This window comes from Apteryx rowi, unplaced genomic scaffold, assembly GCF_003343035.1.
Source record: "Apteryx rowi isolate R43461 unplaced genomic scaffold, aptRow1 scaffold_539, whole genome shotgun sequence".
In the NCBI taxonomy this organism is placed as follows: domain Eukaryota; kingdom Metazoa; phylum Chordata; class Aves; order Apterygiformes; family Apterygidae; genus Apteryx; species Apteryx rowi.
In genome coordinates, this window is record NW_020450804.1 from 406,976 (window position 1) to 547,536 (window position 140,561).

At 38.2% G+C, this 140,561-nt stretch overlaps 3 protein-coding genes across 8 annotated transcripts; 1 reads left to right on the top strand and 2 right to left on the bottom strand.

Moving 5' to 3' along the window:
* Nucleotides 1-17,337: 17,337 nt before the first annotated feature.
* Nucleotides 17,338-75,772, top strand: CTNNAL1 (catenin alpha like 1). Of its 2 annotated transcripts, none has more exons than XM_026081162.1 (19): nucleotides 17,338-17,663; nucleotides 32,003-32,192; nucleotides 38,457-38,644; nucleotides 43,487-43,606; nucleotides 46,516-46,605; nucleotides 46,925-47,095; nucleotides 48,127-48,327; nucleotides 50,917-51,003; nucleotides 54,734-54,892; nucleotides 57,169-57,261; nucleotides 57,573-57,723; nucleotides 64,523-64,560; nucleotides 69,787-69,837; nucleotides 69,936-70,090; nucleotides 71,638-71,686; nucleotides 72,507-72,563; nucleotides 72,731-72,850; nucleotides 75,016-75,099; nucleotides 75,184-75,772. In XM_026081162.1, the coding sequence occupies exons 1-19, from the start codon at nucleotides 17,544-17,546 to the stop codon at nucleotides 75,343-75,345; spliced, it is 2,286 nt and encodes a 761-aa protein (XP_025936947.1). In that variant the 5' UTR covers nucleotides 17,338-17,543; the 3' UTR covers nucleotides 75,346-75,772. The 2 variants fall into 2 exon arrangements, with proteins under 2 accessions (XP_025936947.1, XP_025936948.1); XM_026081163.1 differs by having other exon boundaries at nucleotides 48,175-48,327.
* A 164-nt stretch (nucleotides 75,773-75,936) lies between these two features.
* FAM206A (family with sequence similarity 206 member A) lies at nucleotides 75,937-81,973 on the bottom strand. The gene is made up of 6 exons (XM_026081164.1): nucleotides 81,852-81,973; nucleotides 81,722-81,773; nucleotides 77,687-77,816; nucleotides 76,898-76,974; nucleotides 76,757-76,826; nucleotides 75,937-76,687 (listed from the first exon to the last, which is right to left on the bottom strand). Exons 1-6 carry the CDS (start codon nucleotides 81,904-81,906, stop codon nucleotides 76,559-76,561), a joined length of 513 nt encoding a protein of 170 aa, XP_025936949.1. The 5' UTR covers nucleotides 81,907-81,973; the 3' UTR covers nucleotides 75,937-76,558.
* Nucleotides 81,974-82,657: 684 nt separating this feature from the next.
* On the bottom strand, nucleotides 82,658-109,852 carry SLC39A6 (solute carrier family 39 member 6). Of its 5 annotated transcripts, none has more exons than XM_026081159.1 (10): nucleotides 109,754-109,852; nucleotides 107,500-108,219; nucleotides 105,258-105,438; nucleotides 104,822-104,991; nucleotides 103,669-103,881; nucleotides 101,929-101,998; nucleotides 99,114-99,494; nucleotides 90,820-90,900; nucleotides 88,665-88,855; nucleotides 82,658-87,869 (listed from the first exon to the last, which is right to left on the bottom strand). In XM_026081159.1, exons 2-10 carry the CDS (start codon nucleotides 108,205-108,207, stop codon nucleotides 87,717-87,719), a joined length of 2,148 nt encoding a protein of 715 aa, XP_025936944.1. In that variant the 5' UTR covers nucleotides 108,208-108,219; nucleotides 109,754-109,852; the 3' UTR covers nucleotides 82,658-87,716. The 5 variants fall into 5 exon arrangements, 4 of the variants coding, with proteins under 4 accessions (XP_025936944.1, XP_025936946.1, XP_025936945.1 ...); XM_026081161.1 differs by having other exon boundaries at nucleotides 107,500-108,216; nucleotides 109,754-109,849; XM_026081160.1 differs by having other exon boundaries at nucleotides 107,500-108,216; nucleotides 109,727-109,846.
* Between the last annotated feature and the right edge of the window lie 30,709 nt (nucleotides 109,853-140,561).

The window sequence follows — 140,561 nt, forward strand, 5'->3', positions numbered from 1 at the left end:
TCTAGGTGACCCTGCTTGAGCAGGGGGGTTGGACTAGATGATCTCCAGAGGTCCCTTCCAGCCTCAGCGATTCTGTGATTCTGTGATTCTGTGAATGTCTCAGGAAACAAATCTGCTTCACAACAGCTCTATTCTCATTCCTCTCATCTCCAAAATCTACCAGCAGGTTAACAACATCCTGTATTGAAGATGGTATTTATATACCCATTTAGCACTATATTATTTCATGAAGAAGAGTAATTAACCACTGGCTATAAGTAACACTTCCTCATGGAAGTGGTGTCATTGAAGTCAAGAGTCTACTTGCATGATTAGAGTAGGCAGCATTTAATAACAAAAGAGGTAGCCAAAATTCACTGATATTTAGTCCTACAAAGGACCAGTACCAAATCAGTAGCTGAACTCATGATGATTTACTTGACATTTAAAATTAATTACAGCATAACTAATGAGAGTGCCTATACCCTTCAGCATAATTGCTCCTATGAATGGGTAGGAGAGATCAGTAAACCAGAACTGAAGGTCAGATTTGAGAGAGCTAGCATAAAACCTTGTTCACACGTTCAGATTCAGCAACCATATCTGGTGCATTTAAGTGGTAAGTACACATTTTTTGGCCCCTGAACAAAGTATATTTAAGGTAAACTGAAAAACAAAAGTTCTCATTGTATTAAAATTGTTGAAAATGTGCCAAGAAGTAACAGTAAATTCACTAAAATATTAGTCAGATTAGTAACATTGTGATTTATGAAGTTAAAATCATCATCCAGAATGTCAACATTTGCACAAATATTTAGTCAGTTGTGAGCCCTTTTGAAATTTGACACGGAAGAGGAAGAAGAGGCGTGTCCTATATGAGACAGCAAGAAGATGTTGGTAGACTGATTTCTCCTCTTTTTGAGGTGGGCAGAGTGTGCAAAGAACCTTGGCCTCATCAGTACATGGGCTGGGCTGCATCCCAGAGCTGGAGAGGAGGAAGCAAGCTGTGCCAGGAAAAAGGGTGGTGCGAACTGTTTCCCCTCTGGAATGAGGAGGATGTGTGACATTGTGAGTCAGAGTTCCCAGGATGGTTTAGCTACACTTCTCCTTCACACAGGTTGAATTGCTTGGTAAAAAGCCAGTGTTCTGTTTTTTTAGAGAGAATGCTTTAAATCCATTTGTTTAACCAGTCTTTAAAGGGTAATTTTCCATTTAGCACTGTGATACAAACAAGAGTAACAGTTGTATTAGGCAACTTTCAAATTTCCTTGACAACTAAAAACTGCTTACATTCTATTCAGCCTTTGTGCTTCTTTCATTGCCGTCATCTGTCTCTGCTATGATCCTTGTCTGTTATAATTATGAAACTCTATTAAATGTCTTGGAATTGATAACCTCTTCTGGTTTTTTTTGCTAATACAGTTTCTCACTGCATTAATGGCAATAAAAGTCAGGATGAAAGAAAGCCTGAATCATCTTTGGGCTTTACTATAAWACATAAGCCTATTAAGGAGCAATCTCCTATACATATACTATCTTTGCATGTATATAATGTATCTGGCATATTTTGCCTCAATAATTAAAATTATATTTTAGATATGAATGATCCCTAACTGCCTCTTACTTAGTTATTAGGTTGCTAACTTCTCTTTAGCAATAAATTAGAATATCGTAAGAGATTTGCATAAGTAGAGGAGCATACTGCACAGCAGCTTAAAATTGTTCTCTGTACAGTCATGGTGTAGAAGAAAATGGATGGGCTGTAAGAGAAACAAGTAGCTAGACTGATGCTTGATGCAGTGGATGGTTTGATGATGATACCAGTTAAATGTATAATCCAAAAAGGACCAGCTTCTACTTGGGCAGCTTCCTAATGATTCAAAATATTATCAAATGAAAAATTACAAGCTATCACATATATATTAACAAAAACACACAGAGCAGGGGACCAAAGAACCCAGGCTTCTATTTCTGACTTGACTACAGATTTGTTGTCTAAGTCTAAGTTAATTAACTCTTTATGTCCCTGTAAATCTGTAAACTTGAGACAAAAACAAGTATCTAGTTATTTTTTAAGATAAAAATCTTGCTTTTAAAGATTTAATGGAAAAGCAAATGTCTTGAAGTTAGTCCCAAATTACTAGTTCTTTTGGCTTTTCCCTGTAAAAAATGCCAAAAAGAATTTAATGTTCACTCTCTCCTAGAAATCTGATGCCATTGGGAAGGGGAAGGAAGAGAAGGGGGAAAGGCACCAGCCAAATAAAGGCATTCACTGTAGAACTGCAAATTAGTCTGCACAGTGTTTTATACTTCACCAGTCCTCTTTGTCTCCTCTTCTGAGCAGCGACTGCATTCTTGGAAAACCTTGTACATGAATTTATGAGACTATTTTATTTTCGCATTTTAACTCTGCAGGCCACATTGCAGCTTGAGAAAATCGTTCAAAAGGGATGGCAAATTGTTTTGGGGGTTTTTTTGGTAAACAATAAGATGTGTGTTTTTCTCATAACATTAGAATAAAATATGTATTATTTTGGCAGAATCAGAACAGAAAGGCAACTGAAAAGTTGAACTGTGTAAAGAATGAAATACTGTCAGGTGGAGTTTAACTGCAAAGTATAGGATATAGCATCAACGATTAATATTTGTGAATCTTACACACTTAAAATGTACAAAAGCCATCTCTTTTTTTTTTTACAGTAAATAAATATCTTTTTATAACTTGACAATAATTATAAATACATATAGTACACCTGTTTTTAAAAAGTTGGGACAAATATTTAGAACTTGAGTTATATTTTTATAAAAAAAGAGTTAGAGCTAGAAAGTTGTACCTGGAAGAGAGTGAATACTGAATCAATTCATCATTATGGACCTAAAGTCCATAAAATTTACCTTCAAAAGTAAATTTCCTCCAATTCTCTACTTCAAAATGTAGCAGCATAGTTCATTTGCTAATAGTGATGACTCTGCTGGTTATCTGAATATCTGATCAGTGGCATGGAATGGAAATGCCTCAGCAACAGGTCCTCAGGTAATCTTTTTGCACCAGCTAATATTTCAGTTATGCTGGATAAATTTCATTCCACATAAAAAGTGACAAACAGTAGAAAACTAGTCCAAATACAGAGATTTCATCAGTAAGCTTTCAGATATTGCAGACTGCATTATTGGATGGTAGGATCCATAAAATTATATTTTAAATAATAAAGAAATAATCAGAATGGTATTATTAAAATTATGTCAAAATAGAATCTACTCTCTTGAATCATTCAAATTCCCTTGAGATAAATGTTCCTCATATAGAAAATGATTACAGAGAAGAATACAGGTTAGACGAATTATCTGACCAAAGAAACTAAGTTAAGAAGTTTTAAAATTATTTTTAGGAGGATTTAATAAGGAAGGCAAGCTTAGGAGCTACAGGGCTATTTTTCATGATGTGAAGACATGTTTCTTTAACAAAATCATTCCAATCCCTATAGCCAGAAAGGTTTGCAAGTTTGCCATTCTTTTTTAAACAGAGGATACAAAATCTATTGAAAAGAGTACTGGATAAATACTAGATTTTTTTCTTCATAAATATTTAAATTCAAGTTAATTGATTTTCTACAGTCATTCATTTGAATGTTACCATCTGTGATATATTTGCATAAAATGAATTTCAATCTCACTACAAAATATTTGCTGAAAGTAATTCTAAATTTATTCTGGAAAATATTCACCTCAGAAATCTGATAAAAGTTACATATTAAACCAAGGAAAAGATATTACCAGGGAATCTATAACCAATGAAGTCAGCCTAATTTTGAGCTTTCAGATAGCAAACAGTAGAGTACAAGAAATTCAGTATTCAGTAGAACACAAGAAAACAGTAGAGTACAAGAAATTCAAGAAAGCCTGGCTAAACATTTCCCAGTAAAGGATATGCTGGAAAAAAAATGAAAGAAGTGATATTCACTGTATTAGTTTGTTAACATTTATTTGCTAGGCTACCAGCAAACAAAGCTAATGCTTTATATAGTCTTTCCTAAGATAGCACATGCAACTGTACCATATTACTCATACATGACTAGATGCTGCTGCACAAAGACATTTCATGTTTGATGTAACTGGCTAGTTCAGGTTTCCCTTACCACAATTCAAATATAGCTCCTGAGTCTCAGATAAAGAGGCATCTTCAGGAACTACCAGTTTTGTAAGTCTGTACCAGATATTGTAATTTATCCAATGTTTCTTTATTTTGTTGAACTAAGCTATATTATATTCATTTAAACATTATGATTCATATTCATATGGTGTCTGGGAACTTATCTTGTAATAGAGTCCCGAATTCTTGTATGAATCTCAGATTTAGTGATTCACAGTTTTCTCCAAGTATTTAAGTCCTAGGACAGAAATAATGACAGCTGAAGGTTACTTTCTCTTTGTTATACTGGAGCAACAATCATGTTGCTTGGCAAAATATGTTAGAGAAATTGCTCTAAAAAGGAAGCTTTGTCCTGCTTAGTCTGCCTGTCTTGCACATCTGTGTTTTAGTGCTGTGGAACAGAGGACACTCGACTATTTTTATTTGCCAGCAGGGTTATATTTTAAAGGTGCCTCTGAGAACACAGAACTCTTCCAAGAAATAAAATTAAAACAAGCTGCAGAATGCCTTTTCAGATTGTATGGCTTAAGATGAATTGCTTAGCCCTTAACAGCTGTGTGGTTTAGAAAAGTATGAAGTGTTTAAATGTCCTTGTTGGATCACACTGATTTTTTTGGATACAGAAGAAAATAACTAAACTGCATGATTTAGCTTAAAGAGTGGAGCTATTAACAATAAGATAATGATCTCAGATAAAACTTTGAAAGGGATGGAGTAAATTTAGCCCTTTTATCCTTGATTAGTTCTTGTATTTTCTTCTACCAAGGCTGAAGTCAGTACAGTCTTACCTTCTCAACTAACAAACTCTTCTAAGTTTCCCTTCTATTACCAGTTCCAAAGCTCTGACTATCATCCACTGGAAAAGCATAAAATTATACACAGCAGCATGTCTCAACCAGAAATCATTAAAACACCTACTCAGCTGAACAATGTGTATCATTTCCTTCTTGCAGCAGTGTAAGGTCATGTGTGACAATCATGCCGTTTCTCACTTCTTTTGTCCCAGAATGCTCTCTAAGGTTAGGATCTATAAAAAGTAAAAGATAGAGAATTTAATACTCACATCAATTCTCCTACCAGCCTCACAGAAATAATCCAGAAAAGGGAATACTAGCTATGGCTGGATCATCTTTCCATGCATTTCTTTGGATCAGAGGAAAAACTCTTAAAAATAACACTTTCCCAGAGAAGCTGCAGCTGGTTCTTCTGGAGTAGAACTGCCAAAAGAGGACCAGAGGAAGCCATTAATCCCTCTGTTGAGAACCAATCTATCTCCACTCTGCCAGAGTCATCACTGATCTTTGACTAGAAGAGTCTCTGAAAAGCAGAGGCATAACTGGTATTCATCACTAGAAGGTGAAGTCAGTTCCTACCACTTCTGGAATACTTGGTGTTCAGCACTATTTGGGGTGAGCAGCTGAACCACATAATCAGCAGAGAGCAGGGAAGATTTTGTTGGTTTGGTTTTTTTTCCTCAACTTACATACATCTCATTAGAAAGGAAATAAAACATAGAAAGAACTGAGTACATATGAATGAAATGCCTCTCATTATCAGCCCTAGTAGCACAGGACAAAAGTAGAGTCACAAAGACTGTAAATATTCTAAGGTTCAGTAGATACAGGTTCCCTGTGCTTAATTCCTTCCAAAATTCATTTCACATTAGCCTGACAAAAACCAAGAGATTCAATAGTGCTGAATGGAGAATACCCTGATAAATAAGAAAAGTTATTGGACTATGAGAAGCCAGAATACAGCAGAGTCTCTGAAGAATAGATCTGGAGGTTACTAGAACATGGGCTATAGGAACTGGGGATTAATAGAAGTGCCTTTTATTGGCCTGTACCTGATCCCAGAGAATTTAGGAGATTACAGTTGACTTCCATGGGAACAGTTTTAGGCTGGTGTCTGAAGGGTTTTGATTTTCACCAAAGAATTCCATTCAACGGAATTCTAATGGGATAAGTATAAGGTTCTGAAATAGTTCATTGGTTTTATTATTCTTTGCTTGATAATTTCAACCAAGTATAACAGAACCAAGTGTAAGTGAGTTTTGCTCTATTAAAATGAGCAGTATGACAAACTGGTAATTCTAATATACAAACACCTGCTCTGTAACAAACTGCAAAATAATCTCCAGAGGGATAATAATCTCAAGATGTAAATAAGGAGAATGTTAACTGGAAAGGAGTCATGATAAAAATTATGAAAGTAACAGTACTGTAACAAACTGTATGGATATAGTACAATTTCATTGTACACATCAAGTTTGTTGTGATCAGCCTGTATACACAAAATCCCTGACAGAAAAATCTGTTCATGCCATTTTTAAGGTTGCCCTTGGAATGCTGAACTTTCTCTCTCATACAGATCTCATACTCCAAATATGACTTTCAAGGAGTAAATTTTTAAGAAGAGGAAACAAATTGATGCTTGGCTTACAAGCCAAAAGTACACATTCAGTTTCCATTAGAAAAGTGTTTAAAGGAGCATCTTAAAGTGTCTTTATATATTGAACAGAATGTTAAGAGTGAAGAAAGAACGATTTGTTTAGGCCCTAATATGGAATCTAGCACCATTTGTTTTGGATTAAATGTAAACCTACAGTAACATTCCTAAACATACTATGAACTGCTTCAGCTCTGACTACATTGCTTTTTGTTCAGATTCTGCTTTGAAATAAAAAGGACAGTAAATCATAAAAACATTAATATAATGTTAAGAGTGCAAATTTGCTATTGGATCTATTAAATTTTCCTAGATTTGGGTAAGAATTAATTGTGAGGGAACAAAGCTGTTTCTATTTTGTATCAAGATGAAGCCACAGTCTTTCTGAGACTTCTTTGAAAAAGACACCCACCCTGAAATATCTGTAGCCGAGCATTCATATAGGAAGTGGGAACCTAGTTTCAAGACCATGATCTGAAATTGGCTGAGCAGAGATTTTAATCTGGTTCTGTATTCTACATATATGACCTGAACATATGGCTATACTGGTCTATGCGGATTCCTTTCACTTTCCTTCTTCTTTCAGCCTTGCCCATTTCTTTAAAAAAAAAAAAAATTCCAACCAGCTCTCTTTCAAAGTCAAGATGGAGCTCTGCTAGAGCTAAAAAAATAGTATCTTGCTTGCTGTGTTCCCTCAGTACCTTAACCACCACTTTTGAAAAGGACAGAGATGCAGATAAGATACAGGTGTTACACAGTTCCTGCTGAAAGTGCTGAGATTCCCTAGCCAGAAGTATATCAGTATAGTAGTATAGTATATGAGGTACAGTAGAGAGCAATTCTGTCAGGATATAATCATTATATGTATTACTCTGTTATATTTTTAATTTTCATAAATATACCATTTTAAAATAGAGTATTTTTTGGTTATGCTGCCATGTTATGATATATAATATTGTAAGAAATCAAAATGGATACACATATAGGTATGATTGAGGGTTATTAGGGGACTGGCACATCTTCACATGAGGAGAGACAGAGAGAGCTGAGACCGTTTAGCCCTGAGAAAAGAAGGCTCAGGGGGTTCTTATCATTGTGTATAAATACCTGATGGGAGGGAGTAAAGAGGATGAGAAGGCTCTTCTCAGTGGTGCTCAGTGACAGGACAAGAAACAATCGGCACAATCTGAAATACAGGAAATTCCATTTAAACATCAGAAAAAAATGTTTTACTGTGAGGGTGGATGAACATTGCAACAGGTTTCCCAGGGAGGTTGTAGAATCTCCATCCTTGGAGATATTCGAAACCCGCCTGGACATGGTCCTAGGCAACCTGCTCTAGCTGACCCTGCTTGAGCAGGGTTGAACTAGACAGTCTTCAGATGTTCCTTCCAAACCCAGCTATTCTGTGATTCTCTGATTCTTTATGGTCACTGAATGAAGTCCTGAGAGACAGAAGCCACTTGTGGGCTAAATAGTAGCTGGCAAGGAGCCTGAAACACTGGGAAAAAAAAAAAAAAGTTTCCTATTGATTGGTTTGTGCTGTTTTCAGAGAAGTAGGACTTTTGGCATTCTTCATAAATGAACAGGATCAGAGAAACATTGGATTTGAAAATTATTTTCTCCTTAACCAAAACAGACAATTGGATTTCACGTTCTGGTTAACTGCTAGAAGAGACGAGGTGTAAAGCAAGAAAGCTTGGACTTTGAAGTGACTTCCATCTGTGGTTTGCAAACTTGTTCTTGTTAGAGGAACATCTACAATGTCCTGAGCATATCCAAACATGCAATCCTCATTTGGAAACACACCAACTTACACCAATGGAAGTGTTGCTAAGTAAGGCCTACCATTAGTACATACAACAAAATTAATCTGTCAATATGCTCATTACACTTAAATACCTCCTTTTGCTTTGAAAATTTTTGCCTATTAGGGTCTGTCTAGATTTTGATATTTTTAAAAGTAGTTGATACTGCACTGTCAATTCAGTACAAATGTCAAGTTTTTGAAAAAATTTTAGTACTTTGAATGCAATGGAAAAAGAGAGGTTTCTAAATTTTCAGTTAATTAGATTATCATATTTTCTGGAACTTTTTATATCAAGTATAAACTCACTGAATGCACTYATTACAAAAATCCCTGTGTTCCCTTGGCAATAGCTTGCTGCTTCTCTTTCCATTTCAGCAGTGCTTACAATTTTCTGCTCCAATTCTGATACTCCAGGATGTACTCTCCTGCTGCCAGAAACAGAACTAAATCCTACCAGCTGCCTTTAAGGGGTTAGGCTAATGATTTCTCTAAATAGTGCAGTAGTCCAATTTAGGAAGAATACGTGATCTATCTTGTAGCATTAAAAGTAGTTTGTTAGTAATGCATATTAATAATCTCTTGGTTGGGTTTGAGTTGTTAACCAAGAAACTATGGCCCATATTTTAAAAATAATGTTTATTGAGAACAAGTATTTTTTAGTATCCTACTAGTACGGAATTTTAACTAGTGCTATGACTATATGTCTTGAGGCTGTCCATTTTTTCGAGAATAGATACAGGTTATTGATTCTTAATTCAACAACGTGACATGAGTGAAATCCCTAACAAATACCAATAGGTCAAAGATCTGGGAAGCATGAAAGATGCAGTGTTATTGGATATCCCCAGTTTCTTCAGTCTAAGAAAAAAAAAAGAGGAAAGTAGAGCAGCTAGGATAACTGATATCCAATGAAATATATTCATAGACGTTGCAAAGACTTGTGCATCAGAGTAGTCTAAATAGAATCAACAGGATGGTTCACGTGCATTATTAGCATCTGTGCAATTTTTTCCTACTATCTCATTAGCATCACAAAATGCAGACCAATGGGATATTGATAGTCAGCCAACTCATGTGTGTTGAAATTACTCTTTCATATTATTCCCATGCTTTCCTTACATACCCCTGCAAACTAACAAAGTATCTGTGAGTGATTTTAAAATCATTTTTATAAACGGTACATTTTAAAATAATATACAGACAATTCAAACTTCTCGAGGAATGTGGTATTTATTGCATGACTAAGCTAGTAAATGCAAATTTGAAAAGAAAATAGCTTCTAATCTAAGTATTCATTTGCTGATGAATTAAAATCACCAAGTTATTCAGCACAATTCAAAATGAAAAAGCTGACATATAATTTATTGTAAAGGCTCCTGCTATAATAGGAGCGTCATTGTTTCCCTTTCTGCTGGTCTCACATTCTTTTTAATCTTGATTATTTGTCACACTCTTAGAGACTTCTTATGGTAATGAAATTCTTTTGTTAGTGATGTAACCTGAGTTTTTTGCTGCATTTCTTTCTTCCTACATAACTTACGATTGCAGTTATAAACATTGTGGTGAATATTTTTTTCTGAATTGCACAATTACTGATTGTTCTAAGGAAACACATATTCCTAGCTGTTGCTAGGTGGTGAATGCTCTGAAAGATTTTGCAGGCTACAGATTTCTTCAAACCCTCAATCCTCCATATTTGCTTTATAACACACAGAAACAGATAAAAAATATTCAGCACTAGGATAAAAGTTTTGAAAGAGACAAAATGTTTTGCTTCAAAGCTTAGCCCAGTCTCTAACTACAAGTCAGTTTAAGACTTTCATAAGGGATGATTATCCTATCTGCTTACTGTGAGGTTGCTCATACCTTCTTCTAAAGACTCATGTGTTAGCTATTGTTTAGAACAGGATCCTGGATGGAACCAGCCATAGTACTATGGAAAATATAAAAGTATGAAAGAGCAATTTCATGGAGTGCAAGGAAAAAAGTCCAAATTATTGCTTATTTTAAGCTTATCTAGGAACTAATTTTGCCTGATATCTAATAGTAGCATTGACAGTTTCGAAGAGTATACAAACTCATTGATAAATCCATTCTGTAGAGCTAATTTGAAAAAGTTCCTGCATTCTAAATCTTAGCTCCATGTAAATCTACCATTCCTAGTGATATGATTTTTTAAAATTGCACTTTAATTCCTACTAACAGTTCTAGCGGAAACTTTATTTTTCAGATATTCCTTTTGAAATAAGGCAAATTCACAGCTGAATTTAATTGACAAGACTTTTCACCTCCGAAAGCTGTCACACCGATGTCAGTAGGCTTTAGTCTCATATTCACATACCAGGAATATTTATTAAAGGACAAGACAAGGAAACTATAAATAAGAAGAAAAAAATCAGACTCATCAGTTGATAATAGAATAGTTTCAGCTTCTCCTGCAGTATCTCATATCAGTGCAGAAGTCAAAAGTCCCTGAATCTCACACAGGCAGGACCTTAATGAAGGTAGCTATTGCAGCTGGAGAACACTGAAATGTCTGATTAGCACCATAGTCACTTCCTCTCACACCTCTCCCTCACAGTCTTTTCTCTTTTTCTCACATCACTTGCTGTGCCCTCCTTCAACCTGCTATTTTCTCATTTCTTCCCACTCCTTACATTTGTCCCCTATATGAGGCTCCCAAATACCTCTGTATTCAGACTGCCTTTTCCTTTTTTTTTTTTTTGGCTGTCTATACCAGTTGAAGGAGCAGTAGGAGGACAAGAAAGACAATCTTCCAACTTTCCATTCCAGTGCCCAGTCCTTCAGCAGTGTTTAGCTATGGAAAGCAGCAACTCAGCACTTAAAGACCTGCTCAGTCTTGAGGTAGTTATCTCATATAGTCCTGCTCGGTGCATCTGAAGGTTTTAGAAAATTTAGCTGTTAGACTCTAAGGACATTCTACAGAATGTATCCAAAAAGCAGTTTTCAGAAATTTATACTTCAGCTAAATTTAGGCAAACTGTTACAGGGACTACAAAAGGCATTTCTCTGACTGTCCCATCCTATTATGTCATTAAATTCCACTTTCTTGAGCCAGCCTGGATCTTCTCAGCAAAACAATGGTAAGAATTATTCAATTTTGAAAAATGCATTTCTTCCCTAACCTTATTTTTTTAATGAAGATATGTCATTTCTTCTGAAAGTTAAACAAATGAATCATTCTGAGACAAGCACCTGTCTTGGAGAACCACCTCAAAAAGTTTTGAAGCTCAGCATACTTACATGCAACTGAAAGCATGGGTCTTATAATGGAAGTCTTGGGTAACTTGAGTTGTATCCATTGGTATATCTTTTTCCTTGCCAATAAAGTCTCATACTAACACTAAAAAAGAGAAATCTTCCAGGGCTGGAAATTGTTCTCTTGTTCTCTCCTACCTCAGATACACAGCTGCTGCAGTCATGGGTGGCTTGGGGAAGAAATTTCAGTGAAAAGGTGGGAAAATATTCTTTAGACCTTGGTTTTTAACTATCTTCCTCTAATTCTTATTGTTTGACTTAAGCTTTTATGCTCTTTGCCTTCAWCATGTCATAGGAAATTTATGCTTTATACCTAGATTATTATCAAAAATAAGCTACCTATCACAGAAGTCTGTTGATGGTGCCAGGATCTGTGAACCATACTGGGTCCTTACACTTCTTGGAGAAGTAGCATGGGTAACTGTATTCTTATGTGCTGTGTAGCAGAGGCAGTCAAGCCAAGATGGGTTGTCAGTATCTGAAACCCAAACAAGACCCCTCATTTTCTTTGCAGTAGTCATAAGGATTCAGTCATTACATCATCACAGAAATGTTTTGGAGAGAGATCACATTTAGTAGAGTGGCCAAATAGTTGTTATTTGCTGAAGATTTTTGACAGCTGCCACCTTTTAAACTCAAAGGGAGCCACTGCCTGAAATCACCCTCTGGCTGCATAGCCACATAGGCATTTTGAATAAGCATTCAGAATAAAAATGGATGCTAACTATAGTCCTTTGAATATATCCATACATTATGCTTACATCCCCCACTTCTTCAGAGTTTGTGTAACAATTGTTACAATCATATTGTGAAACTAGTCATTCACAAAATAACAAAAATGTTTAGTCACTTCATAAAATACTCTGTTTAGAAAATAAGTGTTAGCTTTGTAAAGTGAAGTATTTTATTATGGATAAGGTGGTAAACATAAAAGATTGTTTTTTAAAGAAGTGAAATAGAAAAATAGTTTTACTTGTCCTTTGGAGATAATAATCACTAATAATCAAGATTATGTATCTAAGCAAAACTTGCCTTCTATCTTCTGACATTTCTCAAAAACCTACAAGTTTTGGTAGTCTTTAAAATTACTGATTTCACAATTTCACTGTAACACTGAAGCAAAAAGAAATATGACTGTCAAGCTTTAGAGGAAACTGGAAGGAATCAAGGGATAAGTGTAATTTTAGAGTAGATTTCTAAATTTCATCTGGAAAGATTATTGACGTGCTCTCCCCTTCCACTCTGCTCTAACATTTACTCACCTGGAGGAAAGAGAGAGGGAACTGAAGAAAAGCAATCTGATCCTTAGCCCACTCAGCTCTGCATTCCAGTCTGCAGCTGATAGATAAGGAAGCAATGGAGGCACTACTTCCTGTTACCCCTGGATATTTGGGATGTTCTATATGGGAGGATAAAGAGCAATTACCAGCTTTTGGAATCCATCCTCAGTGTTATTAATTTAGGTAATTCCTACGTCTTATCTGATTAATTATAAATATACATAAAATATATGTAAAACTGCTCAGTTACCAAATTTACTGAAAAGTCCTCTGATCTCACCAGCTGTTTTTTCCAGCATTTCCTTGTTCTCCCTGTTGCTTGTGTTTCCTAAACTACTTTGTGGCCACAAACTTTCAGGCTCTTTGTCACAACACACAAGTTCAAACCTGTTTTGATTGATTTCATTGTTACATGGTATCTACTTTACTGTGTAGGTCTCAACAATGCACAGGTAACAGCTCTAACAACCTGTTTCCTAAGGGTTAGACACAAGGTTTCTCACAGTTGAAAAGGTTTCTGCCCTCATCTCTGACCTTATTCCAGTCAAAATGACCCGATTAGCAAAAATGCAGTTTTACCGTTTAAGCTTAACCCATCTCATTTTGCTTTAAATAGGCCAGGGAACACACAAACACACACACATCTTACCTGGAGGTGCTAGTCCGTCACCTGGGCAGTGATGACTGGCTGGAAGGTAAGCTGAGGCTGACTGACAGCCTCTTCAGACAAGTCAAAGTGCAGGTGGAATAAGATGTGTTTACACACTAGTACATTTCATATCATTTCCATTACAACTAAGAGGACAGCATCCATGGCCTAACTATGCGTAAAAGCTCAAAACAGCTTTCCTTCTTAGGAGCGTTGTCATTGTCAGGGCATGTGGGATGTTAGAGAAGAGACTGAGAGTTTTGGCTCAGCCATGTGCTAGGCTGTTTTCTCCTGCATAAGGCAGGAGAGGGAAAGATGAAGAGCTAGGCTAGGGATAATGAGAAAAGCAGGGATTTAACAATGCTATGGTTTACCTTTTATGTGGAAACCCAAACTTGTGGGAGATCATAGACAGAGGAGCAGAAGGTGTCCCATCCTTGGGTGAAGTCTGGGAAGGATATGAGGAAGAACAGATTGACATGTTCATAATGCTGTGAGGATATGAATCACTTTCTTCCCCTTGATAACTGACAAACTTATGAGGTTAGAAATATAGTCCCTTAGGCACGACTCTTGTCCTCTACCCTTTTACTTCAGATACCTTTCAGATAATAGGTAGAGCTGAACAGTAGTAGCTATCTAAAAACTGCAATGGCCAGTGGTCCTCCTCTTGCATTATAGGAGTGAGGGGCATTCTCTTTGGGATGGTGGGATATTGCCTTCCTGAATCTGTCACGTGGGTTGAGAATGATAGGAGGAAAATATTCTAACTCTGTGTGTTGCAGATTTAGACTGCTCCCTCTGAAGTGTGTATTGGCATGCCAAAAGTGTGGTTGTAATCTATCACATTGGCTCATTCAAATTGTCTTAACATACTTAAAAAGCTATCCAGGCTATCATGTTTGAGGATTTCCTCAAGATATCTTCAAAGATGTTAGTCTGCAGCATGCTAGAGCTTTTGAATTGTGTTAAATTAAAACCATCACAAAATGCATTCTGTTTGCCCAACACAGGACCTGGAAGCAAAGCATGTGGTTTCCATGTTTAAACTGGAAGGACATGAAGTGGGAGAGCTAGACAATGTTGTCACTAGCTTGGCTTACTAATGCTACTTCTCTAGCGAAGGCAAAAGGAAAGCAGGAGAAGACAGTGGTAGATTGCGAATAGGACTTCTGCCTGCAGAAAGGAGTTGCAAAATTCTTACTCAGATCAGGACATTTGTCCAATCTGAGTAGAAAAGGATTTTAAAATGCTATTTTTGCTGTCATTTTTTTTCAGGACAAAACTTGTTTTCTTTTTCAGTGTGAAGTTAAAACCATTAAAATTTATAGGGTTTTTTTTAACCTTTCTTTTTTTGTACTCTTTTCTTATTCCGCTTTGGATCACAAAATGTCATCTTTTGGAATTCTGATTGCACTGAAGAAGTCTTTGAAGTTAAACAACAGTTCAATGACAGTTTTTGAAAATGGAACAGTTTCATTTCAAAAACAGTTTTTGACAGTTTTTGAATATGACAGTTTTCAAAGCAATCTTTGAAATTACATGACATATAATTTGGTGTGGTCAGCCAAGTCTAAGCCATGTGTGCATCCAAGTGTGTGTGTCCAGTTCATTTCAGACACAATTTGTAGATTCTGAGAGATTTTTATTATGGTAGCATTCAGAAAATAGTGAGTGGGAATTAACTATTGGAAATAAAAGGCGGCAGGAATGTAGTTGTCTCTCTCTCTCTCTCTCTCTCTCTTACATTAGTGACACTTTGTCATACAATCCAGAAGTCCCCTGTACCAATGTGCAGCCTTGTCGAGGTTGCATCCAGGCTTGCCCTCGGTACCAAAACATAACAGAAGACAATTGTTCTGGAAGGCTTAGAAACAAGGTATTGAGAAAGATATAAAGGGAAAACAAATGATGTAGAAAAGAATGAAAGACGGTGTAAGTAAATGAACAGAATTTCAGAGAAACAGAGAAAAAAACAAGAAATCTCAAGTGTGTTCTAAACCACTTTTATCAAACATGACTTGCATTTATTTCAAAGTCTACCCCACCATTTAAATGATTTTGTACCATAGTAGATTTAAGTCTTCAGTTCTTTCCTGTAATACTTGATGTTGTAGAAGATGTCATTTTAGAAAATATAAGAACATGTTTAGAAAACAGGATATGAAACCAGTTTCCTGAAGAGCTAGGAACAGAGTCATACTTTTATCTAGGGTTATACTAGTAGTTCTGACAATTTTCTTTTTTAGTAAATATGGAAAACTCTGTAGGACAACAAATGCTGTCCTTTTTTACCTTATGTCTAGGTTTCAATAATTGCTAAAAACATTGAAATCAAATAGGTCAGAAATGTTTCTGAAGACAGAAAATGAGACAAAATCCTTGATGTGCCAATGTAAAAAAGCCAGATGGCATGTTTACCCAGTTGTTTTGTCTGAGCTCAGAGTAGTTAAACACAGATCAGTTCTGATTAGGAAACTAAATAGCTATGTTAGAGTAGTTTGTGCGCCTAGACCCTAAGTAGGGCTTGTTGGCTCATATGTATTGCTGCATTGAGTTACCCCCATTCTGGACAAGAGCTGCTTTGCACCTTGGTAGTTTGAATCACAGCCATAAGAGCTTGCTACTGTTGCTACTGTTTGTGCAAACAGGCCTGTAGAAGAATCAGTATTATCAAAAATATAGTCAGATTAGATGAGTAAGCAGTCATGTATTGATATTTCTAGAATATAGGTCATAAACTAATGTGGAGGTGAGTTTAGTCTTTTCCTAAAGACAAAGAAAATTTTCATTCCTTTGAAAATATTTTTGCTTTCTTCTTGCTAAAACAACCATAGATGTTTTGCTTTAGCACCAAGACTGGGTAATGCCAGATACATATTAAAGTTGTCCTCTAAACCAGCCAATGTGCCAGGCAYAGGAAACAAATCATTGAAAGCCGGGAAGCCAGTTTCTCACTGGGAGGCTGCTAAAAGAGAAGAGGATGAAATTTAATTAAAGACAGCTAATCAGTCTTTCCAGATGCCGCATAAAATAAGCTAATCTTGACTCAAATAATCTTCAGTAAGACAGTGGCTCTGAAGCTAACTTCCCAGTTCCCCCTGTACTCATGTCCCTGATTTCCTGCCTGGGACTACCCTTCCCCCCAAATTTGCGCTTGGTTAGGGTGGCTGAAGTCTAGTAACAGGCCTGGACTCTTGTTTTCTTGAAGGCTACCCAAACCCTGCAGCCACTGCAGAAAGTGGACCCTTGCCCCTGCTGTGAGTATGCACAGGGAAAAGCCTTCCCCACCAGGCAGGGACCCTTGAACCTGGGTCTTTCGACCCTCGGACGCTGCCATCCTGGGAGAGGCCGCCTCCCTACGGCAAGGGCAACGCAAACTCCAGGTCGGGGCGGCTGCTGAGTGGACAAGCCCCAGTCTTTCCTTCAGCGGCTCCGAAGCTCAGCGTAGAGCCCTATGTGGGCAGCGGGGAGGTAGCGAGGCTGATGCGGGACATGGGTGCCGCACACCCGCCCACTCCCGGGAACCGGCGGTCTCGGCCGCAGCAGGGCGGTACGCGCTTATCCGCCGCGTGGGGGGGGGAGGGGAGGTTGGAAGGCTGCGCGCTCTCGCCTGCGCGGCGGGCTGTGGGGGAAGCGCCCCGCTCCGGGACACGGCGTGGGAGGGGCGGGCGCAGGGAGGGGAGGGAGAGGCTGCCGATACTTGTGCTGCTGCTGCTGCGTGGTGGGGAGAGTGCAGAAACTGGAGCTGTCGCTTTAAATCCCGTCCCAAGGGGCGTGGAAGGGGCCGTGAGGGGGGCTGAGCGCGCGCGCGGCATCTCCGTGCGCTCCGGCGAGGCAGCGGTGCTCTGGCTGGCGGGGGCGCTCCGGGGGCTGCCGTGTGGGCAGCGGTCGGTCAGGAGCGGAGTTGTTTCCGAGGGAGTCGGGGGTCCTTCTCGGCGGCCCGCCATGGCCATGTCTCCGTGCAGCAGCGGCGGTGTTTCCTCCTCGTCGGTTTTGGGTGCGGACGCGGGGCTGGAGATCCGCACGCGCTCCGTGGAGCAGACGTTGGTTCCGTTGGTGTCGCAGGTAGAAATCCCGCACCACCGAACCTGTCCTCTCTCCCCCAGCCGGGGGTAGGGCGGGAGGGAGCTGTTCCGACCGCCGGCGGAGGCATGGCGCGGGCCGGCCCGGTTGCCCCGTTCCCGGCCGGGTCTGAGCTTGGCCGCGGCAGAAGTTTGTGCCCTCGGGTCTCGCCGCTCTGTAGTTCCCGTGTTTCCGGCGGCTCAGGCGGAGGCAGCTTCGCTTTGCTGCGCCCCCTCCCTCCTCTTCTTCTCAGCCAGCATCCCGGTCCCGGGGGTTCCGCTGAGGTTGAGTCCCGCCATCCGGTACAGGACGGGCGGCTCGGTGAGCGGCTGGGGGAAGGGGGCGATTTTCCGCTCATTCAGGGCCCTGTGTGGGGAAGGGAGCGGTAATAGCGCTCCCGGAGGCTGGCGGGCTCCGAAGGGGCACCTGGGGGGACGGGGCTGGGGGAAGCGTGCCCTCTGATACCTGTCCCCCGGTAAAACTCCTGGCGCCGAAGTTTCCCGCAAGGTTGCGGTGGCGTTGCGTAACGCCTGCGGCAAGCCATTGCGTTGCCATAGGTGTTTTTCAACCCGGGATGCTGCGGTTTGGAGGGCAGGAGCTGGGGCACAGCGTTGTTTTGGCTTCTCCTCGTGTGCCGGAATGGTGAATTGGTTTGGTGTGTGATCTGCGCGGCTGGAACCATTAAAGTTGCTCTTGCAACAAAAGTATTTCACCTTCTGTGTTTCCTTGGCTTCTCAAATCTCTTGCCTTCGGTTTTTCAGCTTGTAAATATTCTCGTTTTCTAATTTTTTGATGCTGGTGAAAGCAGTCGATTTTCAGGGAATTTGACTAAACATAGTTGTTTTCACTGCCAGGCCTGAATGTTTTTCATTGCACTGTTGCATTGATTTGCGTTCTCATCACATCCGAAGATATTACTTGAATTTTAAAAAGCTAAATAATATGTAAACTGTGCTTTTGTGACCTCTTAATGTGTAAGTTACCACATAGTGCTAACTGGGCTTAAAAGCCTGATTTTTTTGTTTTGTTTTGTTTTTTTACCTAAAGTGATCTTAAGTGGTGAATATATGTGATTCTTTAAGTGGTAAATATGTGCAAAACGCTTCGTTTTATTAGCTCCTAAGTTACAAAATTGGAGTTCAATATACCTAATAAAATTGCTCTTTTTTGTGTACATTATTCTGATTCGTTATTTTTCAGCATCTTCTTTATAGTATTTTTGTGCTTTTAAATACGGATTATAAAAGTTAGCAGGTAGAAACCTATGTGTACATCCACGCAAAGTCTTTATATGATGTGTGGCATCCATACAAAAATCATTAGCCCTAGTGATGTCTTGTCTATACTAACATAGCCCATCTGGAAGCAGACTTTTGTGAGCTTTATTTTGCATTTGTACAGCCAGGCATCAGGAAAGGTTTGCAGTAGGGTAATTGAGGTTCTGTGCTTACCAGTGCAGTCAGTTGTCCTCTGTTTAAAGAAATCTCCATCAGTTCAAAGAAGCCCATCTCTGGGATTCAACCACTTGCTTGAAGGCGAAGTCAAATTTAAGTTCAATGAATTTTCCACTCCTGAAACAATTCAGGGAGTTAAAATATTGAGTCTACTTTTAGGAAGCTTGAAAACAAACGAACAAAACAATTGCAGAGGGTAAACTTAATTACAAAAATTTAAATTCTTACTCTTAACAGATATCTGTGAAGAATTCTTATTCTTCTGGAATAAAAATGGTGGTCTTGAATGTGGATTCATTGTACCTGTAACATGTCATGCATGATTTTTTGTTGACCACAAAACCTTGTGACTATGTCTTCCAGAAATGTTCCTCATCTTTCACAATACAAGGTGTCTGAGCATTTCTGAATGCTCAGAACTTACTCTTTTCCTGGTGAAGTGCTCTGAACTTCAGAGGAGGTTGTTCCCTTGAATGTGGGGTACAGAGAGTTCCAGGCTAAAGTTGATGATGATGTCAGCTGTAGGGCATTCCATTGGGTACATTTAGTGAACCGCTTACTCTACTGTTTTATGAATTCTTTCTTTACTGTTTCTTGTAGATTGTTAAGTAGAGGTCTTGCTGTTAAGTTTAGGTTTTCTTTGTTTGGGTATTTTTGCAGAAATGGTGTTTATTAATATAGATTACAGTATTTAACTTGTTTTTATATGCTGATACACATACATGAGCTGTGTATCTGCAGTAATGTTTGGGACTATATTTTTCCATTTGTACAAAATACACTTGCAAAGAGTTTTGTTTTCTGAAGTAAATTTCTGGCACCCTTTTCTTAAAAGTAGAGAAACACTTACATTTGTATGCTACTATACTACTGAAAAAAGAAATATTCAGAGCATTGTTATTGCTTTTCACTACTTATTTTAAGCAAAGAAAACAATAGGCTGCTGTGTCTGTCAGACTCGCTTTCAATCTTTGTTTAACTAAAGCCTTTTTTTTTTAGCAAAGAAAAAGTCTGCGTAGACTCTTAATTGATGCACTGTTTAGTGCATTGTACTAATTGATGTATAATGTAAATGTGTATTTGACAGTTTGCTCTTGTTCTGTAAATGTGGTCTTTTTTTTAATTGCACTTTGCAACTTGTTTGTCTTATAAATGGAGACTACATAGTGTAAGAGAATATTTGCTGCCAGCAGTGCTAGCAGATTCCTGCTTTCCTGGCAGGAGAAATTACTCTCAGAATAATTGCTAGGCATGTCTATTAATAAACTTTTTTTTTTAAAGCTTAGTATTTATTAACTTGCACTTGGTCTTCATTTTACCTGAATCTATTTAGAGCCTCTTGTGGTCCTTTTATAATAGGGCTACAACTGACAAAATAGGACTGCAAACTCAAGCCACAGTATTCCGTATTTACTAATATTTCTTTCTAACTGTCTACAAAGCCATACTCTGGAGAGAGTCATTCAAAAATATAGCACAAAGCATATGTGATAAAGTTTAAAAAATATGGTTTTAGGAGTCAAAACCTACCATTTTTTCAGAATAAGTAGAATTCTCTTTTTCTGGATAGGTGCCTTTATTTCAGTGTTTCACATGTAAATAGTACAGTTTTCTTCTAAAATCTAGATATCTCCTTTGTTCCTACCATTTCCAGTCTAATCAATGTTGGTTTAGATTTCTTTTATGGAAAGTTTCTGGCAACACACGTCAGGAAGGGTGGGCAAAGCAGTTAGTGCTTACTCCTTTAATAGCAAATTGTTGAAATAGTTGAGGAAAGGCCAAGGGGAAAAAATCACTTTCCAGGATGTGGCTCCACCAGGGACATCCTCAGCTGCCATTACATATCTGTTTGCTAGTCTAGCAGTGATCAGGTATCTTCACAGCTGTAGGAGTTGGTCTGGAAGGAGCTGTTTTRAGGAACCATTATGAGAAATTTCAGAAGAAGTATTTGTAAAACTTCACAATACAGCACATGGAAGAAATCCACTGAGATGGAACTCTGAACTGATATTTGTCTATATATGTTCCTTGGAAAACAAAGACAGTTTTCACAGTTGATAGTAACCTGTCCTCCAACCTCCTGTGTATAGAACTTGGGATTACATCTAGCTTCTCGACTTTCAGAATGTCCATTTTGTCATAGGCGCTTTGGAAAATGAATGTGAGCAAAGCATGTTGAGTAACATGTAGGCAAACTTTCTTGTTATGAGAGATTCTGTCAGAGGTTTTGGAATTGGTTTGACCAATGTATTTAAAGCAAAAACTTAACTACAAAAAGCCCCTGATATCAGTGTTTCTGAAATTTGGTTCCTAAGACTAAGATCTGAATAAGTTAACGGTGGTGTTATCTATTTCTTTTCTAATAAATCCTAATGTTTGTTTTTTGACAGCTGTTGAGTGTTGGTCTGATGTTAGTAGTGTCTTTACAGCCATAGTATGCTTACAATCAGTTTGGTGAGATACATACTGGTTAAGGGGATGATAAAGTAGGTAGAAAAACCAGCTGGATTATTGGGCTCAAAGGACAGTGACCAGCGAGTGGTACAAAGTCCAGCTGGTGGTCAGTTACCAGTGGCATCCCTCAGGGACTGATACGGGGCCAGTACTGTTTAACATTGTTGTTAATAACCTGGACGTTGGGACTGCATGTACATTTAGCAAGTGTGTGGACAATACTAAACTGGGGGAGTGTCCAATATGCTGCAGGTCAGGGCTGCTAGACGGAAGGGCCTAGACAGGCTGGAAACATGGTCTGTCAGGAAGTTCATGAAGTTCAACAGTGCACAACACCATGTAACCAGCTGGGGGGGTCAACTGCCCAGAGAGAACCTTTTCAGGGAAAGGCACAAAGAACCCAGTGGCCAACCAGCTGAACAAGAGTTGGCAAAGGCAGCCAGCTGCATGCTGGCCTTCTTATTAGCAGGAGTGTAGCCAGCAGGTTGAGAGAAGGGATTCTTCCCTTTTAATTGGCACTTGTGAGACAGCATCTGGAGTACTGTGTGCCCTTTGGGGGTGCCCAGTACAAGATGGACATTAACGTAGTGCAGCATGTGACATAATGTTGGCAAGTTGTTCCTTTTTCATTTTATCTAATTGTTTTATGGCCTCTTCTATAGTCAATAGATTCCATGCAAATTCTGAGTCCATCACAAAGATAGATTCAGCTATAGGGTTCTTTCACTTTCTTCTGTAATTCAGCATGAACATGAATAGCTACCCTGCTCTGTCCTATTTTCTGCCAAAAGGATGGGGCAAAGCTATGTTAGGGAGGTAACTGAGTATAATGTCAGGCATATAGTCCTGAAGAAATGAAGTGAACTGTAAGACCTAATAGGTTACTTTTGGTTAGTAGAACTGATATTATTCTCTGTGGAATTGAACAGACTTATTCTGTTGCAGAGAGAGTCTTAACAGAGATGTGTAAAATTGTAGGCATAGAGTTCAGTCTGCCACTTTCCATGATATTGGTTTTTGAATTTTGTCTGTAGGCTAACACTGTGTTTGGGAAAGCTGTTCTATGGTCTCATTTGCCCTAGATGTTCTCAGATGCCTGGAAACTACTAGGCTGCTTGTGTTGTACCTTAGAGGAGCAGAACTCAGAATAGTAACTTACATTCAGTTCTTCARTATACCTGTCAATGTGAACCTTACTATGTCTCCTTACTGAAGGATATTTTTTTTCTGGATTTAGGAAAGGGGCTTCATAAGACTTATTTTTGGGGGATGTATGCATGTATTGCTCCAACACTGACCAAAAAATTCCAAACCTATGTGAGAGGTTTGTATATGATAGGAGTGACATAAATGTGACTTTATTATAAGTGCTCATTTCTTCTAAACTTGGTAGTTGCAAAGCTAGTAATCTTGGATGTTAATCAGTCATGGATTTGTCTTAATGGCATTTTTTGCTAAAAACTTTAGAATGCAGAGTTGTATCTTTAAAAGAGTACAGTTAGACTTCTAACCTGATATTGACAGCTTTTTATTCTTGGAATCCTAAAATAACCGGGGAAAAAAATTGTTTCCCTATTTGATTTCATCCACCCTTCTTCCACATCATGCGTCAGTCTTACATACATTCTGATGCTTGAATGTCTGTAGTCATAGTAGTGTGTTGACTGCAGGCTCATCTACTTTGAACTTTTTGCAGATCAAATACATTCTTTTTTGTTTCTTTACAGACTGAATAGAAGCGTCTCTAATATGTGCTCTTATCTTTCTCTGGCTGGCATTTTTAAAACTAATGAATATGTGCAGTCTTATTCCCTTCCTGAACTTCAGTATTCAGTCCAAGCTCTTATCCCTTTCAATTTACTTGCATTTCCTGTCCAGTAGACAAACTGAGAGATCTGTTCTAGCAAGTCCCTTGCCTGCTTTGTTTCCCATTTTTTGGTACCTCTAGGTCTTTCCCTTCCCCACCTCCAAAGTTTCTTAAGTTGTTGGCTACTCTTGTTCCTGTATGGGGCCAAGGCTGGGACTCAGCTCCTTCAACTCTTCTTGGAGGATGGGAAAATTCCTTCTTGAAAAAAGTAGGATAATCTATGTTTGCCTTAAACTCCTTGCTTTCTGCTGTGCACCTGAGAAAAATGTAATGAGCACTTCTCTTCTAAAATACTTCATGAGTGCCAGTCTTTATCCTTCAGTGTCTTTAAAAATTCTGGTAACTCACAAACCAACTCTTTGAGAAGCTGCTTTTCTCCTTTTCCAGTATTTTCTTCTGTGTAGATTAGTTTGTTGGCCACTTTGGACTTGAGACCCAACATTGCTGTTAAGTCATAAACGTATGAATTGCCGCACAGAGACTTGCGTTGCAACTTGTACTGAGTGAAGCAAACCTCCTGTTAAACTCTTTAGTATACATCCTGTACTGCAGATAAACTGTGCCATGGATGCAGAGTCACACAAGTTAATTCCACAGCTACATCTGCAAGCATATGGTCTGCTGCCTTTGTACAGAGTTACACCTCATTACTCTCAATTAGTCACTAACTTGTTGACTCTCCTTCCCCCTCTGATTCCATAGGTATTGTGGATTAAGTTATAAGCTTGTGTTCTGTGTTATGAAACTCTTGCTGCATACAAATGTACTTCTGCTGGAAAACTAGGCTTGCAGAAGTTCAACTGTTATTTAGAGGAGGAGCCTGCGCTGGGTACTCTGTCCCATTAGGTGCCTGCTTCTTTTTCTTTGATTTATGTAGGAATGTTAACCATCTGAGTTTGTCATCTGACAAATGCGGATGATGTGATTCTGTCAGTTGCTGTACATTCTCTACTGCATCTCTGGGCTGGTGTAGTTGTAGCTTTCTTCTTACTGATGCTAGTTTTTAATTAGCAGCTGTTTAATCTTTGAAGCTAGGTTGTTATGAAGTACTGAAGGGGCAGCAGATAATGCTATTTACAGTTGTGTTTTTTAAGGTATGTTGGAGAGCATGGGAGTACTTTAGTTAGAATGTTTTAATCATATAAATGAAATAATTTCCTAATATTAGGATATCATTAATGATATTCTACTTTATGAGGAAAAAAAGATATTTGAACATTTTCTCACAAGAGTAATAGTATTGCCATGAAACAGCTATAGTCTTAGTTTTTTTCTTTTGCCCCTTGGATGGTGAAAAGGACTTTAGGTTAAGCTTACCTTTTGTGTATGATGCACAATACCTTATTCTGATACGATAAATGAGTTAAAGTAACATGTCAGCTGAAGTAAAGTACTTCATATTGACTTAGGTGAAAATCCGTTGGTCTTTTTTAATGGAATCTTATGTTTCAAAATATTTTTTATGTGATCTGATTTAATGGCTTTTGTATAGATGAAACAAATTTTTGTGGTTCTTGGGCAGTAACCACTTTCTGTGAGTATTAAATCTCAACTGCCTCACAGTGATCCTACACGAAAAGAAGTAGACTAGCTTTCTTACTATTCAGCATTGTTAACAGATGGTTTTAGACAGATTAGGTGCTAAAATCCCCAAAGGATGAATTATGAATTAATAATTGCAAACAACTCTGATTATAGTTTTTTAAAGCTGCTGCATGGTAATATGATCCTGTTACTTTCTGCATGGATTTATTTTACTTTCATGAATTCATGGATAAAGCATAACCCTTACTGGATAGAGCCTTATACAATCTTTGTTACTCTTCAAGTTGTATTTTACTTGGTTAATAGCCTTGTTCAAAACTAGTGGGATTACTAAGTAGTAATGATAGAATCTGGTCCCGACTCATAACTCTTAATCTACTCTATTACAAATAGCAAGTGGGATGATTTCTTATTTTAAACATAAAATGAATTATCAAATGGTAAGGTAACTCTAAACACAAAGTTACAGAAATTGTATATGAACAAATGCTGAGGTCTTTTCACAGGTATATGGTAAAAATAAAAATTTTGCAGTCACTTTTGTCTTTGAGCAACATTTTGTATTGACTTTTTGATTAAGCGGAATGAGTGTAACCAACTAGTGTGCTAAACACACACAAATTATTTATTTTCAAGTAAGAGTAAAGCTAAAAATGGGATCTGGTAGCTTAATATAGTAAACCCTGTGTTTTTTATTCACAAGTGTCAAAATTCTTTAGAAAGCTAATACTGTCCAAAGTTGCAAGTGCTTGAAATGCAGAAGATAGACCAGTGTATGGAATATTCCTTTTCATTATCAAAGATTCCACATTGCAACTCAGGGATACATATAAATATTCTTAATTCTTACAACTGAATGAGTTTTTGTTGATCTTGATCATGTCAAGGAAGCAATCAAAAGAATGCACAGGATCTTGAACAGAAGTGAATAAGAGAGCAGTTCCTGGATTATATGCATTTTGGTTTCTTTTAAACTCCTCTAGGTGGATAATAGTTTCATTTGTGTAGCCTTTTCCAGAGCACATCTCACTTCTCTGTTAATTCCTAGGTAAGTAAGTGCTTTTCAGGAAGAGATATGAGGTGTTATTCTGAAGTAGTATGTGAAAATGCTGCTAAGGAAGCCTTCTCTAAAAGAAGACTCGGAACCTTCCTGTCTGCAACATTCAGTGCAAGACAGTTTGAGTAGCTGATATTCATGCCAGTGAAACTGCCTGTTGATGGAGCCAACAAGCAACTGTATTCCACATCATTAGGAGCCAGTCCCAAATTGAACTGAAAGAGTTCTTAATTGCAGGCGATATCAGTACTTTGTTCCTATTACATCCTTTATTACAATATCTGAATTCTTAGTTTCACAAAAGACACTCTTATTGAATAAGAGAAACTCAGAGCTGGCTATGAATGATGTAAGCATCCACAGGCATTGTTTGCACAAGCAGTAAATTTTAGGTATCAAAACAAAAGCAAGTTAGGCAGGAAAGCCACAATGATCATGTTAGTAAATTAAGTTATTTCTGAGACTTGTGTCTCTCTGCTGAAAACATGTCTGCATCTGTTTCAACCACATCTGAAAGAGTACGTTTTAAACAACAAACTTCCCTCTAAGTTGGTTTGTTTTCTTAAACTTGTTCAAGCACAGGTTCTCTAGGTGCAGAATGAAGAAAGGTAATAGCTTTATGAAATCTACCTGTTTAGGTAAGAATATGCTGAACTGGAGGGCAGTGGGAGAGGAGGAAAATGTTCTTTTGTTGGCTTGTACATACCTAAAACAGATTATTGGGTCTGTTAACTCATGTTTGCTTTTTAAGTTATGCAGTCTTGCACTTCAGCAAGACTTAAAGACAGTAGTTAGAGGCTTGTTCACAATGAAAAGTACATTAAATATCTCTTTATTTTTGGATACATTTTAGGATAAATACATATTTTCTGATGTTCAGTGTACTTGTTGATGCACATACATAATCAGAGTTGTGATGAGACGTCTATGTGACAATTCTGCTTGTTGTCCTTATGGACTGGATGTCAAATGCTAGCTGCCGCTTCTGTGCTCTCTCACATGTATGCTTGTATTCCATAGCAGATGTAGGTGTCAGGATAGTGTGTGCTGCTGTCTGACTAAATGAGGCTATGAAAACCTAAGACCTATTGAGATACAGTAATTAAAGTGCAATATTAGAAGTAGTTACCCTCCAACTCAATATTAATTACTAAAAGCATGAGTGGTTTAGGGAAGGCTGCTTGTTTTGACCAAATGTGCTACATATGATATCAAATGTGGCAAAATTTGCTTTGCAGCAGGCTACTGTTGTAGGTTTTGTAGCTTCTTGTCTCATATGCAGTGCTACTGCATTTTCTTGGCAAAGGCTTTCCGTTGTTGTCATTCCCTTATTTTCATAATGGTAGAAAATTCCTTTTTGAAATTCCTTTTTATAGGATAGAAGGGAGAAAATACACAAAACAGAAGAGGAGCAAATACTACAGGACTATAACTAGTCCTCGTTGTACAGAGAAAATATCTTTGAATATTTGCTGTAGCAAGAAGAGAAAAATGATTAGGTTGAGGCAGTAACAAATGTAGTTCATGCAAGTCTAAATCATCCTATGTACAGCATGGACAGTTGCCCAGGGAGGTGTTTGTAGAGTGCCTTCCAGCGTAACTTCTGTTTTTGTGGGAGTGGCTGTGAGATAGCTAGGTTTCCTTTGATCTTGTATATAGTAGTCTATAAATACTCCCTGAAACTAAGTCATGGAAGGATCGCTTAATTCTGTCATGCAAGACTTGATTGCACTGATAATAAATAGACATTAGAATATTTTTAGCTAAGCATGCTGTCGTGATGCTTCCTGTGAATGAAGTGTACAACAACTTAAATATCAGTATCTTAAGGCCTTCAAAAGGCTTTGAAAACAGTTGTTTGAGAACTGCTGCAATTGAACTTGTTTCTGTAAATATAAGGTGCATCTTGTACTTTGCTTAAGGCTATATCTTAGTTTCAGTAAAGGATATGGGAAAAGATCATTTTTTAAGGCTGCTCATAACAAATGACAACAGATGTAGCTGACAATTTATTGAGAGACAGCATACTCCTTAAACCAAGTATCTAGAATCTCAGATAAGCGTTCCRTGGGAATAGCATAAGAGCCCTATTTAACAAAATATAAGTGCCATCAAAAAGACTGCTTCCTTTCTAGCACTTGACCAGTAAATGCTAAAGGAAACAACATACAATTTTTTTTTTTTGCACAAAAAGAGTTTCAGATAATCTTTTTGCTTGTTAACGCCTGCCCAAACACCACAAATGCTAGTGACTAAGTGATATGCTATATGAAGACCACAAATTAAATATTCAGGAGTGTTAAGTTTGAAGTAGAGCTTAGATGATGTTCTTGGAGTCTTTAGGGTCTCTACTTCTAGGAAATCTGGAAGAAACACAGCTGTAATAATTCTGATGTGATGGTAACTGGATGGTAGCTGCTGGTCACAGTAGTGTGGAGGAAAAAGCAATTCTTTGTAATCTGAAATAGCCTTAAACACCAAAGGGTTTCACTAATTTGGTTTCTGATAGGCTCTTAGGGTGTCTTTGGAGGAAGATTGTTGGTTGGGGAGACAGTTCTCTCCCCCCTCCCTCCCTCTCCTCCCCTGGAAGAACGATGTACCTCAACAAAGTTCCTTCCATTCCAGTGTTAAAATAGTTACTGTAGTGGCTCCAATTTAGCTAGAACCAGAAGAAAGGATATTGCACAGCTAAGAGTTCACTATTCCGGAAGGTAGTTGCAAATCCTTAGCTGCTGTGTGTAGATCATAGGTTTCCAAGCTCAGATTAATCTGCAAATACAAGCTTCTTAAGTGGCTGGTGCTGTTGGTGGTACCTGCCAAGACAGCTGCTGCTTTTTGCCCCATCTAATGAGGTGGGGAATGAGGGGGGTGTCTTTTCCTGAAATCATGCAGAACTGCTCATCCCTATGAAGAGAATGCTGAAGAAGAGGTAGAATTTTAAACTTCACCCATATCTCTCTTAAAAGTATTTCTGAAAATGTTTACACCTCAATAAAGTAATTTAAATTGTGACATCTTAGTAGTTTTATCATTTACATGCCTCTACAGTAACATTTGGAATTAAAATGCACTTAATGATATGTGGTGGGTCATTATGGATGGATTTCTTTCATTCTACATTGTTAGTTTCATATGTATTTTTTGTGTTATGCTGAACATGTTCAAACATGTTCATGTTTTATTAAACATGTTATACAAACATGTTATATTTTATTAATATAAAATGATGCATGAGGCAAACTTGCAGCCAGGATGTGCATCCGGTTTATATTTTAGTTGTCTGAGGCCATGTTATTCTATATACTTTTGAAAAGCCAGTAACTGAAAGAGTGTAAAATTACTCCTTTCTTTGTATAGCATTGGATTAAGCTGTCTGCTTAAAAATCAGTTGAGGAAACATAGCTTTGTTGTGACCCTTATTCAAATTGGTTTCCTTCAGCATAGAGCAATTTGGGCTATTGCCCTCTGTACACTTACTGCCCTTCCCATTCAGGAACTAGCTAGCTGGGATTGTTAGATAAGCTGTTGTGAGGTATTTGGTAGCTTGTTATACCTGAAGGCCCTATAGTGCAAGAATTTGAGAGAACTGCATATTACAGCTGTTTTGAACCAAGTATCAATTTGATATTATTAATTTGAATTTCCACTGAAGTGATGATAATGTGGGGTTTTGTTTTTTGCTTGCCTTTTTTTTTTGTTTGTTTGTTTTTAATTAAGTTGGGGAATGTTATTCCTACTGTAGAGTGAACCTGAAGGTGTTGAGATGTTTGCTTAGTTTACTTTTTAGTAGGACCCTGTTTTCATCCTAAACCGGTATTTTCAGTGGATGGGCATCAGGAGTTCATAGGCTTTGGGGAGGAAGGTTGGTGAACTGGGAACTTACAGGGACGGATCTGTTGTATAAACCACAGAAAGTAGCCTTCCTTTAGAGCTTATTGCTTGGGTACAAATTAGAGATAGGAGGGCATATCTAAGAAGGCAGTGGGCAGAAGATGCATTTCTACAGTGATGTGTTGTACTAGGACAAAATGTTCTTCTGTCTCCTTTGCAATCCTTGGAAAGGGGAACACTCTTTATCTGGGAAGCCCTTTGCTTTTTCTGGCCTCTACTTTTTCAAAAGTGCTGTGGGGTTTTGTTTGTTTTTTAGTGCAAAGTGCCCTACAAACTATTGACACTTTCCACTGCAAAGGGGTTAACACTGCTAGTTTGACCAAGCCAGCCCCATGACTTGTAAAGCATTCTGCAAACTTTGCCAAGAAATACAACTCATTAAGTGATATGGCAGATGAAAGCCTTGGGCATTGATCAAATGATAAAGTAGAACAGTTCTTACACTGATTCCTTCTATTTCCTTGTTTCTGTTGTGAAAGTTACAGATGCAGCTTTTATACTCCTGCTATACCATAGGCTAGACTGGTAGGAGAATGCAGGAGTGAATGGCGTGGGATAAGTCAACTGTGATTAAACTAACATAGCTGAGGTGTTTAAACATGTCAGCAAAGTGATACATGTAATTCTGAGATTCCTTCTGTGGAGACATTTGAGCCCCTAGGGATGTAGTACTGATGAGTAGCCTTACAATGCAGTTCTGCAAGTGTTTTAGACTGCACTGTTGCTTGAAAGGAGCACTTCTGCCCATCTTCCTCTCTGCAGTCTGTACTCTTTCCCTTTTGCCACCAAAGCTATTCATATAGCTATGCAGTGAACTGGACTGGGAAATTGATTAGGGGTAAAGCTACACTAACAACCACCACCTCCTCCACAATTCGGTTTTAACCCACATCAGATAAATTCATTGCAAATATGAGAGAGGGGGAGAAGGACAGGCACGACTGCCTGTTCTGGCAACAGTGATGGCTTATTTGCTGGTTTAGGATATTTGAAACTACAGTGTTGGACTTATGTCCTGCATCTCAGAAAACTGGTGTTGTACCAAAAGTGTCAGGCTCCTATATTGTTTGTAATACAATTTGTAGTTAGTTAATTCTGACTGACTGAAATCCTGCACACTGTTCTCATGTTTTTTGTTTGCCTGAGTTGAAAAGCTACTTCTGCAAACCTGTCTTTCTCTTTGGGTGGAAAGGGTTCTCTTTTTGTTCATTTCTTCGTATTTGGTGTTCTGGTCAAATCGTCTCTTTTAGGCTGTATGAACCAGATGGTGATCTCTGGTCAGTGTGATCCAAGAAGTAGCACAGCGTACTACAGGGCAGAAAGGCTTATACAGAATGCAAAATTTAGAATAAGAATGCCCTCACAAACTGTTTTACTAACTTGCATCAAAACAACAACCTCTTTTAAATTCCAGAAAACTTGCAAGTAATTCAGGAAGCTTAAATTATGAGTACAGTGAATATTTTAGTGGTGGAGTGGACAGAATAGAAAATTTAGGATGGTTTCTAAAAAGTGAATGGTTCTTCTTTTTTAAAGACTGTGTTATTCCTCATTCCTTCTTAGTCTGTCTTATTCAGTTGGATAAAACATTTTTACAAAGGCTTCTTTCAGTAATAAGGGCTAGGCCTCCTGAGTCCTAGATGATGAGTGTGTGTAGTTACCTGGCAGCACAAAAACTTTGCAAGTTTTCTAATGTTGGCAAACCTAAAATGGTGTTGATATGCCATCTAGTAGACTGCAACTTTTACTGGGTCCATCTTAATGTGAAAGCCTGTTGAGAGATCTAGGGCAGTTTATTTTAATATTGCAACTGGGAAGGAAAAAAATCCCTCAATTCTTTTAAGAAGTGAAATGAGCTGACATCACAACAAATGAGCAACCTTAATTATACTCCTTTTTTTTTTGTCTTTCCTGTGGAAGAACTTAAATGATGCTTCATGACTCAACACTAAATTTTATTAGTAAAACGTGCTAAAAATCTATTACTGTGTTCAATTCTCATCTTGTCTTTAATATTAAAACTGCAATATCTTGTTGCTTATAATTCTAATAACTAACTCTTACTTGTTTACAGATAACTACCCTTATTAATCATAAGGATAAACCAAAGCGTTCAGACAAGACTCTACAAGCAATTCAGCGAGTGGGCCAAGCAGTTAACCTGGCGGTTGCAAGATTTGTTACCATAGGTGAAGCCATAGCTAACGAAAATCATGAATTGAAAGAGGAAATGAGTGTTGCTTGCATTGAGGCAAAGAGAGCAGGTATGTCATTACTGAAGACACTTGTAACCTCTTGTGTTTGTGCCACTTCTGCTTCTCAGTATGTTTAGTGTCAGGAATAAGGTAAGAAATTTAACTGGTTGTTTAATTGTTTGACTCTCTTGTGCTGGCTCATTTGAGGCCTGATTTGTTACCTGATCTTGTCACTTACTTATATATCTGTCATTTTATGAGGAAGGAATAGAATTGTGTGGTAGCTTTTATGTGATCTCTTGCCAAAAAGGAATTACCTGACTGCTGTTTATTTTATGATGCCACTACAAAGAAAGAACAGAATTTTGAGAATACAGGTTTAGAGCTTACTGTTAATTTAAAGTGGAGTTTTTAAAGTAACTTTGGTGTTAGACTGTTAAGGTCACTGCATTCTAAATCTGAATGAAGGTCAGTGTCAACCCATATTTTATCAGGACTCAGTAAGTTGACTCACTCTGGTAAAAATGAAAATCTTACAGTATTTGCCTTTTTGCTGGATCGACTTTATTACAAACTCTCTGATTGTGTGGATTGAATTTGAAATGCAGACAATGCCCTGAAAGCCCTTTTCTAAAGAAATAGTAGGTTACAATCTCTGGTACTGTAAAAGAATGTCAGTGTCATCTTAGAAACTACTTTCCTAGATGTTAAGTACTCTTCCTTGCACGATACTTTAGTGACTGTYAGCAAATGCATATTCTTAGGTTTGCAGTGCAGTCTTCAAGGTCACATCTGGAAGAACATTCCTTTTTTTTTTTTTTTTTCCCCCCCCCCAAATACATTCAGATAATGGGGAGTTCCGCTTGAAGTTTTTTCTCCTTTAGTAGGTAGAAGTAACTACAGGTGTGTGACAGATTTGTCTCTACTGAAGCCGCTGTAGGCAGAAAGTCTATCTTGAGATTCCAAGTAAAATGCTGACAAGCCTGAATAACCAAAGTCTACATTGATAATCTCAGCTGTTAGAAGACCAAAGCAGTCTGAACCTCCATTTCTTGTCTTGCCAGTTCGGTTTGGTGTGGCCAAGTGCTGTTTCCCAATCTGTTTACCCAGGAGAAGCTCAGAATCAAAACTAGTCTGACTGCACTGTTTTCTTTTACCAAATGGTTATACTCTCTTTATGTCACAAGATCTATTTCTTGTTATCCAGTGATGTGCCTCAGTCTAGAAGAGTGAGGATATAGACTGTTTAGTTTTCAGTCAAGCCTCAAATTTACCTTGTCATGGGTCAGTTATTCTTTCTGAGCTATTTCAGATCTAACTGAAGACTTGCATAGGATACTCAGTATACCGAACATGTTTACTGCCTGTTTTTTTGGTGGTTTTTTTTTGCATGTTCTTTTTTTTGGGGGGGGGGGTGTAGTTTTGTTTTCTTTTTGTTTTTTGGGGGGGTGGGTAGAGTTCCCACAACACTCTAGGAACTTGCACCAACCATGACTTACTACTTCAGGCACCAGGCCTTCTCATGGGGAAGGGAAAGGATTTGTGGGGAGCTGTAGTTTGCCTCAGCTATTTGAATTCTGTGAGGAGAGTATGGACCTGAAAACTTTTATTTTACCCTTGCAGAGCAGAGATAAAATGGAGAAGTAGATGAAGAAGAAGCCTCTCTAAGATAAACTTTGTATAAGTGGTAACTGCTTCTTGTTGACTGAGATTGTGCTAGGCATTTGTTTTTTCTTTGTTTCCAGTTGCAGAGTCATATTAAGTAAGCAAAAAATGGAGAACTATTCTGAAACCAGTTTCCTGTCACTTAAAATGTTCTATGTTGTAAAAATTATATATACAGTAAAGCAGTGTTGAGCAGTAACAATAAAGTGAAGCTTATGTGATTTCATGTGTAAAGCTTAACTCTGTAATTCTGGGTTAGAGAAGTTTTGTTTTTATTGTAATAAAATATTCACAAATGTGTAAGTAGCTAAATCTGACCACTTTCTCTCTTGTATTTTTTTGTTTTGTTTTTTTTGTTTTGTTTTGTTTTTGTTTTTTGGAAGTGTTGACGTTCCATGTTCTAATAGCATGGGCAGTGGAAAGCTCTTGCTGTTTAGGAACATATAGATTAAGGACATTCTTGGAGCGAGATAGTTCTGTTGTACTTCACTGCAGAGGATGTTTTGGAGCTATTTATACTCTATTTTAGCCAATAAATTAGATACTGCCTGAAAAATAAAGGGAGACATGAAGAGGAAGAAAAATAACTGCTAGATATAGAAGATATGTTTCAATACTAAAGGATTTAGAATGTGAAGTGTCTTAACTGCAGACAGATGTATGGAGTCTTTAAATTCATTGCATATCCTGCAGAGGCTTTGAAGGAAGAAGAATGTTGTATCTGACTCATGAAGGCTATAATCTGTTAACTGAAGTGTTTTAGACTTGTTATGGTGACTTCCTCATAATAAACTTTGTTATTTGATTGACTGAAATAAAATAGAATTCTAAAACAAACACTCCAGAGGGTCTTGTAGCAGATTTTTCCTAACACTATTCCTGCACTGTTTCAGTGTTTACAAAGGCAGTATAGTAGTGGAACGTATCTCAAAGAAGCACTTATCTAGATCCTCATCTGTGATTTTTTTTTTTTTCAAAATAAAGGAAAAACTGGTTAATTGAAATGAGAAAACACCTGTCAAGAATGAGTTAGTGCCATAACATTTTCAGTGCTTTTGCCTGTTGAATGTATGGCCCTAAAGGAAAGACATGAAGTAAAATGGAGGCAATAAACAGCTCTCTTGTATTTTTGCCTTTTCTTCCTTATTCCTTCCTTACAGAAGGAATAAATAAATAAGACTAAAAAGCAACAATTTAAAATGAATAAATATAGTAATTTAGGTTGGAAGGGACTTCTAGACGTCATCTAGTTCAGCAGGTCCAGTTAAAGCATGATGCTTAGGGCCTTGTCTGGTTGAATTCTAAGTACCTCCAAGAATGCAGGCTCTGCAACTTCTCTGTGCATCTCTCCCAGTGTTTGACCACCCTCATGGTGGAAAAAGCTTTTTCTTTTATTTTGACAAATTTTCCTGTGATCCAGCTTCTGCACATTACTACTTATTCTATCACCATGCACCTCTGAGAACAGTCTGTTTCTCTGTCTTCTCCATACCTGCCTGTTAGGTAACTGTAGAAAGCGGTAAGCTCTGCCATTAGCCTTCTCTTCTTAAGGCTAAACAAGCCCAGTTCCTTCAACCTCTCCTTTTATGTCACATGCTGCACTACGTTAGTGTCCATCTTGTACTGGGCACCCCCAAAGGGCACACAGTACTCCAGATGCTGTCTCACAAGTGCCAATTAAAAGGGAAGAATCCCTTCTCTCAACCTGCTGGCTACACTCCTGCTAATAAGAAGGCCAGCATGCAGCTGGCTGCCTTTGCCAACTCTTGTTCAGCTGGTTGGCCACTGGGTTCTTTGTGCCTTTCCCTGAAAAGGTTCTCTCTGGGCAGTTGACCCCCCCAGCTGGTTACATGGTGTTGTGCACTGTTGAACTTCATGAACTTCCTGACAGACCATGTTTCCAGCCTGTCTAGGCCCTTCCGTCTAGCAGCCCTGACCTGCAGCATATTGGACACTCCCCCAGTTTAGTATTGTCCACACACTTGCTAAATGTACATGCAGTCCCAACGTCCAGGTTATTAACAACAATGTTAAACAGTACTGGCCCCGTATCAGTCCCTGAGGGATGCCACTGGTAACCGACCACCAGTTGGACTTTGTACCAATCCTTTGAGCCCAATAATCCAGTTGGTTTTTCATGCACCTTTTTGTTCACTTATCCAGTTCATACCTCACAACTTAGTTATAGGGATGCTATGGGAGACCATGTCAAGGCCTTGCTAAAGTCAAGATTCACCACATTCATGGCTTTCTTGTTCACATTGGGAGACATCTCATCATAGAAGGCATTCAGGTAAGTCTTGTAAGTCCATGCCAGTTCTACCCAATTGCTTTTTTGTGCTTTCTATGGAAGTGGCTTCCAGGATGATTTTATTAATATTCCTAGAGACTGATGTGAGGAAGACTGGCCTGTAATTCCCTGAATTTTCCTCCATACCCTTCTTGAAGATGGGTGCGACAATTGCCTTTTTGCATCATCGTAATTCTCCCCTGATTGCAATCATCTTTCAAACATGATAAAAAGTAGCCTTACAGTGACACTGAACTGCTTCCTCAGCAACCTCAAATGCATCCTAATGTGTTCCATGGGGTTGTGCATACTCAGCTGATTTAAATGCGCCCTAACTCAGTCTTTTCCCTCAGACATGTCTTTTCCTCCTCATTCCCAGGGTACCATTCCTGTCCTGTAGTTGCAGATCTGCAGTCAGAGAAAGGAGTCTTTGTTTTGTTGTGAGAAGTCACAAGTTCCTAAAGCTCTGTAGAGCTGTTAACTGTCAGATGTTGCAGCTCTTTCTATGTTTTCTGATTACTTTTTGTAAGACAGGATGCTGCTTTTTAAAAAGGTGAATCCCTTAGTATAAGAAGAGGGCTAATGACATTGTGCATCTTTCTGTGGTTACCAAAAGCACTCTATTTTAGTTGCTTTTCATGTGTTGCTACAGCATTTTATCTTGTCATATATATTTTGGAAGGGTAAAGGAAGCAGTTGGGGTTAATTTCCAGACAACTTTGAACAGTTTCAGCTAGAAAATGGAGTGCTCTGAAATGAATTTGACTGTGGGGAAGGCAATGACCCATCTGTTTCAATGTTAAATGGTCTTCTTACCCAACTGAAGGCTTGTCTTGCAACTTCACTGTGAGTGTATCTGGCTCCCCTTATTGTTGTGTGGCTATTAGATATACTTTTATAAGTTTTCTTGCTTCTGTTCAGGCCCTTCAGCTATGGAACTCATTTTGTCATCCATCTCAAAGTGTATACTCCTCTTTTTGTCACACTCACGTACTTCTAATAGACTTTCTGATTATTAGTAAATGCTATTATCACCTGAATTGGTCCCAATAAGGTATAGAAAGTTTCCTGCCAGAACGCAGTATACCTATTCAGGCAACTTAAGAGTTCAGGGATTATAGTTGTCACAGGGAAGAAATCTGTACATAAACATTGTGAATCTTGGAGCTCTGTGTTTTGAAGGACTGTCAGGCCTTCCTTGTTCCATAGTACTTGCATATGGTATTTTCTGATTAATAATGCATCCACAAGTTCTTCATATGAAGTAAGATAGCTGGAGACTCGTAGCTTTATCAGTTTTTGAAGTGAATAGCTTATACATTTAGGTGAATTACCTTAGTTGAAGTTCTGTAGATAGGTCCTACTGGTCTCAATCAAATGTTCTAGGTATTATCTTCAGGGATGATCTACAGGTTAGTTGTGATTGATCATCTTGTCCTGCTTGCTAACAGAAAGTATGTCTTACGAGAGCTACCCTGAGTTCAGCCTCCTTCAGCAGTCTTTCTGCAGTTGTAGAACAGGAAACTGCCTTTCCTCCTATTCTGCTATTATCTAGGGTACTTAAAAAGATTTAATTGGATAGGGTCTTGTGATTCTCTCAGTAAACAAGGGGATCCATTGGCTGCATTGGAGTATGAAACTTTAATTACATTAAAAATATAGGTGGTCAAATAGCCCATTTTAACTATTACTGTATTGAATGATAGTGGGATAAAAAAATGTTTGTGAACTGAAAATGTGTTCTTTATCAGAGCTTCTTGCCTTTTTTCCTTTTCTGTCTCTGACAGCATACTGTTTGATGGTCTTCTCATGAACATAAAGTGCAGTAGTCTCATTACAATGCTTCAGTCCTATAAATTATTAAGTTGTTTGGAAGCTATTTATTCTTCATGCCTGTAGGTTTTAACATCAATATAAACCCCACAAATTATAGGAATACTAACTGGAATTTGGAAAATGAAAGGGAATTTGTAGTTCTTCCTTCCTTGCTGCATCTCACTCCTCCAGGATAATGGTACTGCCTGCGTAGGCATTGATTTGACTTTTGCTATTAAAATTGGAAAAATATCTCCCATGAGTGTTTCCTCACTCACTCCTGCCTCCTCCCCGGAAATTAGACTCTTTTAAGAAAATTGGTATGCCTTAGAAATGGAAGAATAGAGCAGTATTGAATAGTCAAAATTTAAATTTGGAGAGGGTGTCACCAACAGCCAATAAAAAGAAATAAAATCAAAAAATAAAAATAAAATGGAGTTGTAGATAAGTTTGAAACAGTTGTTTTATCCATCAAAGGTAAGAGTCAAGTGTGCTTAATGGCCTAGTTTCTTTTTTTATAACTATGAAWMTTTATTTATTTATTTATTTATGTTTCCCTACAGGTGAAACAATTGCAGAGCTTACAGATGTAGCAAGCTTGGATCATCCAGAATCTGATAGCCACATAACAATTTTTATGGACAAAACAGGCGTTGTAAAAGCTGCAAGGTTGCTACTCTCCTCTGTGACAAAGGTGCTTGTGTTAGCAGACAGAATAGTTATTAAGCAGATTATAACTTCCAGAAACAAGGTATTTGTAGCTTCTTTTTTCTTTTGTTTAACTGGTATCTGCAGTGAATGCAAGAGTGGGTACTAAATGAATTGTTATTTTCATTGTATTTCTAGGGAAAGTGCAAAATAAAGTGATTAAAGTAAATGTCTTATGTAAGTTTACCTACAAAATATGTGAAATGGTGGTAAGTCAGCAGGAATAAAATAAAAATTTGTGGTGAGTTTTTACATTTTATGTGACTAGGCTAGCACCATTCACTTAATCTGTTGGAAAAGAGGCTATGTTACTGTTTATTTAACTTTATATTTGTTGTGAGGTGGAAAGAATGTCAGTAAAATAGCTGATAAAATTCTCCTGGGTAAAGACAGGATGTTTCTACTGTCAGGAACAAGTCAAGAGCATTCTGAATGAATCTAAAGCAAAAAGCTGTGAAGCATGATGTTAAGAGTCAGTACTAGTGAAGATGGATTTATAGATTTAAAGTTCTGTGCAATTTAGCTTATGTCCATCTTGAAACTACTTAGTTGACTTAAATAACGCATGAAGGCCCACTTAACCTTAGTGCTTCATGTAATACACAATCTTGACTATAGGATACTCTTTTTTTTTCCTCCGATGTGCTAAAATAAAATTAGAAAAAACTTATGTTTAAAAAATGAGAGCCTTGTGGGGTTTGTTTCTTTTCCTTAATTTTCAACTCCTAATCCCATGTACAGCCCTTCTTTCCTCATCTAACCCCTCATGCTATTTCTCTGTCTTCCTCCGTCCCAATTTGCTTTCCGTGCATGCTGTTCTCTGTTGTCCAACCACTAGATGAACGGCGCTTAGTTGAGTCCAAGGCTCAGAAAATACAGTGCTAGTTATACCTGCTTCAGTTTGGCTCTAGACTTTAGTAGCACTAGTTTGCTGTCTTAGTAATCTCTCTTTCTCCCAGTGGTTGGTAAAAGTGGTGGCAGTTGTGTCAGTGTTAATTTGCAATAGCTACTTATAGATAGGTCTTTTCTTGCAGCAGACCCCAGAGTTGTTGCCATAGGACCATTTGCTGCCTTTTCCTGCCTTTCATGACCATTTCTTCAGCCCACATCTAGAGCCATGCAGTGATCTGAATTCATTTTCCTTCATAAAAGTCGCTGGTTTTAATACAGATTTAGGCTACAGAGTGACCGAATAAGTGCTTGTATCATGGAGGGATAAGGAATCATCTATCCTTTCAGCAGCAGGGCATGGTTAATGATTGCTTTAAATATATGTGAAAGTATTGTCCTGCATGCTACAGTAATGTGAATATAACAAGCATAGGTATAGAAATACAATTAAATTCTGAAAGTATTGACTTATTTAAAATAAAGTGTAATATTCCAAACTAAGCATGTCTAACTGTAATTGCTGTAGTCACCCTAGTTTTTGTGGTCTTTTGGGATTTACAGCATTCTCTTTTCTAAGCACACTCTACATGTTTGAGAATCTCTGGTTCTGTTTATGGTACTGGTAGGGCAATTCACATCTCTAGGATCAAGCCAAACAAATGATGGTGTCTTATACAGGCATAGTCTGCTATCTGTAGAGGATACATTCCTGAAAAGCGTGCCACAGAGGAATATGATGGATAGAAAAGCATTTTTTTGCCATAAGAAATACAATGATAGAGGGGAGATGTAGACAGGGACTTAAGTAGTGCACATAAATTAAATACTCAGGGACAGTGTAGTATATATGGTATAGAGAATGGAGAGACAGGAGCAGGATCAGTATTGTCAACTGGAGCACGTGCTAGCTTTTGAAGAGGATGACTGTGACAACATCTCAGCTGCTTCATCTGAGACTGAATGCCTGATATTAAAATCTGAGTGCCAGTTTTCTTGCTGCCTCTTTCTGAAAAGCTGCATTTTCCTTGTCATCATCTTCCTCATATGAATCAAAACATCTTACTCTGCTTATTGTCATCAATCAGGTTAGGAGTGCTAGAACAATGGATAGAGAAGTGATGGATAGCAGGGTGTTGCTGTACTGTGCAGATAAGATCAAAATATGGATGTGTCCTGAAGTGATGACAGTCTAAGACTTCAGTCTGAAAAGCTACATTCGTGGTGCAGCAGCAGCTCTGTAATACTAAGTTCTAAATTGGATATTAAACAGTAATGTGAAAGTGTTTTCGATACATATTTTAACTGTGAATTTAAAAATATAAATTTTAATTACTATTTGTATGTTAGATGTTGAAAAAAAGTTTAAAATGAAAAAATTTGAAAACATCCCAGATATTTTAACACCTTTTTGAATAAGTTTTAGACAATTTAGAGCTGTCTATACTGTTTCTTCTTGCTGTAATTTCTTAGAATGTCAGTTATGCCTGGAATGTCTTAGAATTGTTAGGTGTGGTGGAAATGTGTGTGCTTTCACCGAAATTTTAATTCGACAAGGGATTTGTCATGGCAGAAACAACTGCCCAAGGATAGCTGTAACAGGTTGCTTGCAACCAAGACAAGCCTCATGAAGTACTATACTTGACTAAAGCAAGGATGATTGAGTATAATTACTCCTAATGGTTTTTTTTTCTATTCAAGGAAGAGAAAATTGGACCTTAACTTGTATCTTTTCTCCCTTCCCCCCATTCACCTTTTCCTTCCCTGTCCTCTCTCTGCCTTCCCCTTCCCCTTCCTGGTTTTGTGGTCCTCTGCTTTTTTCACTCTCATACTGACTACTATTTTCTCACTTTCGTCTCTGTGCTTCTTACTTCCAAGTCCTTGTCCTTTCCACATCCACCATGCTCATGCATCAATGCCTGAATCCTTAAAGTTCTTGTTTCTGCAGGATTTGTGGAACTGGCTGCATACAATAATGGCAGGATACCCAGATTGATACTACTGTCTAGTATTGCAGCAAGAAGTAGGTCAGTTCCACAGTACTCACAAGACTTAGTGGGGTATTTACTTTACATGGATTCTGACTATGAGTTTGAGGAGGTGCTGTTACAAAAGAATGGGTGCTTCTCAGGCCATTTTTCTGGGTTGCAGGGAGGGAGTAACTTGTCATAATCAGTTATGTAGACTACTACTTTAGTTGGGGGAAAGATTCTTTTGGCATGGGAAAGAGAAAAGTGAGTATAAGTTTTTCCCTTTAAGTACAGTTTGTTCAGTTTTCATGGGGTATCTATCTCCAGTCTTAAACACAATGAAAAACTGCTTGGACTGTCTTCCCTTGTTAAGTTGTTTAGTAGGTTTGAAAGATCACTTTGGGTTTAGAAACCATACATATAACATGAAAAATCCTAATTTTAGCCCACTTTAAACTATATTCTAGTGACCTCAACAGGAGAACTTCACTGACTTATAAGCTATGTGGCAGTTGTTTGTGCTGAATTCTTACAAAATGGTAATTTCATGTGCATTTATATATCTTGAGTGTGAGATAGAGTTTGGGTTCATTTAGTTGTTTGTTTTATAAGAGATAATGAAGATTTTTAGAGTTAGAATAAGTTGCTGTTATGGAAAGTATAAAACTATATATTAACTCCTTTCTAACTTCTTTGTTTTCTTCTGTGGAATGCATCTTTTTAATGCAAACTGCCACTCAATAAAAACAGCTGTCTGACTATACAATCGTGGCATTAGGTTTTGAAAAATAGGCATCTGAAAATGAACTTTTAAACTGAGAATTACTGCATATTGGTATCATCTGTACATTAATTTTGAGTACTTTCATTTTTAAATTTAATATGACAGTAATATTTTGCCCAAATATGGAAACTGAATTCTGTAATACTGTTAATCTTGATAATGGGAAGGGTGAGGAAAATGTTTTTTTGAGGTGTCAGAATGAGTCATTTTGAATGAAGTATGCTTATTTATTTATACTTGATTTCCAGCTGTTGAATTCTTAATATTTAATTTGCAACAAAATGTGTAAATTTTACCCCCCCTGCTTTAGAAGTGTTTGAAAAAAGAAGTTTTCCTCATGTTCAGATGGAAGTGTGTTTCAGTTTGTGCCCGTTGCCTCGCGTCCTGTCGCTCGGCACCACTGAAAAGAGTCTGGTCCCATCCTCTCGACACCCTCCCTTCAGATACTTGTACACGTTGATAAGATCTCCTCTCAGCCTTCTCTTCGCCAGGCAGAACAGGCGCAGCTCTCTCAGTCTTTCCTCATAAGAGAGATGCTCCAGTCCCCTAATCATCTTTGTAGCCCTTCGCTGGCCTTGCTCCAGTAGTGCCACATCCCTCTTGTACTGGGGAGCCCAGAACTGGACGCAGTACTCTAGACGTGGCCTCACCAGGGCTGAGTAGAGGGGGAGAATCACCTCCCTTGACCTGCTGGCAACACTCTTCCTGATGCAGCCCAGGATACCACTGGCCTTCTTGGCCACAAGGGCACATTGCTGCCTCATGCTTAACTTGGTGTCCASCAGCACTCCCAGGTCCTTCTCAGCAGAGCTGCTTTCCAGCAGCTCAACCCCCAACCTGTCCTGGTGCACGGGGTTATTCCTCCCCAGGTGCAGGACCCTGCACTTGCCTTTGTTGAACTTCATGAGGTTCCTCTCTGCCCACCTCTCCAGCCTGTCCAGGTCTCTCTGAAAGGCAGCACAGCCCTCTGGCATATCAGCCACTCCTCCCAGTTTTGTATCATCAGCAAACTTGCTGAGGGTGCACTCTGTCCCTTCATCCAGGTCATTGATGAAGAAGTTGAACAAGACTGGACCCAGTACTGACCCCTGGGGGACACCGCTAGCTACAGGCCTCCAACTAGACTCTGTGCCACTGATCACAAATAGTAAAGTTTGCAAATAGTAAAGTTCCTAATTCAGTAATAATGTTTTCTGTTTAGTATTTGTGGTAATCTACAGTATTTTCTCTTAACATCTTACAGGTTCTTGCAACAATGGAACAGCTAGAGAAAGTCAGTAGTTTCCAGGAGTTTGTACAAATATTCAGCCAGTTTGGAAATGAAATGGTGGAGTTTGCCCATTTAACTGGTGATCGACAAAATGTAAGTATTAATAAAAAGCTATGAGAAACATTTTAAGTATTGCTTTTCATCTGATTCACTAGAAGATTTGGGTTCTTCCTGGATGATTAACTGTTACAAAACAAAACCCCAGTGTCCTATCACTGAAACCTAAATTTCTCTCCGTGCTCCACCCAAAAAGCGTCTTTTGATGTTAAAGCACACACTAAGAGACATCACTGGGTTATTTGTTCTGTGTATCTTCCAGTAGCCTGGATGTATATTATTTGAGCTTCTCCAGATGGCCTTTGGTTTCAGTCTCTATCTTTGGCTCTAGCTTGTCTGGCTTATTACTCTGATAAAAAATCTGTCTGCTGTCACTTCACAGAAACATTTGACGTTTGCATGTGATAAAAGGCTTTGAAAGCAGAGTAGTTCTTTTAGAAACCTCAAAAGAAGATGGCTTTAGATCCTAATAAAGCATCTGCTTGTATTTTTTCTCTATTATGGAGTGTTTTTCTAAGTTAAGGTCAAAATGTATGTATATAAGGGTAATGCCTGTTCCTTCTTGCATGCGGCTCCTCTTTCCAAAGCCTCTTTCATTCATGGAGGAAGCTTGCTGCTTCTGTTATACTATATGATTTGAAAATTCATTTGTTCCCTAAAACAGCTAGTAGGAACTTGCTTTTATATCCTCCTGTTGCTTTGAATGGTCTACCTCATTGGATCATTTACAAAGGGACCCTGCTCATCTTTATTGTTCAGTCATCAGTTCATCATGGAGATAGGCCTCTCTGTTTATTGTGCTTCCATGTAAATAAAAGGTTTCCTGAGGCTTAAGATCTCTGCTGTGAGCACTGTTTGCTTCCCCTTGGCAGTCAAATTCATAACTGAATTCCCCATTCATAATTGAACTAGGGGTCTGATACAGACTTACAGAGTTCCTAATATCCAGCAGAATTCAGAAGCTATGTATAAACAAATTGTTCAAACTGATGTATATAAAAATAGCCTTTTCTGACATGACACAACAGTCTTCATAAAAAATGTTGGGGAATATTTGTAAAAACACATACCACATACCTTTTTTCTGTTGATGTGTCCTGAGACTCCTAAGAATATTCTCAGAGAACCAGGTCTGGAAAAGCTACATACAATTAAAAGAAATCCCTGCCTGGAGATGGACTCTTTATTTTTCCCTGAAATACTCGTAACAGCTGTTCCTTGGAAAGAGAAGGAGATTCCTATTAAGTGATACTCTTCTCAACTATTTTTGATTTTCAATATTAAGTGGGCTTTGGCTCTCCCCTCCTTGCTCACTTGACTCTTTTGGAAAGAGTGTTTCATTAATATTTTTTAAATTCTGTTGGGACTTTCTTGATACAATCACTTTACAGTATTTAGGTTGCTGTGTGGAGCTATTAGTTTTGTTGGGAGGAGACATCCCTCAAGATATTTTTCCTTTGTATAATTTTATGTATGCCAAAAACTCTTGAATGTGGTCAGATTTCCTAGAATGTAACGTAAGAATTTCAGAAACAAGCTGTTTTTTAAAACTTGATGACCTCAAAATCTTGAAGATTTTTCTGAATTTGTTAAAGAAGCTTATTTTTTAATGGCAAAATGGAATGCTGTGATGATTTATCTGTTTTTTGGGTTGTTGTTTTTTTTTGCTAAATCAGGTTGTTTAATTCCATCCTGTAGTTCTTAATCAAACTTGAACTTAATTTGAAATACAGAACTGTAGATTCATTCTTTCCCATCGTCTTCACTGACACTTGCTTAATTGCCATTGTGAGCAGGATCTATTTACTTAAGTATGAACACTTTTTCAGGGCCTAGCCAGTTTGGGAATATTTTTGAGTTAGATCTTGCAGAAAGGTCTGTTCTGGCATACCTCTGTAAATACAGGGAGCTCCTTGTATTTACACAAATCTATGTTAAGCTGCAGTTACAAGGATGGGGCCGCAGTATGTACTGCGTTACTTTCTACAGGGACAATGGTCAGTTTCAGAAGTCTGATATGGTTATTGTGGAACTCTTTGTGTCATCTTCTGAGTGACTTTTAAGCTGTTCTCTCTTCAGGTGATAACAGCTTTGTCCATTCTGTATTACATATTTCAAGATGAGTAACAGATTCTTGATGAAAAATGCATCTTGTTATTTTTGTAGAAATGATTATAAACTGCAAATGAACGCACTTAAGCTTTCTAAGCTTTTGCATGATGAACGGCTTGGACTTTCCAGTAGCAATAGGATGAAAAAAAAAATGCTGCATTTAAGATAGGGCTTAATCAGTTTATAGAAAGGATTATATGACATGGGTAACTGCAGTAGCAGAGAACTAGACTTCGTTTCACTGAAATTTCCACTCAGTTGTCCACTTCCTAACACTTAAAAAGCACTCAGCTAATCTTCCTAGCATTCAGAAAATCTTAATTATAACTCCTTCCACTTGTTAGACCCTCCTACATGTTGAGGGATTTCCTCCTCCTTCCCAATTTAGACTCTACATTTTTCCCATATAAAGAAATTTTCTTGTATTCCCTTCATTACAGTGTGATGTAAAGCTGGTTCTCTCCTTCTTTGCCTATCCTTCCCCCCATTTCAAATGAATTTTTTAGTTGTGTATGGTTTTGCTTGCTTTCCTGTTTTATGAATAATGCTATATGATAAGCATAGTGAAATTAGTGAGGATTTACATAGTGTGTTCTGTATTTCTGAGATCTTTCATTGAAATCTGAATTGAATAGAGCCAAGAACAAATGCATAAATTAAAATCTCTCAAATAAGCAAGTTCTAGAGTTAAGCTGAAAATAGCAGTTGTCAGATGTGGTAAAGAAGCTTTCTCACAACCCATCAATCTGCAAGAGAGTTTCCTTTTTCCAGGCCTTGGAGCAGTTAACATTTTAGACACTACACAATATTCAAATCATTTTCTTGGTGTTTAGGATTTGAAGGATGAGAAGAAAAAGGCTAGAATGGCAGCATCTAGGGCCGTTCTTGAGAAATGCACCATGATGCTCTTGACTGCTTCAAAGGTGAGTATTCTTGGGTAAGGGTATTCCTCTTGCCAAACCTGGATGCATCACAGGGCATGGAATCTGACAGGATAGCTGTCTGTTCTTTCTCAGCACTGCTTTAAACTTCATACCAAAGAATATAAGAACAAAAGAATGGACAGAAGAAAATCTTTTTCTTCTGAGTAATGCTAGGAATGCTACTTAATATAATAGCAGTTTAACAGAAAGAACTTATAATATTCTAAACACATTCTTTAGACTTGCTTTAGCAGGAAGTAGTCATTTCATTGTACTGCATATGTACTCTTTGGTAATGTTTCCTTTGCTTTTTTAAAAGACTTGTCTGAGGCATCCAGACTGTGAATCTGCTCATATAAACAAAGACGGGGTGTTTCACCAGATGAGACTAGCTTTGGAGCAGGTAATAGATATTGTAACTGACTCTAGATCAAATGGAGAAAATGAATTAGCTTCCATCAGCATATATTCCGGCATCAAAGTATTCAAGGTAAGATTGGTATTGTTTTCTATAATTTAATAAATTACACCAAAGCTAGAATTAAATCTTTTTTGAACTCCAGATGGTGAGTGGAGTTACATCTCTTCAGCAGTGTAACTTAAGTAACTCTTCCAAAATATAACAGAATCTGACAAAAGTTTCTTATAATTTCTTTGCTGTTGCCAAAGTACACTTGCTGATATTTATCATCTCCTCCTGGATCATAGATCAGTGTACATTCAGAACTATAATGCTTTGTTGAGTTGATGCCTTTAATATTGGATAAACTGATGGATTGGTATACTGACCAGAACTTCATTAAAATAGCTGTTGTTGAAGAATTCTTGGTTCATAACTGGTAGTATTTTTAAGATCTCACACACACATATTTATCCAAGGAAATCATTTGAAAGCTCAAACTTTGAGTATTTCAGAATACTTTGAAGGAAGTATTCTGAATTGAAATTGTGTCTCCTAGCTCACTTTATTTTTCCTGATAAAGTCTCTTCTAAATTTCACATTCAATTAAGAACAGTTAATGAACAAGCATATCTTCTTTCTGTGGAGTCTGTGGTACATTTTGATTCTGGTGCCCCCACCCAAATTTGGTGGACGTTTTTGTGAAGTCCTCAAAGTATTCCTTTTACTGCAGGTAAATATTTAGAAACAATATGCCAAATAGATGATATGGATGTGGAAGAACTTGTAAACACCAAACAAAACCTGAATACACAATTACTTTCTGAAACTGTTACTGAATGGAGAAGCTTTTTATTGACAGCAGAAAAACAATAACATATTTACCGTTTGTTCTGATGAGTGGCCAGTAATTTGCTGATGGTATTATTGGATTAAAAACCCCCAAACCCTAAACTGGAAATCTGGATACCAGCAAATTTTTTGATAGCTTTGAAATTCAGTGATTAAAAAAATCTCTGAGGAGAAAAATAACATGTAAAATGATGCATGTGCTTTCTGCATTTGTGTCACAACAACATAACCACATAAATGTACAAGGAATTGAAATGCTTCTTTTTCAGAATAAAGTGGAGGGTCTTCGTGAGAATCTTTATTTTCTGTCAAAAGAGAACCTTTCAACAATGCTGGAAGTTATCTTGGAACATACAGAAGACTTCACAGATTCTGCCTATACCAGTCATGAGCACAGAGAACACATTTTGGAGCTGTCTAAACAGGCTAAAATGGAACTAGAGCAGCTGGTTTCAGTGTGGATGCAAGCTGTAAGAGCTTTTTAGCAAAGTAAATCTTTTCACCTCTACTTTGAAAAGAAATGTTTAATGCAATGTTTCTTTTGGTCTAGGAAGAGAGAATTGTGTGTATCCCTCTTGAAGGAAGCCTGAGATTGTCTATACTTTTGCAGCTTCAGTATGTTCTATACTCCTCTTGCAGTGATATTGCTTTAGACTTTGACTTCTAAATTTTAGTCACCAGGCGGTAGGCTAATTTTCATGCTATTAGTGGAAAGGAAAAGACTAATAGAAGTGTTGTTGTGCAGTCCTAAACAGTTAAGTCTTTTGGATGAGTACTTCAGAGACTTAATTTGTCTTGATCCTGTGGTAGTGACCACAGTTTCTATTTCTAGTTTTCAATAAAAGATTAAAAAGTTGACCTATTGAAATGTGAAATATTCTAAAAATCAGCTGTTATTTTTTCTCAGAGAATTCATTTATTTGTCCAGTAATTTTCCTTTTTAGAGAAGAAGCACATTAAGCCTATATCTGTCATTTGTCTTACCTTGTTCCTTGAAGACGATAGAAGATACATGCACACAGAGGAGGAAAAGCAAAGATGGAAAATGCAGTTTCTGTTTCTGACGCTCACTTGATTGCAATCTTGTTCCTGGAGAGATGTAGAGCACAAAATCTTACCAACGCTCTGAAATACAGCAGCTATGTACTAGTATAGGACACTTTTAATAATACAGACTGTTGTTATTACAAAGAAAATAGATTATTCATTGCATAAAGTACTGTAATTATTAAAAAAACCCCTAAAGCTGTGTTTAACTTGGTTAGTTTTAAGCTTTGTTACTGGTAGAAGCTCAGGAGATCATCTCTAGATAATTTATGTGTTGCATTTGAGTTGATAGAAATGAGCTCCTAGTACAAGGAAGCCTATATATGTATGAGATAGGTGCACACTTAAGTATTTTCACTTATGTGCTTATACATTAAGTATTTGCATTAATGCATAACTTAGCCCATCTTTGACTGAACGCTCAGTGAACAGCTACAGTAGTATCAACTCACTGAGGTGCTTTTTCAGTTTGAGCTCAGCAGCTTCCTCAGAGGATGAATATTTTCTGGTGGCCTAATATTTTTTGATGGACATAACTAGAGAGATATGTAAAGCTCTTAAGAGTGCCCAGTTATTGCCCTTTCCACTCACCATACTTAGGAATATATTTCCTGTTAACGAGCAGATTAACTATGAGTGTTCAGTGAAGAGTATTTCAGAGCGTATTTTAAAATAGAAGTGTTTTGTAACATTGGTCAGTTATGAATTATAGACTGACATCACCTGTCTTCTCTTGTTTGTATTGTTCTGTGTTAACGCATACTAATGCAAACTAGCTGGAGCATACCAGAGAATATAATGCTATTGGTTGAATTTTAAATGGTTCTGAAATTCTTGCTCTATCTGTTCTAGCTCATATAGATTGCAAGGTGATACCTTGTTTTATTTTTTCTTGTAAGCTAAAGAGTGTCCTGTTGGGTAAGAGAGTCCATTTCTTGGGTTTATTTAAAAAAAAAAAAAAAAAAAAAAAGTTGCACATAGATGGACCTAAAGTGTGCACAGTAAAAAAAGGGATAAAAAAGAAGAGCACTGTAGTGGGCTTAAAATACTATGCTTATGTTAAAAATAAGGTTGTGATGTTGTATTTCCAGAGAAGTTACCTGAAGGAAAGTATTAAATTTGAAGGGCAGGTAGCTTTGAGACATGACAATTAAGAATACATGAGGAAATGATCATATTAGTTTGGGTGGATTTTTTCTTTAAATGAAATGGAGGATGTGCATGTGTAATACTATACATATACACATTCCTAATGCATGCGTGTGTGAGTATGTATATATATGTTAATCTAGACTGTGAGGAGATAATGTCATTGCAACTATGGCCATATTAATGATCCCACCTAGGGATATATTTTGGAGAAGGATGCAAAATCACTACTTCTTAACTCTTTTCCCAACAAATGTCTTGTCACCTTTTTTTTGTTCCATAGGTAGATAGCTTTTACAGAAGTTGAAGCTCTGTCTTGAAGTTGACTGAACAAAATGTTGTTAGCTACAGTATTTGTTTAAATTAGACAATAATCTGAATCTTGTAAACAATTACAAAGATGCTTTAAGTAAATTTTTTGTAATTCAATATAAAATATTTGGGATAACATTTTATATATCACTTTATTTTAGAACAGTGTTCCTTTGTATTTAAAAAAAAGCCTAAAACTGATACTCTATTTTAGGATGTTTAGATAGAAAAAGATTTTTGGACGCTCTGGCTATAAAGCTTAAGAAAACCCTTTTCCCAAATAGACCTCAGTGAGGTTCAGAAACAAATTTCTATTGAGCAGAAACAGTCAGTTATCTAACCTCACTATTATTCTTAGATTTTATTTAGTGATAGATGTCTCTATAAAAGAATTCTTAAAGTAAAATATATACAGGATGGGTAACTGAAAACATTACATTTAGAAATAAATGGCCATCTTTTAAAGCAACTTGAAATAATGACATATGATGTGAAAGTGGGATTTGCTGGGTTTTGCCTAATGTTTTTGCCTTGTGCTTTTTTGTTTGTAGCAAAACCAGAAGACAAAGGATCTCATGGAAGACTTGGAAGTAGCCATTTTAAAAATGTGCCAGTGCATGAATGAACTTAAAAGAGAGGTAAGTATAGCTTAAACAAGCACAAAGTGAGGAAAACCTTGAATTTCTTGTTTTTCATGCATAAAGTTGTAAAATAGGATCCTGTACCTCCAAAACTAGTATCTATAGATGAGAGTAGCTAATCAGAATTATATTAGGGAGGTCGTATGCGAACCTTTTCTGTGTTCTTTCATAGAACTGATCAAAAATGTTGGATACACAGGCCCTTTCCTAGCTACCACAACAATCAAATAAATTGGAAGTGACTACCATGTATATAATCATTACTTTAAGTGTAATGGCTAAATTTTGCTTGTGGATGCTTGTATTCACTGATTGAAATTTTTTCTTGTAGTGTGTGCTTGAATGAATAAATTACTGATGCTGTTGCTTTACATTTAACCTATTTTTTATTGTTTCTATTGCAGAAAATGTTTTATATTGGTTGTACCTTATATTCAGTTTTTTTCCTAGACTGTTTGGTTATTTTTGGTGGAATAACTATAGCATTTAATATCGTGTATGTTTTTCTTAGACATTTAAAGCACTCCAAATTTAGGTTGCAGAGTATGCTAAGAGAAGAAATATATAAGAACTTAAGCATGCCCAGGTCATCTTAATGTGGCAGTTGTGTATATGCTTATTGTAAATCACTCTTTTCCCAAATGCAAGCGTGTCACCAATCCCCACATAAAAATAAGAGATAGCTGCTTCATTTGGTGCATGGGAAGGATCATGCTTGCTGATCAAGGTCTTTTTTTCCTCTTATTTAGTGGAAGCCTTTGTGCCTTGTGTACTCCACAGATTCAAGCCAAATACAGAATTACTGATTTCTGGTAGCTTCCTAAGTATTTGTAAAGCATTCAGATGCCTTTTCAACTCCTTCCTGTTATTGTTCCTTTAAACAGATGGAGAAATGAAGAGAACAATGATGTTCTTATACTAGGCTACAGAACAGCGCAAAAATGTTAGAGAAGTACGGTAAATTTGCTCAGCTCAGACTGAGCTCTGAGCTGCTGTAGCTGGAAACACTTGACTAACAGCCCTTTTTCAGCTAGTTTTGTTATCTGTCACATACTAGCTTTGCATGCTCAAAAATCATGCTGCATACTATTTAATAGAGGCAAAATTAGAGATTTGAACCTACAGTTTATCATTTCTGCACTTGTCCTGAAGATCTGAACAGCGCTTCAAACCTGCTTCAGTTGCAGTTAAGTGTTCTGTGCTTCAGTTGTCAGGCTGTATGTTAGGCCTTCAGAAAATGGAGGATGGATAATTTGTTATCTTCGACTAATAATTTTTACGGTGGTCATCACTAGGTAGGAAGTCAATAGCAGATCTTCTTTTCCAGAATGACATTCAGTTGCTTTAACTGTAAGAGCACCCTCTTTCTGCAGTCATCTGTTCCATTTTCTATTGTCTACTTCTTGGAGTATCTGAAGTAGCAGTTCTGCAGACAACAAAATCATGCCATTTTCAGTTTTGAATAATGCTTTGAGTAACATCATTCCTCTGCACTGAATGAGAAGAAAGGATTCCCTGTCAAAGTAGTATGCAACTATGTAATTAAATAAATCATAAAACCAGAGGGGCTGCAATATGGTATGCAGAAGAAATTGTTAATATCTTGTATTTTTCTTGTGGCTCTGTAAATGTAAATCTTGCCATACTGTCCTGCCCCCAGATCTCTGTTTATAAAAATGTCAAACAAAATGCAACAAAAACAACACACTTGCCACACTTAAGTTAAATCACTATGTCAGGGGACAGTAATAGAGAATTATCTTTTGTAAATTAGCAAACAGAGGTGGCATGTAAAAAACAGAGTAGCAGGTTACTTATGCCCTGTGATCAGCCCCATATTAAAAGCAATATTGCTAAAAACATAGCAAGCTGTTTTCAAAATAGTGGAGGAAATTGAGTGAGTTTGGATTTGTAAACTAGCAGATCCAAACTTTGGTATGCCTTGCTTTTGTGACCTATAGAGTATGAAAGCTTGCTTAGTAAGAGCTTTTTAAAACGCACAAGATTAATGCTAATCAGTAAGCAAATTTAGAATATTATGTCCTTCATTGTTCCTTGTATAGTGATTAGATTTGTCTCTCATCCCAGATTAGCCATAAGTTTTTGTGTATGGTCGAAGAGGACTGTCCTTTTACTCTGTCTCTGACTTCTAGTGCTGCAGTGGATCAGTCAGCAGCTAGGCTCTCTGCGGATGAAATTTAAGTACTGTGGCACTAATTAAAATGTTTTTGAGATCCTGGGTGGCTGACGACACAAGACCGCCTTGTTAAAAGTAGCTTTTTCCATTTTATGGCAAAAAACAAGATGATCTTCCTGCTAACACTTCAGGACAAAATTAAGTGTAAGCCAATTACTGTTTTATATCAAGATGATATATAGTCTATGTATAAATGAGAATTGCCRGTTCCCACTCTAACATAGCAAGTCCTGCAGATATTCAGAGCTGACTGAATTTCCAAGATTAGTGGTGTGTGCCAATTTTTAATGACATAGTTTTATAACAGTTTTTCGTAGATTTAATTTTTTGCTTTAAAAAAGAAGTAGAAAGTTTTGAGACAACAATTCAGGTTTCTTATTTGTTTTATATATATATATATATATATATATATATATGTATGTAAAGGCTTGCTTATACTGTACTGCACAGGAAGTACTGCCATAGAAAGGGAAGAAAATAGGTAGAGTCCAGTGGAAAAAAATGCATGTAATTCTAGAAAACATTTTCTTTAGTACAGAGTCCTCTCTGTTGAGGCCCACCCACTGTCACATTATCAAAATCTTCACTGCATTTGTAAGAACTTAAAAAAATAACTTTATGAGAATCCAAATTTGTTGTATATATTCAGTACAGTCCAGAAAAAGAAGTGTAATAATGCAAGACTTATAACAGTGTTTTGCTATGTCTAAAACAGCTTGCTGTATCTTTGTTTTTACCAACATTGCTTTTAAAATGAGGCTAATTACAGGTCCTTGACCCACTTTGACTGGTCATGAGAACTAGCAGCAGCTGTTACTTGTAGCAGTTGTCAAGCAGAGTCCTTCATAGCACAGTTTCCATGGATCCTAACATGTGCCTGGATTTAGAGATGTATTTCAAGGGAGAGCTTCTCCTTACTTGTTGGGAGTGTAGGGAGAGTTTTTGAGACTTCTCTCAGACTCAGCTCTGGCTTTAGTCTCCTTGCAGTCAGGGTGCTTTTTACTTGTCTAAAACTCTGTCACAAGCTGGTTATATTCAAGTTTTTCTTTGCACTACTAAAGTTCAATTTATTAATGGAAACTTGATATCTAATGTACTGTAAATTCAGATGCTGTGTGGCCTTGGTCTGGTTCTGTTAGCCTGTGCTCTTCATGAGAAATGGAGTGATCGTCATGTCATGCTCATGCTGAACTTGGTGCCCACAAATTTGTACACCTGTTTATTCCAGCTGTAAGATCATCAGAAAGCAGTATGATAGCTTCATGTCCTGGTTCTGCCCAGTTGCTCTTTTGTTTCTCTGTACATTTATTTTTTTGAGAGTAGTGGATTTTATCTTTGTACTTGGAATAATAATTGAAGAATTAAAGCCCCAGATAATTTGCAGTCTGTATATATGAGCTTTCATGACAGTAAATTTTCTGCTTCTTGGAAAATTGATCAGTCATTAAGGTGATTTCATTTTGTATTGGATGCATTTTTTTTCCTTCTATCTCTCTCATTTTTCTTTTTCTTTTTTTAATGCTACTCAAGCTCCACAGTGCAGCAACATCTTTGGCAGCAGATCTGCTAAAATATCATACAGATCATATGGTTCTGAAAGCATTAAAAATCACAGGAGTAGAAGGAAATCTGGAAGCTATAGCAGAATATACTTGTAAGCTATCAGAGCAGAAAGAGCAACTTGCTGAGGTGAGTACACAGTTGCTTTCATTTTCTAAGACACTTAGAAAGTGACTGGCCAGACCTGTCTTAATTATTGCTTAGAAAGGTCTTGGTCTGGTGGCTTATTTTTTTTTAAGGATTTTCATAATATACTACTGAATTTCATATTGGTTTTGGTAGTGTCTGAGCCGGATGTATCCAATGGGGCACACTGTTGTTGTAGAAGCAATTCTGCATGTGGATCTAGACTAAATATAGACTCAAACTCATTGTTTGGTTCAAGGTGTTATCTGTATATATATTTTGGGGCCAAAATATTCATTAAAAGTTAGGTTTCTAAATCCAAGTGAGATCATAGCCTAATATCTTTTCCTTTAAGCAGAAGGCAACTGGCAACAACTAAACCCAAAGACACATTTTAGGAATGCTCAGAAGCTAAAGTTAAGTTCCTTAATCCAAAGAACTCGACCATTTTGAAGATCTCATTTCTGCATTTCTTGTCAGTCTTCAGAGGGCCATTTAAGATCTTTTGTCCTTCATGAAAAGCAGTGTGTATCTGTTCATGTAATGTTCACTAATATATGCACAGTGTTGTACATGAGTATTCACACTTACGTGAACACATAAGAGTTCCAAGTGTTACCACGTCTCATTGAGAGACAGTGGCTCTTAGGAATGCCTGTAGGGAGAATGACTACCAGATATTCCTTTTCACTCTCTAACCTAGCAGACAGAGAAATTTATTTGTGAGTTCATGAAGGTAATACACTTCAGACAAGCATGAATTGGCAGCATTAGAGATACATCCTTGCAGTTACAAGCTCTTCTCACTTTCTTCCCAACCTGCATTCTGCGATAGCACAGAGAACATGAGCTCAGGGGCCTGAATTTCTTTGAGTCCTTTGAGATCTCTTCTTAGTTATGATGTTAATAGTAAGGCTGTCTTTTTTTCTTCCCAAGGTAATAAGGGTTGCCTCTCAACCTGCCATATTTGTGCTGTACGATGTTATGCAGAGGTTGAGAGTTGCATGAAGAGGGGCATATAGTGTGAGATCAAGGCTTGCTAAGATAGTGTTGGAGCACTGGGCCAGATGGAGTGAGGAAGACCTGAGTTTCATAGTCTGCGTTTGTATTTTCATTGTACTAGAAGTGTTTAGGACTGTTACTGAAAGTTTAGTATTTGTACAATTTTGGTCTCTTGAGCTTTTTTTTCAGAGGGTAGATTTGTAGTCTCTACTCAAATAGAACTTCCCAATCCTGATTTGTTGCTTTTTTTTTGTATACTATGGAGGCAGATTTTTATTTTTTAAATAACTGGAATGTTACTGTATGTTTACATGGTCTGCTTCACTTCCACAGATTCTGTCATATACTATGGACTTAAGGTGTAGCAGAAGTAATTGCACCAGTAGGAGATACACAAAGGTGATTTTGATCTGGAACATGGTGATACTGGAAGCTATGCTTGTATAGCATTTAGTACTCATTAATTTCTAGAAGTTACTGATACTGTATGGGGCTTAAGGATTTGTCCCAAAAGCATGACTATGCAGAAGCAACAATCTTGAGCTTCAGGGATTGACAAATCAACTCTTATTTTTATTTCAGCTTTAATGTTCCCTTTTTCTGTGACTAATTAATGTTCCTCTTTTAGTGAGACACAGTGATTTTTCAGGCATAACCCTGAGGTAAAATTATGGTTTTATGTGAGGCCCTACAGTATTTCTTGTGATGGACAGTGTAGTTAGTTTCATATCTGCTTTGTCTGTCTTAAATTCTCCTTGTGATCTGAAAACTTCTGTGTTATTCTCAGCCCAAAGCTTTCTATTAATGTTATCACAAAGAATGGATACTTGTATTTTGTTTACAGTGAAAGGAAACAGTATTTCTTCCCTAAATTAATTTGATGTCATTTCTCTCAAAGAAAATTCAGCCTCTGGATGATGAAAACCTAAGTTTTCCACATGGTTGATAATGGCTGAGTAATCCGCTCTTGGTGAAGTCATTTATGTTACAATTTCTAAGTTCCTTAAATGTCTGATTACTTTCAGACTTATTCAGTAATAAATATTGTTGAAATCATTAGATTTTTTTTTCCTCTCCCTCGGTGATCTTCAGAAAAGCAGAGCTAAATCCTGGCTTGGAATGTGTGTTGTAAACCCTTACTGAGAGAAACACACAGCTGTGTCATCCCGGATCAGTTTCTGAAAAGAAGTTATTAATTTATTTTGTGCCTTTTTGCATTAGTAATGAAAGCATATTTTTACCATTCTTTTCTCTTTAAATTTTTAAAAAATGTTTAGATGTGCCGTTTGTTGAGGCATGTTTCTGGAACAGAGCCCCTCGAGATTACTTGCATACATGCAGAAGATACCTTTCAGGTCACTGGTCCACAGGTATGCCTAGCTTTTTTCTGGCCACTTTAGTGAAATAAGAATTCACTGTATGAATTTTTTGGAGACCTAATGTTGAAATTTACAAAGCAGTTTTTAGAAAGAGTTATATTTTAGTGTTGGGCTTTAGCATATTATTACTAAAAGAATGCACAAGGAAGATTGTCAAGTCTGCAAATGTCCTGTGAATACACTACACAGACATAATAGTAACAGTTTAATTTTATGTTTTGCCTGTGAAGGCATTGTGCATTCATATGCCACACTATTTACCAGGATTTCTTTGAATAAAAAATATTTTGTTCTCTCTCCAGATAGTTTCTGCTGCAGAAACACTGGCATTACATCCATCTAGTAAGATTGCAAAAGAAAATCTTGAGGTGTTCTGTGAGGCTTGGGAGTCTCAACTGAGTGACATGTCCATGTTGTTAAGAGAAATCATTGATGTGTTTGAAGGAAGAAGAGGTAAGAATGCTATGTACACATAGAAGAAAGCAGCTTCCAAAACAAAATGTAGTCTAAACATTTTAACTGTGATTTAGGAATTACTGTTTTCTTTGGATAGTAAGTAAACAGGAAACAGTCCCACATCCCATGTGGCAATATGGAATCTAGGTGGTCATACACAAATGTATTAGTTTTGTGTAGACAGTGAATCAAAGTGTAACTTGAATTGTGTGACATGTTTAATTCATTTCCAGTATTTCTGGAAAATAGATATACATGAAGTCTATACTGTCAGCTTTCATTGTAATCATTTCATAATGTAGTGAATGTAGTTATTTGATTTTTGAACTGCTGTCCTTTCTCCTGGATGGAATCTCTGACGACTCTGCACAATCTTGGGATATTGTCTCTGGTTGGTAAGTTTATTGGTATTTGTACAACATGTAGAAGAGAACCTTGAAATCTTAAGAAACAAATCTGTGTTTACTCTGCTTTTAGTATCTTCAAAGTAGGGTAATTTATCTTAAAAAGATTGAAGATGTTTTGTTCTTTATTTTTATGTAACTTACTTTTTTTCAAATGATGACTTCAGTGTAGCCTGGTGTTATACTTCTTATGGCTATGTGTTTGTTTCAGACTTTAAATTATAATTGCATACAGATAGAATGTACTATACTGAATGTCTTGTATTTTTAAGAAAAATCACTCAGGTTAAAAAGTTAAGATTTAGTTAAATACAGAGACTTCAGTATTTTGTATCTAAGATAAAGAACAAGTACATCCGTATTCAGGTTAGATGACGCTTTGTCAATTATATAATTCTTCATCCTGCCATTGACATGAGACTTCTTTTGATGAATAGAATTTAGTTTGGCAGTTGAACTTTCCCTACTGGATCAAGTTTTTGTGTAAGCAGTTTATGAGAATTCATCTTGCATGTGGAAGGTCACACAATTTTCTGCAAAGATTCAGCACTTAGATAAACCTTCACCTAGTAAACAGCTTTGGTAGCTTACGGTTTTACCACTGCTCGGCTAATTATTGTTGCTTCTTCACTCCATGTTACTTTCCCACAGTAGCATTATGGAAGAAGAATGTGTGAATATACTCAGCTTAGCTTAAACTGCTGTGGAAAGTTGAGCTGAACTGGTGGGTGCTCATTTGTTCTTTTCTGCCAACTTTGTTGCAAGGACAGTAAACAAACAGCTATAGGGCAGTAATATCTTAAACTATTGTTGCTGGTTGCTAGATGAATGTGTGTCTGATTCTGAAGGCTTGTAAACTGAAAATGTAGTGAAACTCTGAGTGGGTTTACAATTGTTGTATATAGTACAGTTTAAAAGGAATCTGAGGCACTTGAGAAATACCTGATTGTTACTCTATTTGTTTTTCCTCCTTAGTCTGGAATGCTATTTAAAGATGTAGAGCAATCCATTAGATCTGAGGTCCTGTTTATGAGCCTGATCCTTTTAGCTTTCAGTGGTTTTTGTTTTGGAAGCCAAGGATGCATTAACTTGCTTTAATTTAATTTCTTTAATATATAAAATTTAATGCTATGTTTAATGTGTTAGAATGAATTTGAAATTTGCAGGGCTGACTATGCAGTAGTTTGATTTTTGTATTTATACAGTGGTCTAGCAGGGTAGAGTGAAAACCTTAAGATTGGAAGATTGGAAGATATATCTGTATTTAAAACATTAGGACCAGAACCAGGCAGCCACAGCAAAGCACATACTTGGCTCTCAAAATGAATATTTTTTAAAGTGTTATGGCACATTCCCAGTCTATCCTGTAGTTAATAACTTTTTGTTCTCTTATGGATATTGATAGCAGATAACAGGCATTTTCTACAAATCCTATTTCCCAATTTCTTTAAAGAACCATTGCACAAGGCATCTGTAATGTTGCTGCTTGAAGCAGAGAGAAGAGGATGGTAAGAGCAGCTAAGCATGTTAGAGTCTGTCATGTGTGTGGGCCTGGGTGCAATGAAGACCAGCCTTACCTGTTGGACATAAACAGATGAGTCTGTTTTTATTATAGTGTTTCTTGTTTCCTCACTCTTTCCTTCACCATAAAGTGTTCTGATACCACCACTGTTAAGATAGTAAGTGTAACCTGTATTCTTTACATTGCCTTAGGTGCATTAAGTCTTGTACTGCCAAAAAGATGCTTAAGGAATCTTGTCTCACGGCCCAGCCTAGTAAAGGACTTCACTCAGTCTGTGAATCTGATTGTTTCATATTAATTATCAGTATCTCCTTAGAAGTAATTTGGTCTCCTGTACTGAACTGTTTTCTACAGAATTTTCCTCCGTGTTGTCTGCTAGTCCTTTGTTTGCATGCTTTCCTTTGTTGGACTTCAGAGTGACTGAAAAAAATGCAAACCACCACCAACAAAAAACCCCTTTTGCTTTCAGAAGATACCCTAAAAGTCACCTTACCAGTTCCAACACTTTTTTCTTCCTAGAAAAACACTGTAGATGACCCAAGTGAAAAATCAGACTAAAGTATTTGTTTAGTAAGAGATTGCAAAAGTTTTGTGAATGCCACTCTACCTCCAAAACCAATGGAGTTTCACGATATTTTATAAAATCTTATTTCTTCTTCTTGTAACTCATGCTACTTGACTTAATGTTGATGTTGGTAAAAGTTTCTTTATTTTACAGAGTAAAATGTAACAAGTGCTTTATTCCTAGTAAATTGTGATTGTGTGTAGTAGAAGATAAAATTACAGTAAGACATTATATATATTTTTTCTCCTTGGTTTAAAAACTCGTATTTTTGTACTAATGCTCTAATGTTTGGCTTTGGTTAGAGAGTTCAGAGGCAAAAACTGAATGGTGACTAAAATGTGCTGGACACATCTAATAAAATAAGCATTTTTCTGATTATAGTAGATTCATATTTGTTTAAACTCATCTGTTGATTTTACAAGTAATTGCATAATTCTTTATCAAATGTTTTTATCATATCAACAAGTTAGGCATTTTTCATACAGAGGTTCAAAACACATGGATAGAGAGTCTAATTTAGCTTTGAAATGAGTCAGTATTTCATTCAGTTTTAATGGGATTATACCATTTTATGCCCAGATTGAATTGGGCTCATCTTGGGTTCTGTGTGTGTGCACGTGTGTGTGTGCGTGTGTGTGTGCACTGCACAGATAAGTAACCTTCATACATACTCTGAAAATCTCTTTATGCTTGCAGACCTGTTGAGTGAGGTAGAGTTGGACTTGTTTTTCTTAATCCTAAATCACTGTTTAATCCAATAGTGAGGAGGTCTATTCTGCATAATATTGATCTTTGAAAAGTTAAGTGTCTGGTCTGAGCTCCCTCGTGAAGTCTAAGGAGAGAGACTGGCACTTCTAGAGGGTAGTTTGTGTAAATTTAGTGATTTGGTTCAGCTAGTGGAGGGAGGTACCTATTTGCTCTCCACTGACTATACAGAAAGCCTAGAATTACTATTTTAAGTTAGATACTTTGAGGCTCTTGCACTTTGAAATGAATCAGCTAACGAAAATATCTTTCATTGAGGACACTATCCAATCATTTGGGTGCCAGCCAGTCTTTTTCTTTCTTCTGTCCTTTTGATTTCAACATGTTAGAGAAGAATGTGAATAATCCCCATGATGGCTCCCTTGTAACTTGCTCTTCAGTGTTAAAATGACTTGCAAGGATAACTTCCTTTTCTGTGCTTCTCTCTTTGTTTTGCCTACTTGGTTTGAGAGAATTAGGACTGTTAGGATTTAGGAGGACCATAGTGGGTGGATGATGGGATACAGGTCATAATTTTAGAATTGGGGAAAGTAGAATTCTAGAAAGAAGGGTGAAGCAAGGATGAAGACATCCTAGTGTGAGATAAGAAATGAGGTCAAAAGCAGGATTTAAAGAAGTTAAAATAGAGAATGGGGGGTGGGAGGGAGGACATGTCTAGAACTACTAGAAAGCAGAAGTGTGGTAAGTAAGATTGGAAGATAAACTGAATGAAATAATAAAAATTAAAAAAGAGGGAAAACATTAGGGAAAACACATTAGAGAAATGGAAGGCAGACTGGAAGAAGTAAAAGGAAGATTGTAATACGTCAGAAAAAGTCTTTTGCTATTTTAGCCAAAATCTGACTTCCAAAATATTAAAATTAAATAGGTGAAAAAATATATATGTGTATTCCATCAATGGAATCAAATAAAAATTATGCAGTTATACTGATATAGATAATCTGTCTTCATCAGAAACTACTTATCTCTGGCTTGAATTGATCTTTGCTTTTGAAATGCATGTTATCTGTGGGTCCAGTCAGTTTTTTAAAACTTCACCTACCTTGGCAACAAAGGAAGACAAGTTTATAATTCTTACTCTTGGATCTTTAGGTTCCGTTACATGATAGTCTGGGAACTCCGTTTTATTTTCTGCTTTTTGCCTCACAGAAGCACTGGTAGTTAAGCCCTCATCTCTTTTTTTCTTTGCACTTGTTCCAAGCAATAAATAGCCAGGTCCTTCCTCTTTTTGGATGTGGTCAACAATTAAATCTTGCAAAGCCACATAATGGCAATTTCCAGAAGAGCAAAAGCAAACTTTCTTTTCTTATTTCTGTTTACTCTTCTTTCCACTTGAATAAGGATAATTTTGATTACTCATATTTTTTGTAATGGGATGGTCCTCTAAGTATACATTTATATTCCATTTCTTCTGATTGCAAAGTTTTCTGGGTTGAAACTTCTAGTTTTTTTTTTTTTAATATAGTACAGCAAGTTTTTACATAGCATAAAGAAGTTCTTTTATGCTACAGCATTTTAAACTTATGAGTTAGCTTTTGTTCTTGGTACTTCTTACATGCTTTCCTTAAATTACACTTTGGCTGATTAGCTGATGTCTTGACATAGAGGATGTTCTAAATGACTTGTAATTTCTGTCAGTCCTTACTGAGAAGTCTGATAAACTTGGATGAGTGTTTGGGCAATTAATATCTGAGTATCTGCATCCTGAAAAAAATGAGAGAGACAGCTTGATAGCTCACTTCCCCTCTTGTAAAACTTCTAAAACTTCTAAACTGGGGAGGGGAAAGAAGAGGTGAATTTGGGAAGATAGAATTCAAACTGCCATACTTCTCGGGGTCAAGAGATGCCTGCCAGCTTGCTGAAAAGTTTAAAAAAAAAAAAAAAAAAAAAGTCAGGAAAAAAGTCAGTTGTGTCAGCGTGGAGCTGCTCTGGAGTATCTGTGTCCAGTTCTGGGCTCCCCAGTACAAGAGAGACGTGGCACTACTGGAGAGAGTCCAGCGGAGGGCTACAAAGATGATTAGGGGACTGGAGCATCTCTCTTATGAGGAAAGGCTGAGAGAGCTGGGCCTGTTTAGCCTGCAGAAGAGAAGACTGAGGGGGGATCTTATTAATGTCTACAAATATCTTAAGGGAGGGTGTCAAGAGGATGGGGCCAGACTCTTTTCAGTGGTGCCCAGCGACAGGATGCGAGGCGACGGGCACAAACTGAAACACGGGAAGTTCCATCTGAATATGAGAAAAAACTTCTGTACTGTGAGGGTGACAGAGCACTGGAACAGGTTGCCCCGAGAGGTTGTGGAGTCTCCTTCTCTGGAGATATTCAAAACCCGCCTGGATGCAATCCTGTGCAATATGCTCTAGGTGACCCTGCTTGAGCAGGGGGGTTGGACTAGATGATCTCCAGAGGTCCCTTCCAACCTCAGCAATTCTGTGATTCTGTGATTCTGCTCATGATGGGAGACAGCATACTTCCAAAAATCATCAGTGCACAAAAGAACTGTCTTCTGAGGATTCAGAATGGGATTTCATTAGGAACTGACACAAGAGGAGGAAACAACAATCGTTTTGTTGCTTGTCTTCTGTTTGTCCAGATGCATCAACTCTGTGCAAACAAAGACTACAAAAATGGTAGTACAAAGACTATAAAAACTACAAAATGGTAGTAGCTCCATTGTAGTAGCCCCTTCTTGCTTTAGGTAAAGTCCCTTTTTCACTAGCTTTTTTTTTTTTTTTTTTTTTTGGACAGACTTTCCTCTTCTGACCCTATTGTAATAAATATGTCTTTATAGGTGTTTAAGTCTTCTGGTAACTGGAGGCTCCTAGTCTTGGCTACTAGTCCAGGCACTGTTTCCCTTTTACTAGTAATCTTTTCCTATCCATTTCTAGAAAATACCTAAGGAGATTTTTTTTTTCTCCCTGTCTCTTGCTCAGATTGAAATAACTGAGACCTCTTGGGATATAAGAAATAATTCTAGTAAGTGTGTAAAATGCTATAAAAGAACTGCTTTTTTCTTTATAAAATACAGTGTACCTGGGATATATATAGTGCAGTACCTGAGGGGTTTATTGATGTTTTTAGAAAAACCTGCCTAACTTACTAGTGACCTTGCCTACTCCACATATTATGCCTTTCAGCTGACATCAAGAAAAGCCTTACACTGAGTTACCACTCTATGTGCTGTACTTTACAACAAAATGAGTGCATGCAGTGATAGCTGCTCAGTCATTGGAGACAGAGCCTCTTAGTTGTGGACTGAATTCAAGGGACTAGAGATCTTATGAGTGAGTGAAACTGTTAAGAGGAGCTATGCTTAACTGGCAGTTACTGAAAGCTAAAATCGGAACAGTAAGGAGTTCTTGGCTTGCCTATCTCTGGAAGCATAAGACAGTGTAGAAAACCTCTGTAACAGCCAAAAAGAAGATTTGCAGGTAAGTAATTTGCTTTTATAGTACCAGAACTTAAGGAAGAAGTAAGATGTGTGATCCCATTCATTCAAATCTGCATACAAATTTTGGTGTAAATATGTGTGTTCTTCTTAGGAGAGAAGCGTGTCTACCTATCACTGCCCAGACCAGGGGTAAGTTGCTTTTGGGACTGTTGTATTTGCATCCTATCTGCTGTTAATTAATTGACTTCTTCCCATATTACACCTTGATGAGGACACAGCAGTATCTTGGTAATATGCATCTTGACTGGATGGCTGACAGTAAAATATCAAACTTTTAAAGTTTTTTAAATGAACAACAAACTTTGAAAACTAGAGTAACTAGTCACATAACACACTTTAATCACTTATTTGATTGTAGGTGAACATTAATTCTTGTTTTATAATGGGACATTTTGTACAACAAACTTTACTCTCACATTATATAATAATAAATGCATTGTCCCTAGCAGAACAGTAAGTGTTTGCTACAATATACAATAAAGTAAGTCCTGGTAATCTGATACGGTTTTTTTTAAACATTGTTGTCTGAGCTGACCTGTTTTGGACAAATGACCGCATTTGAGCATATTGTAATGCTCTTCAAATAATGGATTCTTGTTTCCCTGTTTGATCCATAATGTTTTTAATGCAGTGAAAAAAGCTGCACCAAATGTCCAGGTTAAGTTGTGAGCTAATTAATATCCTTAGCTGATTATAATCAATATTACATTTTTTCTGAGAGCATCTGTGTGTGAGGAAACCTCCTAAATCCTGTTAGTATTGTGATCGCAGTCATTTCATTCATTCATTACATACTGAATCTTTTCACTGGGAGGCCGGAGGGGAAGAATGATCTCATGAAGGTACTGTAAGCTGTAGCTTGTTTCTTTCTTTCCTTGCTTTCTTTCCTTAATCTATAGCATTGAGGAGTTTGGGTGTGAAATAACCTTGTTCCCATGTAAGCATTTCAGTGACTTCAAACACAATGTAATACTTCTGACCCTTAATGAAAAGGGAAAGAGAAAAGGTCAGTTCATTATAAACACAATTCACAGATTTAAATAGAATACAAATAATGTTAGGTGGGGTGAACGTAGGTGAATTTCACTCTTATGGAAGTAAATACTGAGACTGGAAAACAGATGATTCAGTGACTTTTGACAGGTTTTTTTGTCCCTCAGTGGCTTGACTAAGCTTCTGAACTTCAGCCAAAATTTAAAGAAGAGATGTTTAAGTCAGGTTTCCAAATAATGATTCACATGCCTTTTAAAAGCACTTCCACTAATAACTTTGTTCCCAGGATTTAAACAATTCTGCTTTGCTGTTTCCTGGAAGGTCGTCGTCTTCTGTATTTTCTGTGCAAGACACAGATTTGGGGGAATTAGGGTTATTGGAGAGTTTGGCAGTAAATGTCCCTGCATGGAAGCCAGACTGTTCCTGTAAATCAGATTAGTTAAGGCTTCTTGTTACATTTATTTAATTGTGACTGTGCTGCTTCCTGGTTATGAATGGCACCCTAGACCATGTTATAGTGGTGAACAGTGCAGTAGTGATGATTCACATGTGCACTTAATGAATAGATAGATTTTTCTTTATAGTATTAATGTAAAACCACGTTTTAAAAGCAGACTGGTAACTGCTTATGTGATTCTCCCAGTTCTGTCAAACAAATAGTGTGGCTGAACATTAGAATGGAGAAAATTACAAGTCCAACAAATATTCAGAAGTTTCTTCAAATCTTAAGATTTGAATGAACAGTATTCATACTTAGTTATTTCTGGATAGACAAACTTACTTGTTCTAGAATGTGTGTTTTCTTGAATTCCCTTTCACCTAGCAGCTGAAGCATCTGCCATAGGTTGTAGCCCAAAGTTTGTATTTATATAGGAATCCAGTTTCATTGTGTGTTATTTTTTTTTTAAAGACACTACCTTAAAAGCAAGGTCTTGAATTGCATCTGCAATATATAATATAGTCAAACTTAAATTACATTTAGGAACATCAAATCTTAAAATTTTTGCTAAGTCTTTTGATATGAGATCAGCTTCTCACATTTCTAGTACATAGGCAGAATTAATAGTGTCTGATCTGGGTACACATTCATAGGATTCATTTTTTAAAAAAATTAGGGGGGACACTGCCATGAAAGCTAAACACTAGGCAGCAGATTGTAGTAGGAACTTTAATAGCTGTATTTTATTCTTGCCCAGCTGAATTTTGCCCAGACACAATGAATAGTAGATTTTTTCCAAGGGATTCCTGACCTTCATTTGCATTAATAACAGCTCTTTCTGAGTCTCAAACAAGGATCTCAGTCCTGCGCACTCATCACCCTTCCTCCTCCTATGGCTCACACTTACCCCTCCAAGCTATGATTCCAACTTTGTACTTCCTATTCCCACACACTCTAGTGCAGTTTCTAAATGTGGACTGTAGCTCCCATGTTCWTTAGTTTCTGCTGTCTTCGCATAGTGACAGCAACAGCGCACAAAGTTAAAGTCAGGAATTGCTGCTCTCTGTTACATGCAGACTGATTTGAAACAGCTCGTATATTACTGTGGATATGTGCAGTGTAGTTGGGAAACTCTACCTTATCTTATTAGGTATTCCACTCGCATCAATAAAACCAATAATCATTGCTTAATCTGAGCCAAGATTTGGCTTGCAGCCAGACAAATGTTTTTGTACACTTATGACAAATAAAGGAGGGAAACCTCAGTATACATTTCCAGCTATTTCAGCAAGATGACACAGAAAGAACCTCCTACATCATCACAGAATCACAGAATCGCTGAGGTTGGAAGGGACCTCTGGAGATCATCTAGTCCAACCCCCCTGCTCAAGCAGGGTCACCTAGAGCATATTGCACAGGATTGCGTCCAGGTGGGTTTTGAATATCTCCAGAGAAGGAGACTCCACAACCTCTCGGGGCAACCTGTTCCAGTGCTCTGTCACCCTCACAGTGAAAAAGTTTTTCCTCATGTTCAGATGGAAGCGTCTGTGTTTCAGTTTGTGCCCATTGCCTCGCGTCCTGTCGCTCGGCACCACTGAAAAGAGTCTGGTCCCATCCTCTTGACACCCTCCCTTCAGATACTTGTACACGTTGATAAGATCTCCTCTCAGCCTTCTCTTCTGCAGGCTAAACAGGCCCAGCTCTCTCAGTCTTTCCTCATAAGAGAGATGCTCCAGTCCCCTAATCATCTTTGTAGCCCTTCGCTGGCCTTGCTGCAGTAGTGCCACATCCCTCTTGTACTGGGGAGCCCAGAACTGGACGCAGTACTCTAGACGTGGCCTCACCAGGGCTGAGTAGAGGGGGAGAATCACCTCCCTTGACCTGCTGGCAACACTCTTCCTGATGCAGCCCAGGATACCACTGGCCTTCTTGGCCACAAGGGCACATTGCTGCCTCATGCTTAACTTGGTGTCCAGCAGCACTCCCAGGTCCTTCTCCGCAGAGCTGCTTTCCAGCAGGTCAACCCCCAACCTGTCCTGGTGCATGGGGTTATTCCTCCCCAGGTGCAGGACCCTGCACKTGCCTTTGTTGAACTTCATGAGGTTCCTCTCTGCCCACCTCTCCAGCCTGTCCAGGTCTCTCTGAATGGCAGCACAGCCCTCTGGCGTATCAGCCACTCCTCCCAGTTTTGTATCGTCAGCAAACTTGCTGAGGGTGCACTCTGTCCCTTCATCCGGGTCATTGATGAAGAAGTTGAACAAGACTGGACCCAGTACTGACCCCTGGGGGACACCGCTAGCTACAGGCCTCCAACTAGACTCTGTGCCACTGATCACAACTCTCTGAGCTCTGCCATTCAGCCAGTTCTCAAGCCACCTCACTGTCCACTCATCTAACCCACACTTCCTGAGCTTGTCTATGAGGATGTTATGGGAGACAGTGTYRAAAGCCTTGCTGAAGTCAAGGTAGACAACATCCACTGCTCTCCCCTCATCTACCCAGCCAGTCATTCCATCATAGAAGGCTATCAGATTGGTTAGGCATGATTTCCCCTTGGTGAAGTCATGCTGACTACTCCTGATCACCTTCTTTTCCTCCACATGCGTGGAGATGGCTTCCAGGATGAGCTGCTCCATCACCTTTCCAGGGATGCAGGTGAGGCTGACTGGCCTGTAGTTCCCTGGGTSCTCCTTCTTGCCCTTTTTGAAGAGTGGGGTGACACTGGCTTTCTTCCAGTCCTCAGGAACTTCTCCTGTTCTCCATGACCTTTCAAAGATGATGGAGAGTGGCTTAGCAATGACATCCGCCAGCTCCCTCAGCACTCGTGGGTGCATCCCATCAGGGCCCATGGATTTGTGGGTGTCAAGTTTGCTTAAATGATCTCTAACCCMMTCCTCCTCMACCAAGGGRAAGTCTTCCTTTCTCCAGACTTTCKCTCTTGCCTCCAGSRTCTGSGRKTCCTGAGGGCTGGCCTGAGCAGKAAAGACTGAMGCAAAGRMGGCATTCAGTAACTCTGCCTTCTCTCACCAGGGCASCCACCCCATTCAGCAGCGGGCCCGCATTTTCCCTAGTCTTCCTTTTGCTCCTGATGTATGCGAAGAAGCCCTTCTTCTTGTCCTTGACATCCCTTGCCAGATTTAATTCCAAATGGGCCCTGGCCTTCCTCGTCGCATCTCTGCATACTCTGACAATGTTCGTATAATCCTCCCAAGTGGCCTGTCCCCCTTTCCACTTTCTGTATACTTCCTTCTTCTGTTTGAGTTTTGCCAGGAGCTCCTTGCTCATCCATGCAGGTCTCCCACCTCCTTTGCTTGACTTCCTACTCATAGGGATGCACCGCTCTTGAGCCTGGAGGAAGTGATGTTTGAATATTGACCAGCTCTCTTGAACGCCCATTCCTTCTAGGGCCCTAACCCACGGGATTCCTCCAAGTAGGTCCCTGAAGAGGCCAAAGTTTGCTCTCCTGAAGTACGCCAACAGGTTTCACCCAAGACCAGTTTGGAAGTTGATTCAGCTAGTCTATCTAGCTAGTCTTTCTAGCACTATCATCATCCTAGATGAAAAAAACAGTGCAGTAGTCCTTGGCTAAGACTGTTTATTTTGTATTAAGAATTACCGAGGATTTTGAGGAAAAGGGAAAGGGATGGTAATACATGAGGAAATGGAGAAGAGACACTGAACCTGACAACTGTAGGAGAGGTCTTTTCCTTAAAACTTTACTGTGCTTGTAGGCACAGCTAATGCTCCCATATGGCATTGCAGAACAACCAAATCAGAACAGATGCTCAGCTTCTACTGAAAAGTCTGAGCCAGTGAAACTCTCCTGCAAAGTCTACTTCTGATACAGCCATCTCTTATGACTTGTTAGTAAAATTATTACCAATTCCTTTTATTTAAAAATGTTATTTTTTTGTTTGAAACAGAAGCATAACGCATATCTGAAAGCATTAAAGCCAGTCAGATTAGATACTGAGGTAAGATGTCATCATTTTAGTAACCAATCTTTTAATTAATTTTTCTTTTGACTGGAGAATATGTTTTTGCTTGTTATAAATACATTTACCGTTTACAGGAACAGGCAAAAATTGCAAAACTTGGATTAGAACTGCATCTGCTCACATCTTATGTGGATTCTGAGACAGAGAAATGGGAGGATCAGGAGAATAAGATTGTGCAATATGTACAAGGCATGTCAAGTATGGCCTACTCCATGTACCTATTTACCAGGTAATTGCGCTGTATGCAGCATGTTTCGGTGAGAAGAGGATGCAGTAAAAGTATTTGTTAGGAACAAGAAGAGTAAAAGCATTGGCATACCTTCAAAAAGAAGTTTTCATTTCTATTCTTATGCTTTATAAATTCTTGTGATCTTCTAAGACCTTTAATAATAAGCTAGGCTTTTTAAGTGTTAAACATTGTTTTGTTGCAGAATGTCTGTTTGTTTAAATATCTTTAGATGAGGAAAAGATTTTAAAGAAGCATGTTCATAGATGATTGGTTTCAAAACTGAGGGAATTAAAGCACAGATGTAGATCAGAATTGCTGATCTCTGCTGTTCTGAAAGGTATATCTTCTGAAATTAGCCTATGCAAGGTCAGTCTTTTTGTTCAAAGAATTTAGATTTTTTTGATGCAAGACTGTTCTTACCTAGCAGTCCAGTAATATTCAGGATGCCAGAGACACAGATTTCTGTCCTTATTCTGCTGAGAACTAAACTATTCCTGCCTAATTTCCCAGTAGGGCTCTAGCCACTAAGGTGTTTATGTATTTTGAAATGGGGCTCCCATAATAAGTTATTGTTGTGCATTTGCATAGTATCTTCCAGAAGAGTGATGGCATTTTATAGTCCAGTAGTGTGGATGCCTGCTTAAGTGGAAAAGCCCTAGGTTACTTTTTTTTGGTATAAAATGCTTAAGCAGTAAAACAAATATACTTAGCCATTTTAAGCAATAACTGCATAATTTGGTTTTGTGCAAAAGCGCCTTGGACGTTACCTAGTTAAATGACTTGTCTATGTTCCCCAACTCACTGTAACCTTTGTGTGTTCATTTTTAAGCATTACACTGACACTAATCAAAGGTAACTTTACTAACTTAATTCTTAACTATGAGAAACTGAATATTAGTACTTAACTGTCTTTACTTTTAGATTTTCTGCTTTCAAAAGTTGTGTGTGTGTGTATGTGTGTTTGTATATTCTACAGCTAGTAAGTTTGTAGCATACCCTATTTTTTATTCTTGTAATTCTCAATTCCTTTTGTTTGTTGCAGAAATACTTCATGTTAGAAGAGAACTGAGGTTTAGTTACTGGCACAGGGGGAAGGGAAGCACATAACCTCTTTTCTAACCAATAAATGAAATAAGATTCCTTTCCAGAGTTCACACATCAAAGAATGTTTCAGTGTAAACTTCTTTTCAAACTGAATGGAAGGGAAATGGCTGCCATTATAGCATGCATAGTTATATTAATGAAAAAGTTTTAACCATTGTTTTTTAAATACTTGAGCAAAGGTAGTTGGTAACATTTATAATGTCAAGTTTATTTTAATAGTTACATGAAGCATTTTAGATTTGACTAGTATCTATCATGAAGATAGGTATAGTACAAAATACACTACAAGGATTTAGGGATCACATCCTGCCTTTTGGTCTTACAGACCATGTGTGTGCGTATGGGCGCATGCGTAAGAGAGAGCCTATAAATTATGTAGGTAGCAGGCAAAATAATCTGCAATCTATACATGTCATATAGTCTGTTTTCATTGTTTCCCATAGAGGAGAAGGACTGCTGAAAACTACCCAGGAGTTATTTCATCAAGCAGAGGTAATACATTTTTAAAAAATACTGGAATTAGGAACTCTGAATGAAGAACAAACTGAATCTTTAACTCTTCAGTTGCTTACACATAAGTACAGCATATCACAAATGGACTAGTAATTGTAGTTTAAGCAGCATAACTCTGGTGTATATTTTTTGAAAGCTCACATTCCAGTGTTCAGGTAATAGCTTAATTAAGACAACATTCTTTAAACTTTGACAGATTCCAGTTAGGACTGGGAATGCCAAATTGAATGTCCATTATGGCAAATATAGAAGGACTTCAAGGCATTAGGCTTCTCTCTTTTGTTATTTAGCTCAGTCCGTTACAGTGTTAATAGATATTCCATCCTACTCCGAGCAGCAGTATTCTTACGAGAAGGGAAGAAGACATAAGAATTTGAACAATACAAACAAAACACAGGATGCCCAATAAGGGAATGTAGGGTGACATTTTAAGATAAACACATATGTTTAACAGGAGACCATTGTCAGGACAATACACAAACATGGCAGGTGTCTTCCACCCATAAAACTTTTGTGAACTGCTCCATTACAAAAAATAACTGGAAAACAATTTTTTTTAATGTGAAATGAAAGCCTTTAAACTTTGCTTATATGAGAGAATGGCAGTTGTAGCGTAGCTTGGTATTTCAGAGGTCACCATGAAATGTTGACTTGTTAATTATAAATGTACGCAACTATTGCAAATATTTCCTGCTACTCTTTTACTTTATAATATACCACTTATTGAAACAACAAAGAAAAGAAAGAGCCTAATCTTTAATTGTGGTTAATTTTGTTACACTTCTTTTCCTCCATTCAGATTTTTGCTACAGAGGGCAAAAAACTTGCTTCAGCTTTTCATGCCTTTTCTGATCAGGTAATGTATGACTTCTAAAATAGTCATTCCTTATGACTATCACCTGAGGCGCATCACCTTATGACTTTAATGGTAATGCTTAAAAGCTGGTTGTGTTGTCTGCTCCATTAACTTATACTTGGAGTCTTTAACACTAAGTAGTTCTGTCTTTCTGAACCCCATTTCAGCTACATGATGATGGTAAACCATTGCTTCTGCTGGAGACTGAAAAACTGATCCCTATGTGCCAGCAGCTTCAGATTACAGCTAAAGTTTCTGTTCAGGGTAAAAGTGCTACATTTACAAAGGTAAGGTTAAAAAAAAAATCATGAAAACAAGACCTGACTTATTTTGAAATCTCATGACCTGCTGATTTCTGTTCCTGTTAAAATATGAAACAGTTTTTGATAACACAATGTCTTGGGGTGACAGAAGACCATAAAAAATAGCAAATGTGAAATTTTATGCTGTTATGCAATATTTGTTTTCTGCTATGCAATACCTCATTGTTGCTGTTCCTTACGTAGAAGAGAAAGTTACTTCAACTTTCGTCCTTTCTGAAATACTGTTTACACTTAAAATGTTTTGAGAAGCTGATACGCCAAGTATAGACAGGGTAAGAACTGTTCCTCTTGATGAAAATATGCTTTGTCTATTGGGACATCCCTCATTTTTATCTGTGACCCAAGCAATTTATTGCACTGTCTTGTGTTGGGGGAAAAAAAGTTCTTCAGCAGAGGTGTACTGTTTTCTTGATTCTATTTTTGTTGTAGTACCACTGGACTTTTTTTCTCCCACTGGCAGAGAAGGGCTTCAGTGAAGCTTATCCTGATCCCCTCATACTTGGTCATGCTGAGATTCTGATAGGAGGAAAAGCATGATACACTGGCACTCAGCATACACGGATGCCTGCCAGTGGGTAACTTGGATAGCATTACTTTACAGATTTATATGAATGTTTTCTTTAGGGAGCACGGATGGTCTAAGTTTGTATAACTAGCCCTGTGGCCAAAGACACTATATACTAATATATTAAGGAAGAGTTCCCCAACCCCTGGCTCACCAACTTGAGAGTCTAAGAATCAGTTAGTAGGGTTTTTCTTTTCTATTGCTAAAAATACTGAGATTATCACTTGGGTTTTGGATTTCAGTATTAGTGAGAGAGCTTACAGGAATGTTTCCTGAGCTGCTATTAAAGGTGGAAAGGTGTCTGTAGGCTTCCATTATTTTATATTGCTTTTTAATGCTGAGAAATTTGTCAAAAAATATAAGTCAACATCTCCTTTGACTCACCCATTAGATGAATAGAGCTACTGGAATTTTATCATGCTCCAACTCAGAATTCTCAGCTGAATAATATCAGATAGTATTTATCTTACTATAATCCTCTAGAACTTTATTCAGTGAAAGCTGAACTGTAATTAAGTGCACCTCAGTGACTGAGGAAGGACTTTATTGCTGAATAATGAAGGTAATTTATATTACCACTACTGTAATAATTATTCTGTTGTTATTAATGCTTAACATAAACAGAATAAATCCCCAAACCCAAAGACCCTACTACTGAAATACATGCTTGCTTCTCAAAAGGTAGAGAGTCTATTCTAGACTGCCCGGAGTTAATTCTGATGTTAGTCGTATTCGTTACAAGTACAGATATATACAGCTGCCATCTATAGCTGCACTCTCTAACTGGACTAAATGGAAACTCCCATCTGTTTAGAGCTAACATAGTGATAAAGGACTATCAAATTCCAGTTAATGTTTCTGGAGGCCCCAATTTTGTAACCTATACTGAGAGTCAGACTTGGGGTTTAAACTCAAACTCTTTAAGTCTTAGCTAGCTTTTAGTGTAACTGATGTCAAGGTAAGGCTTACATGATTCATTGCTTTCTAAATCATGCTGACAGGACATAAAAGAAAGATATCACAAATTATGATGAACACATACTTTCCAGAGACCCAGTTAGATAAAAGAGCTGGATAACAAAGACAAGAATATTAAAAGGATCATACTTAAATGATCAGAGGTCCCTTCTGAGACAGTATTTTTCACGTATCAAAATCCTTCATGGAAATTTTCCCATCTGCCAATGCTCAAGTTTTTAAACACTACAAAGTTGAGCTGAGGTTTCTTCCCTGCTTTCCAGGATAATTCCTTTTGCTTAGTTTTCAACAGTGATGTCTGTATGCATTTATAAACTCAATATTACTATTAATTGGTTCTTCTGGGATGTGTGTCATTCTCTTCTGTTTCCCAGATCAAGTCTTGTGTCAACAGAAGGGAGGCTGTTGCTCTAGTGTATTATAATAGAGAAATCCAAAAAAGCTAGGCAAAATCTTGATTAAAGGGGAAATACTTATGAAGGACAAATATTATCCATTTGAACTTGAAATAGATTATCATCTCATGTATTAAACAATTGCCTAACAAATGGAATCAGTGGTGTTATGCTACTTAATTGTCTTTTAGGTTGATGCATGCATTCAGAAAACAAGGAATGTGATGACTCTGTTATGCCAACTTCTTCCACTTTGCTGCAGGTTACTGAGAAAGGTGAGTTGATTCATGTGCACTATTAAATAGATTTAAAAAGTCATCTTATTTAAAAAAGTAATAATAATCTTTGTTCTCTTACAGAACAAAGCAGGAAACAGCTGTCTTAAATCTGCTCCACTGTGGAGAGAGAACAGAGTACAAGCTGGTACAAATGCACATTGCCCAGAAAGGACAGCTGAGATGTTTGGCATCAAGTCTTTAGAAAATCATGTAACAAATATGACATTTTTAGAGAGCAAGTAATTAAAGCACTTAGAAATGCAGGAACTCCATTTGAAAGTAACACTTTCTGAAGTTTCAGTATTGCTTTCCTTTGTGGAAAGTCAAACCAGTTTAATCTGAATTAAAACTGTTGACCTTTGTCACAGCTAATATATGTGCTGTTACTTAACAATTACAACACCAGCCAGTCTAACTGTTATGTATTTTTATAATGTGAATGCATTTCCTATGCTCACTATTGATACTGGTTTTGTAATTAATGCTTATGAATGTCTTAATGGATGTTTCAACACAAAGATGCTGCTAATAGACATTTTACATAAAGAACTTTGTGCTGAATATACTGTATGTAACACTGCTGTTGAAGTTTGTAAACTCATCTCTGGCCTATTTCAGTCTACGTATTTGATAAAGCATGATCAGGAAAATAGTCTGAATGGCTGTGGCCTAAAGCACTGAAATGTTTCTTAGCTATGAGTTATACCTGCAGTGAAGTAGTCTAGGAAAAAAAAATTCTTTCAGTATCTGCAAGGTTGAATTTTAATCTCATTGACATAATTCATATTCCCAAAAGTATATTTCCAAGTGATTAATACTCTCAATTCAAAACCTTTTTCCTTATACCATCTTTATTTGTAGGTCTTTTTGATTAAAACTTATTGAGCAGCATTTGAATTGCATGTAGAACTACTGAAGTATTATGTAGACTTTACATTATATCATTTAGAATTTAAAAAATGGATACTGATAAGGACAAACTTCTATACAAAGGGCATTATTTGACTTAAAGATGCTATGAAAATATAACCTGGGATGAAATACTTATTTTCAAGTTTATCTACTCTTTGTACACAGGCTCCTGTTACACTTTATCTTCAGTTCACCTTTCTCATAATCCATGTCATATTAGTTAAGCTAAATTGATAGCTAAATCATGGGATTTTTCTGTATGTATTCTGCTTGCACTGAGCAGAACCAATGAAACCTGTGGAACATACTCTCCAACATACCATTCTATGCTAATTTAAAAACTTGTAATACTAGAAGTGAGAGAGAAAGAGAAAGCAAGTTTTAATATACAAACTATTTGAGCTACTTTATTCTTTTGTGAAACAAGTGTTTAAGTTCCACTTTTAAAAATAGACACTAGGCCTTTCAATACCATGGAAGTTACAGTGTACAATAAAAGTAGTTCATTTGCTATCAAATACAGATGATACCTGCATACTTAATTTCATGAAGAAGAATTAAGACGTTTCAACAAAACTTCTTCATACTCCTTCTGCGTCAGAAGTCCTTGAGTTATATTCTTGCTTTCTTCAAATTTGGGTAGAACCACTGCTATGTATCCTTCAGTTGATGGCTAAAAAGTAAGACTAAAGTTAGTAGTGAAGTAAGAGTTAAGAGAATAAAAAGCAAGAAAGTTTCTTACCTTTTCTTGCAGAATAGCTGGATTATTAAGAATGTTTTCATTCACTTCTATCAGTCGCCCTCGTATACAACTGTGAAAGTGTTTAGATTTAGTAGAAGCGCACACTATGTCAAGGTAAGAAGAAAATGGGAAAATTCTTACCTATAAATGGTGTACTTCTCCCCATCTGAGGAGGATATCCTGCACAGAGGGGCAAGTTCTGTTAAAAACTGAGCTCCCTGCATTTGAAAAAAGTTACTTGGAGTTACATAGGGCTTTTTAAAGTGTTACCATCAGCAATATAAGAAGTTTGTAAGCTTCAAGAACAAAGGAGGGAACTGTGAATAGGTGTAGATCATTGTAAGTTACATAGTTACACTTCCCAAGGGAAGGGAAGATGACAGCTTAGTTACCTGCACAAATCAAGTAGGAGCTTATAAGAGTTTACAAATCTAATTATAACTTTCTTGTAGAGTAACAGATTTGTAGTTTAATCAGATTAAAATCAGCAAGCAGAGGAGAAAAATATAGCACAGTTGACCTTAATAAAATGAATTTTAACTAGGCATATTTGAAAACCCACCCTTAAACAAACTGAACTAGTCCATCCGCTTTCTAGGTATCTTTTACAAAAATGACAGTCTCCAAATCCTTGGTGTTTTGTCAGAAACAAGTTATCTGTTAAGGGATGTTCAAGTCCTTCTCAATACTATGAAAAAATGACTAAAAGCAACTATTAGCCTTGGTTTGAGCAACACTGGAAGCCACCAGTGCTGTAGGAGCACTACTGCACCTAGCTTGGAACAGTCAAACAAGCCACTTCACACGGTCTAAATTCTTTAACTGTGGAGGAGCTGTATTAAAATGCAAAGGTAACTTGGTAAGTTTCTATCCTAGAAAGGACAGAAAGGCTCAGGCAATTTGAGAGATTAAGATGAAGACTGGCCATACCCTTTTTGACTTCCCAGAGACCTTATTTTGAAGTCTGCTGCAGTTGGCACTGATTTGGTAATTAATGCTTTTAATTGTTTTTCCATTTTGAAGAAGAGGATGGGCTTCTGCCAAGGTGATGACACAAATTCTGCAAAAAGAGTTATTATTATTATCCTGAATTTATGAAAAGCCACACTCTAATGTGCTCCGAGAAAGCTCCACAACTTTCTCTGCCTTTACTGCTAGGACTTAAAAAACTGATACTGACTACTTCATTTGGATTTATAGTCTAAAATTCTAGCAAGGTTTTCACTGTTGGATGCCCAGTCTTCCACAATATTCTTCCCCTATAATTTAGTAAGAAAGTATAGTTCAACTTACTGCAGCACGAGTCACAGAATATGCACATAGGCCTAGTAAGACAACAAGAACAGCCAGGTCTGGGTGATAGCATGGGGGTTGAACAAGGTAATCTAAAAAACAATTTACCTGAGCTCATGATGAAGAGCTGATGATAATTGACTGCAGCTGAGTGACAAATTTTCTTTTCCTGCTCAAAAATTTCAATCACTCTACCAAATTGGACTCATTTTCCTCAGGGCAGCTCACTTGAAGAGTTTGCTGTACCAAACATAGTTGAAAACTGAACTTTGACTTAAACAAATAATCCACAGAGAAGCTTTATTTTTGAGATACTAGACTGGAGCATAGAAACAGCAGACTGACTTACTTCTTAGTTAAACAAAACCACAGCTTTTAAATAGGAGCCAAAAGCAAGTGTGTGCTTCCTAAGCTAGAGCCGTTTACCCAATATTGTACCCAATGCAAGCATACTCAATTTACTTGGGTTGTGATAGTTGAAGCAGATGTTCACAAAGTGCTTTTGATGGAAAAATCTGTAATACCACATAATGTTTCTCAGAATAGTTAAGGGTGAATATAAGGGCTATTAGTGGTGAATAGTTACAGCAGATGAATGCAACTGTGATCTAGGTGTCAGTTAAGCTGTTGTTTGTGTTTCATGTTTTTCTAAAGGTAGGTTATTTCTTGTCACAAAACTGCGGAATTTAAAACAAGTCCAGCTGTAGAGATTAGGCCTAAGTCCACCACCGTTTTGGAACCATGCTTAATGCACAATAATGTACTGTCCAGAGCTTGCCAATAAATGAACAGATACAAAATTATGCTTAAGAACAGTTTAAAAAATAAGAAGAGGACTGGAATTATGTATGAACAGAATGCTAACTACAGTGAAAACAGTAGCACATATTCCAATCTTTCCCCTTAGATGCTGAATAGTTTTGATCCCCCTACATTGTCACATATGTCCTGCAGGTTCTTACTCTGTAACTCCATCCAAGAGAAAGCTGCATTCTGGTGTATACTTTCAGCATGCCTCATGTGCCACTATCAACTTTCTGGACAAAAGCATAGCAGCTCAAGGCAAGGTAGTAATGAAGCTACCTCCTCTTGATCCCAGCCTCTTCTTTTCTTAAGATGATGATGATTTGGGGCTGTCATCTAATCATTATAGCTGAGGCCTGCTAATATAACAATTCAGAAAAGAATTTTGCATCACTTAGAAATGTCAAACTGAGCCACAGCTCCATGCATAGCCATGGTAAGCAAATATTTTATACAGCTCAGCTAAGCTGCTAAAGCAGCCAAGGGCCCTGCTATTTCAGAATTCCAAACAACAATATCATCTTTACCTACAGACATTTGAATAAATGTTTCTATTTTTTATTTCCTTTCCCCCCCTCTAAATCTATAGTTAATGTTTTCATCTCTGTGCTCCAAGCTAAGAGATTGGTATACATGATAAACTATATTATATTCTCGGAGCTAGTTTAGTCAGTGGAGTCTCCAAAAGAGACTCACATCTTTCAGAGCAAGGAAGGATGCTGGGAACAAGAAACAGTTTCTTGAGAATACAAATTATGTCTGTCATGGCTAGAAACCAATAAGCAATATTTAAACTGGTAAATACAAAGATTTTTATATTAGACAACCAGGACTAATAACTGCATGCTTAGTATTCAGCATAAACATGAGAGTGTCCTTTCTTATCCTGGTTGTCATACCTGTTATTCTCACAGTAGACATACTGAATAGGTACTCAGGTTTTGGTTTCCAAAAAACTAGAAAATGAAACAGCAGTACAGAAGCCTCAGGTTCCGAAAGCTTCAGCAGAGATGGTTCCAATCAAGTGCTTTCTCACTTTCTCACTGTTTTTTTTAATTCTTAATAGAAGCAGACAAGCCACTGGGAAGAGCAAACATCTAACCTTCCCTCAAAACATGAGAAATTTGAAGAAAGATACACTGCCTCTTTCTGTGGCAGACAGTAGTTAAGTCTCTGGCAGAACATGTTAGAAGCACTTAAGATGCCATCAAGCCACACTGCAATAAGAACACGCTTTAGCAATGGGGCACGAGCTGAGGATGTAAGGTATTTCATTAACAGAGCAAACAAGGTACAGTGTTAATGATTTATTCCAAATGACTCCATTGTAGCTGATATCCAGCTATATCACAAAATAAAAGTAACAGTTATGAGTGTATGAAATTTCATTTCCTATCCTGCATTCATTATCTGTAGCACATGAAAGCACAATTAAAAGCAATTTAGATATATCAAACAGAAAAGGCCAACTGTTTGCTTGAATTAAGCTGATTGATTGATTTTCTTAGAATCAAGGTAAATGGCATGCTTCTAAACATCATTACTGAAAAGACTTTTGAAAACTACTCTTCTAATATTGAAGATAATTTAAGGACCCTTTCAGGAAGGGAGGGTACATGGACTCAACAGCAGCACTGCAGGGCTCTAACAGCTCCTTTTTTTGAAGTCTGTGAATCTGTTGAGCAATACAGGAAAAAAAAAAATCAAGCTCTTATTGGAGTAATAATTAAAGAGGGACAGAGGAACCATAAGATTTCTGTCACTCCCATTCTACAGAAAAATCTAGGATCACCTGATATTTTCCATCTGTTCCATGCAAGAGGTTTCTGAGGTGTTGTCCCTATTAGTTTATATATCACAAAAGCAAGCAAATAAACAACAGTAGTAATCACTGCTGTCCTGTAAATGCAAGGAAAAAAGAAAAAACATTGGCGAGGAGGGTTGGAAGTCTACTTGCACAGAACATTTCAGTACATTTGCATGCATATGTAAAATTAAAAGACTTAGTGGTTCTCACATATTCCAAGAAAGCACTATCAATTATTTCTCAAAAAAAGACCTACTTTTATTCTTGTCAAAGCTGTTTCATTAGGAATAAATAATGAAAACCTGTTCCTGGAGAAGAGAGTAGAGCCAACCTCTGCCAAAAGCCCCAGGGACCAGAAGGTAGATGTTTTCTGCTCTTCCCTTCATGTCTAGCTCAATACATCTCAAGTTGTTTTATATGGTAGTATTTGGGCATTAAGAGACAACTGAATACCCTATCCAGAATAGCTGACATCAGGGTGAATGGATGGGAGATGTTAACTTCAGTGTTCTTAGTCAGAAAAAGATGGAATCAAACCAAGCTCTAGACAGGTGCTCTAGCCACTCAACTGCTTTACAGAAGGGGCCATAGTGTCTCTTCACCCAAATTAAAAAAAAAAAATAGTAGCTCTTACTTGATCACAGGTACCTATCTTCAAAAGAGAGCTAATAGAGCATACCTGAATTGCCAAGCAGACCCTACAGATAGCACCACAAAGGCCCTCCAGGAGCCGGATGGGGCAGAACCACGCACTCACCGGATGTGGCATTTCCCGGCAGCCACTTAGCAGAGCATCCAAGTGGAGGGCCGCCTCAGGGACGCAGGTGCCACGCCGGGGCCAACCACTCGCACTGCGGCGGTCCAACGCCGCAGCACCGCTAGGAGCGGCTGGCGCAACGCACCGTTGCGCACCGTAACGGCCAGACCGCGCTCCTGAGCCGCACCCCAGGCCCTAAGGCCGAAGAGGCTCCTATGACAGCGCGCAGGTGAGGCAGCCGTTGGACTGGCCCGGCCCCTCCCCCCACAGCGGGGCCAAGAGCCTACCAGGAGCCGCTACTCGCCTGTTGGAGTGCTGCAGCACGCAGAAGTCTTCGCACAGCCGTCCCTTCACATCTGCAAAGGCACAAACACAAGTGACTGCACAAGCACAGGGGCCACCACCCTGTGCCCCCCGCCCGGCCGGCGCGGTACCTGGCTTGTACCAGCGCGTAAAGTACCGTTCCGCGCCGCCCTGCGCCGCGGCCATGCCGCCCTGCCGGTCTGCCCCCGTCTCCACCCGCAGGCGCACCGCAGCCGCTGCCGAGGTCGAGCCGCCACGAAGAGCCAATCAGCGCGAGTCCCCCCTCCCCGCCAAGAACGCTGCACGCATGCTCCCGGGCGGCCCCGCGTGACGGCGGCCAGGCTCGCTCACCCCGCCCACAGCCGCTTGGTCGCGTGCGCGCCGCCGCCGCCGGGAAGTGGGGGCTGGCTTACGGCGGGCCCTGCAGAGTAATGGGGGGTGCGCCGTCACTGCCCTCGCCTCTGCGCCCCGACGGCAGCAGCCAGAGTTCGCGAGCAGCAAAGGGCAAGCGCGGAACAGAGTTCCGCTCCAGAGAAGGCGGATCTTTGTCTCCTCCCGCGGCGGGGCGTAGGTACCTGACCACGTCTAAAGTCAGCTCCACTAACTTCACTGCCCTTAACTTCACGCTGCAGAGAAAGAGCTCCTGTTTTCAATATACTACAGAAGTCAACTGATTTCATTTCCAGAAGGAATAAAGATACCAAAGAGAAGCTTRCGACTATGTTTGTCTATACCAGTTATCTTTCTTAAATATTTTGTGTGTTAAGTGCTGGCATCTTTAATGCATTTTTTTTTATGGACAAAGACCAGATATCATTCAGGAATATATTTTTATGAGGAAATTCATTGCTATGCATGTATAGACAATATAATATACATAACCTTTTATTTAAGTAAATTAGTAAGCAAGTCTAGTAAAAACTTAGTTGCACTAAAATTATGTAAAATATAATTTTTATATACTTAAAAATATTTCTACGCAGATAAATACAAGAGGTAACTAACTACAAATACAACAGTGAGAAAAAATATTCAAGAGATACCATCTGGCTGAGTGGTTTATTTAAGCTAGCACACAACAATACAATTTCTATAGTGATTGTTAGGTGCACCTAAGAAATACTTCAGATGAAAAACATTTCATGAAAACATCCATTTCTCTCATGACAAGTAGAATGACAGTTTTTCCACAAAAGCTGTAATAATGCTTGACTCCTGCTGTCAGAATTTAGAGATCCACTGTGAATTACATTTTATTCTTGAACATATTTTTAAAATACATAATTCAACTGTGTTCCTGCAGCACATTTGACATCATTCTGAAGTACCCTAACCACAAAGCAGAACAAAAGTACATAGATGCTGGTCATGTGAGAACTTCCAAATGTTTATTATAGTGTAGTTTATGCAGCAGGAGATTTATAACTTGACATGACAGACCCTCTGTGCGTAAATCAGGCCTAACAACCATTACATGTTACAAGGGAAATGATTTCACTTGGATTCCATAATTGTCTATTCTGTTCATCCATTTGAAAGTCCAGTTACAGGCACTAAATAAGGCAGATATAATTGCATATAAAATTAAACTTTGCAACATTAAGTAAACAAGGATATACAAGACTTCAAGTCACTTTCATTTATCAGCCATAGATGTCGGGCTTACTACAAGCTGCTACAGAAAAATATATGTATAAACATAAAGGGCTGCTGAGAAGCTCTACCCTATTCATTTGCCAAATGATAAGTACTTTCAATGCAAGCCCATTTCAATAGAAGCAGAGATTCTACATTATAAAGCTGACAGTAGTGTGTGTGGGGGGAAATCAGTCTTTTTCATCCTGCTGGCACACACCTATAGAGAGTTTCAGGATATAGTTTTCCTCAGTTACTAGTTTGGACAGATGTCAGTGATTCACAGCCACACCAAAGATTCAAATATTAGAGCATTGAATCATCTGATATGCTTATGGCTAGGTTATCTAGTCATTTCTCCCTGGATGCTCTAAAAGCAGATTTATTTTTCATGTTGTTGCATTAGCAATGTATTTTGATGCACATATATTTCAATGTGTTGTTAAGGCTGTTAAGCTGTTATGGCTGTTAAGGCTGTAGGCAAACAGAAACCACTAACAACAACAACAACAACCAACAACAAAATTAAACAGAACTGTGCCCCATCTAAGTTTGAAATTCCTCATGATCAAAAAATGGTTCAGCATGCCTGCTTTCTCTGATAACTGAGGATGTGGAAGGGAAGGTGAGAGAGTAAAGAACACTAAATAAAAAACAAAAAAGAATGGATGTACATAGTGCTCAAACACTACAAAACCCACTAGGCTCCAGTAAGGTTCTATCTCAGCACATTTCAGAAAAATACAGCTGTGAAGAGATTGTTGGGTGACAGGGGAATGACAGTAGTAGCCTTACCAAATTTTTGTCCAGGTAGGTCTTTTGCTCATGAGGCGCAATAGGGGAACAGGCGCAGAGACACATAAGCTCTGATAGTGACTAGCACTATCACTCCAGAAAAGACAAGACTCATTTAAACAGGACAGGGCCAAGTTGGACTGCTTCAAAAACAAGGGTGACACATTTCACTGTACTGAAGATCGAGATCAGAAAGAGACTTCTAGAGGAAAAGCAGCCATAGTTTCAGACATCTGGACTAGGCAGCATTGCCAAGAATAAAGGTCAGAGTAGAGGAGAATGCATTAGTCAAGGCATGAAAGATTCAGAATTTTGACAGGTTTATGCTATGGCTGCAGTCAAACATGCATTGGAGGGGGGGGTGTTTTGTCTTTTTTGTTTTTCTACAGAAGCAAGCAGTGATGTGCACATGCTAGAAACTTAACAACTTCACATGAGCCAAAGATTGAATTCATCACTAAGGCTAGAGAAGGGAAGATGAGGATCAGCAGCCATTTTTTGGGCATGGTTTTAGTTATCACACTGTCAAGGCAAGATCATAGTGAGGTTAAGGGCAAAAGTGTCTTAAGAATTTAGGTGGTTTGAAAAATTCAGTTACTTTCTCTTCAGATTAAGTTCACATGAGCTAAAAAAGAGCATGGAATATATGGCAGAGGTGCATGGATATAAATGCCATTTTCATCATACTCTGAGATACTAATTCAGGCTTGGGAACCTTAGAGTAAGACTACTGTAAGAAAAATAAAATAGAGGTAGCACAGAATGGACAATCTAGGAGATACCATGAAAACGTACCAAATGGCCATCATACCATGGAATGACTTCTCAACACCTCAAATTATAGGATTCCTCCTGGCACACTGTATCTGCATTTGGGTTTTTTGTTGTTAAGAGAGGTTTGCTTTTTATTAAGAACATACAGAGACTGAATGAAAATGCAGAAGCGTAGAATGAAAGAAACTTGAACTTCTAAACACCTGATGAAGGGAAGGAACACACCTCAACACACCTCTATTCTCTCAATATTGTTGTTAAACATGAAAGTCCTGTTCTGCATTGGTTTCTAGTGCTAGCATGTAAGCCAGCAGGAAAAAAAAAGAGAGAAAAAAAAAAAAGAATGCTCCCCCCAAAAGTCTGTTCTTCTCTCTGGACCCCTGCTCACTGAACAAAGAGATATGCAGGTTCATATGGGTGTAGATTTGGGGGAGCTGGGTAAGACCCCAACACCCTGGTGCTCCCCTCAGGATGGAGTAGCTATAGAGATTCCTTTCTTCACTTACTGAAAGAAAGGAAACAAGACAAATCCTGTTTCGCATGCAATGTTCAAATACCAAGGAAATCAACTTGTCTCCTCTGAATACATGAGGATGTACCAAATGAGAGATTTCCTTTGAAGATACAGCTCTCAACCTGCAGGATCACCATATGGATCAGGTGAATGATGATGAGCTCTGCTGGCTCCTGCAGTGCTCAAACTGCTTTAGAAGAGGAAATTACAGGGACTTGCCCGCAGAACCCTCCCATCCTTAAGACTAGTAACCTCTTGTAAGACAGGAAAAGTGACCTTTATTTGCTCCTTTTTCCTTTGCTCATAAGTTACAGTAGTGCTGTAACGTGTTTTACTGAGCACACTTTGTTCCTCCCCCCTTTAATTTTCTACTACTATTAAAAAATTGATATTACTTGATTTTTTTTAAGCATAGAAACAAAGTTCAATCCATTGCTTATTCTAGATTTTTTTTAAATTTGGTAACAATTCTTCACAAAAAAAATGAAACAGAAAAATCCATCCTTACATAAATCATCCATATGAGCTCCAACACTGATATTAAAACCTTAACAGATCTATGCTGATTATTTCAGCTTTCTTAAGAAACATTGATAAAACAGCATTTTATGAATATGCAAAGAAGATTAAATCTCAATCTAGTTAACCTGAGGAAAGACCAAAGGACAAAGAAAAGGTAATATTCCATGGGCTGCAGAAACTCTTAAGAACCTTGTTTTTTAACTGGTAAAAATCTTTCAATTCATTTGAAATATCTATTTCTGATGTGATGTGGTAGTTTTGATTTTAATTTTATGCAGGATGAACATACGTCAGACCATTTAACCTGTCAGACATGGTATTATCAAATGCTGCCTCTTTAAGCTTTTCATTCAGCTTGTGATTTGAATTAGTGGTAAATTGGGATCAGAAATAAGTTCTAATGGTTTTGTTTCCAGTTTTTAAATGCTAGTTAATTAAGACAGCATGGTTCAGAATTTTTTATTCATTACATAAAAGTTAAGAGATGTTAAGTGAATTAATGTTTGTCTGTCTTCCCTGCAAATACAGGATTTTTTACAATTTTTCATCCTTCCTTCCCTCAGTTACTTTCAGGATGGTTAAAATCTTAAACTGTAGATAGTAAGCTCAATCTACATATTACATTAGCAATAATTATTCTTAATTTCATATGCTGCTTCCCTATATATGCTGTCAAAGAATTTTTGCTTTTTCGGATACATGAGCTTAAGTTATTGCAAAGAATGTAGTTGTTTCGTACAGCATAGGTTTATAGTATGCAAGCATATTGAACTAGAACCAGTCAGCTCTCCCACTCAGCTAATTCCCCAGAATATATCAACACTAAGAAAGCTGTTGTAGTAAATGACTGTTGTCTCAGTCTATAGCACTCCTCCCCTCGAAGCCAAACAGACTGTAACACAATTTTGCCATTTCAGGCAGTATTAATGCAATATATCTCTACTTTAAAACTCTTTTTGATGGAATTTGAGTATATTAGAGACATAGCTATGCTTTTACAATATTATAGCTGTAGTTTTGTTGCTGACTAGAGAAATCAATAAAGATTGTCTCACATCAAAAGGGATCAAACAAGTAAAACTTACTTGGAACAAACACTTAAAACAGGATTTCACATGAAATCATTTGGAGTAGAAAACAACCAGAATGAAGAAACAAAGAATTCACAGGCTATTCTGAGTAGAACCACCTCAAAAAGGTGGAAGTGGACCCATTTGACATTCCATGTAGACTAGATGGAAACAGAAGTGATGAATTACTACCAAACATATGCTACTCATTACATGTCATCTTCTTATTTTACATTGGCTCTCTGAGCTTTGTATTGACTGTTTTTGATTGTGCTATAATAAAAAAACACTGTCATTTTGTTTATACTGGCAAAACTATTCAAGTAAGAAAATGCCAGTTTCATATAGTTACACACAGTAAATAAATTCACAAACAATTTTAAAAATTCCCTCTCCCCAAATGATGATACTCCTTTAATAGATTTGGCACTTTCACCATGCTTTACTAAGTGTAACTTTCCACAGTGCCATATGTAACACTAAACTGAGTGAAAACCTTACGCTGTACTCACTTCTACTTTGGGGGGGAAAAATCCAACATGTCAATAAAAACATCTAGTCTACATCAAAACTACCTCTGCATTACAGATTTTAATTGGGGGGGGGGGGGGGAAGGGGGAAAGAGAGAAGAGCGAAAGCTGTACCAATCATAATTTAACACTAAGCTTTGCTCCTGGCAAGCAAGACTACAGGTTTATGCTGAATACAATTTTATGTTCAAATACAGAGATAAGCAGCATTATCCCAAAACCCAACAGAATCCCAGCGTTCTGTAATAGGAAATATCCCCAGCGGCTACATCCATGATCGCTAGCATCATTGTGGAGCATTTCAGGCACCTAAACAAAAAAAAAAAAAAAAAAGTTAAATGCCTTCAAAATACATACTTATTTAGAACCAGGCTCTTCAACCATTAGGCATGTAAGAGTTGAATATTACTCCACTAGCCATCCCTGTTTATTAATAATGACTCCTTGAATAAGGTGAGAGCCAACACAAGTAACTATCAGAATTTACTTTCCTACGAGCTGTTTAGAGACAGAGAGAGATTGTAATGGTCTAATTATAAAAAACCTGTTTTTATAATTATGCTGATGTCTTAATTATACTCTGAGTAACTGGTTGGCTTATTTATCAACTGACTTAGTCAAGCCAGTTTAGAGATTTTATTCTTAGACAGACAGTGGTTGTTCATGGAAGTCTGACCAAGTACTTTGTACTTCTGCATAAATGTACTTCTGATGTACAGTATAGATTTTAATACTATTCTGGCTCCATTCCAAGAGACCCTAATAATTTACTGCAAAAGCTGAACATATCTTTGGTGGTGCTGACAGCCAGTCAGACTAAAAGCCACTGTCAGAAGCAAATGTTTTACTCTACTTTCACTGTTAACTGCCTCTAATTAAATACAGAGGAAGAAACGAGCTCTGTTCCAACAGTAATGTAAACAAAAGAAATCTCACATCTGAATATTTAACTAAGCACTTACATTTAGTATGCCTCAATTCCTTCAAATACAGAAAAACAGTTTATTGATGAAGAAAAGGTGGAATGGCTTTTATGGTCAAAATATAATTGGTACTAATACTTAAGCTATACTATGTAAAATTTAAGAAGGTCAAGTCACTTACCATATCCACAAGTGCCACATACATGAACAAGCCAGCAGTAAGGGCAAATATCCACATTGAAACATTGTCTGCATAATGACCAATAAGAATCCCAGTTGCCATTCCAAGATAGGCCAGCATAGCTGACAGGGCATTATAAAGCACAGCTTGTTTGACAGTCATACCAGCTTTTAGAAGCACAGCAAAATCTCCTACAGCAAAAAACAATACAAAATTTACATCCAAATGTATTTACTGCCATATTTGTGACTTTTTTTCAGCACTTATAATATCACAAAGCTATTTTTATGCTGTCATCTTCCTTATGTTTTTCTTCACAAAATCAGAAGTTACTTGCACACAAAAAATAAAATAACACAAGAAAAACACAACAACAGCAAGTACTATGAAGTTCATAACACTTAAGTTTTAGGATTTCTGGAAAAAGCTTTTAGTCTCTTCTGTATGTAAACCAACACTGTAAAATACTGCAGTACTTGCTATATATAAGCATTCCAAGACAGTTTCTAAAACAAACAAGCAAACCACTTAATTGCATAAAACAATAGTGCCAAGATGGTTCTATTTGTTATCCTGTACCTGTTTGTCATATTTCAGGTCTACTTGTTTCTAAATTTTGAATTTCTTTATTCATTTCTGTAAATTATCTTTAATGTCTTAATTTTACTTGAAAGAGTAATAGATTACCAGCCAGAAACAGTTTTCCCATCAAAGTATGTCTGTTTCACAAAAATATTATGCATTTAAACAAAAAAAATACTAAAATAATATAACCTTTTTTTAAAGGCATTTTGAAAATAAAGTTGATTCTATACAAAAATAAGACTTCTCCCCAGTTAAAGTGAGCAAAAGCAGTCTTCAAAGTTGACTTGAGAAGTTTGTTACAACAGCTTTTCCCCACAAGATGTTACAATTAAGCTGAATTGGTATAATACTAATGCTAAATTGTTTTCATGAAAACAGTGATCAGATTTTTCCCCCCAGTTAATTTTAGCTAGCTCCATTTGTTTTAGTATTATTATGCCAGTCCATGATCTCTATTAAAGGTATTTGTGTAAAATTTTGTCTTCTATTTAAATTTTAAAAGAACATTTGAATCCAAAATATCACATTCATAACAAATTTATTTTCTATACTTGTATTTTCTACTTTAGTAGATGCATGTGTAATTAATACAAGTTCCATAGTTTTCATAGAATATATATTGAGATAGCCAAGATTCATTTCTTACCACATCATAAAAATGGATATTTTCTCCACGTAAAAAGTCATCTGATATATTTACCATCTGCACAATAATAAGTGGTTTGATGTATACATATACAGGTTTAAAAGGCCTGTTAAATGAAACTGAACAATCCACTTCAAGAGCATTAAAAAAAGGGGGGTATGGGAGAGAGTGTCTGACTGTTCTTTCCTCATTCTATACACCAGATGTGATCATGGTCATGTCAGCTAAAAAAGAAATGCCAGTTACACAAAGTGATTCAACCACTGGAAACAAGATCAGCTTCACTGCAAGTTAAACTAAACAGCTAAATTCTGTTCTCATGAACTTTATTGCAAAAGGGCCCAATACTAAATTTGTAACTTAAAGACACATACATGCTTATGAGAAATATGGCTATGCTTAATTCACTTGAATTTAAAAGACAAAGTATTCCAGAAAAAGACTTTTAATAGTTTAAGTTTAATTTAGAGCTACAGCAATTCTTTGCAAGACTGAACAGGCATTTGACTAATTTTGTGATCTTCACTTCAACAGCACAAACACAAGAATAAAATTAAGCAGAGGTGACAAAATCAAATTCCAACTAGGGCATTCTCCTGCAATTCACAATTTATACTGTACTGAAGAATAAAAGCAGTACAAATGAACTACACAGGACAAGTTGTAAATAACTGCAAGAGACAATGAGTTGTAAAGAAAGTTCATAGCTGAGGTGTGTAGATTTCTAATAAAACATTCATTAAAATAAGTTAGACTCAACAGTACCTCAACTTGAAGTTCTCTATTCAATAATTCAAACATATAAAACAAAAAAATAATTCAAACAAATTTTACTGTGCCACAGAATAAAATAAACTATAGTTCTCCAAAGCAAACCTGTAAATACCTAGGTAACTGTAGCATACCAAAATATTATGGTCTTACCTAGCTCATGAGGTAATTCATGGCAAAATACAGCCACAGAAGTACTTAAACCACTAGATAACCCTTCAGTAAAGGCTGCTCCTACAAAAAGACGGAAAAAAACATTACTACATATTCAGATGTCAAGTGCAGAAAAGTTGCTGCATATGCTCAGATTAGGACACTCAGTTTCACTCAAATTTATTTTATGCTTGTGAAAGCATTTAAAATTTAATTGAACAGCTTCTTTGTGTATGATTCATAAATTTAAAATCAGAAGCAAATTTTAAAATCCTCTAATCTAGTTACAGAAAACCAGATTTCATTATCTAATTTCTGAATTAAGCCCAATACTGTTCAGCACCATGAACTCCCCACAAAACAGAACACACACAAATATAATGAAAAAAAGACACTAGTTTTGAAAGATACTAAGGGAAGAGTGCAGCTCAACTGCCTCTGAGAGTCAGGTACTAAAAAAGAAGGCCTGCCAATTCAACAATAAGAGAGGTTACATGATTGGGTGAAACTAGCAGTGAAAGATTTGTGAATTCTAGACAGCTTGTACCTTTTTTATTATTTATTTTAAAGAGGAAAAAAAAAACCCTTAAACTAGTCCTACAGTGCTCATCTTCCTTGTTTTCTCCCCTCCTATTACTTACTATTTTTCCTTTTTTAGATGACAGCTCAGGACAAAGCAGCACACAGCATGGTCAGTGAAACATGTCTCAGACAGCACAAGAGGTTCTTATGTGTGGGAAGTCACAGAAGGGTGCAGCAAAATCACATCTAGCTTTCTATTTATCTGGTACCCAGAGTGTGCCAGCAAACAAGGTACAGTCAATAAGATGTGTAAACAGGTGTGAGGCCATTTAGTAGCAGTTGGCATGCAGGGGATCCAGAAGTACTGCTCACAGAGAAAGAGCTACAGTGGTGATGAGACCACAGGAGACAATCCTCTGCCCCTGCTAGAGTAGCCACCTCCAGCAACCACTACCCAGACAGAGTTCCTGAAAGTGGACAGCAGCTTTACCTCTCATATGTGCTGCTGCACTCAGAGAAGGGGAAGCAAGAAGAAATGAGCAGGCATCTTTGTATCAGGGATCGTGAACAGGAGATTGAGAGGGTCTTCAAAGACTCTGCAGAGGCAAGAGCACAAGCCACTTCAGGGTGTGATAGGTGATAATTTGTTACATCAACTCGTGAAGTGATTTTACCATGAAACTAGGCACTAAGTACGGGCTATCAACTCGTGAAGTGATTTTACCATGAAACTAGGCGCTAAGTACGGGCTATCACCACAATGATTGTACTGAGCCAGCAGAGCGATATTGTATTGTGAAATGTATGCGCGCGACCTGAAGGGCACCACGCACAACGCAGAGGAAGACCCCAGCTTTCATCCCGACCCCCCCAGCAACAGCCGGCGCAACCACAGAAGTTACAGGCATATAAGGGGACTGTGAGCGGGGGGATTGCGCGCGCCGTTGGTGGAGCAGGAGACTCCCCAGCCGCCCAGCGCTGTTTTGCTTACTTGTGACTTGCTCAATTACTCTATTAAATTGGAATTTATGCAACCCGGCCCGAGTGGTTGTCAATTTGTCGCGTTTACCTATAACAAGGGTGAGAAGGAAGGTGGGACCAAAGCAACACTAGAGCAGGAAGCCAACATGAACTTCCAGATAGGCAAAATCTGAGAATAGCAACATCTAGCAACAGGAAGAACTCTCCATCCCCATTTGTAGCAGTTAATGTGGAGAACAGGGTCACAACCCTGGCAGCAACAGAGGAAAAATGAGATCTGCCCAGCCCCTAATCTTCACCCAGAATTTCAGATAATCAGATTAGGGCCAGCACTACAAAAGAAAGCAAAGATTTTTAGTGGTAGGCAATTCCCTCCTGTGCAGGACAGAAACCCCAACCTGCTCACCAGACCTATTGTCCAGGGAAGCCTGCTGCTTGCCTGGAGCCCAGCTCCATGATGGCAGAGGCACAGCCAAAGCTCATCTGGCCTGTCATGGATGGATGCAGACTGTCTAGGAAAGATAGATGGCGGGGGGGAGCAATCTGCTACATAAAGGAGTTTCTTGATTGTGCAGAGCTTCAGTATAAAGCTAAGTATGAATGCAATTCTTTGTGCCTACTGAGAGTCTCCTGGTCAAGATCAGAGCAGGGAGTAACACTAAGAATAGTATTACAGACCACCTCAAAAGAAAAGGTGGCCTATAAGGCTTTCTACGAAAACTGCACAAGACTTCGCCAGATTGCAGACCATCATGCCCATGGGATATTTCAGCTTTAAAGGTAACAAACAGCATTATGTGTGCAATCTAGGAAGTTTGTAATGTGTGCTGGTGACAATTTCCTGATGGAAATGCTAGAGGAGCCAGCCAGGGTTTGTGCTCTGCTTGACCTGTTGCTCATAAACAAGGTAGAACTGATGGCATATGCAGCACAAAAGGGAGCTTGGACTCTAGTGAGCATGAGGTAACTGAGCCCAGGATACAGAAGAAGGTTGGGAAGGGAAGCAGCAAAATTAGAACCCTGAACTTTAGTAAAGCAAGCTTTGGCTTAATTAAGGAATTGCTGGGGAGAATCCCCCAGAAAGCTGCCAAAAGCAAAACAGTGCCCAGAAAAGCTGGTTGATTTTTAAAGAACACTTATTGAGAGTCCATGAATGATGGACCCTGTCTGTGCAGGTACACTAGAATTTTCAGCAGAAGGCCCACCTGGCTAAGCAGGGAGCTTCTTAATGAACACTCAAAAAGAGAGCATGCAAGAATAGAAACAGAGAAAGAGACATGCGACAAATAGGGAAGATAAAAGCACTGACAAAAAACAGGAAGGCCAAAACCCAGTTAGAGCTAAGACTAGCAAGAGACATTAAGGATAACAAGAAGCAATTTTACAGGAACACTAGCTACAATATAAAGTTCAGGAAACAGGTGGGTCTGTTGATGGACGGGGAAGGGAACCAAGCAACAGACATAAAAGAAGAGGCTGAGGTACTCAGTGCCTTTTTCATCTCAGTCTTCATAGACAAAGCCTGCTCACAGGTCCCAGCAGATACCAGCATCATTGCAGAACAAAAGGGACAACAGCAGATAATCAACAGTTTAGAGATTACTTACAAAAGCTGGATATGCTCAGATGAATGGGGCCAAATGGGATTCACCCAAGGGTGCTTACAGAGTTGACTGATGCGATTGCAAGGCAAATTGTGACAAGTCATGGTCACAGAGGGAAGTCCCCAAAGACTGGGAAAAAGCTAATGTTATTCTCACTTTAAGAAAGGCAAGAAAAAGGACTCAGAGAACAATTGGCCGGTCAGCCTCACCTCAGTCCCTGGGAAAGTCTCCTGAAAAATGTCCACTTGGAATCCATCTCCAAATGCTTGATCCAACTCACTGTCTTTTATCAAGAAATAACTGACTATATAAGCAGGGGACAACAGTCAATATAACAGAACTTGAGTTTATTAAGACTTCTGACACAGCTGCCTCATATGGAAGTGGAAGAAATAGGGGCTGGATATACAGCCTGTTTTATGGCTTGCAAATTGGCTGGACTACTGGACTCGAAGGGCTTGCTGACTGGCTAGTAACAAGTAAAGCTCACCAGGGGAGCCATTTTACGGGACCCATATTCTTCAATATCTTCATTAATGATCTCAATGATGAAACAAGATGTACCATCAACAAATTTGCAGATGAAACTAAGTTGGGGGTGAGGGAGAGGAAGGGCTGAGGCTGTTCCTCTGTCCATTTTGCATCCCCTTCTCTTCCCCCACGCCACTTCAGGATGGATGGGAATACTGTCCTACAGAGGGCTCACAAGAAGGTCAGAGCCTAGAGCATAGGGCTTAAAAGCTTGAGGGTGCTAGGCTTCTCCTCTTCACCAGACTAAGGGGTTCTCTAGTAGCAACCTACGACTACTGAAAAGGAGTTACAAATATGAGGAAGCCTCACTCTACAAAGCAGTGACAGACGACATTAGGGGAAAAGCTGCAAATCACAACTTGGGAGGTTCAGCAGAAAGCAGAAGCTTCTTTATTAAGATAGCAGTATATCACTAGAAGAGCTTAGCCACAGAGGTTGTAGAATCTCCATCCTTGGAGGTTAGAGATTTTCAAGGCTTGGCTATGCAAAGCCATGACTGACCTAACCTAGTGCTTGCCAAGAGTCATGTTTCAAGCAGAAGGCTGAACTACATGACCTCTCGTGGTCACCCATTCCTATGATTCTATTTATGCAGAGTGGTGTATAGTGCAAGACTGTAGCTATTTTGTCTTAAGTCTTCAGCAGTAGTGGTTTACACTGCACTCTACACCACTCAGTCATACTAGTCTACACAGTAATTTACAGTTATTACTGCTACTTGACTGGTTGGAGTATCATTTCTAGATATGTTTTGTTTTGTTTTTTTCCCCAAGCATTGCTTTACAGTTTGAGTTTGAGTCAGATTTGAGAGGGAGACAGCATGGCTACAGTTATCTCCTACCAGGACAAAAGAATTCATCAGCAGTCAATTGGGCTTCAAATTCTGAGGAGACTAGATAAGGAAAGGAAGGCAGAAGGTCTCATGGGAGAAGGTCTACCTTCTGCCATGCCTGCATCCTCAGTGACCTACAAGTTCCTCTATATTATTATCCCTGTACAATGTTTTCCGAGTCTTATCACTTATTAGAGAAGAATTAAAAATACAAGAATCCAGCTTAATCACATAAGGTAAATCTAATTTTGGGACCACTTAGGCAAGAAAAACTAAACCTGAGTGCTTTGCAAAGTACCTAGGTGGCTGATGTTGTAGCCAAAGTACAAGCTTAAGATTATCTGGTTTTATTTTTCACTAATAAACAGACATTTGTCTTAAAAAGATAACACTCAAATTGAAGGCCACATTAATATAGTTGATAGTATCCTCTCTCAAGAAAGGGATTTAATAGYGGCACAGTACTTTAAAATATACTTTTAAGACATCACTTATCTCTCTCAAAAGAATTAGAAGAAAAATATATAGGTAAGATTAGTATAACAATGACTACAGGATTCTGTATTTTAGTTTAGCTGAAGACAAAAAAGTTCAAGAAAAACCAGTGATATGAACAGAAGATCACTTTATACAAATTAGTCAGATTCAAGTGTTCCATGCTTTAACAGAAAAAAAGCATTTTTAAAATCTTATTCCTACATAATTAACATAACAGACTCAAGGAAAAAAAGAAATAACTGATGAAAGTAAGGAATAACAGTCACATAAAGTGAAAACTTGTAAGTGAAGGCTTATTCTGGTTATGCCTATCTTCAGTCAAAAATATTTTTACCATCATTTAAATACAAGAAAATGTTACAGTAAGCAGTACTGGCCTTTTCACAACATCATCAGATTGAGGCTTTGCATAGTATCTTCAAGCACATCCAGAACTGAAGGAAATCCACCTTTTTATTAGTCTGAACAAGCTACACAGCAGGATTTGCAAAAGCCAATGCTCTCACTTGTTCAATAAGCTTTTGTTAACCTTCTATTTTTTCCCCCCTTCATAACCATCAAATCACAGTCCCTTCCCCAAATCTCCTTAATGCTAGGAGATAATTGATATTCCATACCATTTGTATGCAAATCCTCCTTCTTCCACCATATTTTCACTACTGATCTGCTAGGAAATTTACATTCCATGCTTTAATTTTCATCCAAAAAAAAAAGATTAAAACAGAGAAGTCTCTTTTCTCATTATGAATTGACTGAATCTGAACAACTGCACATTCTACAGYGAGAAATACTGAGTTACTATTGGGTTTTCTCCTCAAAAAGAGTGAGCTTGTTTATACAATASAATTTACAGAAAGACTAGTATTGCTGAACTGACCCCAGTATGCTATACAAACTAGAAGTGAATCCAATACCTGCAAAATCACAGATGAGTCTTAAATCACAGAATCACAGAATCGCTGAGGTTGGAAGGGACCTCTGGAGATCACCTAGTCCAACACCCCTGCTCAAGCAGGGTCACCTAGAGCACATTGCACAGGATCACGTCCAGGCGGGTTTTGAATATCTCCAGAGAAGGAGACTCCACAACCTCTCKGGGCAACCTGTTCCAGTGCTCTGTCACCCTCACGGTGAAAAAGTTTTTCCTCATGTTCAGATGGAAGTGTCTGTGTTTCAGTTTGTGCCAGTTGCCTCACGTCCTGTCGCTCGGCACCACTGAAAAGAGTCTGGTTCCATCCTCTTGACACCCTCCCTTCAGATACTTGTACACGTTGATAAGATCTCCTCTCAGCCTTCTCTTCTGCAGGCTAAACAGGCCCAGCTCTCTCAGYCTTTCCTCATAAGAGAGATGCTCCAGTCCCCTAATCATCTTTGTAGCCCTTTGCTGGACTTGCTCCAGTAGTGTCACATCCCTCTTGTACTGGGGAGCCCAGAACTGGATGCAGTACTCTAGATGTGGCCTCAGCAGGGCTGAGTAGGGGGGAGAATCACCTCCCTCGACCTGCTGGCAACACTCTTCCTGATGCACCCCAGCATACCATTGGCCTTCTTGGCCACAAGGGCACATTGCTGCCTCATGCTTAACTTGGTGTCCACCAGCACTCCCAGGTCCTTCTCAGCAGAGCTGCTTTCCAGCAGCTCAACCCCCAACCTGTACTGGTGCACGGGGTTATTCCTCCCTAGGTGCAGGACCCTGCACTTGCCTTTGTTGAACTTCATGAGGTTCCTCTCCGCCCACCTCTCCAGCCTGTCCAGGTCTCTCTGAATGGCAGCATGCTAAAGTCAATATTATGAAAGACTAGCATAAGAATTAAGGATTACTGAATTAATTTCACCTTCTAGAACTTACTTTTACATCTAGAATTCCTGTTGTCCAGCCTTCTAGAAAAATGAAGGAAATACCAAATCTGACCTCAAAGTCACAGGCCCAAAACACAATATTTAATCTATTTTTTTGTGATTAAAAAAAGTTCTTTTCATTGAAGCTTTGTCAAAAAAGATTGAAGAGCTACAACATGCACAGGAAAAACAGGGATATGAGCAGAGTAGGAACAAAAAGAAGACAGTATTTTGTTTACAGTTTTTTGTTTTTTTGTTTTAAACAGCAGAAAAAGTTAAGTTCCCATAATTAAGGACAGAGCTGTGTCATTAAACTAGACTTTAAGAGTATATTTTTGAGTACAGCATGATTGTATATGAGAAAAACATATTTTCTGAAATATTTTTTCAAGAAGAGATGCCAAACTGCACATAGCCTGCTTCAGATGTGCTCAATTTCAGCTACACTCCTTTTAATTAATATAGAGATCCTTAATCTAAAAGTCTGCATGAATGCAACATTTAGTGACTTAACTGATATCCTCTCCATGATTTATATTTCTGACAATTAACACCTAACTAGCACCCCCCTCATTCATTCCTGGTAGACAAAATGCAACACAGATGCACTGGAAGATTAGTGCAAGTGCTAGAAAGAAGAGCTGCAATCCTGCTCTTTATTATAGTATGTTAAGATCTGAGAACCTGGATGAAATAGGAATGCTGTGCAAAACTGTAAGATATTTCATATGCTTGTTTTAAGCATTTTAGAGTACACAATGCCTTCGACCAACTTGATTGTGTAGTAAAACTGAATATGGGTCTACCTCGCACCCTGCACCAGTTGTACACCTATATTGCCTAATCCATTTGGATAATCTTCAGGCTAAGGCACATTGAAACCATGGTCCCATCTCCCTGCCTTCCAAAGCTCTGGGGAAATTTATAGATGATGCGTAATCAGGACCTAGCATAAGCAAAGCCAGATGTGTAAAGTATAGATCCCAACCTTATTGAATACAAGTGAAGACAGAAGAAAACAACAACAAAAAAACAGCCAGTGACAGTGACTGAAGTAGGGAAAAAAAAAACCCCACACAACTACTTTATGTGACCAAAAAGACACACTTGTCTTTAAAGAACACAAAAGAATTGCTGAGCACCTGTAGGCACTGAAATACAAAGTCAGCTCTAAGTCCTAAATACTGGTTTATGAGCCTAACTTTTTTTAAAGTTAAAGGTAAGATTTTTCAAAACTAAAGAAGGAAATAAAGCAAAGTTTATAGATTTCCTAAAGAAACATAGCTGCAGCATATAGCTTTGTTTCATTTTGTTTGTTAAACTAGAGACTTTTCTCACTCATTCGGAACCACTGTCTAAACATAAAAGTTTAGTCTTAAAAGAACCACCATTAATTAGTTATGCTCCTAATAAAAATATAACCAAGAACAAAAAGACCTTGCTGTTATCACAGATGACAAAGCTGTAGTATTGAAACTAACACTTACCAATTGCAAGGCCATCACTAAAATTGTGTAGTCCATCTCCCATAATCACCATCCATGCCAGAGTTGCTATCCCAGCATCCTTCAGTTCTTCACGTGAATAGCGCTGACTGTGACTGTGTGGATGATGGTTCTGGTGATGGTGATGATGCAGAATGTGATGGTAGTCATGGTGATGATGACTAAGATGATCCGTCTGTCCTAAAGTATCATGCAAGTGAGAGTGACATTTGTTTCTACAGCCCCTGGATACATATTCATTGTCAACCTCCTCTTGATGAGAATGAGCTATCATAACTTCTTCTTCTTCTTCTTGTACTGCTGGTTGCTGAGAAATGAAGGGCGATGGATCTTGTGAATCTGTCCCTAGATAGCCCTCAGGCCCTGTTACAAAAATCCAAAGTATAACATTATACATTTTTAAAGTCATCTAGGAAGCAATGATACAATAAAGAAGTTTAATAAATCATACAACAGAGAAAAAAAGCTAGTAAGTTTAAAAGTTTAGGTTGATACCCCAGCTTCTTGCACCAATAATTTTTCAAGAGTTCTCACTACTTATTTTTAAGTCAGATTTCTGAGATTATTCACTTTACTGCAAAAAACTAAAACCTTTTTCTCCATCTCCTACCAGGAACGCACCCCCCTACATTGTAGCCATGAATACCTCCTAAAAAAATTTAAAAAACAGCTTTTCAGATAAGACCTAGTACAATTTACGTACAACAGCATAGGGCTCTGTGTGTCTCATTTTCACAACATGAAGGCTGTTACTTAATTGCTTCAGAAAGACAAAGGCCGAAGAGCATTTGCCATTAATTTATCTCAGGGATGATGAGCARGATTATGTTATAGATATAATTTTGGCAACCTTCTTGAATATCATGTGGAAATAATTGGTTAAATGCAAGTTAAATGCAAGCTTGAACACCTGAAAAATAAACACTCAAATATAAAACTACCAATGCAGACCTCAAAATGTCCTCAAATAAACATTAACATCTATTTTAGCTGACTCGTTAACACCCCTAAAACTCGTTAAATTCTTCACCTGCAGTTGAATGAACAAATGCACATTTTTTCTGCATTACTGACAATTCATTCTTTACTTATAGTTATTCCGAAAAAGTGAAAGCCTCTTTAGCATCTGCACCAAAAAAAAGCAGGCTTTCTGCAAAATAACACTTTCATTAGTGAAAATAACAAGTGGGAATCTTAACAACTGAGCTCAGGCAAAATTTCTGCTCAAAATTTCACTATCATATAGCATGTGCAATACTGGATCAGCATCTAAAATTTTAAGTCTTCCTAGGACAGTATGGGATGTTATCAACTTCAGTAAAAAAAATACAGTCCCAATATTGATTTAAATCATTAAACATTCATATGAACAAAAAGGCATTTCACTTTCTAAATCCCTATGCAAAACAAGACAGTTCTCATGCTAGATACAAAATTACTACTTAGTTACAGATAGGAAATGCTGCTTCTTTATAATAAGCTCTCAGGATTTAAGCAAGGAGACCAAACTACATAGGGAAATGGAGGAAAAATAGCCTCTCTCAAACTATTTTGATATTGTTCTATTGAAGTAAATTGACTCCATTTCTATTTTCTCCTAAGCTGAGGCCTGAAGACTGAAATTATAATACAGTAAGTTATAATATAATTTGCATTTCCAAGATTTCAATTCAAATATAGTTCAACTCTAGCAGACAGAACAGAGTAAAAGTCTACTAGGGAAGTAAGACAGGCAAACAGTTACATCAAAAATGTCTCAGGTACTAATCAGAGAGCATCAAACCCAGGATTTAAGATTGCAAAGCACAGAGATACTGTAAGTCCAGTTTTCTATACTGTCATCCTACTCACTGATTTTCAATAAGCCTATGTCAGAACTGTGTTAACATACAGGCAGGTCACCATTCTTCTTAAACACTACACATGAAGTCTACTCAAAGAAATATCACAATTTTGCACAAGCCCTTCTGTAACAATATGCCGATTTTAAATATCACCCGTGCAGAAAATGATGCGTTTTGATCACAATTCATGCCTTAAATTCCTGAACAAAATTAACTTTCGGGGATGATGCTGTATGTGACTATTCAATGTTTATTCATACTGAAATCTAGGAATCTTTTATGGCGGATATTTCAGTAGACAAGCAAGCAACACTGAAAGCAATTTACAAACCAATAGAAATTCTCTCAGTATTTTATTGTAAACTAGTATCAGATTACTTTAGTTACAAGAGCAGACAAATATCTAATAAGGTGTGTTTTTGCTTATAGTTTGATGTTGAGGAAACCTGATCATTTGCAGTCCAATATCTCAATTAACTTCTGGAATTTTAGATTATCACCCTTAAAACTAAATAAATACTCAAAACAACCAACCCTGGACTTAAGACATGCATGTTCTATTCTTTAGATTTCTATACGTGATGTCTAACAGTCGAACAAGAGAAATGTAGAAGGAACTATGTACAGCTGTTTCCAAAGGCATAGCCAGAAGAGCATCTTAGCACAACTTCAACTTCCACTATCCAATACAGCATTCAAAGGCTTGAGGTTTCAAAACTGGGAATACACTACTTCCAAACTGTCAATCATAAAATAAAAATAAACAAACACACACACACAAACAGGGCTAGTCCTCCACATATCAATGCACACACAGGTTTTGTTCCAGGAAGAATTCAATTAGGCAGTGATCCAACCTGCAGTAAGAAACAAATCTATGAGCTGTCTTCAGTCATGTACAGTATTTCAGCTGTGCTGTTGCACAATAACAACTGTGTATTACTGAGACTTACGATCATCTGTATCTAACATCTCTTCATTTGCTGAAAACTTCTTACTTTCTCCATCATCTTCATTTCTTTTCTTAATCCAAAATAAGAGACTGTAGTTATGAATATATTACTTATTTTTCATGATATACATGAGCAATATGATATTGACAACACTTATGCAAGCCTGCACAGAAAGAGGATAACATGAAAGCCACATAGAGAATGCAGAACAGAAATGTTAGAAACTCATCTAAGTACAGTAAAAAAGACAAAAGTTCCTCAGGCTCCAAAGGGGAAAAAAACACCCCAGGCATAATTACCACTTAATTCTGTGTAAGGGATAGCAGAAGTTCATCTGAGAAGTGAAATGCACCAAAAGCCGAACAAAAGCAATTCCACTAGTGTTGTTTTTTGGGGTTGTTTTAAATATTGTAATATCAGTGTAGCAGTTTTTAAAACATGCTTAAGAAAAATCAAGTGAAATCTGTAAAAATCTACAATCATCTCTGACCGATGCCCGTATCGCACCAGTTTGTGATCAGTGATTCAATATCTAGAAAGGCACAATGAGTCTAACAGGAAATCCATTCCCATGGCCGAGAGATAAGGAAAACAAAAATATCTGCTTTGCTTGGAATTCATCAAGAGATGTTGAAGAGTAAGTTTAACCAGAGATAAATTTAACTAGGGAAAATGATTCTGTCACTCACAGTTAGCTCAGCTTACTTCAGTATAAACCACTCCTGCCCAATATAACCTCCTGTGACCAAAGCTGAAGAGCTTACAAGGCATTTGAATTTAGACTGCAGCCTTAATGACAGATTTAAAAATAATATCTAGAAACAGATCATCACAGTATCTGTGGTAGCCTAGAAACGAGCTTTTTCTGAGCTTTCTAAATAACTAGTAGTTTCCTACCTTTCTTGAAGAGCAGCTTAACAAACCTCTGATTTTTACTGAATAAAGCATCATCATCTATGTCCTTGCTATACTAGCCTTTATAGAAGTTACCAACATTTACGACCCACCAAAATCATGCTATTCTCTACCTTCCACATAAAGCATATCATAATAATCTGAAAGCTGTATTACTTTCTTGTTTTTTGGAGGAGAGGAAAAGGAAAGACTAGAAAGGAGGGACCTTGGGGGAGACGATATTTCCAAATGGAGTGCTATTTAATAAAGCCATTACATTTTATAGTGTAGTCAGATGCTTATTTGTGGTAAGCAAGAAGTTACTGCCACCCTCACCCATTCTGTGCAAGTGTTTCCTCAACAGAAGTATGATAACTGCACGAGGTCTCTTATTTCATCCAGTATAAGATTTTAAAAAAAAAAAAATGCAAACAGTTATCTCCTTGAGAGATCAGAAGGAAGTCAGCAACAGGCGGTAATTTCTTAGATCACTGTAACTGTTACAACAAAGGATGTAACTGGATGTTTGCTTATTAAACAATTCACTGTGATGTGAAGCCTGTGCAACTTAAGTTAAGTTGGTTAAGGAAACTAGCGCTCATAATTCTTCCCTAACATGACCACACACACAAAAAAGGAAAGCTTTTTATAATCTAGTTTGAAAGTATAAATGTGGTTAACATAACTAAAATTATAACACTAATCAAGTCAGCAAAAATTGGCTTGCTATTAAATCCAATCAGTAGTCATTATATATATGATATATACATAAATTTTAGTTTTTATGAGACTGTATTAAGAAAACATCATGCAATACAATAAAGCTTCAAAATATAGTTTCTCTACCTTTTTCTTCTTGTCTTTAAACTGCTTTATTAAAGTGATCAAATGTTCCACTAGAAACATGAAGTATAAGCCTCCAAGTGCTGTAAGTCCCTTCCATGTAGAATCCAGGTAGGCACTCTCTTCTATACTTTGAAAAACAAGATGTTTGAAGAGAGTGCCTTTGTTTTGTTCAAGTAGAGGTTTTTCATGGTGATGGTGATGGTTTCCATGAGACTAAGGGGAGAACCAAATGGGGAAGTCGTTATATTCAGAAGAACTGATAACATAACAAAAAACAAACATAGAAAGTACTCCTCACAATATATATTTTTTCCCCTTAAAGTCCAGACTTACCATTTTAACTTGCAGGGCATCTTGCGCGCATGCACACACACACACACGTTTAGATTTTACATGACTTCTCAGGATAAGTTCAAAATTAACTGAAAGGAAAAGGAAGAACCCTATAAAATACAGGCAGGGTTCTGAACCCAGCATAGGATCTGTAGTCCTTTCCAGTTAATCTCAGTCAAAAGCCAGAGCGAGTTAACTTTTGGGGGGGGTCTTCTGCTTACAAAGAACTTCAAGAGAGGTAGAAATTTAACAACCATTTCATTCTCAATATTACATAATAGTAATAGATATATTCAAAGCCTATCAAGTAATGTTTTCCCAGAACTTCAGAAATACTCATTTCTGATCAAAACATTATAATGGATAAGCAATCAATATAAGTGCTGATTTTCTGTTCTACATTTAAAAGGTAGTGAGCTACCTCTACTAACTATAAAAACTGTGAAACTAGAGGAGTAAAAGATTTAAAAAAAGATTAAAAAAGTAAAAGAGTAGTAAAAGATTAAAAAACATTTTGTATAATTCTTATGTGCAAGGAACTATGTATTTGTAAGGGTGATTTGGCAGCACATATGACTGAGAAAACATAGGAAAGACTGAGGGATTGCAGTGTGAATTTTTTACACTGTGGGGAATATGAAATGAATAATATAAGCAGGTCCAAATAATGAGAAACCTTTCTATCTAATAATCTATTTCACCAGGCTGAGAAGTGACTCATTGAATAGGTGTTAATTAATAGATATTTAACCCATCAATAAAAACTACAGCCAGGTGTCAAAATTTCTATTTTGAGATAATTAATGAAATAAATACTTACATGTGGAAGAAGATGTAAGAAAGCATCTCCGCTTAAAGTTCCAACAGCCAACGCCACAAGAAAACTTAGGAGAAACTTGAAAAATACACGATTCATCAGAGGTACCAGTATAACACCCAGTAAGGAAAGAAAACTGATGACAGAGATTGATATAAAGCCACCAATCCAAGCTGGTAAAAGAGACGAAGAAGCGTTATATGAGATTTTGGTTGCTTAACATTCCTCTTTTCAAATACTACTGAACATTTGATTAATCTAGGGTTAACAAATGGTACACCATGAGGGTTTTTCTTTAGACATACTGAAGAGAAGCACCAAAAGAAATTATTTCAATGCTGAAGAACATTTCTAAAATTTTGTAACTAAAATAAAGGGGGTTCCATTAGGCTTTTATTCTATATTTAAAAAACAAACACACACAAACAAATGAACCTACCTATTTGCAAAGAGTAACCTTTTGGAGGAGTTTCAGCTTTTTCACTAGTTGCATGGACTATGCAGTATTTGCCATCAATCTGATTAATAATAGCTGGACAGAGATAACTAAATTCTGTAGCAGTCAACCACACTTGAGTGCCTATGCCATGGGATTGCATCAGTTTTGATGCATTGGAACACTGTGGAAAGAGACACTTAAAGATTAACCAGAACCAAAATATCATGATATCTTAAAAGGACCACACATCCCATGTTAACTGTAAATATAGTGATTCCACATGAAAGTAGCTGAACAGCTGAAAACAGGTTAAAAAAAAAAAATCAGTAAGAACTTCCCACACAAATCAGTCTTACACATAACCTCTGACCGGATTTTTCTTTGTTAAGATCTAAAGTACAGCTTTTCTCCCCCTCTCCCCACATTCTGGCCCAGAAAGCTAGCTTGGTAGTACTGCCAGATGATGCATAATTATCAGTACAAGGAAGTCAGCTGCTCTGTCATTAGATTAAAAGAAGCTTAACACTGTTGCCTCACATTTAGAGAGGCCATATAAGGAAATAATAACAAGGTTAAAGACCTTTTAATAGAAGTCATTACCATGAAAAGTCTCAAACAAAATATGTTCTAAATGCACTTCCTCCAGCAAAGTTTTCCTATTACACGACCTACAGTCTTTGGGGGCTTAGTATTACTCTTTTGGCTCCCATGGAAGTAGTTCAGCTCCGATTGTGCAGAACATAACAACTTGTGAATTCAGCACCTGTGATCACACTCTACACACAAACTCTGAATTATCTAGCATGATTGCATACATTAACAGACTCCAAAAAGGTACTGCTGCTTTTTAAAGCCATTAATGGAGAAAGATCCGACTGTGTAACAAAACTACAGACTAACAGCACTCATTCTTACTTTCTTAATGTCTTGCAGTCCTCTTTATTATTATTTTATGGCTGGTCCTTGTATATAATCTCAAAGAAAGTGTCTTAAGATGCATCTTAGATTCTGTCCTAGGCTTGATCTAAAGTCTTTATATTTTTGATACAGAATGCTGGACAACAGCTTTTATATCCCTCCAGAGAAGAATAAGTTAAGAAAGCAAGCAAGCAATTCTTCATTAAAGTAAACCTAATTCTTTTTCTACAGACATTTTTGCAAATTTTGTTATATTTGAACTTTTTTTCCACAGGTTAACCTAACTTTGCTTTTATTTTATTGTCAAAGGGAAAATTTCATAAAACTAGTAGTATCTGCTACCATCAGCTTGTTCCTTCCTGTTTTCCCAACGCTCCATCCACTCTTCTGTTACAGTGTAGCATATGCTGAAGGTGCCTAAGACAAGCTAAACACTTATCTTAACACATGTTCCAGAACGAAGAGTAGACAAGGAATGGAGAAGAAAGGAAAGAAGGTGCTAGTCACTTCCCTACAATGCTACACTATCTGCCATAGGAATATCTAACCCTTGTGAGGCAGCTTTGATCAGAAGAATGACAGTACTTTAAAAAAATGTGGTTGCACAGATCTTACTTTCACCACTTTATTTGGAAAACAAGACAGATTCTGGCTTTAAGGAAGAACAACAAGTTGAACCAATAGAATTTACTATTCTATTCACTACATAATACTAATAAAATTTAATGCCAAGTTACATCTATCTAAATGAGAAGGAAAAAGGTAATACAGTTAGTCTAAAATTCTAATGGCATTCACTTATTTCCAGCTCAGGGAAACACATTACTACACTAGCTTTTTATTTCCTGCCCATTTGCAGAAAAACACAAGCTCTAGAACCAAGATCAACAACTACCACATACTTACCAATCTGCTTGGATACACTTACACAGCGAGATATTTATTTTGAAAAACAGTATTATTAATTTCTAAGTACCTTCCTTTGTTGCTTTTACATGAGGAAAACACAGAAGTTTCTCCACAAAGTATTACAAACTTTTCATATAACTGCCAAAGAACACATGATTTTCAAACTTAAAGTTTATATTCTTCATTGTTAATACCAGGAATTTTTTTTTTTTTTTAGAAAGGAAAAGAAGAAAAATATATTATATGAACTAGATTGCATAAATATTTTCCTCCCTCTGAACTCATGAACATAACATTCATTTAAAACAAATAGTTAAGATTCAAGAAAAGTTGTGTGTGGTTTGCTGTGAGTACCGACCCTTGCACTACAAAGCTTGTACCCAGTTAACCAAGAATGCAGAAGAGTTAGTCTCACCTCTTGGGTATTTTGGTTTTTAAATTTGGAATACAGGTAACTTCCTCTTTCTGATTCCTTTGGAAAAATAAGAGATTCATTTGCTTTTCCATTAGCAAGCCAGCTTGTATTACTACTGTCTGTGGCATTAATGGCATTAGTCAGACCTAAATGAGCAACTGACTTCACTCCTCCAGTTCCCAAATTCTGTAATTCAGAACTGCCATCTGTGGGAGTAGTACTGATAGATGCAGTTATTTCATTAACAGTGTTCTTGCTGTGTAAGAAGTTTTGCTCATGTTCTACATTTTCTACTTTGTGCAGTTCCTGTAAGTGACTGCTCATGGGATCTTTGTTAGCATCATATTCATGGTTTGGGCAAACAGTCTTCTCAGAGTTTTTACTCGATGCAACATGATTATGATGAAGGTGATGATCACGGTCATGGTCTATTTTAATCCTTTTCATTTTATCTATACCTATGTTCTGGAGCAGTTTTCTAAATCCTTCAATCGTCAGAGTGTTGTTTTCTCCATAACGATGAAAGAGTTCTTGAAGGTGAAGTCTCTGTATTAGCCCTGCCAAGTCAGTATTGATGCCAGCTGCCTTTTCTGGAAAAGTTTTCTCTGCTGTCTGCACAACAGTAGCTGTCTCCACTCCATGATGATAACTTTCACACAACAGTATGGAAAGTGATAAAAGGCAAGTGACTGATACTGTACTCTCCATTGCAGTTTCCTACTAGAAAAGAAGTAAAAAAATTCTGATAAAATAAAGATTTAACAGTTTGCATAAGACTGATCACCTTATCATCTGTAGTGTATGTTAATAACTTGCTAAAGGATCAAAGCAAGAAGAGTCACTTAAATTTCTCGGATACCCAACATTTCTCCCAGACGCATGGCCTCAGGCAACACAAGATGAAGCTGCATACCACAATGAGATCATTGGCCACAAACACTTCCCCAGGTGTAAGTAAGCTTACTTTTGTTTAGCTTGGCCTAAACCAGTTTTCTAACACAGATTAAAATAATGACAGCATGCTCAGAGGTGAAACAATTTAGTTCTAGGTTAGGCTTTTCTTGTGCTTAAAACAAGCTTCATAATATAGCTCTTCAACCACATATTAGCAGGGAATAAGTATTATAAGTGACACATTTGTGCTTAAAAATCAAAATTCCAAGCCTTCCATCATTAAATTTCCCAGAACTCTTGGCAAGCCAGAGAGATGAATTTCAGCACTCCACAAAAATCACTTTTTATGCTGTTAAGTTTTATCTGCATTTTAACAATGTTGTCATACTTCTTTGAATAGGCAGACAGATCATAGCTACGGGCCATTAAGTGTTTGTATATTTTATTTCATATGCACATTTTATTCCATAAACACTACATTTCTAGAATAAAATAAATTGATATTGAGACAATGCAAAAGAACATGTCTGAAGACCACCTCTTAGCCCTTTTTCAGAGGAGTAAAGAAAATCTTATTTTCACATCATATAATGCAGACAACCGTATTATGTTCAACGGTATGATACACAACATTCAAAAAAAAACCCCACTAAACAATCCCCCCTCCCGCCCCCAAAACTAGAAGTGCAGATATCTGCAATTATATTTGCAAATAATTACCGCGAAGGAAATACCCGCAGAGATGCACACACCCAGAAACAGCACCTTCACTACCAAGATCAGCGAGCGTGTGAACGGGCCCTGTCTTTCCCCCTCCCCTCCCACTCCCACGAGCTAACGGCCGCCGAGAGAGGCTGGCCCGAACTTCTCCTTTTGTAGGACGCCCGGCGCCTTCCCACCCAGGTCGGCCACCGGCACAGACAAGGCTGCGTCTGCCTGCTGCTTCCCTTGCTTCAAGTGCGCGCTGGCCTCCCCCCGCCCCTCCCTAAGATCCTAGTTTGGGGTCCCTCCCGGTGTAAATCGCTGCCACACATAAGGACAACGGGAAGACCCAGCCCAGGCCTCAGCTCAGTGCCAGTCCTTCCCCCGGCTCAACGGATCGCAGCGCTAGGAACCGTGCAGTGGCGAGGAGAAACACGGCGCGCCGCCGACCTGTCCGTCCCGCCTCGCCTCGGGCAGCGGAGGCCGCGGTACGGGCAGCTCTACCCGCCGCAGCCACGCGGCTGCCCGACCTCACCCCCAGCCGTGAGGCGCGCACACGCCTACTCAACAGCTGCCCCGCAGCCTGGTCCCCGCGCGCTCCAACCGCCGCCCCGTTGCGGGGAGAGGTTACCTCCAGCAGCAGGAGAAACTCACGCACCGCGAGCTAAACAACCGCTAAGACGCTTCCGAGACTGCTGCCGACTTCTTCTCAGCTACCGTTACACGCATGCGCTGACCGCTCCCTTCCCGACCTCCCCCTGCAATCTTTCCTTCCACTTCCGGGGATGGCGCCTGGTGTCTCTCAGGCGGCTAGTGGGGAAGCGAGTCCGCTATCACGTGGTGGCATGGAGCGTGTGGCATACGCTCTCTTTGTGGAAGTGCCAGCAGGTTCGACGCCGGTTGGGGGTTTGCGCTGGGGTGCTTCCCTGACGCTTCTCTCCGCCTCCCTCCCTTCTTCCCTCCGCAGAGAGCCTGAGGCGGGAGGCTGGGGCGTCTTTCTTTCTGGCAGGCACTTTAGGGCGCCCCCGGCCACGTTGTGCCGCTGTTGTGCCGGCCGTGGTGCTCCGGCAAGAAGCGTGAACGGCTGTTGGGCTGCTTCGGGTTTTCTGTTAGTGTTTGTGAAGACAGTTGCGGCTTGTTCGCCTTCTCTCGTGGTCGCCTGGAAGGCGAGAGCTGAGAGCACGCAGGGAGCTGCAGGCGGCTGTGAGCTTACAAGCACGTTGGTTGTAGCAGCTGACAGCTTATTTACCCCAGCCTTTCCCTTCAAGTCATTGCTTGAAGGGCCTTTTGCTCTGAAAGCTCAGAAGAACCCAGGAGATGCGTGTTAGTTAAGGAAAGGCAAAGCCGSAGTGTAAAGCAGTAGGGAGGAGCACAACTGAAGAATTGGTGGGTAAAGGAAGTGCCCTGAGAAGAGGGTTTACTCCTCATTAATTTCTTATTTCTGAAAATATGTTTGAGTTTAATGACATTCAAAAAAAGTTGGGTTATTAGTTGGGACATATAAAATACTCTAAAGAGAGTTAAAATTTACTGCACAGTAGGTGAGAAAGAATAGGTCAGAAACAGCCAGCAATACTTCCTTTAATATAAGTCATTCTAGACTTAAGACTAAAGACTAAGAAAATGCACTTAATGTAATGGATTCTTGGAAATTACTTCATACAAGGACTCCTAGTGTCACTTGAAAACTGTACTTGCATAGGCTTGGGGAGTGAACACTGCTGCATGAATTGGAAACTGGTTGATTGATGACATGCACTAGGGTATTGCAGCAAACGTTGGGTTGAGTCTGTCATTAAAATTAATGATCTGGCAGAAGAAGAAAAATGCACTTCATGCATGAGTGAACAAAGAGAAAATAAGAAAGGACTAAGATCATTTAGGGGAAAGGTTTAATACAGGCCTTTTGTAGCTTTCTTCTGACTAGATGTACTTCATTTTTCAAGTGTTGCTTTGCTAGCAACACTTTCTCTAGCTGACCATGACCCTAATTGTCATTGTATGTCCATGGCTTAGACTCTGTTACACTTTTTTCTTCCTTCCCCACTTCCAGAATTTTACTTTCTACCATCATGTCAATTAATATTGCTGGCAGACTGGATGCACTTCTGTTTATGCATCTCAGCTGGCTTTGGAATTTGGCCGTTCTTGTATGATTGATTGCCAAGGTTTTACAGCATTGAATTCTGCTGTAGAATCTGGCTTTCCTGATGTCTCCTGAATGTTTTGCCAACAATTTAAACAACATCCAGTTCATTCTGAGCCATCTTTCTCCTGTTGTTTGTTGCTGTTGACAGTACCACCTTGCTTGCCAGTCAGGAGATGACTGAGAGGTTACAGATCTGTCGTCTTCTTACCTAATACCTCCAAGTCTGTGACTGAATAAAACTCTTTCTTCGTAACTTCAGCTGACTGGAGGACAGAATGGAATTATGGATTGTGAGCAACTCCAGAAACAAAGAGCAACAAATCGGAAGGTTATGGATTTATTCCATGTGCTGACTTTTGAAGTATTGGGGGAAAAAAAATAGTGTGTCCCTCAGCCTTACTCATTTTTTCCTAGTGGAAGACAGGGAGTATATAAAATGCAAGTGTGTGTTGGGGGGGGGTTTCTTTAACGCTAAAACTTTCAGCTAGAGGTATTTAAAAACACTAATAAAAAACCTTGCAACATCTTGTATAAGTAACTCTTGTGTGACTGCTGTTAACCAGATGCCTTTATAAATATTTCAGTAACAACATTTATGCCTCTCTAAGCTGCTAATGTTAGACACTTGATTATTGTAAATGATTTTTTTTCTCTCTTCAAATACAGTTGCTAAATGATAGAGCCTGTTTTTCTAACCTCTTAAATGCATCCTGTCTCCTGCTGTTTCACTGTTTCAGTTCTGCAGTTTCCTCACACCCTGTCATGGTCATTTAGGGGTTAAGGTGTCAGCTTATGCCACAAAGAACTGGTCTTCGGTGATAAAATACTATCTTTTTTTTTTCTTTTTTAATTTAAGAAATTAAAACATATCAAGTACACCAGAAAAGAATGCAAGCAAAAACAATCCCTCTAACATTTATTTTGCAGTAAAACTTCATCAGATCTGTTTTACTGTACCTGAATTAATCTCAGTAAGTTTATCTCATAGTAAAATTAACAGGCTTTAATTCTTTTTGCTCTTTCAGTTATCTAGTGATTTACTCTAAATACGTGCCCAGTCATGAGCTCTGAAACAGCTATGATCACATAAAGCAAGGGTCTTGGTGTCACTTGTGGATGATTTTATGAACATATGTCTCTGCAACAGGTGAACAAACAGAAAGCATTATTTAGAGGTTTAACAGAGAGCAAACTAGAAAGCTGTTCAACTGCTGTCTTAATCCATCATGTGACTGCGCATTAACTACTGTATGCAGCTCCAGGTCCTTATTTCAAACAGGATATATTAAGATTTGAAAAGATCATCCTCATTGGGATTTTTAGTTTGTTTTTCTGCTCAGAAAGGCTTTTCAGGAGGTGAGGTTAAATAGGATAGGACTCTTCGGCTTGGAAAACAGATGAATGAGGAAGAATGTGACAGAAGTGTATAGTAATTGCTGTGAAGCAGATGAAAGGGAATGATGATTCACCTTCAAAGTACAAGAATTAGGGTTGCTAACTGACCAGGTAGCAGGCTTAAAGGAAACTTACCTTAGGTGAAAAAAGTATGTCCTTTTAATTAAGCTGTGGAACTTCTAGACTTAAGATGCTGGGTAGGCCAAGGTCAGAAAGACCATCAACTGCCAATCGTTGAGATTGATTATGATGTTTTTGTTCTAATAACAGGCCTTGAGTCATAAAATAACCAGGAGCCATATTAGGCTTTGGAACCTGTCAGGCTTTGTCAGGTCTTGAATCTCTTAGGTTTAGCTTCACACAGCTGGGTGATTCCAGCAGTCAGTATGAGCAAAAATGGTAATGCAATCACAGAGAGAATGATAAGGTATAACCAATTAAATAGTTGTAGTGTGAGACATGAACAGTGTGTCGTAAGTAAGGAAAGGAGTGTGTGAACTGTATTCAAGAAAGTGTTACAGAGTTCTAACTGGGCTTACAGTGAATCAGTCAGTGTGAGAAGTAATGATTGAATAGAGGAAGGTACAAAACCGAGTAACAGTAAATATGTAATGGAGATTGATTTTTCCTTCACTGGAAGAATGCTGTGAAGAGGGTGCTTAGTGGCTCTTCACGTGGAAACTGGGTTTGAACAGGAATTGAACAAAATCAGAGAACCAATGATTTGTACTACTGAATCCAAGATACAGTCTCTGTCTCATTTCTAAAACGCACAGATCTGCTACCGAAGACACCACTATGTGCCTGTCGCTCTCATTGCTTCTTCCTGCCTTGTTTTGCATCTGCTGTTTCTCACTGCTATTATATTCTTGCAGAAGGGTGGATTCAGATGCGTGGTGAAACTGACCTTTCTCAAACTAGGGAGAAAGGGAGGAAATAGGATGAAATAGAGTATGAGATCCAGCTGGGTTGAGAGAGCAGTAATAGCACAGGAACTGGGATCAGAGTCACTGCTTCAAAAAGAAGCAGAGAGGGCACCAAGCAAAGCCCTCTGAAGGTGTCTCAGGAAAAGCGATATGATGTGTACTCTACCGAGTAGTAATGAGCCTTTCAATTGCTGATAGGATCTTCCCCTGCCTCCCTAGCCACCTACACTATCTTTCCGTGGAAGTTTTTTTTCCCAGCAGTCTAAGAAACATTGGAATTGTTTCCCCAGTTAGTTTGAATTTATGGTGGAAAAGTTTATGAGATAATACCACCTGTTTAACTGTTGCAGTAGTGTTGCCCAGAAATTTCTTGATTGCTTTGCTGTCAGGGCAAATGCATATGTGTCAGGGCAAAACATAATTTAGGATTAATAAGGAGCTGGGCATTCAGACAGTTGTAGTCTCTTTCCTGCTTGAAGTTGCTAGCTATTGCAAGGTACCATTAGAAATGTGTTGCACAAGCCCAATATTACGCACCTATGGAGGTGATGATGGGCAAGTGGGCAGGGAAGTGGCCCAGAGGATGTTGCTGAGCACCACTTTATTGTGGTCCCTCTAGAAAGTATCTTACAGCTTCTGTCTCTGAAATCATGAGGAAAAACTTTCTTAAAATTTGAAAAGTTTGATGTTCGCATGCCTTTTAACTTTTCATTGAGAACGAGTGTGTGAACAGACATAATGTTGTATAAAATAAATGAAAATTCTAAAAATTACAAAAAGAGTTACTTTAAACTATAGAGTGATTACCACACAATTTCTGAACAAGTGTAACCCCGGACAAAACTCCCATGTTATTCTTAAAAATTTCTATCAATCCTTTTATTCTATAAATAACATTTTACAATAGTAAAGAAATCCCAAAATCAACAAATCCTTCTTTTTTGGTATAATGGAATCCTTTTTCCAATAATATACTGAATAGCTAGTTAACAATTATATCACATAAAGGAATATTTTAATGCAGCAGTGTCCTTAGTTTTATTCCTGTGTATTCCGTATTGGTTTTCCAAATACTAATTTCATATCTGGGAAAAATATTATTACTGGTTATGTTTGTTGAATGGCTACAGGTTTTCAGGACCTTGGAAGCTGAGTTTTTTTCAGTTATTAGCATATATACAGAGCAGTCATTTTCTTAAGTGACAAAACAGCTATAAACATACATCCTTGAAAAGAGAAACTGTAAGCAGTACACAAGTCATTTCCTTATGTAAAAATCTCAAGGACCTTTTGCTGTGCTCTTGTCTGTCTTTAGTGGCTTATTCCCATTTCAATTAATTCTTTTCCTTCTTTCCTCTCAAAAATAGAGAGGTTTTAATGAAAGAAGCAATTATTTGAAAGTTACACAGCAAGAGCAATAGATCCTTTTGTGCTGTTCTTAGCTGCACAAAAGCCTTGTGAAGCACTAACTGCCAGGATAGGGTTTTAATTTTTTTTTTAACAAATCTTTGGATATAGCTACTAATTTGCATTTTAGATCTGTTTACAAATCACTTCTAAAGAATAAGTTTGGAAATGATTAAAGTATTACAGAATGAAAATAAAATATTAAAGTTTTGCACTTTTTTTTCCACATAACATCTTTTACCTTTAGCCTGACCCATCAGTTTTTGAAGTTAGTGGCTGTGAGCATATGATCACCAGGTGTTTATAAACCAAGAATTTTACAATTTGATTTTGCTGCAGTTAATGTTTTCAGTAGTATTTTGTGTTCTTCAATGCTTATGATGTATCTAGAACCAATGTACTGGATGCAGATTAAAACTCTTGATTTTACAGTAGAAAAGCCTGAATTTTTAAGTGTGATTTGGTCACTGAGAAAAGGCCAATGATTTGCTGTACCAAACCATCATAGACAAGCATAATTTGTAAATTGTTATGGTTTATTTGATAGCCTGTCATACACAGCTTACACTGGGATACTTTTTTGTGTTATCRTTAGGTTATGTGATTAAAGGCTTATATCCATGAACACAGAGGAACAAGGACAGGCAAATGAAGCCAAGTAATCTAATTGGGGAAAACACTGTGACCTGGGGCTATCAAAGGGGGATGATCAGACACTTCTGCAGGTGTGAAACTCGCCAGATGTGTCAATGGGAGAGGCTCCCTGGATCACCTTATAGACTGAGGGGGGTTGCTGCCTACAGGGGTATGGGACTCGTTATGAGATGCAGGGAAAGATTATCTTGAGGCTACTGGAGGGATCAGGAGGTTCAGGCCATTTACTGGAGATACCATAGGGGCTGGGAATCAGCTACTGGTCAYAGGTGTGGATGAGCTACCAGAGAGACGTGTGCTTGTGCATGAACCAGCTGGGAGACCGCAGCATCCAAGAGCCAGATACTAGATAGACAGTCAAAGGCCAGTTACTGGGGGGATTCATAGTGCACGTGTGTGTGCATGCATGCCTGCACATGAAAGGGTTTGAGTACCAGCAACTGGAGTGGAGCTGCACACCTTGGAGGCTTGTATGTCCAGCAGAAACAAATGGAGAGACCAGGGGAGTCGGGACCGGTTACTGGATAGACTGAGTCTCTAAGACCAGATACTGGAGGCATCCACATTGTGTGTGTGTGTGTGTGTGTGTGTATTTTTTTTTCTTTTTTTCTGATAATGGACTTTCATCCTAATTAGCCAGAGAAAGGAACTATTGGGAAAATATGCTCAGTCTTCCCACTGGCTGGACCTGGGGAACCAGAGCTGTGTCAGTCTCACTTCTAGTGAGCCATCAGATTCAGCAACAATTAACAGTTATTATTGTTTAAGTATTGTGGTAGAATCAGTTCTAGACATAGAGAGGCTGATCTCTGAATTTGGAGGAAGAAAAAAGAATGAAAGCACCAGAAGTGGTTATAAAAATGCGTTAGGAATATGGAGAAAAGAAATAAGGAGAAAATAAAGATAAATGAACACTTGGCCTATTCAGGATTATATAACAATGTTCTCTGTTATGTAGCAAGACTTTTATTTAGTAGATGATTGCTATTGACCAGAAGATGGTAGAGCAAGAGAATAACATTTATTCACACATGATATGTTTTTTAACAGCATAAGTTAGGTATCTTCTTATGGGAATCTACAACATAATTGCAAGGTACCTCAGGATAGAGACTCTATTCCTTTTATGCCATAGGCATATAATAGTTACAGTGCCTGAGTACAGTTTATCATCTGGAGTCTAGATCTTTTATTTACTTCTTAAGGTTACCTGAGAGGTTTTGCATCATAGAACATGCACATTTTATGTGTGGTCTGCCTAAAACACAGTGGTAGCAATTCTATCATTAGCAAACTTCTGCTTAATTAAAAAAAATATTCCATTTGCCCCACAGAAACCACAGCTTCCTGTTTTATCTATTCCTTCTTTACTCATCTGGTTGCTTAAATGGAAGCCTGAATCTCAGATGACCTGGCCCAGTCACCAAAGATGGGCTGCAAATCTTATCCTGATAACATAGTCTTTATGACACACGTTATCTCCACTTCTTTACCTGTACTAGCAATACAAGATTCACTTGTGATGAGAAAAATCCAGGTAAAGAAGGATGGATGTGGTAGCAGCATATTCTTTGCAGTTTTAAGTACAGTGCTATGTAAAAGGCATGTTGTAGTAGGATGATCTGTGTTGTGGCTGTTCATTTGTGCTGAAGACAGGTTAATGTCTGGTCACCTTTCCCTTTGACATATTCTGCTCCTTTTCTGCATCATGTTTTGCTTGGTCACAGCAGAAAGTGATGCCACATTAGATGGCAGTTTTTGAAAATTGACTGTGAGAATGGAAGTACAGCTACTAAATATGCTATTGGAATAAATTTTTAGTATTCTTGTTAGTCTGTAAAGCTAACACAGACAAGAACTGGATTCAAAAACCATTTATCCACACAACCATTTTTGCTGTATTCTAGTCTCTCTCCAAGATACAGGAGATAATTGCAAGGCTTGCATTCAGGAAGTTGTCTTTCTAATCTCCAATCTAATCTGAGCTGGTGGATGCGTAGCATCTCTGAATTTAAGTCCCCTTATTTACATTCTTCAGTCTGGGTCTAGCGTTCTCATGCCATTTTAAAAGGTTGTTTTTAATGAATAAATAAGCTTAAATTCTAATCAGTTAGCTTTTATCACTGCAGTCGGGATAATAGTTGAATGAAACTAATTCTGATACGGGCTAGATCACTAATTGAGGTGTTTACTGGATGTCTATACATTGGAATTATGTTTACATGTTCAAACAACAGAAGGTTGCCATATTTTACTCTGGAGCTTTCTGGACAGAAACACTAGTGCATATTTTGGGTAGCTGTTGGGACTTACCCCAACTGCTTGCTAATGTTCTGCACAATAGATTGTGTCCAAAATGCATTGTGTTAATTTTGCATAACTAGATACACTCTATAGCTGTATACAGCAATTCTGACACTCTAGATATGCTACAGCACTGCAAATACAACATAGAACTGCTTGGTATATGCAGGGTTTCTAGATGTCTTACAGGCCAGCACTGAGGATTAGGACTTGCTGTAACATTTCCAGTAGGAAAAAAAGAGATGAATCCAGAAAGATCTATATATATGTTAGCCATAGTATGACAGCAAATATGAAGAGGAAACCTTCTGGCCTCTAGACTTGACTGTTTTGATAGACTGGTACTCTTAAGTCTTCACTCCTATTAAATTCTCGATGTTTTCAGGTGCGCTTGTTTCAAAGCTGTAATACAACAGTAACCACATACAGCATATGACAGATGCCACAGTAATGTTTAGAATTATTGTCATGTAGTTTCTTTTTGCCTGGTGTGTATTAAATTTGGATAGGATAGGATAATATCTCTTGTGAAATAGAATACTAGTAGATAACTTGAAAATTTGGCACTGCAATTTTTTTCTTATCAAACTAATTTCCTTTAAATCCTATGTTCTTGAAGCAGCATCAATCAGATGCTGTCACCAGCACAATGAGGTGCTTACTGTATATCATTGGTAGAATACCAATTACTCCTTAATTGTACCGCATGTCCAATCAAAAGAGCTATTGCTTTTCCATGATGGCAGAAGGTCATTAAAACAAATGGTCTTGCTGCCAGACAATGACAACAAAACCACAGCTCAGTAAGTAGTGTTATCTGTTATTGGGCACTGACAGCACGCTAAATGCTGTGCTGCTCTCACTTCTTCATTCTGACTTGTTTCAGTGCAGGTGATTTCATGGCCTGAGAGCTTTAGCGAGAACATGCTCTCCTAACTTAACCTTTTAAAGTGCATTATTATTTGCCTCAGACATACAAGTACACAGGTACTTTTAAGATCATAACTGTCAAATTCTGTAACTCTTCCTTTGCTTTCAGCTATTGCTTGCAGTTTTAGTACTTAAAGTCCCATCCAAAGTAACAGCAGTCTCTCCTTTAGTACACTGAATGAGTATTCTGTAACCTGTGAAAATGAATGCTGGTGAATTACTTAAAATATTAGTTTGTCTGGGCTCAGTCATCTGGATTCTCTGTCACTTCTTGTTGTACTGTGAATTATGACTAGTTCACTGCTTTCTTCAGTTCTGTACATCAGAGAATTTCCAGATTCAAACTGTTGAATTTCTCCAGTTTCTCATCCTACTCAGTTTTGAACTTTCTTATAAGACAGTTACCTTGCTTCCTTTCATGGGCTAGAGAGCAAACTACTTTGCAAAATTTCAAAGTAATCCAGTTACTACAGTATAATTTGAAGGTGCTATTCACAATTCTGAGTCAATCAGCACAAAGTTGCTAAAAATGTCTTAATGCTTTTACATCCAAAAATTAACAAAACTCTACATGCTGATTACAGATGCTAATTCCCCTATCTTTTATCCTTTCAAGATGCCTATACAAAAGTAGAAAAGAGAAACAAAATTGGGAGTAGGGCATGAGTGACTGCAAAGGACCTGTCTTACTCTATATGTAGCCTTTGCAATTTTTTGCTGCAGTTTTGCTCAACAGTCAACAGTGAGAGGTGCTGCACTGGTAGCAATCAGAAAAAAGAATTTTTATGCTTACTGTAAAAGAGTTAAGTTTGGGCACCCAGTTTGTGGGCATTTTTTTTTTCTTCAGAGTATGCTTTCTGATTAACTTTTTGGTAGAAAACAAAAATTGCATTGACTGTAATGCTCCCATGACAGGTTCTCAGCATCTCTGTAAATCAGCCTTCAAGGTTGCAAGTGAGTACGTAGAAAACCAGCATTACATAATCATTGACCGGGTGACAACATCTCCTCCCCCTTCTCCAAAACATAGGGGAGCTTATTTTCTTCAAAATGTCACCACTTAACACAGAAGAAAAAAATATGTGTATAATGGTTACACAAGTCAGTTGCAGTCTGAGTCTCCTGATAACTGGTTCCCTGAGAAAGACTGGTACCACCAATCTGCTAAATTCACCAAGTGCAGATATCGGAAGTTTGGTTTGGAGATTGACAGATACATTGTGGCAGATTGCAACCCTCCCCCCCCCCCCTTTATCTCAGGCCCAGCTGACCACAAGTAACTGACAGCACCCAGTGCTGACCGGGGGGAACTGGATGATACTGGTTGCAGCTGGTGAGGCCAGAAATGGGCATGAGGTCAGCAAAAAGGGTATATTTTCCCCAACAGGGCATGAAGTCAGCAAAAAAGGTGTATCTCCACACCAAATATATGACCATGAGTAAACTCCGTGCCCATAAATAGCGCTGCAGCCTAGAGTCCATTGAGCTCTCTTGCACAGCAGTGGGCTGCAGGGCAGTGAATCTCCCCTTGAGTTGGGACGCCTCACAAGGTTACTCTCCAGGAGTTAAGAGAACCTCTGACAAGGACCCTTGGAGAGGTAAGAAAACGAGACTCCAGCAGTAACAAATGTGCAGTAAGATTCTCTTGCTATGACTACGTTGTATTGCCATCTTCAATAAACTTGCTTACCATAAACCCTGAGTTAATACTCCTCCGCAACATACATGAAAACCATTGCTTATACTATCAGTTCCCCCTAGCCCCAGGAGGATGTCCTGACTTGAGGGAGTGGGAACATGTGCTAATACAGTGCAACAGAGCTCTATTAAGTCTGATTGTTCACTGGTATATACGCTAAAAGCTTTACTTGAAGCCACTGACCCAATGCCCAAGGATTAACAGTTGACTAACTATTGCAAGCTAGTAGAAGGATAGAGCAAAAGTGAAACTTGAAATCAGACAAGTCCTCTCCTTCAGGGAGAGTGTTTTAGCTAAAATTTTAACTGGGGGGGGGGGAAGGAGAAAGGTGTTTTTTCATCATCTTGTGTCTCACATCCTCAACTCAAGTGTGGTGGATTCAGGAAAGCCTTCAGGTATTCTCTATGCTTTGTCTCCCAAGCAATGTTCATAAACAGGGGACAGGAGAGATGGAAGAATTTGCATGAAATGTACTTGCTACAGAGAATTTAGTACCTAGCTGTTGTGAATTCATGATTCCATATTGAGTTTTATGCTAATGTTTATTTTAAAGCCCTGAACTTTTGCTCATTTAATCCTTTCATTAGAAGAAAATTTCAGTGTTCATGTCTTTAAAATATGTTTCTAGTTCTTGTGGTTCCAAGAGGGGGAAAAAAAAAGAAAAGAAAACTTGATCCACATTCACATTAGTGTTTCAGAAATGAGCAACAAAAAGAAAATACCAGGTTCACTAACCTGCTAACCATAAGTGATAAAAAGCAATGCATCAGATGCTGAAAGCAACGCTGCCTAAATGACTGAATGTCTAAAACCTTTTAAGATTAAAATAGTGAGAATGATGTGTATAAAATTATCTTCTGATGTCAGAGATTCAACAATCTCTGTTTTCAGTCTTTTTTGCAACCATGAGGGCTAGAAACTCAAATCAGACTTTCAGATAATTCAAGCTGAACACCAGATATTTCTGGATCATATTTCACACCTTACCGCATATTTCTGGACTTGTGATAAAACCTCTGCAATTGCTAGTACTGCACTCATTATCCAGAGAGGGCTCCTTTAGGAAAAGCAAAGAGTGGGAAGATCTAATTTTTATAACAGCAAAATAAGGAAGCCCTAGTGTTTGATTTTATGCTGTCCTTCCTGGCAACAGAAATTCATCTTGTGCCTTAGTCACAAATTAAGCTGAGGGACAGGAAAGGGGGACTGTAATAATTTCACATAGCTAGCCAACAACTTGTTGCATCCAAAGTAGCATAGATACCACCATAGGGGCAAAGCAGACCATTCACTTAGAACATGTGTAAAAGAAATAAGATGATAAACTGAGATTTGAAATTCGGGGTTGGACTAGATGATCTCCAGAGGTCCCTTCCAACCTCAGCGATTCTGTGTGATTCTGTGAACCACATCAGTACTATATATATATATATATATATTTTTTTTTAAATCTGACTACTATCCAATAGTAAACAGAGAAAGCAGCTAATTTATACTACTGTAACTACCCAAATGAATGAACTAGGCAAACCAATTCTAGTTGATCTTGTCACCGAAATCGGGAGTAAAACTCCTTAACACCAATGTAGTGTTAAGAAACAGACATTCTCTTTATTACGGCATTGGATGCACGGGGGATCGCTTCACCCAACATGCACACTGTATGTTGCATCAGCCAAAGTTTATATTGCTCTGTTACATACATAAGCATTAAATTTCCAGGAATAATTATACGTATTCATTCTGTTTCCTGGAACTAATTATCATATTTGCATAGTCATTACACATGCGGTCTGAGTCTCCAGGGGGCTTCTATGGGGGTCTCTGGTGGTCCCTAGTGGTGTCAGAAGAGGTGCCTCTTAGAGTCTTTCCATGAACTCTGAGCTCCTTTTCCATATATGGTCTTGGCTTGGCTCATCTCTTTGTTTGAGAAAGCTGTCTTGTTCCTTATCCTGGTTTCTGCTGGTTTATCTGTACTCCTTCAGGATGTATCAGTCACAGTCCTTGCGTGCATTCTTGTCTGAGGCCCCTGGTAACAATTCCCCTGTTCCCCCACTTTGAGACGACTTCTTGTCTGAGGCCCTTGGTAACAATCTTACCCATGCGTTGCCTCAGTGGCCAACGTACACTCAATCCCAGGGAAGTAACTGCGGGAGGGCGTCCGCGTCCTGAGGGGCTCTGCAAATTGACAGACTTGCTGTCACCTGTGAAGAGCCAAAGAGGACCTCTGGGGCCAACCTATTTATACCCTTCAGGGGAAGGTGGAGGTGGAGTCGTTAGGCCAATTGCAGTTCTCGTCATGCAGGCGCAGTCCCTAGCTCTTGGCTGCTGCAGGGTTCAACTCCTCTCCATCCTTGTTATGAACATCACACCCACAGTCATGGGGTGGGGAGTGGCTGAACACCCCCTCAACAGCAGGCTAGCTGCCTTGCGCACTCTTCAGCACTGAAGAAAGGAGTTTGAGTGACTGTGAATGTCTGCTTTACTCTTGCAGTGGTGGTCCCAAGGAGAGATCCCATAGCTGGGGTAAGATGGAGTTAATTCCAGACCTCAATGATTAACACTGCCCCAGCAGTGAGAGGAGGCTTTTGTTTCTCAAGGTCCTGGCGCCCAAGCAGGCCTTATCTCAAAGTCTTGACATCCTCCCTTTTGGAGTGTAGAACACAGGAATTCAGACTACTTGTAACTGGCACCAAATGTGTATGGGGGGAGGGGGAGCTGGGAGCACCCCCCCCCCATTGATTTAAATGAATAATTCACTATGTTTTCAGTAATTGTATATCATTAAAAACATGTGCAGAAGCCACAATAAAGCAGATCTTCATTAATAGAGATCACCCCAAACTGTAAAATTCACAGGAAGATCAGTTTTATTGGGGCTCCACAATTCCTATTGCTAACTTTGAAATTTGATCAGAGTCATAGCTAGGCAGTGAACAGTGTTTTCCCAAGAATATTATTAGTTGCAGCTCTGCTTCATTTAGGCCCAGACAAAGGTCATCTAGATGTAAGAACTACATGCTAATTTACTAGGTCTCCTGTAGCACCATTCAGTCATGAACATTATTAGAATCTTTTTTTCCTTTATTGGGTTTGTGAGAATTTTTTCCTGCTGTAAGCTTTGCTGAAGTTAAATGTTCTGGTTAACTGATGTGGATCAGAGCTTTCTGTTAGAGAGAGAATTTGTTGAAAAATTTCTGCCTTGGTCTAACAGTGAGTCAAAAGTTTGTAAGTGTTTGGTGCCTTATCAAACTTTAAATATAAGTACTGTGATTCTGATCTTCAATATAGACAGTTTTTAGAACAATATATTCAAAATTTCCAAGCATATTTTTATTTGAAAAGTAATTGCTCAACATAATTACTTCATCACTATATAACTATTGTGATAGAATGAATAGCAGCCTCTAACTCAGTTTGTCTAGCGCTTTCTGTTAAAAAAATGGTTGTAACTTTAAACAGCTCCAGTTCACGATTAGCTGCACATTTTGGAAGCTTGGCAGGAAGGAGTCTTTGGGTTAGCCTTTTACTGTCATTATAAAAAGAAATGTTTAGCATTGGCAGAATTATAAACTGTCAGAAATCATAATTTTCCCCATGTACTTTATGTTGTACAGATTGGGATTTTTTCACTTGCTGCCAAAACCCTTGACACTTGAAAGCATTGCATGTGTATCAAGAAGACATCCTGAATCTTCATTTCATAGAGAATTCAAAGTCTGAATGGATCATGGAAAACATGAATCTTCATCTTCTTCTCATTTTAAAAGTCTGTGGGGAGTAGAGACCAGGCAAGTAATAGATTGGTCTGGTACCTTGCTTCTTGTATTCTCTGTGATCTGTACCCTTTACTGTCCTACTAATAAACAATACTCTTACTTCACAAAGAACATGCACAAGCTGGAAAGAGAATACAAATCTAGGATGAATACACAAACCATCTGTGAAGTTACATTAAGCACAAAATTCTTAAAATTTTTCATTGTTTATTCCTTTAAAACAGAACTTGTCATGTATAAACAACCCTTTAAAAGGAAAAAAAAAATCTGGAATAGTCTGGAAGCCTCTTCTCTGTCTTTGTGAATACAATAACTAATCATTACAAAACTCCATCAGAACTGATAATGATTTGATCTCCTGTCCTAAACTGATGGCATTGGAGACTTCTGAAAATTTCCCAGCTTTTATTATTGGAGTCAAGATTAGGACTGAGACAGTTTTTCTCCAACAAGGAAGCAGGCCAAGTTGAGACCATGTGTGGAAAAGTAGAGCAAAGTTCATGGCAAGACACTGAGTGACACCTCTTCTGACACCACCAGAGACCACCAGCGACCCCCACAGAAGACCCCCAGAGATTCAGACCGCATGCATAATGATTATGTAAATGTAATAATTAGTTCTAGGAAATAGAATGAATATGTATAATCATTCCTGGAAATTTAATGCATATGTATATGATAGAGCAATATAAACTTTAGATGATGTGACACGGTGTGCACATTGGGTGGAGCTATCCCCCGTGCACCCGGCTCCGTAATAAAGAGAACGCCTGCTTCTTAATGTTACATTGGTGTTAAGGAGTTTTTCCTTCTAATTTCGGTGACAACATTACAAAATTTTGGTCAATAAAATTTCAATAACTTGAATACAAAGTGGATTTTCTGAATGAAGCAAAATGATTTTTCATAATTGTCACAAAGGTGTCAAGAAACTGTAGAGCTACCACAGCAGCAGGGGCTTATGGCACGCACTGACACATAGAACACGTAGGATCACTGTAGAATAACTGAAGCTCACTCGCGCAAAGTAGGTGAGGGTGTTCTGAAGACTTCGTAACTGAAATGAATACATCAGCTGAGAGCTGTTTCAGGGAATGAGATCTCAGCATAGGCAGCTCATGTTTCCTGTTTCCAGCATGTGCACACCCGATTTACCATCATGGAGAGGACACAGCATTCTTCAGGAAAACACTTTAGTACATAACAAATTCRCTGGAGGTTCATTATACTGTTTTACATAACAATATGTGATGCGTGCAGGTTTCTTTTATATATATTTATATGTTAGATCAGTGCTTGCTGGAAAACTTAGGAAGAAAGTACTAATATTTGGACTGTGAAAGCAAGACAATCAAATGTCTAGGTACTAGTTAACCAGTCCAATAGTTGTGAAATAATATAGTATGGAAACTAATAAAAGAAATATAATAAATCTAGTTCTGGGAGATAGAAGTGTTTAAAAATATGACTAAGCTAATTTAAAATGTAAGATGAACTTGTGTAGCATCTTGAGACTCAGCAGCAGCATGTACTGTAAAGAACAGCAAATGATCACAAAAAGTTACATGAAATCTAAGCAGACAAAAAAACTTTTGTGACAGATTATTTTGTTAGTAATATGTATTCAGTTCCTGAATGTTTGGAACATTACTCATACCTAAAGCAATACATTGTATTTTCCAACCAAAGTGATTTTAAATTAGTCTAAACCCTTACTTAAGCAGATTCATCATGTTAGGGAAACTGCATGAGCTTTTTAGAAGCTAATTTGAATGAGCTAAAAACAGATTTTTGTTGACTATTAAAAAAAAGTCTTAACTCTTGCCCAAAAGCTCACTAATTGAGAAATCCTTCCATGGTCACACCCATTAAGTTGTTTATTTATGAAGGCACAGGATTCTGAAAAGATGTATCTTGCAATGTTGCCACATCTGGAACATGACTAGRCTATTCTATCTTCGGCACTGTTCCTTTATTGTTTGAGATATTTAACATTTTGTTCTTTCCTGGAATGTCCCACTTCAGGTCATCAGATCATTTTCAACCTTATTTAATTAAATATTACAATTCTCATTTAAAAATAGGTACTCTGTGGCCTACAGAATTGTTAAGGGACAAATTGCCATTATTGTTAGTTCTAGAACTTTCATTATCTTTCTTGTGGCTACTCAAAGATGCTTTTAATGGCTATATTAAAAAGAAGTAGAATTTCCTTGGGCATTTTAAAAGGTTTTTTCTTTAACCAACCCCATCTTCTGAAAGAATTATAAAAGATACTACAATAATTAAGTTTATTTTCTAGCAGCTTCACTTAAATAGTCATCAATTTGTCTTTACCATTAGTGTATCAACACAGACTTTGTAACTTAGATATAGCCAGACAAATATAAATAGGGATTTATGATTGAGTCAATCAAAAAGCATGACTGACTTCATGCTTTTTGCTCTCACACATCTTAATTTATGAGTTTTGCAGGAGGTACATATTTTTATTTTTAAAACATCTTTAAACCATAGAGATTAATTAACATAGGAGATTGAGGAGATGGTATAGCTGATTGGATCAATACATGGAATGTTGATTGTTCAGATTATTCTTCTGCATCTACAGAGATCATTTTCTACACTTTATCTAGTCCAGGTTAAAACTGCAGTGGTGGAACTTTTCCTTCCTGTCTGTAAGAAAATACAACAGCTTTTACTAGATCTTATTATTTGGAAATATCTCTTGATATTCAGCATTCATCATAATTTGCTTAACTTTATCTCATTCACCAAATTCAAAATCTATTTGACTTTATCCCAGTATTTTTCTTGCTTCAGGTTCCAGAGCTTGAAGTACTCAGGACCTTTTATCTTTTTTTTAGCCTTTATTATAAAAGCTAAGCGGGATTTTATTGACCCTCTCTGTTTAGCTTTGACTGAAGCTAAAAAAATAAGATGCCAAGGGAACCCTCAGAGCACTGGAGTCTGAACTTCCCAGTTCTATCATCCCAGATGACAGACAAAGATGGAACATAAGGACTTGTTGCTTCAACAAACTGTTTTCAAAAACTAGCTTCTGAAGTATATCTCAAGGAGAAGTATAAAATTATTCTCTGTTTTGACATCCTCAAAAGGTTAAATTGGAAGCGAACTGCACCTGTATCTGAGGTTCTGGTAAATGAAGGGGGAAGACAGGGGCTCAAGTAGAAATACCACTTGGCTTTTACTCAAGACAAGATTAGGTCTTGTGCTGCTTTTAACAAGACAATGCCAAGTATTCAGAAAAAGGCATGATTACACCTTGCAGTTGTGTAGGACTTGTGTATCAACCTTTCTGTTGGAGAGGTCGTTTCTAGGAAGCCCTGTATGTATTTATTGAGCAAACCAAAGTCTAAGTAGTGCTTTACAAGGCTATTTTGTAGATGTTTCCCCGGAATCCAAAAGAATCCTGGACACTCCTCTAGTGGCACATCACAGTTAGCACAGCCGAGATAAGGAAATAGTTCTAGTAGATATAAGGGGCCCTTAGAATACAACGAGTTGAGTTCTGCCTGGGTGTCCGACACATGCCTCCAGCAGCCTCCCATTGGCAACCCCTCCTTGTGGTTCCTGGGGCTCCTCGTGCAGCTTGGAGTGCAAGTCCTTTATTAAATCTATCCTGTTTAACCCTTCAAGAACTTTGAGTGTCTCTCTCCGCTGGTATCTGACCCTCTCTTGCCTACCTTGTGGTCACAATACCCAAAGCCAGGAAAGAGGATCCAGACTATGTTCAGCCTCACCGATCTGAAGCACAGGCTTCGGTTTTTGAATCCCTTCACAGAGTTCTGAGAACAGCAAAGAAGGAATGCTTGACCAAACTAGTGACACCAACAGCAAAAACACCTAAGTGCTTTATCTTACAACATTCATGTTTTTGACAGGAATTTCATAGTTAAAAACCAACTTCAAAACATTTTACCTTCTGTTATTTGGAACCGTTTTGTCCTTTTTTCTTACTGACTGTTCAGGGTTGAACTCCTGATATCTTAGTCCATTGCAGAGACGACTATTAGCACTATAATTTAGCCTTAGGTGAGCTGAGAGACACAAAAAAGCAACTTCTGCTGAAGAAAGCTGATTGGAATTTTGCATTATTTTTAAGAACTGATGGTTAATAATCCTGAGTACTTGCACTATAAGGGTTCTGTAAATGAATGTCTATGAATGCTTGGAACATCATCAGGGAACCTCGCTGGCCTCCAAGGTCAGTAAATTTCAGGTTGACTGGTGGCTTACCAGACCTATACTCAAAAAAAAAAAAAAAAAAAAAAAAGAAAAAACCAAAAGAAAAAAAAAAAAAAAAAAAAAAAGGTGGAAATGAGAGAAAATTTAACAGAGAATGGCATCTTTATCATATCATTATAGGAAGTTAGCAATGCTATGATTAAATATATTAGAGCAGTCTAATAGTAATAATAATATAACTTATTATTTGTCAGTCAGGATAGACAAATTTGGGAATGTGATGGTTACTGGGGAACTGTACAATGATCATGCAGAACAGACACTCACCACCAGAGGTCAGGAAACTTTTCAAATGAGGCAATTTTATGCATCAATTATAAATGCATCCTAGCATCCTGACAGCAGATTCTGCTCCAGAATAATACATTATTTAGCTGTATGTGTTTTCTTCATTGCAATGTAGATCACTGTATTCTAAAATACTAAATTTTTCGGGACTTGAATAACTAATAATGGGTCATATAAACTCAGTAAACAGATTGGATTCTGTTGCAAACTCAATATTTATGCTTCTACTCTAAGAAAAATAAGCTTTTAGTGAAATATCTGAGAATAAAGCAAATCATTATTAGAGTATTCCTGAAAGAATGACTATTCTTTTACATATGAAATGTGTGACCAAGTGAAATATAAACTAAATGATACATTTCAGATTATTGTCCAGATATACTCTAAAAAGATGTGTCCGAAAGCTTCAGACATTTATCTGGGCTAAAAAAGATGTGAATTGAAAACAGAAATTCTCTCTCTGTAGAGGGAACTCCTCTATACTATATTTTTTATTAGTCTGGTATCTTAGCTATATATATCTAAATAAAATTGGATTTAGATCAAACTAACTCTCTCTCTTTCACTGTCTTTCTGGTGCGAGTATACCACTGAGTATTTTCCATGTTCCCACCTATTTTTCAATATTTGCTGAAAGGAAATTAAGATTCACAGAGTTTCTTTAGCATCTCCTATTTCTTTTTCTAAGCTCTGTTTAATATAATCCTTTATGTCCTTAGACTCCAAGTGAATTCTCTTACAAAGACTGGATTAAATGTTGTTTTGCCATATTTCAGTGATTGCTGAACCAAATAAGATAAGTTTAAGCATAAATTCACAAATCACAATCAAATCAGCACCACTTTGTTTGAAAATTGTTACGTGTTAATCAGATGTATCCATCAAACCACTGGTGGTTTAGCATAATATTGGACATTCAGTACATAAATATCCATTGAAGCATATAAGCTTTCTGGGATGTAATTAATATTACAAAAAGTTCAGAAGCTAAAATGTCAGAAATGCAAAGACAAGCATGGCTTCACAAACTTTGCTTAGAAAAGCAATCACAACAGCAGTTATTATTAAGTCATATCAGAGCTGTGATATGTGTTGAAAAATGTAAGTCATAGTAATAATAAAAAAAGCCTCCTAACACATCATTAATAAGACATTTGGCAAGTTGCTCCATAAATAGCCTTTTAACCTGAACATTTGGAATATTCACTGGCAAAATCTCCCCTATCTCTCTCTCATTTCAAATAAATTGCAGAACATATGAAGTGGATCTTTGCTCCCTCTGTAGCTCTGTAGAAAGCACCTTTAAATTGGGAAGTTGCCTATATAAATAATGTGTGTCTGTGTGTATGTATATATGCACACGTTTATATATGTCCATACAGAACAAAACAGCAGTTATATAATCCACTATATTCAGGTGAACAAGCCCATGCTTCTGGGAATGACAGAGAATGCTTCTGAAAATTGACAAGTGTCTTTTCAGATGAGAATATGGCATATTTTACTCCTTTTCACAAATCTCAAAAAGAAATATTCACTATCTCCTTACATTGGCATTTATACTTTCTCTATGAGGCTAATAAACCCGTCACCTTAAGACACATTGCCTGATTGTCGCGGTCCGCAGGAGTGACGGGAAAGAATCATACGCATTCACAGAATGCAGGTTCAATTCCAACTTTATTCGGCAATTTGCCCATCTTATATATGTTTGTGCAGTCGTACACTTTGCTAGGCCAATCACCATGCAGATTATGTCACAGGTAGCCAATCATGGCACCGATCACGCACACAGCGATCATGCCTTGTACCTTGCTACTTATTTAGCAAAGCTATCTTACCCTTAACCTTGGTTCCCACTGGCTTCTGCTAGNCCCATCTTATATATGTTTGTGTAGTCGTACACTTTGCTAGGCCAATCACCATGCAGATTATGTCACAGGTAGCCAATCATGGCACCGATCACGCACGCAGCAATCATGCCTTGTACCTTGCTACTTATTTAGCAAAGCTATCTTACCCTTAACCTTGGTTCCCACTGGCTTCTGCTAGTTTATCTGTACTTTCTTAGGATGTATCATTTCCAGCTGCACCAGTGTCCTTGGTGGACTACTTCAAAGCACGTAGCAGTGGCTATAGCCTGAGGCCTAAGGCTTCAGCAAATTTAGCTACTAATGCTAAGCAAGTTGTGCTAAGCAATTAATCCTAAACAGTGTTAGTTCCATGCTCTATATCTCATATAGATTATTGTTCTGAAGCACCGCAAGGGCCCCAACACCTGATGGTCCTGGATAAGCAGAAAGCTTTCCCAGTACACTTGGACACTTGACCAGGGCTCATTTAAAATGGATCTCTTATCTCTGTCCCCATGGAAGAAATATAATGTAGAGAATGATGTTTCTATCTCTGGGTGAAGTGGTTTGATTTCCGTCCATGAGCTCATCTAAGGCTCTGTCTCCTTTTTTTCCTCCCAGAGTAATTTTTCATGGCTGCTTCTTCTCAGGGCAGCAGTCTGGCACTATAGTTTTTTTGATTTGGGGATTGCTTTGTGTCTGACAGACTAAGTACTGGCATTGCTAGCAATGTATACATGCTATATTGACCTTTGGATTGATTATTGCTTAGCCATTAATACTGTTAAAACATAATTATCCCTGCATAAGATAATAAGCTGTTATAGTGGGTAGGTGTTAAACACATGGCCCTATAGTTCATGATTACTCAGAAAAAAATATAGTTACAAGTTCACTTTATTCTCTCAAAAGATCCATGTTCTCTGCTTCTAGGCAGGAAAAATGTCGCTGGAGAAGAACAGCTGATATTACCCATCTGTTCTGGTAGATTATCTGAAGCAAGGAATGGCAGATGCAGGCTGAGTAAGAAAAAAGTGCCATCAGTGACTCTGCATAGTCACTGAAAAGGGCTTAGCATTTCAAGGAGTTGAGCAAAAATTGACTAATCTCAACTTCCTGTAGTGCAGAAAAGGAAATTTATTTATCTAATTATACCTCCAAATACAGCTCTGCAAAAAACACTGATAGTTAAAAAAAGTGAACTGAAAAATAACTTGAACCAAGTCATTTTGAAGAAATAAGTGTGGAGGGTCATGACAGGGTTAAACTGGTGGAAAGTTGCAAGTAGCAAGCAACAGGAGCCTCAGACAAACGTACCCAAGGACGCTGGTGCAGCTGGGAATGATACATCCTGAGAAAGTACAGATAAACTAGCAGAAGCCAGTGGGAACCAAGGTTAAGGGCAAGACAGCTTTCCTAAACAAGTAGCAAGGTACAAGACGTGATCGCTGCATGCGTGATCGGTGTAATGATTGGCTACCTGTGACATAATCTGCATGATGATTGGCTTAGCAAAGTGCGTCTGTGAAACCACTGAAGCAGCTAACTTCTTAGTATAAATATGCTTAGAAGCAAACAATAAATGTCTCAAGATGCAGCACTTCTTGAGTCCGTGCCATCATTCGCTACAATAAGAGTTTACACCTGTGTGATGTCTTCTGCAATACAAYACTTACAATAAAATTTGGAGAGTTTAGATTTAACCCTAAACTTACCAAAAAAATAGGTGGCACTGAAAGAAGAATAAACTTAATAAAGAAATGTAATTTGAGAGTATCTGAATTATATAGCTGTTATCTCTGCTCTGTAAAATTAGACATCAAAAAAGGGATCAGAATGTAACAATAAAAAAATTAAGAAAAGAAAAGTCACTGGAGCATAACATTTTTCAGGCAGAAGAGAACAGAATTATACTAACTGACCTTGACCATGGGCTGCATCAGAGATAACTTCCTAAAAGAGAGGAAGATATATATTCTATTTGCAAAGGTTCAAAGGATTTTCTTCCTTTATGTATTTGGAGATTATTGGTATATATTGATAGGAAGTGAATGGACAGTGGTAAGTATGACTGGATAGAAACAAATATAGCCTAATAACTATTTAGGAATCGAAGATGACAGTGTCATAGAAATCCAGATGATTCATTAATTAATCTCGCTCTCAAAACTTCATTAACTCAATTTTCAGGTCTGCTGGATGCATTAAACCTGTGATGCTTGCTAGAATGTTGATCTCAGCGAAGAGCAAGCTACAAAAACTAGAAAATGAAGAGTTAACACAATATCAATGGTGACAAGGAATGGTTTAGTAAGGAGAATGCCATAAAACCTAAAGTTAAGTAAAGAAGATCTGTAAATAGGTTTTACAGTTTGTGTTATGTTTCAAGTTTTAAATTCCAGATGTCAGGATGTGTGTATGCACTATTGGTGTATTCAGTATATTAGATAAACTGGTACTGAATGGTGGAAAACTGCAGCAGTGGGAGTAGATGATAAAGATGTATGCATAATCTGAAGTTTCAGAATTACTTCACTTAGATGCTCCATTCTGCAGGGTACCAATATTCATCCTCTGGAATCTTTTTGTGATGGAGACTTTCAGCAATCCATTAGCATGAACAAATATAGTTTAAAGAGTTCACTAAAGGATTAATGAAGGTGAAATCTTAATGAACTCTTTTGAGAAGGTATTAACATTGTTAACTTTTAGAAATAGTCTCATTTATTAGGAGCAGACTCAGTGCCTGAGTCAGGGAACACTGAGCAGAAGCTTGCAACTTGCGAATGAAGGCTGAGACTTAACATTCTCCATTCCCCATGTTCTATTTAACATGTAAGCAAAAAGAACCATTCCTGCTTTTGGTTTGTTCTAACATTGCTCAGAGGGCCAAGAGGTGATTGCTTTACATGGATAGTTCTAGCTTTATCCATCTGCTTCTTTCCCGTCACTAAACTATCCAGCATAGCCCCACCTTCCATGTCTTCCCATTCTAATCCCTTTTTTCAGGGATGCTGTGCAGTGAGGGACTAAGCAGAGGGCGATGGAAAAGTTCAGGGCAGGAATGAAATCCCCATGGGGTCAGCTGCAACATGTTTTGAAGCAGGAACAGACATGAAGAGGATGTTAAAGGTTTAAGTCAAAGATGGAGCTCTCTTATATCTTCCACAGCACAGCATTCTCTGTCTTATTTCCCACCCACAGCTTCTTCACTGCTTTGCACAGCCATTTTCCTCTAAAAGCAGCTGCAGTGGCAACATGAAGGGGCAATCTGCTATTTTTTTCTCTTCTACTGAAAACAGCAGCATAGGAAAGAGAGAATTTTAGGGCTTCTCAGCTGAGGAAGCAGTGAAAGGAAGGGGTCTTCTGCACGTCCTTTAGCAGGCTGGTGAGCAATCCGAGTAAGTATGAGGATTTTAGGGCACCTAGAATAGGTACCTTTTAAACAGTAAACTTTATTGCACCTTACTCTGGCAGTGGCACATAGCAGTACTCTGCCATAATGATGCAGTATGATACATATTGTCATACCTGATGGTGGCTAGGCAGATCAAAATCCCTTTGATATTATAGGAAAAATAGGAGGCATGACTCTGCCTAAGAAAATATATGTAAAATGTGAGCTGCTTTATTGCAATAGCATATCTGCAGCCTGAATCCTTGGTTCTGATTTTGATCATTTCTCTTGACAGGCTTGACAGCAGTGATGAAAATTAAGAGTATATGTGGGAGAGAGAGAAATTTGTTTATAATAAGAAGAATTAGAAAAGAGGAACATTGTGCAAGTGCTGTATATCAAATAGTGAGCAGACTTTGTAAAGTAATATACTTCAGTAGACTTGGGATTAATCAATACAGGAAAGGTAAGGGAATGGCTATGTGCTACTCTTGCCTCTAACAGCTTGCCTAATTAGCATTTGGTTGCAAAGATCTCTTAGAGGTGATTGCAGCAGCCCAATAGTAACCAGAATGCAAGCACACTGTGAAATCACCAGTTCTGGGTTTACCCAAACCCTGATGCAACCTTGCATTACTGCTGAAAGAATGAAAGGTAGTTAGCTGTTTGCTACTCCTTAAGTACCCATGAACCAGTTCTCACAATCCCTGAGCACATTTGAATGGATTCTTCTTTGGTGTCCATATGTATGTTCGTAAGGACATACTTAAACCTGGCGCAGAGCCAACATTGGAGCCCCTGCTTGGCTAATATCCACACTGTTAGAAAATGCACTTGGGCCCAGGCTCAGGCATTGGGCAATCTGCAGAGCATTCTAGGAAAGTTCAAACTCACGTATGATTTCTTGCAGGCATTCTTGGAGTATGACTGGACTACAGATGAAGTGGGACATATGTGTTCAACTCAGATTCCTCACCAGGTAGCCCATAACACCTTGTGTCACCATCATATTAGATAGGCAAGTCAGCTATAGTCTCCTTCCCAGAAGGAAATTGCATACAGGAGAGGACTGTAGGATAGTGGGATGACAAAACTACTAAAAGAAACACTGAAATTCACCATTTCATCCTTATCTGATCCAAGTTCTCTCACAGCAAAAGAAACTCATTCAAAAATTAGGGGAAAAGACATTGCCTAAATATATGCTAAATATTCAAGATTGGAAGGATTAAATATTCACGCAGAATCACACAGAATGCTTGAGGTTGGAAGGGACCTCTGGAGATCATCTAGTCCAACCCCCCTGCTCAAGCAGGGTCACCTAGAGCACATTGCACAGGATTGCGGGTTTTGAATCTCTCCAGAGAAGGAGACTCCACAACCTCTCKGGGCAACCTGTTCCAGTGCACTGTCACCCTCACAGTGAAAAAGTTTTTTCTCATATTCAGATGGTTCAGAGGGTCCTGTGTTTCAGTTTGTGCCTGTTGCCTTGCGTCCTGTCACTGGACACCACTGAAAAGAGTCTGGCCCCATCCTCTTGACACCCTCCCTTAAGATATTTGTACACATTAATAAGATCCCCCCTCAGTCTTCTCTTCTGCAGGCTAAACAGGCCCAGCTCTCTCAGCCTTTCCTCATAAGAGAGATGCTCCAGTCCCCTAATCATCTTTGTAGCCCTTCGCTGGACTCTCTCCAGTAGTGCCATGTCTCTCTTGTACTGGGGAGCCCAGAACTGGATGCAGTACTCCAAATGTGGCCTCACCAGGGCTGAGTAGAGGGGCAGGATCACCTCCCTTGACCTGCTGGCAACACTCTTCCTGATGCAGCCCAGGATACCATTGGCCTTCTTGGCCACAAGGGCATACTGCTGCCTCATGCTTAACTTGGTGTCCACCAGCACTCCCAGGTCCTTCTCCGCAGAGTTGCTTTCCAGCAGGTCCACCCCCAGGCTGTACCGGTGCATGGGGTTATTCCTCCCTAGGTGCAGGACCCTGCGCTTTCCTTTGTGAACTTCATGAGGAAACACAGAAGTGTTTTAAATAGCAGCCTTCTCAGGATCTAGTCATCTAACTCTGGGCTGCAAGGATGAGGGTTTCATTGACCTGAAACCTTCTAACCTTTTATAAGTACCTAAACCCTTTCTTTAACAAACAGCCCATTCTTTCACAGGACAGGAAAAGGACTATGTTGTGCGTTCTCTTTTATTCAAAACTTCATTCATCACCATGAATTTCATAGTACTTAGAAGAAAGCTGGAATACCGGTTCAGTTCCCCACCCTGGCTGTAAGGGTTTAATTTATCTTTCCCACTTTCCACGAAGGTGATTTAACTACTCACCTAGAGAACATTCTCTTTAGCCCAACAGATGTTTAATTGTTCTATGCAAAGTGAAACAGCAAAAAAGACAGACAAAAGGGAGTAAGACGTTCCCATCCCAGAATAGTTTATAGCAAGGATGCACAGCTAAACTGAGTGGGAGAGCTAGTGGAAGAACCTGACAACCAGAGCTCTGTTCCTACTGCTACTGGGACAGACCTGTTTTGCTCCATTTTTGTCCAGAGGTAAGGGATTTGCTTTCTGAAAGCAATGTATCTGGCGAACACTAGACTAATTTTTTAATTACTTTCATGTCCAGCTGTTTAGTCCCCCTGCATAGGTGTCTGACAACACCCTGCTRTAATACCACTTGCTCTGACCACCAGCTCTGAAGTTCTCTTATCCCTTTTGTAATTCCTCTGGCTACTGGAATCCATACCAGTCCTTACCACTCAGCTGTTCAACCTCCATACCCTACTTTCCAACTGCATGCTACCACTTCAATATTTCCAAATCCCAATGGTCCTTTATTCCTCTCTACTACATGCCCCTACTTACTTAGCCTCCTCCTCCATTTTACACAACCTCTTGGCTTACTTCACCAAGTCAGGACTCCAAGTTTCTTTATCCTTTCCACATTCCTCCCAATACCATGCTCTTTATCTCTCAAGCCTTCTGTCCCACAGCCCCATGAAGAAGTGCAAGTGTAGGGATGGATCCAGTTGCTACACAGGATTTTGCTGATATTTGTAGGAATCGGTAACTACTCTACTTGAGAGGGGAAACTTACGGATCCAGGAACAACTTACTAAAGGATAACAAGTTATCATGCATCAACTGCTCCATGGCAACTGCCCCTGTTCACATTATTACCTCATGGTAGTAATGGAAAACGCAACTGGTGAATAGCACTGAGGCTTTGGCAAGGGTTAGATGCTGGCCTACTCAAGTCCTACACTGAGACTGAGAAGCTGTTTTGAAGCAAACTCCATGGCATATGGGGAACAATGTTAGAAGCTGAGAACATTCTCTATACCAGTTACTAAGCTCCCCCTCAAGTCTTCATTGATCCTCTGCAGTATAATTCATTCTGTTTTGAACCTGATAGCAGCCTCAGTCTGAGTCAGGAAGCTCTGCTGAACTTCTGTGTCATTTCTGGCAGTTCACGTTTGTAATCCCAGCTAGCTGGGAGCCTGAAAATAATGAATGTCTTCAACTCAAGAGCTCTGGGCTCCAGCGGTGTTTTAGGCTGACTGAATGTCCACCCTAAATTTGGTATCAGTAGCCTGAGATCACCAGCCTCCCTGAGGAGCTGTGACCCAGCCCAGGCTGGAAACAGTGCAGATATGCTGCTACTAATCTCTTAGTCCAGCCCCTACTTGCATGCTTCTTAAAGCTCACAGAGGCTCTGTAAGCGTGGACAAGTTCACCAGACAACTCCCCCTTCCTGACTTCCATCATGTAAACTGGTGAAAACAGGTACCACACTTGATCTTAGCACTCCACTTCTTCTCTCTTCTGCTCATTATCAGAGGCAGGATTGAAAGGAGAAAATAGAACAATTTGTAGAAACTAAAACAATTCTAGTGGAACAGCTGGAAGAATGATATAGATTGCCATTAAGGAGCTACACGGAAAAGAAGTGGCTTAAGGGAGTGTGAAATGGTTTGCAGGATTGATCCAAATTATTGGTGTAACTGTACACTGAATGTACTTCCAGTACTAGTTAGAAGCCTAACTCTGAGGAACTAGGTTTTTTTACTTAGGTAGCTGAAATGGCAGTTAGTGACAACTTCCTCATCTAGTACCATGCAATAACATTTTTCCACATTTAAATTCATGATTTCATGATAACTAAAAAAACCTTACCATCCCTGCCATTTACACATCAAAATAGTTGGCCAGGTTTTCTAAAGAGCCCAGATGTGGAAGCTGCTGGATGCTTGGCTCTTTGGATCATGAGGGTCCACTGAGTTTCTGAACTTTTGGAAGCATTAGTAAAATGTTGCCAAACATAATTCTAGTCTGAGGACTTAACTAAACTCCCAGATGTCATATCTAAATGTTCTTGTACCTACTCTTCTATGACCAGCTTTCTGAAGTATTTTGCATATTAGTAAGCACCATGTATACAGCAGTTGTATATACCAACAGCAGTTAGTAAATCCTGGTCTGGATCGCACCAAATGATGGAGGTAGCATGACATCTCTAAATGCAGCTGCTTTTTTTCTGGATGAGACTGGCCTTTTGTATCTTGCAAGTCAACAAATTTATAAATACGTCTTACAACCTACAAATGACGAGTACCTATTTTTATATCGTCATGTTACATTTCTCTTATATTAAATTTCCTTTATCTGATTATATTTGTAATATAAAAAAATTATCTATTCCCTAACAAAGCTCTCAGTAGCTCATTAATCAGATAACTCAAACTGTTAATAAGACATTTGAAATAGCAGCATTATGCTATTGCAGTGCTTTATTATCTCTCTTCCCTAGTGGAAATATGTAATATTAGTAATTTATGTACATTTGTCTTGTCATAAAAACAATAACTTTTTGAACCAAAAATAAAATTTATTTAATTTAATAATTTATCTTAGTTCTAACCCTTTCTTGTCGAGATGTCTTGCACATCGTTTTTCCCAGACATCATAAATTAACAAGACACTTTTCCTATTTCTCTCACAATAATCTCTGATAACAATGGAAGGAAATCAACATTATTTTTTTCTTCATAGACATCTGAGTGCATATGATGTAATTAGATGGGATTTTTAGTTATGTATCATAGGTAATTGTAATATGCTTTTCAACTTGTCATCTAAATACTTAAGGGAAATGGAAATTTTTTTCCAGTCAGTAGCTGTATCATCTTTTTGAAAAACTTAAAGTTAAGTCCACATAAGTGTTTGTTGGGGGGGATAGTTAATACTTGTCACAAATCACTAACTATGCCAACTCTGAAAACTGAAAAGGTTTTATTTTAAAATATTGTACAAAAGACCTGCCACCAAGATAGTGATGTTCTGAGTGTTTATTGCCTAAAGGAGTCAGTCCGTAAATAGCAAACATATACAGCAATAGTTTTGCAATATAGTACCTGTTCATATGCACTTGTGCTGTTCATCATCCCTATGACTACAAACAATGCTCTTCACAGTTCAGCAGTTTTCATTTCAAACTTAAACTGAAATAAATCAGAGATGTGACAAATCCATTTCTCTTCTGATTCATCAGAAACTGGAGACTTTGCTAAGCACCAACTATGGGCTAAATCTTGCCATGCTTCACAGCAGAGTGAGGAGGTCCATCCAGCAATCTGTCAAAGACCTTTCAACTTCTGCCCAGCTCCAAATACAAAGGCCTGTGTGGCAGATGAGGTTTCCTCCTCTTTCCTAGTTCAACATCKGCCTTGCGGAGAGGGTTTTAAGAGAGGCAGTGGAGGAACTTGCTTTGGCAACTCAGGGTGCTGCAGGTTCCCAGAAGGCAAATAAAAATCAGTTTTTGATCCTACCTAATGACGCATAATGAAAGAAGAAGGACATCAGACCCACTTCCGAGGCATATTCTTTGATTTGTTGTTTCTGGTGCTCTTGGTAGCAAGCCTGTCCTCTTCACGTTCACAAGTATGTTGTGAATGTTGACACACAAGACCAGGATAAAAAAAATATCCTGGGAGGGGAGGGAATATGGAGGGAGCACATGTGTAATGAGGTTATTAATGAGTACATATGTACACTGCAGGTCAAATTAAAATCACCTTGTTTCTTATTACAAGAATAGCTTAAATGTTTTCTCCTCAGTTAAACTGACCATGTTCAACCCTGATCTCATACCAATAGCAGTTACACTGGAGGAGCTGCCATATTGTACAGGATAAGAATACTTGTACAGCTCTTCCACCAGTGGTTTCCAGGGCTCATCCTGGAGGCCATCCCCAAGCATGTGGAGGAAAAGAAGGTGATCAGGAGTAGTCAGCATGACTTCACCAAGGGGAAATCATGCCTAACCAATCTGATAGCCTTCTATGATGGAATGACTGGCTGGGTAGATGAGGGGAGAGCAGTGGATGTTGTCTACCTAGACTTCAGC

Bases quoted from the DNA above. Each gene is read 5' to 3' on its own strand.
- SLC39A6 (XM_026081159.1), bottom strand. From the start codon at position 108,207: ATGGAGAGTACAGTATCAGTCACTTGCCTTTTATCACTTTCCATACTG. The intron at 99,495-101,928 runs GTAAGTCTCAGT...TTTTTGTAACAG, and splicing joins GATGTTAGATACAGATGATC to GGCCTGAGGGCTATCTAGGG. The intron at 88,856-90,819 runs GTAAGACCATAA...TTTTTGCTGTAG, and splicing joins TGAATTACCTCATGAGCTAG to GAGATTTTGCTGTGCTTCTA.
- FAM206A (XM_026081164.1), bottom strand. From the start codon at position 81,906: ATGGCCGCGGCGCAGGGCGGCGCGGAACGGTACTTTACGCGCTGGTAC. The intron at 76,975-77,686 runs GTATGGCCAGTC...TTTCAAATGCAG, and splicing joins TCTCTGGGAAGTCAAAAAGG to GGAGCTCAGTTTTTAACAGA. The intron at 76,827-76,897 runs GTAAGAATTTTC...ACACTTTCACAG, and splicing joins GAGAAGTACACCATTTATAG to TTGTATACGAGGGCGACTGA.
- CTNNAL1 (XM_026081162.1), top strand. From the start codon at position 17,544: ATGGCCATGTCTCCGTGCAGCAGCGGCGGTGTTTCCTCCTCGTCGGTT. The intron at 32,193-38,456 runs GTATGTCATTAC...GTTTCCCTACAG, and splicing joins CATTGAGGCAAAGAGAGCAG to GTGAAACAATTGCAGAGCTT. The intron at 64,561-69,786 runs GTAAGTTGCTTT...TGTTTGAAACAG, and splicing joins TATCACTGCCCAGACCAGGG to AAGCATAACGCATATCTGAA.